The 144,179-nt window shown below is 41.4% G+C and overlaps 5 protein-coding genes across 8 annotated transcripts; 2 read left to right on the top strand and 3 right to left on the bottom strand.

Annotated features, from left to right (window-relative positions):
* Positions 1–1,050: 1,050 nt before the first annotated feature.
* Positions 1,051–3,544, bottom strand: SMIM8 (small integral membrane protein 8). 2 transcript variants are annotated; one of them, XM_054195061.1, is made up of 3 exons: positions 3,470–3,544; positions 2,341–2,482; positions 1,051–1,390 (listed from the first exon to the last, which is right to left on the bottom strand). In XM_054195061.1, the coding sequence occupies exons 2-3, from the start codon at positions 2,458–2,460 to the stop codon at positions 1,232–1,234; spliced, it is 279 nt and encodes a 92-aa protein (XP_054051036.1). In that variant the 5' UTR covers positions 2,461–2,482; positions 3,470–3,544; the 3' UTR covers positions 1,051–1,231. The 2 variants fall into 2 exon arrangements, with proteins under 2 accessions (XP_054051036.1, XP_054051035.1); XM_054195060.1 differs by lacking the exon at positions 3,470–3,544 and adding an exon at positions 3,182–3,463.
* Positions 3,545–15,826: 12,282 nt separating this feature from the next.
* GJB7 (gap junction protein beta 7) lies at positions 15,827–17,615 on the top strand. Its single transcript, XM_054195066.1, has 2 exons — positions 15,827–15,849; positions 16,628–17,615. The coding sequence occupies exon 2, from the start codon at positions 16,655–16,657 to the stop codon at positions 17,447–17,449; it is 795 nt and encodes a 264-aa protein (XP_054051041.1). The 5' UTR covers positions 15,827–15,849; positions 16,628–16,654; the 3' UTR covers positions 17,450–17,615.
* A 1,928-nt stretch (positions 17,616–19,543) lies between these two features.
* On the bottom strand, positions 19,544–77,195 carry ZNF292 (zinc finger protein 292). 3 transcript variants are annotated; one of them, XM_054195063.1, is made up of 8 exons: positions 76,990–77,195; positions 49,784–49,938; positions 49,169–49,247; positions 47,729–47,864; positions 37,557–37,759; positions 34,559–34,695; positions 33,159–33,300; positions 19,544–31,470 (listed from the first exon to the last, which is right to left on the bottom strand). In XM_054195063.1, exons 1-8 carry the CDS (start codon positions 77,149–77,151, stop codon positions 24,286–24,288), a joined length of 8,199 nt encoding a protein of 2,732 aa, XP_054051038.1. In that variant the 5' UTR covers positions 77,152–77,195; the 3' UTR covers positions 19,544–24,285. The 3 variants fall into 3 exon arrangements, with proteins under 3 accessions (XP_054051038.1, XP_054051039.1, XP_054051040.1); XM_054195064.1 differs by lacking the exons at positions 47,729–47,864; positions 49,169–49,247; positions 49,784–49,938; positions 76,990–77,195 and adding an exon at positions 41,301–41,764; XM_054195065.1 differs by lacking the exons at positions 33,159–33,300; positions 47,729–47,864; positions 49,169–49,247; positions 49,784–49,938; positions 76,990–77,195 and having other exon boundaries at positions 37,557–37,696.
* Positions 77,196–104,099: 26,904 nt separating this feature from the next.
* CGA (glycoprotein hormones, alpha polypeptide) lies at positions 104,100–106,886 on the top strand. The gene is made up of 3 exons (XM_054195068.1): positions 104,100–104,199; positions 105,139–105,323; positions 106,809–106,886. The coding sequence occupies exons 1-3, from the start codon at positions 104,100–104,102 to the stop codon at positions 106,884–106,886; spliced, it is 363 nt and encodes a 120-aa protein (XP_054051043.1).
* A 35,729-nt stretch (positions 106,887–142,615) lies between these two features.
* Positions 142,616–143,779, bottom strand: HTR1E (5-hydroxytryptamine receptor 1E). The gene has a single exon (XM_054196276.1). The coding sequence runs from the start codon at positions 143,708–143,710 to the stop codon at positions 142,616–142,618; it is 1,095 nt and encodes a 364-aa protein (XP_054052251.1). The 5' UTR covers positions 143,711–143,779.
* Between the last annotated feature and the right edge of the window lie 400 nt (positions 143,780–144,179).

The following is a 144,179-nucleotide window of genomic DNA, read 5'->3' on the forward strand; positions in this document are numbered from 1 at the left end:
GTGGTGGAAACAGGGCACGGCCTGGTACGTGCTTTCCCACCATGTGTTCTGGAGTTTGGTTAATGCAATACCATCCAGGAAATGTCCGGCACACAGAAGGAGATGGAGAAGCTCACAGAAGGCCTCAGGGCTGGAAAAGGAAAGCACCTACCGGTACATTTTGGTCAAGGTAAAGGCTCACAGGGGACCACCTCATGTGCTAAGGAAATGCCACAACACCCACCTGCCCTCCAGCCACACTCACAGCAGCACCAAGCAGCAAACTGCCGAGGGTCACCTCCAACCCACACGCGGGGCTGTTCAGCAAGACTGGGCTGGTTCAGGTTGATACACTCTTTTCTCTGTGTCCGTAAGAACTTGCTGATTTTAGACTTTCCATGCCTTAGTCTGAGCTCAGTAATCTATAATAAATTAATATTATATAATGTACTTTGCAATACAGAGAAATTTAGATTTTGAATGCAGCTTAGATAAACTAGTCCTGCTGACTATCCAAGAACACCCCACAAGCTCTGGCTAGCCTACAGTTACATGTATTGATCAGCAAGCTGACACAGGTATGTTCACTGACCTGCTGTATGATCCCAAGCAGGAAAGGTAATGGCTGAGTTTTTCCTGCCTTTCTCTTGGCAGAAGCACTCATTTCACTTTTTCTCCTCTATCTAGCTACTGATTTTTTTTTTCATTTGTAAGGAAGACTATATTAGCACCCAAGGGTTATTTTGGGTACAAATTTATTATTTATTAAATAAAACCCTTCAATTACTCATTATCAGATCTTTCTTGCCTTAAAATTACTTTACTTACACCACTGTTAATTATCAGCTTTCAACAGATCAAGAGATCAGCTTTTTCTTTTCACACACAATACATTAGGCCTTCTGTTTAAAAAATAAAAGACAAACCCCTGCTTTCCCTTAATCAAAGCAAAGAGAGAAGTGAGATGAACCATCATGTACATTTCTACGGCATTTACTGGTCGTTACTGCACACTGGAGTTAATTGCATGTCTTCTGACACACAGGAGATCGCAGACAACAATTCTTAAAATTATTTTTATGTTCGCATGTATCTTAATTGCAATTTATTTGTACAGGCATGGCATTTTATAAAGGAACTTAAATTGGATTAAATAGCAAGGACATTTATTCATTATTTCAATGGACAAAAAAAAAATAGCAGTTGCCTTGAAAAGTTCTGGAAGTAATTTGCTTATTTCCTTCCTTAGTTCTCAGTCCCACTTGGAAGTTTTCCTCCTCATATACCTGGACCCCTCACTGTCGATTGCTTCATAAAGGTCCTTTTTATTCTCTACTGTTGCATGCAAATAACCAAGGTAGGCCACACAGAGGCTAACTGCTATGAGTCCAAATGCCATCACAGGTTTGTTCTGAACAACAAAAAAAAAAGTACACATTTTTAGTCAAAACATTTTTCATTCATCACAAGCATTACATTCTTCAATCTTAGCTTAGAAAGTAAATAGTGAAGTATTGTGACATCTGCAAAAATCATCATTGCCTTCTTGTCGACTGATCCAAATAACTTTAATAAGCAGTAAGAAGAGAGACCTGATTTTCTGATAACAAAAGGAATGCCCTATGACAAAGACGACTCTCATCACATTGCCCAGTACTCTAATTTTTGCTGCTTGCAAATGCTGCTTGACCGTGAATGAGCAGGCTAAAACCAATTACTAAAGGTTATTATCACAAACTTCTAAAAGAATTCACCTGGATATACTACTGGGACAATGTACACTACTCCTGCCAAGCAACCTTGATTACCCTCCTCTAAAACAGATAATGTATTATCATCACAACATCTACATTTATTATATGCATGAAATTTCATCCAGTCTTGCAGGGTTCTGCTAGTGTAAATAAAACCCGATTACTATCGACTTAATTATAATTATATAATTATTTACAAAAAGCAAGAAAAAGAAAAATCCAAAATACTGAAAAGCTACCAAAAATTCCCTCCTTTCACATCAAAAAGCTTGCTTTTTATGATTTGTTCCTTTTTAAATATAGAAGAGAACTCTTACTACTTAGCCTGTCAAATTACCTGAGTAATGTGCCTGTAAACAGTCTTTCCGAAAGCAACTTGGCTAGGTACAAAAGAATCAGACAATATAACAAAGCTGGAATAAACAATGTAATGTTCTGGGCTCTTAACAATCAGAGTGGAAAAAAAGTAAAAATATTTTTAGTTACATTGCTGTGTTGTTTGCATAACAAGAGATAGTTATATAATGCACACAGAACTGTGATGATTATTTTAAAGCAACCATGTCCCTCCAAGCGTATTTAGTTTCTCTCAAAATGAGCCTCTTACAGGTTTAATGAAAAGCTCTGGGTTCACAGCTCGGAAGAGCATAGTTGTTTGAACACTCCTCAGTCCTGGTTTCCTCTCTTTGGGTAGTTCGTTTTCATTTGGAGGTTTGGTGGAAGACATTTTAATTAATGTTGAATACTTCCTAAAAATAGAATGAAAAGTAACCGTCATTTTTATAAAAAAATGAAAAAGCAACATTCGCTGAATATGAGTTCACGCTCAGCTCATCTTCCTTCTACAGCATGAATTTTAGTTTGTGTTGCCTAACATCACCAGCTTAAGCACACTGATTTTCAATCTTGTCAATTTTGTGCATCCTAAAACTTTCGGAGATGCACATCTTTACATAGCAAGTGTAAGACTCCTGATAATGGGCTATTTTTTTTTAAATAACCTTATGTGTGACAGCACAGCCTGCACGCTGTTGTAGTGTGGTTGCTCTAACCACCCACCCCAGTGGCCTTAAGACTCAAGTCTCATTTTCTAACACAAGGGGCAGGTCCCATGCAAGACGCCACCTGAGCAAAGGTGAACAAAACACACTCTTAGTTAATCCCGCTTACTGGGGGGCAGACGAGACACAGTGCTAAGGACACCCATGCCCTGTAGTTTACATGAGCGGAGCGCACCTGGGGACAAATCCAGGAGTCACAAACCCAACCCTGCAACCTCCCCAGGTCTCCTCCCGTAAGGCTCCAAGCACAGCAGGGAGGTCAGGGCTGCGTGAAGGTCAGCTAAAGGCGACCACGCGGGCACAAGGCCCTGCCAGGCACAGAGGGACACAAGGCCAGGCCACACCTGAGGAGCAGCCTCCCAGCAGCTCAGCCTGACTCCCCCATACCTGCCCACAGCAGCACAAACCCAGAGGGCGGCGAGCGAAAGGGCAGAAACCACCCCCCGGGCGGTGAGGGGGCTCCTGACGCCGATACTGGGTTTAGGCCGGGGACGAAGGGGGCCATTTCCCTAAAGGAAAAGCCCAGCGGGGACACCCGGGACATAACGACCAAGGCCAGGCCACCGCTGCCGTGCTCCAACGACGCCTCAGGAAGAGGCGGGTGGCGGTTAACGCCCCGCGTCCAACGACCGCCATCCCGCGCGCCCTCTACCTCCCTCCCCGGCCGCTACTCACGCCGCGCGCCGCCGACGGGGCCTCCCAGCGGAGGGGGCGGGGCCGGCCTGCGCCTGCGCGCTTGCGCCCCCTACTGGGCGGAGGCCGCCGGCGCGGGCGCGGGCGGGGGCGGGGGCGGGGGCGCGGGCGGGCGGCAGAACGGACGGGCGCCGGCCCGCTCGTCCTCTCAGGCGGCCGGAGGAGCCGGGCGTGGGTAGGGGGAAGATCGTAGAATCAAAGAGTGGTTTGGGTTGGAAGGGACCTTAAAGATGATCTAGTTCCAACCCCCTGCCATGGGCGGGGACACCTCCCACTAGACCAGGTTGCTCAAAGCCCCATCCAGCCTGGCCTTGAACACCTCCAGGGATGGGGCATCCACAGCTTCTCTGGGCAACCTGTGCCAGTGCCTCAGCACCCTCACAGGAAAGAATTTCTTCCTTGTATCTAATCTAAATCTCCCCTCTTTCAGTTTGAGGCCGTTACCCCTCATCCTATCATTACACTCCCTGATAAAGAGTCCCTTTCCAGGCTGAACAACCCCAACTCTCTCAGCCTGTCCTGATAGGAGAGGTGCTCCAGCCCTAACTAGCATACAGATCAGGAGTTTCAAGCCTGGGTGCCCATAGCTTGGCAGTTCAAACTGGTTTTAAGGCTTTTCCGAGGCCGGGGCTTAATTTTACACATGGTGAATAGTTCCCCCGAAGTCGCTGACTGACACTGCTTGGGCTGAATGACATGAAGCGCCTCTGATCAGCCCTCTGATCACCTTTGTGGCCTTCTCTGGACCTGCTCCAAGATGTCCGTTTCCTTCCTGTGCTGAGGAGTCTGGAGCTGGACACAGTACTCCAAGTGGGGTCTCACCAGAGCAGAGTAGAGGGGTAGAATCACATCCCTTGACCTGCTGGCCACGCTTCTTTTGATGTAGCCCAGGATGCGGTTGGCTTTCTGGGCTGTGAGTGCACAAGAAGCTTGTGTTGAGCTTCTCATCCACCAGCACCCCTAAGTCCTTGTCCTCAGGGCTGCGCTCAATCCATTCTCCACCCAGACTTGTATTTGTGCTTGAGACTGTGTTTGCGATTGCTGCAACCCAGGTGCAGGACCTTGCACTTGGCCTGGTTGAACTTCATGAAGTTGTCCTCACCTGGGGCTGTGGGTCTTCCTCTCCAAGCACAGCTCCAGATAATAAGTGGGAGGTGGGGGAAGAAGCTGGCTTGGTCCTAAGAGGAGCACTTTGCCACAGAGCCACCCCTCAGCACCCGGACAGGCTCCGTCCCCTGTGACCCCCCATGCCAGGAGCGGCTTGGGCTGGTGGGTGTTGAGTGTTGGCTCCCAGTAAGGGCCAGTCCCTGGTCATCCCCTGTAAACCCCCCAAGCAGTTAGTCCAAATCTTGGTACTCAGGCTAGCAGCAATTATATTGTAAATGTGGGAAATGGAAAAAGAGAAGCAGTGAGATTCCCCCGTCTGTTGATCCCAAGTGCTGGGATTGGGAAGGGCTGTTTTGTGCAGAGAAGTGTCTCTGGAAGTGCAGTTCTTTGTGCAGAAATATACATTGCAATTTAAGCATCCAGTTTCTGGTATTTAAATCTGAACTCAAGATTTCTGGCATCTGGAAACTCCTGGTGATGTAAGTGATGCTTTGCGATAGTGTTTTGTTTTCTGTTATTTGTAAACAGTAAAATTAATAAAATTACATGGAGTCCAGGGGACACAAAGCCCATGCGATTGCATCTGCCTGCTCATGCCTCCCTTTCTGTCTCTACTGACTTCGATGCCACTGGGCAGTTTCAGCCGCGTTAGAAATAGGGGTAGAAATTTAAAATTTTGGAAAAAACAGTACCTAGGGGGTAGGGAGAGACCCAGAGTAGTGCTCCTCCCCTAGGTAACAGGTAGGGAGAACTGAGATGTGACAGATTATGGAGATATAGCTGCAGCCAGCTGGACGATTAGTACATACGTAGTTCTGGACTCACCAACCTAGCTCACGCTTCTCCATATCTGAAGGGTGTGTGAGAGGACATTGGTGGAGCATCTGGTTATGGCAGCCATGGAGGCAGAGGGAGGGAGACATAAATGTGGAGGTATCCAGGCTCTCAGAACCACTTGCTCCATGTTTTCTTTTGCAGTAATCAAACTGCCTTTTTTTGTGTTTTTTTTTTCTTTTTAAAGATGGCAGAGTAATAGGATATTGCAGGTTAACTTCCACCTTCTAAATCCAGATGGAGTACCTAAAGAATTACTTTTTTTTTTTTTTTTGCTGTGTGTAAGCATCATGAGGTGAGAAAAATAGTAGGGAAATAAGTTGTGGTGTCAAAGGAGGATTGAGTGGTACGTCTGGGTTTTGTGTCAACATTTAATTCACAACATGCCATCTGCTAATCTGGTAGCTATTGTTTTGGCAGCATATGCCACACAGCTGTTGTTTGGAAACCATTGAGTAGAAAGTCACGTCTGAGTGAAGGTTGCTGCTCTGGTTTGTTTTCATGTTTGTGTAATTGAAAGAAGACGATACAAGGGTTTTGGCATGAGCCTTGGTTTTTCGGAAGGCAGCTTGGTTTTCTTGAGGGAAGGGGGAGTTTTTACGGTATTGTAGGAGACATTCTGCATACAGCTCCCAAGTAACTGACACATTGTATATGGGAATGCAAAGCATTTCCATCACCACGCTAAGCACATTTGCTTATCAGCACGTGCACCTCTTCCCAGCAGTTACTGTCATTAACAGACCCCATCCACACAGATAAAACTTCTGACCCAAGGTCATCCAGGGTCATAATGATATTTTATAGGTGGTAGGTGGGTTTCTCCCAGAACACATTTGTCTGATACTGGTGGTTAGGATTGTTAGATTGCCGCAAGTTCTCTAGAACTTCCCGTCTTTCTTATGAAGGACCCAGACATCATTGATGGGGGAAGAAATCATCCGCAGTACAAAGAACACCATTGGCTGGAGAGAAAATATTATCCGTATGAAGAGTTGTGGATTAAGGCTTTATGCACAGAAGGCTTTATGCACAGAAAGAGAAGAAGCAGAGAGGGACTTAGAAACGGGGTTGGGTGAGTGCTGGTACTCAGCATACATTGAGCAGGTGCTATCTAGATTAACTCTGCAGTAAAAAAAGCTTGGACTGCTTACCCTTTCTAGTTTTGCTTTATGACTGTGGGAAAGTGTCTTATTTTATCTTTAATGTGAATATTACGTGGCTGTCATCTGACCCAACGGGATGCTGAAATGCTCAGTCCATGAAGGCTTATAAAGTTGTCTGGCATCTTTTTACAGAAGAGACTCTATAAAGGGTAGAACTGTAAACACCTGCAGTATTTCTGAGTCACCCATCCTCTTAATATCTGAGTATCACTCCTGAAAAGTAACCACACAGAAAAAACTTCCTTTTCCAAACCCAAGCCTGTTACTGAGATTTATATTCCTTTTAAATAAATTCCTTTGGGACTCCGCATTCGGCATTGTGCTGTGTGCTGCGGCCATTCAGAACTTAATAGCAGCTTCTGCTTTTCTTGAGACTTGCGTCCCTTTATCGTTTGAGCTGCGGAAGAGCCTCTGTAGGGAACAGAGCAAACCTAATACTGTGTCCCGCAGCTGTTGTTAGCATGTGATATGCAGCTTATGCAGTCCGGGGAGTAGCAGCATCCCTCTGTGCCTTCGCTGATTCACCTCGCAGCTCCTGCTTGTTTCGAGTGCCACACAAGAACAGAGCTTCACATTGTCTTCAAAATAAAGATAGGATGCCTCGAGCTACTGATAAGTTTATCCCTGCTTTAGAAACACAGTTACAGAGCTGTTGTGGACAGAAAAAATTCTTTTTGCATCAACATTTGGACTTCAGCACTGGTATGACTTGTAGTGAGAGGGGCAACTTCCATCCTAACGTGTTTGTTAGGGTTTTCATATGTAAATGTCCGGTGTGTATTTCCATTCCTGTTTCACACGATTTTTACAATGTTTTATACACTGCGAATTTCACAATATTTTAATTAGAGTTGACAATTGGGACTTTTTTTGTTCTGAACAAGTCTGGGGGAGGAGGGAAAGCAAAAATTAGGAATTACAAGTGCTCTCTCCACCTCACTCACAGCTAATGGTAAGGGGAACAATTATTGCACTGAGGCATGTGAAACAATATTGCCCTATTAAGGACGTAAACACAGAAGAAGAAACAAACAGATCTCCAGCTAGACAGAGGAGGCATTGAGAACTCTCTGTGTGGTTGTTGCTCCACTCGTGTCAGTCTCAAGAGCCCTTACGCTGCTTCTCAGCTGCTGTCGCTCATTTGTACCCTTCCCATTGAAGGAAAGCAGAGTTTTCAGACAGCAGCATGCAGTGGCTGGGACCCTACCACTGACAATCCAAACCAGTTTTAAGGCAATATGCATTTTAAAAACAAAAATCTGTTGGAGTGAATCTTCTGTGTTTCGTAACATTATGTGTATGTCTTCTATAACACTTGATAGCCAGCTGTGTCTCTGAGAGACAAACAAAGCACCCAGCCATGCTTTCCAGCAAAGATTAAAGCAATTGTTATTCTCCAAATACTGATCAAGCTTATAAATCTTTTTAATTGAATTCAATATGGAAGGGGAAAGGCACTTTGTTTAGTTCTACTTTCATTAATGAACAGGCAAATTGTTTCTGGCTGGGAACAGAATAATATCAAAACCCAAAGCATCCCCTCTGGAAAGAAAAAAGGGAGTTTCTACTGAAAAGGAAGAGCAGAGAAACAAGTGTGGCACTGCATTTGCTCACTACAACAGTACACAGCCAGATACCTTAGAGTGGGGTTTAAAGACAAATATGAGCTAATTTAAGACTGCACCTCCAAAACGGAGGGGGTGAGAGGAGACCTGTTTTCACTTGCAGTTGCTGTGGCCTTCCTTGTGAGAGGACTCAGGATTGCTCAGCCTCATAGTATGTGGATTTTGCTCCCTGGTCCGGATGAAAACTAATGTTGCCAGAAAAGAAAAAAAGGAAGAACAAAGTTTATTATCCAAATGGATGGGTGAGACAGTCCAATGGGGTTGGGAAGGCAGTTGGAAGTGGGGGCACGGATCAGGACGGATCTGCCTGCAGCACTGGGGTTCCCAACCAGCTTAAGCTCTGATAAGTTAAAATCCTTCCCCTGGTGCCCTATCTAATCTAGGTACTCTTCAGATCTCAGGCAGGGAACACAGCTCCTAGGAAGACTCCGGACTGTAGAAATTTCACAGGTTTAACAGAGTAAACTCTGTAGTACGGGACTCTAACACTCCGTAATCTGGAGCTCTCCAGATTTTCTGCACTTTATGGTTGTCTTTTAGTATACAGTTGTCTTTAGTTGGGAGGATCTGCATTCCCTGAGGTCCAGTTCCAAGCTCTGGCACCTTCAGTTTCCCTCTGGAGGCATCAGCTTCTCTGGGGGCAGTAATAAGGTCCTGATTCAGGCACACGTGTTAAGCTACGTGATACCCTCCTCTCCGTAAAGCTACTGAACTTTCACATATAATTCCCAGATAAAAGTCACAGTAAGTTTAAGCTAAATAAATTATACTGTGAATAAATTTAATACATTTAAGAGGCAAGGGGTTCAGTCCTTCTGCTTTTTTTTGGCAATATTTCTCAGCAGTATAGCCATATCCCAGGTAAAAATGACCAACAAAACATTGATGCTTAATAAGATGCAAAAGGCAGGACATAAACACATATTATATTGCTTAGTTATTAAAAACATATGGGCTTTCTGGTGGGAGCGGCTCGGCTGCCTAGACCAATATGGGAATCGATAAGCATGTACAGAAACCAAAATACATTTTCATAACAAAAAAACAGGCTTCAGTTACTTGGGAAAACCACTGTAATTTAGAATTTTAATAAAAGACCTGAACATTTGTGTAATGTACTGCTAGGAGTAATCTGTGCCAAATGTTTGTCTTTAGCAGACAATTTACTTGCCCAAGAGAACCCACAATACAGATCTGACGTAAAATGTCAAAGAGCAAACAGGGTGGGAGTCAAGGCTCTTAGGTCAGCAGTATGATTTCAGAAGGTTGCTGTAATTCCATACAGAGGTTTCAGGTTTTTCACATGGACAAGGTTTTTTAAAAAATGTAGAAGCCATACCATAAAGGGGTGCTGAAAGTCAAGAAGTATTTCATGAAGGCCTTTCTTGCTGTTTTGATATTGCAGTGATGTTAGTATCGAAGAGAGAGCATAAGTTGGGTGAGGCAAAAGTTAGTAATGAAGCAGCATCTGAAATGGGGAGCTAGCCACATCCTCCAGGACATTCCTGGAGGAATGGCATATGGAAGGCACGCTCTTTGCAGGGAGTCTTCAGTGTGTGTTCATGCAAGACTCATGTAGTCAAGTGACTTCTTGGCTGGCAAGTGCACAGGCTACATGTTTCTCATAGAGGGTCACTGATTGTTGCCCACTGCTTTGGACGCCCAAGCATGTGTGCCTTCAGGGGTGCCATCGCTAATGTGAAAGCATAAAGTGTGCAGCATTAGAGCTGATGCCGATGAGCGCTTGAAAGATGGAGATAAAGCCTGTGACTTTAGACAGTGATGTAGTTTCCTTGTATCTTTCTGATGATACAAGACATGTTATGGTTCTGGTTTGAACAGTGTGCCAGGAGAGATGATCAGGTTTCACTTGTTTCGTTTATATTTCCTAGGAGACGAACAGTTTCCGTTTTCAAGGCTTAAAGCAGTAACTCCCTTTCTCAGAATGAATCGTTGATTGTTAATGCCACTAGGAAGCTGGGGTCCAGCTGCGATCATTCACTGAGACGCAGGTAAGTTAGAGTTTCTTGTTATAAAATTCAGTTTTACTGTATGAGAAGTTATTTTTCTAATGTCAAACAGGCTCGATAATAGCCTTGTGAAAGTGTCCCATCAGCCACCATAAACCACAGGTAGAATGCTCTTTTCATTGCACTATTGCAGAACTTTGTAACTACTAAGGCGTTACAAACTGCGATGTGGCCATTGTCGGTCACTTTTTCAAGTGGAAATCTTTTGACTTTGTCAACTTATTTTTTTTATGAATTGACCAATGCATTACAACAGTAGCCTGAATGGAGCAGTAATACTTATTAATGTTGAAGATCATTTGCTGCAGAGGGAGTTTTGGTTTACAGTGGGAGAGCATGGGAGAGATGGGTTATCTATTTGTCACAAAGGTGATAAGGAATGCAGCAGTAGTTGTATAGGTGAAATATAGACATCACAACTTCAAAAAAAGAAAATTAAGTCATTTTGTCTACTTCTGAGTTTATTTTTTTTTTAATTACACAGTTTACCAAAGTAACAAAGAAAACAGTGAACTGTGTCTGCCTTCTTTCAAATCCCATTCATTGCCACGGAGAAGAGACCACAGCAATTAGCAGCTGGCAAAACATCACACTCAGCAGCTGCTGGGTTATTAAGTGGTGTCTGCGGTTTCCCTAAATACAAAACAAGACGGGATTTTGCCACCACTGGCTATAAAAAGGAATGCCAAATGTGCTTAAGGATATGAAACCTACTGAAGATGTAGTTTAGAAGTGATATTTTCAGAGAAGTGAATGCTGGGCAGCTAAGGTCCTGAAGCTCAGAGAAGAAGGAGATTTGTCCCAAGCCACTGCAGAAGCCTATGCGAAAGTCAGGTGTAAAAGCCAAACTAAACAACTCCAGCCTGGTGCTAAATGACCAGCTGAGCCCTCTTCCATCTAGTCTTTTCTTTTCCTTCCTGTAGTCAGTTGGCAATAAGTACCTAGGCTGATGTTTTCACATACCACATTTATACTTTAAGCACTATTTAATTGTTTGTGGAATTCTATTTTTAATATCACAGTACCCCGAGGCTTATCTCCCAATGTACCAAAGGGTTAATTTCTTGCTCTGAGGAGTTAAAAGTTAATAATAGGCATGAGATAGTGAGAGGTTAGAATCAGTAAGCTAAGGAAGACGAAAGCAAGGGCCTGGGCTGTGAGAGACCATGCCTTTTTTCTTAGCTCTGCCTCTGATGCGCTAGGTGATGCTGGGTAAACCACCTCCCCTGTCTGGTGGACATCTCCTCCACAGCACGTGTTTTCTCTGTCTGGGTTGCTGATGTTTAGAGGAGAGGACTCTGTTTCTTATTACACATTAATGAAGAATTTATACCAATGAATTTCAGTGTAAAACATCTATAGATTACTTTTCAATGATCTGTGAGAGAAGAGCAAGCTGTTGCCAGTACGTTTACATCTGCCACACAGGGGCCTCCACTTTCACTGGACGCATCGGAAGGATAAGGTATGTGGGAAGCCTTTAGCTCAATCAGCTGGAGAACCACGGATTCTGCTGCACTACCGCTAGCAGCAGTTGTGGCAGAAGTGAACAACTTGGGCAGCACATGGACCAGGAGGGCTGTGTTCACTCTTGGGTTGCCAAGCCTTACCTGACTTGTTTCTGAAAAGCCTTAAAAAGCGATGAGTATCGATACTATGTTAATGTTGCAGCTTTATTCATTTTATGGTAAGAGACGGGTTGTCTGAACAAGGCAAGGTTAATTTTTATAACCTCTCTGTTTTCTTTCATTGGCTCTTTCGTAAGGACCTGGAAATTGCCTTACATTGGCACTCTCACTGTTGAACAAGAAAAAAGGGCATTGCCAGGTTAGTGACTTCTAACAATAGTTTTTCAGGTCCTATCACAGATGTGCAACAGTTTGAATAGATAGTGCACATGCAGCTTAGTAGGGTGACTTTTTATACTGTACCTTGGTGTTCCCTGGAGGTTTCCTGCTCCCTTTTCTGTAGCGGAGCACTGGAATAGAGGCACTGCGGTGAGGGGCTAGTGGAGCTTTCATCAGTTTAAGAGTAGACTGAGCAAACATCTGTCAGGAAGCACAAGGAAACCTTCTTAGGGCCAGAGAATGAAGCAAATCAGTGTTTCTCAGCCTGTGAACCTTACATCTCTGGTAGTGAGTAAGGAAGCAGTGGGTAGTCCATGAAACAAACACAAAGACTCAGCAACCATAAAACGGATGCGTACTTCCTTATATCAGCAAACAAAGAAAAAGAGAGGAAAATGCAGTTACTAATTGAACATCTGAAGTTATTTGTTTAGTCATTGATGGAAACCATTGTGCCAATGCTTTTTATTTCTTTTCCTCATGACACTGAGATGATCCTTGGTGTTTTAAAAAAAAGGTGCCGCAATGATGTTTTGATTAAATTGTAAAATAATGGAGAGGATGAACTCTCAAGATTATTACCAGCTCTGCTTTTTTATGATCCTATATCCTCCGTTGTGATTCTCTACTTCTGCTCTCTGCTTTATCATTTTTGCCACTATTTACAGTTCTCTTTCTTCCTGTCAAAAAAAAAAAAAAGGGTTAGTTGCAGGTGCAGCAGAATACTCCCATTAGCAATGTTTATATCAGAAAAAGAAGGTGGTTTTCCATCTCTCAGCCTGTGAGGATAATTCAGCTTGCTTGTACAGAATTTAGAGATCCAGTGTTCCCAGGCTTGTGTTTGTTCAGTTACTTCTCAGCGTTCCATCTCCTTTTCCCATAATACTGCGCCTTCTTCCTGCAATTTGCCTGCTTGCCGGACTGCCTGCCCTCTTTGTGCCCCTAACACTTCGGATGCTTTCCCCACTCCCTCTCTGCTTAGTCAGTTTGTTCTTGCATTTTCTTACTTTTTTCCCCCATTTTCCCTCTGCACAAAAATACCTTTTCTGCTTTTAAAGTAATTAAATTAGCAGAGCTGATTGAAATCCAGGTGAACTAATTCTCTGAGCACTATGCTTTTCAACAGATGCATTACTCAGCGCACATTAGCCAACCTTCTGTAGACCTCATTGAATGACAGAAATGATTATTTGCTGAATATGTTCAACAACAATAGCATTATTCAAACACTTTACTCAATAAATTACATTCAGCACACTCAGAAGTTAATGGTGCATTCAGGTTGCTCTGTTTGCTCAGCAGAGTACCTGTGCAGCCTGAAGGGGGGAAACCAACTCCCTGATACGTCTGAGGGAAACAGGGGGTGTGGAGGCTCTTCTGGTCAGTTGTGTCTCCAGTGAACAGGACAAAGCATGTGTGTGTTGGTGTGGGAGGTGTTTACGTCACATCTAGGGAATAAATGATGTATGTGAGGAGGAAGAGAGATTACCTGCTCCATTTCCTGACTGGAGGTAGAAGAAGCTCAGGCACTTGCTTTCATGCTCATCCCTATCGCTTCAGCTAGAAATGAGTACAACAAATCAGCGTATCTCTAATCTTCGTCTTTTCTCCAAGTTGGGGTGTGTGTATGTGTATGTGTCTGGAGCAGGAGTTTGAAGTAAATCTAACCGCAAATCCCTGCTCTTCACTTCTTGGTACGTTCAACTTTTTCTTGAGCACTTGGAGCAAATAATCTTTCTTTTGCTGTTTAAGACTCTTTAGTGCCTCCTTTGTCATTTCCAATAGAGGCTAAGTCTTTTTGTGGTCTTTACGTCCAGAGCACCAAATAGATACCCCTTTGACCCTTTTGTTGCTTTTTTAAACCTTTGACTCATTTCATTGTTAGGCTCAACATTGGACATTACCTTCATGCAAACTGATGTCACCTATGTTTTCCACAAGCTACTCAATTTCTTTAGCCAGCTTCCCTTCTTGACTCCCTTTGATTCATTCTGCACAAAATGAACCTCCTCTGAATGCTATGGTTGAAACCTCTCTTTGGCCACAAGACTTTGGATCACATTCTTTCTCTCTTGTCCTTACATTAGTTAGAATACAATTTTGCTAAAGCGTTATGCCCTGACACAACTCTTGGCATCTGCTTCCACAGGTATTGCCACTTTTAGAAGTGTTGCAAAACCTCATACCACTGTCATCTTTTTCCTACTGCTCAACTGTGTGATTACTTGAAGATGTCTCTTTTTTGTTGTTGTCTGAACCCTCACCTTGCCCTGAATTTTGTACAGCCCATAAACTGCCTTTGTTTTCTCTAGCCTCAGCTAACTTAACCTCTCATCAGTCTGTGCCTGTGCTGTCCCATAAAGTAAATTTTCTCTCGTTCACCTGTTGAGTAACTCCTTATCTTTGAAGTCCATTTTATTTTTTCCGTTCCATATGTTCTTTGCAATGCCTCAGTGAATTAATTGTATTTTCAAAGGATACAAAAGCATCAGTTAACATCCACAACCTCCTATAACAACAGTGGTGCATAAAGCAAACATAACCTTTTAAAGGCATATTTGCAGCTCCTTTGAACAGAGGAGCTGTGCCGGTTACAACCCAAACAATACCACAAAACAGGGTCTGTGGCACTTTAGGCTTGCTGCTGAAGGTTGCCCTATACAACCATTTCTCAACATCACATAAAGGCTGCAAGTGGAAAAATATAACCAAAGCTCTGCAGACTTCTGGTTGCACCACTGACCAGATCATCTGCCCCGCAGACCTTTGATAAATTTCATTTTCTCATCAACAGAGCACATAGACCAGGAACCATCTTTAATTCTGTGAAATCCCTGCTGCCTCACTGCCAGGCCTCTAGATACTGGAATGTGTTGCTGTCATTCAAAACAGCTTTGCAGGAATTTCATCCATCTGATATTCTAGCTGGCTAGAATTTGCCCATTGCTCAGCATCTGCTGGAGATTTTAGTCGAATCCTTGATCCCCATTTTCCTTGGGCAGGACTTTCTTTTCCCCTTCACATCCTTCTCCTCAATGTGGGATTGACAAAAGAAGGTATAACTGAGCTGGAGTCTCAGAACTGTAGTAATTCCAGTCATGGATTGATAGATGACATTAGGCTTTTTACATGAGAAAGGGATGGTGTGGTTCTTATGGCCATTAGCAAAAGCCCACTCACAGCTGTACTTGTTTTCCACAGAATAACAAAATTCTGTCTTTCCTTCTACAGTGCTTGTGCACATCTGAAAATCCTAGGAAAGGCCTTTTGAGGTTTTCCTTCAAATCTCCAGAGGACAGCTCATCCACAAGATGTATTCATACATGTTAATATTCACGCTTGCTCATGTGAATGTTTTGTTTCCTTGCCTGTGCTTTATTACATAGTAGTATCTTCATGCTTTGCTATTCAGCTCCTTTGGGACTGGTGTATTGACTGTGTGTTACTTATCTAGAAAGCGTTAAAGCCCTAGTGCTGATGTCTCGAAGCGCTTGATTTAAACTTCTGCTTGAGCTCTTAATTGCAGACATGGAGGACAGAAATAGCTCTTTAATGACAAAGTCACTACCCTGCCAAACATTTAAAAGCATATGTCTGATAGAATATAAGCCAACTGACATCCCCCTGTTATTTATTTTTACCTGCAGCCAGCGTAAAGGAGTAGCTTGGTAACCATTCTTCGTGAGAACATCTTTTTTCAACGTCCTTCCCAGAATAAATCAGCAATACATTCATTTCTGCAGCTGTCCCTCAGTAAGTCACCAGCTCACCAGCTCTGATGGTAGCAATGTAGGAATATCCAAATAGGCACATAACCTTGTTTTCCAGCAGAAGTCTGGCCATAGGCAGAGGTCATGACGGGCTGCGGAACCAAGGGACAGGAAAAGAAGTACTGAGCTTTCCCTCTGTGCTGAGCTTTGTCATGCTGTGGCCCGATTACAACTCATACTCAAACTTGCCAGTTGATGAACTTGCCCATACGTCAGTACTAACTGCAGCTACGGCAGCGGCAGTGGGATTTGCTTGTGCAAGTTTACCGAGAAGTTAGACCACAGTAAAAAAGAAAATAATTTGCATTTTGGTAGTCAACTCATTATGGGACACATGGCTCCTATGCATAAATTTGAAAGTGAAATCCGATTTGACTGTGCTTCATATTTGCATAACTGACAAGGCTAAATTGAGTGCACCTCAGTGGTAGAGTGCCTGAACGTGCCGGAGAAAGCTCTACCTGACGCTCAGGAGACCCTCGGGAAGAACAGGTACATTTCTTTGCAGAGGACAGTTTAACGGGACGATTAGCCTTCAGTCTAAATGACAGAATCTATTTTAACAGCAAATAAATTTTGTGTAATAGCCTCAGCAGGTACAAATTATCAGAACTTAAAGCAGTTTGTTGTTGTTTTCCTTTTTAAACGCTTAATAAATTTAAATTGCTTCAGCTACCGGCTGTATTTCACCTTGAATGAATGTCTCATTTTTCTTCACCCAAGAGGAAGCATCTGTCTGATCTTGTGTTTCTTTGATACAGGATTTCCTTCTTTCCTTGAGGAGAAAAATGAGCTGGGGATTCCTACGTGATCTGCTGAGCGGAGTGAATAAATATTCAACGGGAATTGGAAGAATCTGGGTAGCAGTTGTGTTCATATTCCGCTTACTGGTTTACATTGCAGTCGCAGAAAACATCTGGAAATATGAACTTGATGAATTTGAATGCAATGTCAAGCAGCCTGGTTGTGAAAACGTCTGCTTTGACCATTTTTTCCCTGTCTCCCACATCAGGCTTTGGGCTTTGCAATTAATCATGGTCTCCACCCCTTCACTCTTGGTTGTTTTTCATGTTGCTTACCGAGAGAACAGAGAGAAACACCACAACCGGAAACTTTATAGAAGTCTGGGAGAGATAGATGGCGGATTGCTGTGCACTTACCTTATCAGCCTTGTTTTAAAAACAGGATTTGAAATAGTTTTTCTTTTTCTGTTTTATAAATTGTACAATGGATTCAAAGTACCACGTCTTGTGAAATGTGACATAAGACCATGTCCCAATACCGTAGACTGCTATATTTCCAAACCCACAGAGAAGATGATTTTCCTCTATTTTCTGGTGGCAACTTCAGGCCTGTGCATTGTATTAAATCTAAGTGAATTGAGTTACCTCATTTTCAAATACTCCATAAAATGTTATCTGAAGAGTTATGTCAAGAAACATCAAGGCTTAAAAAGGGATTGCCACAAATCAGAAATCGTCGGTCACGACACACCAGAAGCTGCTGGACGGTTCCACAACAGCACCTCGTCTTTGCCTCTGAATATACAAGACAAACGTGAAGAAAGTTCCCCGTTGACTTGAAAGATGGCTGGAGACCACCTTCCTATTCCACAAGCTGTATTTGACAAATTGCTTTTCCAATCAGAACTGAAAGGATAGTTATGCAGGAAATGCTTTTTCTCTATTAATTCCCCCTCAGTTGAGTGGATAAATTCAGTCACGTTATGTATGTCATACATAGAATCGTCTAGATCTTTTCACGTTGAAACAAGAGGTGTAGGAGTCTGAAAATTCCACGAAGTTTTAATATAAACACAGATGCTTATGATAAATCATGCTGAAACAATCGCTTAAGCAATTGTGTTTTGATTATTACACAGAATTGCTTGGGTACAAGCAAAAAGAGGCTTTTTATATGCAGAGCTGGAACAGCTTGGGATTGATTAAAGTGCTGAGCAGTACGGGGACGTACAGCCTTTGCCAGGTGGGTGGATCTGATAACCGTTGAAATGGTGATCGGAAAGCGCTGGCATACAGTGGCTGCTGGTGTCGTGAAGTGAGCTGGATAGTCAGAAACCCATTGCACTGGACTGCTGTAAAACATCTCAAAAAAAGGAAAAAAATAAGAAGATGTAGACACACATGGTGATCTATGGTGATAGCCCGTGGTGATAAAGACAGACCTGGTTATTTAGCTATTTGTGGAGCATCTTCTTCTGGAACTATTTGAGCCCTTTACAGTTTTTAGGGTATTTATCATCAGAACACATCCTGTAAGAAATGGTATTTGCTTAAACTTGTGGAGGCAGCATATACCAGAGCACAGAGTTAACTCCTGGTCACATGCACTGAACAGCTCCCGAGTCATTTCTTCTGCTCCATGACCGTGGCATTTAAGGAAAAAGATGATTCCCAGTTCCCTGGGATGTGAGTAGAGAAACGCAGACTACACAACATGGCAAAACAGTAGCCAGCACGCCTAGTATTCAGTAGCCTGGAATCTGCTCCCTTTAGTAAGGCTGAAAATACTGCTACTCCTTCAGTAGATTTCTCTGCCATAGAAGAACATGTGAAATCCAAAAATAAGAAAACCTTCCAGTAGTAATAAAAAGAATGACCTATTCCCTCCCCACAAATTTCAGACTCTCTCTTAAACGCCACGCACCTCCTCTCTTTGTTATGTGTGTTGCCTGGGCTAACAGGAAGGGGACAGAAATTATCTGAGACGTGTCTTCTGTTGAACCTAGGCTTCCGAGACAACAGAAATAAAAAGCCTAATAGACTTATTTCAGGGTGGCGGTCTCCTTCCTTTGCTGGGATGAAAGACCTTCCTTCAGACATACATCAGTACCGAGCCTGATCAAAATACGCCCTTTACAGAAAAACACCACCTGCAATAAGCGGAGCTGCCTTAATACTGAACTGATTTTATTGTTCATGCCAGGATTAAGAGGAGGAAACCGCAGCAAACACATGTTAACTATTATTGCTGCCTGAATGTTGAATCAATTTTACTGTCTGTGCCAGGATAAAGAGGAGGAAACAGTAGCAAAAAGCACGTTAACTTTTTCACTCAAACAAAACCCAGCTTTGCTTACAAAACATTACTTTTATGAGTACTGGGGTAGCAGTAACATAATTAAGAACTAACTAATCATCTATGTGCTTTTGAGTGTAATTTTCAAGCTTTTTTTTTTTTTTTGCTAAAATAAACCTACTTTTAAAAAAGGTGGAGATCCATTTGCTGCTGCTGAACTTCAGAGCAACAGCAGCCCCTCAAACACTAGCTTGCCAGCTTGTGGCCAGTTAAAGTTTTACATCTCGAGTGATGCCGAATGAGCGTGTCTAATCGAGGCTTTGCAGAATCCAGAATATTTTCTGTTAAATCTCTACGTACACAGGACGCGGCTCATAACAGAAATGCAGTTAGAAACTCTTTTGCAGCTACTGGACAAAATCCAGCAAGGAGCGCAGGAAGCAAAGCCACTGTCCGTCAGCCATCAGTAACGGTGACTGCCACAGTGTGAGTAATTAAGAACAAACCCCCAAATTATCTTGGCCCTTTTGTACCCTAACGCATCATTTTTTAAGACGAAGGCAACGCTATCAAAATAAAAAAAATGCTTCCACGATGACTGGTTTTTAATTATTGAGGACAGATTTTAAGACAGCACATTAATGAAAAAGTATTTATTTGTTGGGTTTTTTTTTTAAAGCAATGTTTATTTGAGAGAAAATGAAGAGAAGCAAACACAGTTTAGCCAACACAGGTTTCTGATTAATTTTTGCATTAGCTGCTCTTTAATAAAAAAGTATATTAAGTCAGGACTTGAAGGGTTTTAGAGCATCCCCTAAAACTCTGTAGCTGGTCAGAGCTTCCCGCTTAGACCAAAAATTTTCCTGTGAAACAAGAACTTTAATTCTTTGGAATGTATATTCAAGGTTTTATTTCTAATTCTATCTTCAACAGCCATGAAGTGATAAACAAACTCCAAAATCAACAAGGTTTCAAGTCTTGGAGGATACTTCAGTTTTGACAAAGCCAGTACCTTACATGAGAAATATTCTGAAAAATTATTACGGACCAACCCTGTGTAACCCCCGACTCGCTCGTAGCAAACCGCCAAGTGGCTTTTACATCACGTGCTGCAAAATTAGTGTTTGACAGAGCCACTAATGAGAAGGAAACGAGCATCACACACGGCAGCTCTGTCAGATTGTACTTAACCTGAGAGAACAGAAACAAACTCATGTACTTTCTGAACCCCTGCTCTTGGCCAGCATTTGGTCTTTTACTGGCTCCTTCCCTTCCACTCCCCTTTCCCAGCCTTTATACTCCTTTGTGCTCCAGTTTAAATTTCACTCATCCATCCATCCCTGAAGTCATTTGTTCTTACATTTTTGGTTCAAATGAGTGTGTGGGCTCGGTCCCTAAACTAAAGGTTTAAGGGCTTTTTCGTGTAATCAACTTCCAAGTCACTCAAAGAGACAAAAAAATTTCAAGTGCTATGTTTTTTTTTTTTCTTTTTACAGTGTACAAGTACAGTCTCCTCAAGCACACAGCAGTTGGTAGGAAGCCAATCTGAGCCCATAGTGTAACGGAGAAATGACACGAGCATTCCATGCACGTTCGTACAAAAATATTTACCTCATTCCTATTTCAAAACATCTCTGCAAACATTAAAAGCTCCAAGTCATACATACATCCTCATTTTCTTTAAAACCCAAGTAATCTCCTTGCCTTGTGACAGATGAGCTTTGAAAAAGAAGTCACAGAACAAATTTTTTCCCTATGTGCTGACAGTTTCTTCCCTCAGCTCCCACCTCCAGTGCCCCTGGCCCCGTTTCCCACCCCTTCAACAGGACCATCTTCCCTGTACCGAGGCTCCATCCCGGAGTAAGCAGGACACAAGCAGGAGCTCCTCTAGCCCGGGGGCCCAAACCTCCAGGTAGTGTGTCCCTGCCCACGCAGGTGGGAGCTCCAGCCAACTCATTCCTTGGCACAGAAACTAATTGCAAGGATACAGCTTTTCCTCACCTCAACCAATGACTGTTTTCAATGTTACTTTTACAAGCATCGCTCCCTCACTCTCCAACACCCACAGCAGGACTCCCCATCCTGCTGAGAACAACCACCCCAAAACACATGAGGACAAACCCACTGCTCTTATTTACACTGAATTCGGGCTCAGACAACACAAGATTTCTTTGCAAACATAGTTAACTACAAGAGAGGCTGACTGCCGGTTTAAAGGTGTCTTTCAATCGCAAGACAGTCTGTACTCTGCATCCAGACTCCTTGATTTCACTGTTTCCCCATCAGCAACAACTGCTGGCTTAGGCAGCATGTTCCCGATGGTGACAAAGGGTTTAAAAGAAAGCGTCTTTGCTCAAATAGACCACGGTTCACAGGTGACACGTCTGGAAGACAGAGACACAGAGGAGAAAGGAGAAAGAGAGAGGGGAGAAGACAGAGAGGGAGCGAGCTGGGCTCAGCCACCCTGGAGCCCCATCCCGCCCGGCAGCCCCAAGGGCAGGGATACGGCTCCAGGCTCCGGAAGAGCTCTCAGTTCAGGCACGCTGCCGCAGCTGTGGCAGGAGGCTTTACACATCACTCAAGGTAAAACACCTAAATGCAAATGCCAAATTTATTTCCTCAGAACTTTTGTAGGTGGCTTTACCAAACCACAGTGCCCTCTGCAGTCCGTGACACCTTAAATCAGACCCTGCCTTCGGTCCCCCACTTTAAGTTTAAAATACTTTTTTTTTCAAAAAGGAAAAAAAACCCGAAATGCACTAGATTACCTGTTGGACAGGCTGTCAGTACCCACCTAAAAGGGGGTTGCCATGGAGGGCACTGACTGTAATGGTACAGCACCCACTTTAATTGGATTAATTTGTTTAAGAACGAGACCATATTAAAAATTTCATTCTCAGAAATTCAGACCCTACATTCAGATCCAAACCATAAGTTGTTTCCTGGCTATTTATTACATTGTGGTTTTTTTTCCTTTTTTTTTTTTTTTTTAAATAGCATCTAGTATAGCACTGTGTAGCTAAATAGTTGTATGCTATTCTCAGTTTAAAAACTGCAAATGATGCAGTATCTACCATTGGGAATGTCAAAGTTGAAACTATTTAACTTACACTACACAAAATTCTTCTAAAAATTAAACAGTTACGAGGTCTGTTGACAGCGACTGCAGTGGTTAGGTACATCTGAAAACAAGAAACTTCAGGCGAGCTTTGCGGATCCTCTCCAGAGGAGGTTCTCTGCCCTCTTCTCCCCTGCAGAAGATCCCCTCTACAATCACTGCGGCTGGCATGCAACAGCAACTCCCATCCAGGGAGACCACGCAGCCTCTGGTAGGTAGAACGTGGCATAACGCACTTGAAATGATTATAACGATCTCTCATAGAGTTAAAATGCAAGGATTTGGTTTGGTTTTATCATTCTCAGACCGCACCTTTGATTTACTAACTTGGCAGAATTATCAGTTGAGTCACGCGGGAGGGATCGAAAGCGAGAGGAGCGAAAGGGCTCCGTTCAAATGGAAGCACGGGCTTTCCGAGAAGGTATGCAATTTAGCACCAGATAGCAAACCAAGGGCTATGCCCGAGTTGAAATGCTGTTGCCTTTCCGCATTTTCATACACAATGCTCACTCTCACAAGAAGTCACTTCATTTGGTTGTAGGAACGTGCCCTCTGCATCGATATTCAAGTAAACTGTCAAAGATTCCAGGTGAATAGCTTAAGAGCAATCAAGTGTAGCATTTAATGCAAAGCTTTACATGGCAAGACAAGTTTATAGGGGAAAAAAAATCAAGCCAATCTCTCCCAAGATAAAGACTATTTTATATTACTGAAGGTAGGTCACATCCAGTAATGAGAATCATCCAAGAAAAATTTTTGGTACCGCACAACCCAGCTGGCTTGTCCCATCCGAGTTAAGAATAATCACGCACGAACACCGACACTGAAGATTCCTGGGTACTGACAGCTCCCACCAACGCATTCACGCTTTTGGTTACTCAACAAACTGGATACCTGTCGTTTCGGTTAGCAGCATAGAGAGACATTGCTCCAATCCCAGGCGCGAGGAGCGGCACCGCTTCTGAGGCTCCTTCCAGTGTGGACAAGAGAGAGGTGGCCAGAGCGCTGCCAGGTACAGTCAGCAAGAGGCAGAAGAGAGCGGAGGGAGCCCATGCCATCAATAGAGCACAACCACCGAGTTTATCTGCAAGATCACAATCTCACTTCCCTTTCAGAAAGTGCCTTGTTTATTCAGTTTTTAATGGTATGGCATAAGGACTCACGTATTTTTATAGATAGATACCAAACTGGTATTATCAAAATAAACAATCTGTTTTATAAACCCACTATTTACAAAAACGGTTTCTGAAGTTTTTTTTGTTTTGTTTTTTTAACAAAAATTAAACTATACACCAATCTAAGTTACAGAAACAAAAATAACCTTTATAAGATCACATGTATAAAACAAGAAATGAAATGTGATTTTATTTAAGGCAATACTGGGCTACTTCACAAATCACCACCTCAAATATATACACTGCTCCACACTACTAATTTTCTATCACATTCACAACGGATTCTTTAATACCAAATATTGTTTTAAATCTCCAATGTAGCAAACTATTTTTATTCACATTTCCATTTTTATTATGGACTCATAAATGCTTTGTATCCAATTAAAAGCAATGAAAAATGTAGCTATAAGAAAACTATTATATTTATGAGTTAACTACATATGAATACCATCCATAGATACTGGATGTTAAAATTTACAAAAATGAGAGCGTGTCAGTACGTTTAACCTATGAAATGTGATCTTATCCAGCTCCTCTCCTGTAAATAAATGCTTTATGCAAAATAAACTGGATATGGCAGACCTAGCTAGTTTTAGTTCAAAAGTTCTTAATTTAAAATGACTAGAGGACAGTTTTAAAAACTTGCTCACTTAGTTACAAATTAAAATTCCGAATATAAATGTGTCATTTAATAGTTTAGACTTACAGACTGCTGGTGGCAGCAAATGATTTACAATAATAAATATATACAAAAAAATGTATCTACAAATAAAGAGGACTGTTATACATGAGCAGTGACCTGGTGAAAGATACCAATCACAGACAACTCACAAAGATTTAGTTCATGGAAAGGACAATCGGATAGAAAGTTGAGGTTTTGATCAAGTATTTACAAAGCTGAAGCAATTACTCTGTTCTTCAAGTCCCATAGGGATAAAAACAAATAAGAAATTTACATGACTCATGTCATGTTTTTTGCTAGATTAAATCACTTCAAAATAAAAGAGCTCCACAGTCACCAGCATGCTTGATGGCTTCCTATTCAGAATAAATTTTATTACAGGTTATGGTTAAACACATTAGGTTTTCAGTATTTTGACTCCCCTTCCTCGGGACGCGTAACAACAACTTTTGCAGCTGTAACCTCTGGATTATCCTCCCAACGTCCTTCGAGCTTTGTCAAACTGACGACAGGTTTCATTTCCTGAAGTTGCTTCAACACACGCTCGGCACAGTCTTTAAAAGTCTTGTCTAAAACGATCTTCACGTTATCACCACAGGGAAGCCGTGAGGGGTTGGCAAACGGTACAAGGGTTTCAGTTTCAGAACATGACCAAGTGACAGTATTACTTGCTATGGAGGTCTTCTCGTTGGATTTTCGTGAGTTCGAATGGGACCCTTTTTTGGTTCCGCTGCTGTGGTAGTCTCTTTCGGTGCTTTTCTTTTGCTTCACAGCAGACTCTTCGAGGAACTTGAGGAATGACACTTCAAAACCCATCGGCTTAAACGAGCTCCAGTCGAAAGCTGCGGGCTGCTCTTCGGCCGTTTGAATGGCGACAGCGGTCTCTTCCTCCCTGTGCATGCTACTCACGTCAATGGGCAGTACTTCCTCAGTTTTTTCGGTTCTCCTCCTCTTATTCTGAGATACATTTTTTTCTTTGTTTGCTCTTTTTAAGTTGTTGGATTTTTGCTTTTCTGAAGGGCAGGAGCTGGTCTCCTGCAAGTCACCATTTACACTGGAAGATATTTTTGCTTGATTTTCAGCACTTGAACAATCCTCGTTAATCAGTTTAGTAATGAATAGTTCTGTCAGTTCGTCCACTTCATCCTTCTCACCTTTTTCAGTTTCCTTTTGCGGTAACGTAGATGTGCTTGAATCATTATTGCTCACTATCAAAGTCGGTTCAGGCTCTTTCACATCGCTTTTTTTATCAGTCTCCTCTTGCTCACAAGAGGCTTCCTTTACTTCTGAGACAGAGTGCTTTTTAGATACAATAAGAAGATTTCTGTGTTGGGAAGTAAATGCTTTGGACAGCTTATGACATTTATAATGCCTTATTATGTTACTTTCACTTGTAACTACTGAGGAGCATCCCTTTATCATACATGGATACTGAGTTATGAACCTGCTCGTACACTCCGATAAGGCATCATTTCTAGCCTTTATTGAATACACGTGCTTGCCACGTTTCAGTGAATAAGCCTTATTTTCTTGAACTTGTATTCCTTTTGAGTTTTTGTTTTCCAAGTTCACATTTTTCTTCCGTTTTGTTTTCACTGACAGCCTGTTACCTTCTTTTCCCGATCTGTTTTTCAGTCCTCTCTGTTTGGACTTCAACGGTTTCTCCTGATTTGCTTTGCTTGAAATGTTTTCCTGACCTGGTGTCAGTCTCCTGGGTCTTATTAGATGATCTTTATGCTTGTCATTATGTTTGTTAAAAATATGCCTTAAGAGGTTAGACCTAGTAGCATAAATACGGTCACAGCCTTCACAGTCACATTTGAATACGCCGTCATCTTCTACTTTGTTTGGCTTTATCTTTATACCGTGATCTGCCTCAAGATGTACAACATAGTTAAGATATGCTGTAAACGAAGTCTTACACTGAGACTGATCACAAGAAAACCTTCCTGTCTCTGGAGCCGATTTCATACTTCCAATTTGCTCTGGGGTCATGTCATGAAGCTTCATATAATGTTGTATCAAGCTGGTAACTTCCTGGAAGATGCGAGAGCAGTCACTCACCTCACACCTGAACTCTCTGACGGTGGGTTTGGTTTCCACCTCATCGCGTTCCTCTTTGCCTGGCTCAATCTCCTCCTCCACTTCGACAGAGAAAGCAGGGAGGTCTGATTTGTGCACAGCTTGGTAATGAAGGATTAGGTTTTGTTGTATTGTAAAAGCCGCAAAGCAGCCTTGATGGACGCACCGGTATGGTCTATAAGGGCTGTATCTAGTGGGAAACTCCAGAGACTTTGTTACGGGCTTCCGACGTTTTCTCTCCTCTTTTTCCTTCCTGTACCTCCTAACCTTGCGTACTTTGGGTTGTGCCTGTGTACTACCAATAGTCTCTGCATTATGCTGCTCCAGTGGAACAGAAACCACTTGGGGAGGTTTTTCCAGTCTTTCAGGAATATTATTTTCTGGCAGAAGTTTTTCCGAGACTTTTACAGGCTCTACAGCTTCCTTTATCTCAGCTTCTTTGACCAATGGAGCTGCAGTTTTGTTTTCTATTATTAGTGTCTGCAAAGTTTTTATTTCAACAGGTTGTGGGGCTGTGTTTACAGTTTCATTTTGAGATCTTCTGCCATAAGGCCTTTTAATTTTTAATTTTACCATCTCCTCTGTCGTAAAATGATGTACAAGCTGACAGTGTGCTCGGAGATTAGAGTTTCTTGTGAATGTTTTTGGACAGGTAGCTACAACACATTTGAACGGAGCATACTTCAGTTGATGTTTCTTAATTTCTAGTATCATTTCTGCACTGTACTGATGAACCTTGCCATAGTGTTTAAATAATGCATCTTTTGTCATAGCACTATAATTGCAGCCTGGATCCTGACATACAAACGGTTTATTTACTTTATCACTAAACTGAATGTTACTTGCCTCTGGAGATATCTGGATGAGGGGTTTATTTTCAGTCGATACAACAGGAACTGCTGGTGCTAGCACGTCTGCTGGAGGACATTGGGAAACAGTCTCAGAGACCTGAATGGGTGAATCATCTTCTAGTTTCAGTTTTTGCAAGCGCTCCAAAATTTCCAATATTTGAGTATCGTCCTTTTGAGATGTCTCAGACTGAGCAGAGCTACTCTTTGCAGTGGTGACATTCCCCGCATGCACGGCAAACTGTGCAGGAGTGGGTAGTTTTACACTATGTGCACCATTTCCTGAAGAAGCCTGTGCATTATTGACTTGCGAATTCTGTTCTGAAGCAGCAATGGTGTCTTGAATTTCAGTTTTCACCTCAAGTATTTGTGAATTCATAGCAGTTTTAATTATTTCCAGGGTTTTTTCAAAGTTCTGCATAACATTGTCTTCTGAAATCTGTTCCTGCGAATTTGCTTGCACACAGGAATTTACAGCCATCATTTGGGAATCCCCATTTTCAGTTTTTACTGTTAAAGGGGGTAACGTATGAGCCTCGAGATTTGTTTTGAAGTTCTCTTTGATGCTGGCCATGAATAACTGATTGTCAACGTTATTGAGTTTCTGTGTGAGATTTTCCACCGCTGCTTGAGAGCCACAATTTGCCAGCAAGTTGGACTGAAAACCTTCGCCCTGTATTTGCACTTTTCCGTCAGTGCTTTTGGTTAGAAGTCCCATCGTTGTATTATTTAATTCTACTTTCTGTGACGTATTGGGCGCGAGCAAAGGTGTAGTTGCTTTTCTCTTCCTCTTTGAAGCACTGGTTCCCTTTTTATTCAAGTTGCTTGATCCTGAATTCTTGGGACTACTTATAACTGAAACTCGCGAACTGTTCCCTGCAAAGTTTTGCGCTGCTGCAACAGTGTTAGAAAACGAGCTGGGACATAAGCCATTTTCAATAGTCTTTAGCATTAAGTCCTCTGTCGCAAAAACAGGCAAACTCTTGCATTCATTTATCGGAGGAATTTTGGCATTGGGGGTCCTGTTTTGGTCTGTTAGCAGGGTACTGGGGTTGCAGACAGGCTGCAGCAGAGGCGACGCGGTTGAGTTGGGAAGAACAGTTGCATTTATCTGAGTCGTACCAGTGATGCAACTTGTTGTAACTACATGTGGAAGTACTTCCGTGTTATCAAAGGTACTCGGGATGCCTGCAGTCTCCAAGGCTTGTTTTATTATTTGATTTCCTTCCTCATTCCCACCGGTATTAAAGTTAGTCACATTGACTCGTGGAAACACAGTCTGCAGTAAAGCTGTGGAACGATTTTCAGCTGCAAGTAACTGGAGGAAAGATGGATCTTTAAAACATGTCTCTGGATTGAAGGCAGACTCCTGGGGTTGCTGCAAGTTTAATGAATTTGAGGAAAGAATCATACTGGCAAGCAAAGACTGTCCGTTAGCCTGCAGAGCTTCTGGAGAAATTTCTGATCCTTCAAGAGGCTTACAATAAGACCTCTTAGATAAGTGACCACCAAGTGATCTAGGATTAGTGAAAACTCTGAAACACCTGCTACAGATAAATTTGCCATCCCTAATTATTGCTGGCCACTTTGCCCGCTTGTTATGCTTTGGCTTCCTTTCTTTCCCATTTGGGCCCCTGCCACGATCTTTTTTCACCTTTTCTGAAGGTGGATGTTGAGAACCAGTTTCATTGAAGTTATTTTCATTACTCAATCGTGAGGGAAATATTTGATCAACAGTTTCCTCTTTTGGGAAAGCAGAACTAGTGTTTCCTTCAAGTTGTGACGAAAAGTTATTTGTGTTATTTTCCAGTTGTGAGAAGACTGAATTTGGAGGATTCTCCGCTGACGAAGGAAAGAGAGACATTGGGCCATTTTCTGCAGGCAAAGGAAGAAAAGGATCTGAACCACCATCAATATTCAGAGGCATAACTGTTTTTGCCAGATCGTCCAACTGGGAAGGTAAAGTTGCACCTGACAGATTTTCCATTTGTGAACATAAAACACTCTCAGGCTCACTTTTAATACGAGTAGACAAACTTGGATTTATGACACTTTCCACTATAGGCAACATAGGATTGGCCAAATTTTCTAGGTGGGTTGGGAAAAGTGGACTTGAGACATGTTGTACTTGACTGGAACAGGTGGGATTCAAATTAGGTTTGTTCTGTGTAGTAAAAGCAGCACCACTGGTGGGATTGCCCACTTGCGACGGCATAAGATATACAATCTTCCCATCGTTCGGCACATTTTGCAGGTTGGTGGATTTTCGTGGCTTCTTATTTTTACGCTGCATTTTAAAAGCGGCATATTGGTCAGGGTGCGCTGCCTTCATATGTTTGCCAATGCTCTGTGACGAGTTGTACGTTCGAGTACACCCCTCAACCTGACAATTAAATTTCTGAATTGGCGCTGCTGGTGGCACAGCTGAAACTAAAGGGCTATTTATGTTAGGCTGCGAAGGAATAAACGTAATACTTTCTAAAGTTTTTAAAGGCAGGTTATATAGATTAGCTGCAGCCTTAATACTGTCTTCAATTTCAAGTTTGGAAATGGGTACACTGTTTCGATATCCTGCCTGATTCTGCACGCTGAATGGATTTACAATGCTCACTTGTCTTTCTAAGCTTTTTGATTCAAGGGCTTCCGGTTTTAGTGTGTCTGAGGTCACAGAAATATTTTGAATATTCTGAGTCTGACTGAGACAGTCTTCTTCCTTTCTTTCTTGGAAAACTGTAAGACAAGAGTCAACTGATGAGCACAACTGCTGGGCTCCAGGTTTAGTGGTATCTACTTTACTGGCAGAAGCAGCCAATTTACCCCTTTTTACAAAGTTATCTCGGATCTTCTGGTTAACAGCAGCCATCTTAATGCTGCTTGCTGGAATTGCCACCTCTGTCTTCACTGAAGCCGTAGGAGACTGCTCCGAACCAGCAGTAGGCAAGGAATCGCTTTGCTGCAGTACAGTCGCTGACGCGTTTACACTTTCATTCCTTACTGGTTCTGCTTTGATTTGATTCCACACAACATTTTCTCCTTCAGTAAAACTACTCTGGTTGTCAGCCGGAGGAGATGTCAATTCCTCTTTAACAGCAACTCCATCAGTATTTTCATTCGCTTTAGAAGGCTGACTAAGATCAGGCTGATCAGGCTGGCTTTCAGGCTGTTGCTCTTCTTCAGGCTGCTTGTTGTGATCCTCAACGTGCTTTTCCAGTTCACTCTGAGAACGGTATACCTTTCCGCAGCCTGTGACTTTGCAGGTATAGGTATTATAGTGTTGTGCTTCGTGATCGTAGAGTAAATAGGCTTCAGAAAACACCCTGCCACATTTAGGAAACATACACTTTGCTCTGAAGACTTGATGCTCCTTCCTGTGCGTCAACAGCTCAGCGTAACTGTTAAAACCAGCCTTACATTTCATCTGTATGCAGATATAAGGCTTGCTGCCACAGTGCATTTGTAAATGATCATTCAGGTGAGTAACACTTACGAAATGTCGTCTACAGTACTGACAAATCACTTTTTTGCTTTGCATTTCAAGAAAACGTTTAGCTTCTTCATTATCTTTATGCCCCTTTGCGTGTGCTATTAGGTTTTTAAAATATTTAAAGCCTTTTTTGCAAAATGTTACAGGGCAGGTGAATTCATTAACAGGGAGTGGCTTTTGAACTGGCACTATCTCTGGTATGTAAGGTTTATCTTTGTCATCATTTTCATCATCTGAGCCATCGTTATCATTAAACACAATGAAGTCTGTTGAATAGAGACTGTTCTTCTTAATGGGTCGCTGCTCCTGTTTGGATACAGAATCGGTTTTCTGATTCTCATTAGCAGTTGCTATTTTAGGAGGTCTTCCCAGTCTTCTCAGTGGTTTCATAGCAGCCAGTCTCTCTTTGCTGGAATTTTTAACATGCAAAGTTACATGGGGAACAAAGTTTTCTTTAGAATTAAAATTTTGGGCACAAATAGGGCAACTGTAAATTCCGTCTTTATAATGTTTTTGTGCATGCCTAACTATTCTATGACCTAGGAATTCTTTGTCACATAACACACAATACTGCATATAAGCTTGCCAGTTCCTAAATCTTGCTGATATGAACCCCCTCTCTCTGAGTTTTTTAATTTCTCTCTTTTTCTGCTTTTCATCTCTGATACCCTTAAGGAGGCTTGTAGCTTCATCAAAAGTGCCAGCAAGCCCATTCACAGAAGTTTCTTTAGTCTCTTCTTGGCAACCCTCAACCTTCTCATAAACTTCACTATCATTGAGTTCATCTATTGATGACACGATGGATGCCTCCTCTCCCATAAGTGCCAGACACTGACGCTTGAGAGTTTTCCAGTCCCAGAACTCTGGATCAAAAGGCCACTGAGTTTTCAGTACAAGTAAGAGCTCACAGCGCAAAGAATTTGGTATTGGAAGATTCTCTTCATCATACTTCTGGTCAGGCTGATTATATAGCATTTCAACAGCATAATATGCATCCACAGTGGGTTCAAGAAGAAATTCACTCAGCTGACAAGCACGTTTAACCTCCAAATCATCTGGAAGCAAGCAGGAGATAGTCTTGCAAATTGATATCTTGACATCTGTATTTTCACTGGATTCCAAGCGCAACGCTTTCACACACAGTTCAATGCAGGTTGCAAGTCCAGCACCATCAATCTGTAAAGCAAGACTAAGTTTAGTAAGTCAGCTTATTATAACCCTTTCTACATTTACAAATAAAAGATATCATTATTCAACCCTAAATATCAGAAAAAATGCACCTGGAGTTTAAAATTATACTTTTTACTTTGAGAAACATAGTGGTTTGTCTTTAGATGCTATCCCTTAAGTTGCACAATTTGTCTTCAAGCTACTGAAAAAATGTGAAAGTTTACATATAACTGAAACCCCAAAAAATTGTATGTTCTGTCTAGCTTGAGGACTTTAGGACTGTATGTTAGAGGTGTTCAGTTTATATTAGAGCAATATCGAGCTTTTTCATGAAATAAAGCCTGACAGTTGTCACAGTTATTTGAGATGAGCTTCTACGGAGCAATAAATTAACACTGGGTAGAATTCATATGGTAAGAAGTGCTACAGTAAGAGAAGCCTGTGATCTTCAAAGAGATCTATAATTTGGAAATCACTTAAGGCATAAAGGTTTATTTTTATTTTTAAAGATTATGCCACTTCAAAGTCAACTGACCTCAACTGAACACATGGCTTCATTCCAACTGAAAGTAATGAGTGTAGTTAAATGTTCCATCATTTAAGTGTTCCAAAGGTCATGTGGTCTTTTCTCATTTATACCCTCAGGCAATGTAAATTACATTTATGTCTACTTTACTGCCAAGGATGCATAGAGAGGCTGAGAATAAAGTCCAGTGAATTTATGAATGCACAAGTCTACTACCCACATGGTCTCCAATTTCTGCCATCAATGAATTGATCCACAGCTCACTAGGGAAAAATCAGTATGGCATGGAGCAGACAGAGCTCTTAATATCACAAGCCTCTGGGAAAATTATTTTCCTCCCCCTCTGTAACTCCAATTCAGTTCAGATCTTTGGAAAAAATAATCTTTAAGATTAGAAGCCCATGACTAGCCATACCGGAACACTGCAAAAGGAAAAAATAAATTTTTATTCTCAGAATTAATATACTGAATTACAGAAATCTCCCAACTAAACGCTCTCAAAAGAGCTCCATTTATTTAGCTATAAACATTAAATAGTGCAACTACTAATGAGAGGAAACTAGGAAAATTAGACGACAAGGTTAGCTGAGATAGATGAACAGAATTTTTAATACAACGTTGGATCTAAGTCCACAAAAGGCAAGTACTTAATTAATCAAAACAAACTGAATTCTTAAGTGGCAGTTCAAAAGGGTTGTGTTTTCTTTTTTCAAACTTTCTGTAATTTTCTTATATATTAATATATAGCCTTCATTTCTTCTCTTCATAAGTTTCTCCTCTCCATTTTCTGTCTTATTTGAAATATGGAAAATAATGAAGAGGAATGTTAGGGCCTGCTAACAGAAAACACCTCATTTAGAGGACATGGACAACAGTAGAGGCTATAACCTCACCTTTAGTTTTTCCTTCATCTCAGTTGTGCTATCGAGCTCTCCTTTTTATCCCCCGATTATTTTTTTTTCCAAAGGAACAAAAGTTTTAATGGGTCAAAATGAATCAACGCATAGTTTACCTGCAGAAGGAACTTGCTACGGCCTTTCCTAAAACCAATTAGGACTGCCCCAAAGCTGATGCTACATAAAGCAGGATGTCTAAGCAGCTTTCATAAATTTTCCTGATTACAGTTCCATTAAAAGTGCCAAAAATATTCTTTCAAGAGTATCCTTACCTCTGAATTAATTACTTTAATCAGGAAGAAAATGTGATAAACAGTCTTAGTTAACACAGAAAGTTGACGACATCTCTCTAGATATACTTGAATAGAAGGCTCTACCCTTTGCTGCAGTTTACTCCAGAAAAGAGTCAGTTCCCTAGAACAAGAGAACAATATTTCAGGGCCAGCAATGCAACTACTAATCTGATCACAAGAAATGCAAGGTTGAGAACAGTTTCTGTTTTGTCTTTGGGAGAGGAAAAAAAAAATCTGAATTTATTCACACCTTATCTTACAGAGAGAAGGTTTTATGAATATACCCGTACTATTAGTATCTAATTTTCAAAATTATCAGAGTGACTCGATTCTAGAAGGACAGATCAGAATAAACCCAGTATTACCACAATTTATGCTACGTAATTACAGACTCATGATGTGGCCTTGAAGAAGGTCTCGCAAAGTAGTTTACTCTTCACTCCACAGACTGGCATTTTACCCTTCTGAATTCTTAGTAATTACTAACAGCTATAGGAGGATGGCTTTTCTCTGTAGTAGATACATTTTTCTTGAGCTGCTCTCCTTTAATAGCTGAACCTAACTGTGATTTAGTGAGAAATTATACCCCAAAGCCAAACAGTATTACCGTATCTACATTAACTCATTAGTTCATTCCTGCTTAGGTGCAAACAGCCAAGAGTATTTAGTACCTTGTGGAATGGTGTAACCCCCAAAACTTTAGCAGAATCTGTTAAAGCAAAATCCTGCATTAGGAGATGTTCTCCTGGTGCTGCACATAAAAAGGAAGTGCACAAACAAAGCAAATTCTTCAGGAATTGTACAGGTTTGAAAGTACAACCAAACTGTTAGCAGTTGGAAATTCAGACCCTAACAGCTCAAACATCTGCCAACAAAGATCAGTTATTTGTTTCCATATTAATGAAAGCAAACCCTAAATAACAGCTATCTTCATCTAGCTTATTATTTTGGTTATAGTAGTAAAGACCTCTTTTTCTAGAAGTCTTTTAGAGAAAGAAACACTGTGTTATGAAATAAGGACAGATGGGAACAGTACTTACACATTAAATGTTGACATAATGCTGACTAGCTGCCTGCAGATATTAAATTCCTTATTTCTACAGAGTAAGATTATGGTCAAGAAAAATTATTAACCACCTCCTGGTATTTGTAAAATGCCTCACCATACACGCAGCCTTCAAATTCCCATAATGGAAGCTAATCTTGTCAAATGTTTTTTTTTCCTGTTCTTTTTTAGCTTTCCAAGAGCCTTCTCTCCTTCGTGTTTAGCTCATAGATTTTTATCGGCTAAAGAAAGTTATCTTATGGCTTATGTATCATCTCTATCTTCCCAAAACTAATTTTTCTTCCACTAGACAGAAAACAATATTCAAACTCACCAGGCACAGTACATCTCTCCTTGCTGCAGCTGGCGAGATAAAAATGCTGCACATAAAATTAGAGCACTTTTTTCATCTCCATCAGATTCTAGGTTACAAATCATTTCTAGAGCATCTTTGCAATCTACTTCTGCAATCTAGAACGGAGGAAAGAAAACAAGACCAAGACTAAGAAAGTGGTTTCATTTTCAGACATACAGTCATCTGATCCTTTGCAAAAAGACAGTAATTTAGAACTTAGTGAATATTTAACTTTATCAGATAAGAGATAAGCTTGAAGGCAAATCAGTGCATTTCTAGATAGAGTGTCAAAACTGATTACGCCACCAGAAACTGTTTTATTAAAGTGAATATAAACTTGTTCCTCAGACATAACTTATTTGTATCTACTCTCCCAGTCACCTAAAAATTTTAACATACAACAGTAATTATTCCTATATATTACATACATATGATAATTGTAATAAGCAGATTTATAACGTTAAATTGCAGCCTAACACAAAAAGATTATTACCTGAAATTCTAATCCAGTTTACTAGTCACGGATGTTACTACGGCTTATATACAATAGTGGGGTGACTAATGAACCCAAAGTTTAACGTGAATGTTCCAGTATTTTTTTTAAAAAATCAAAGATAAAAAGAAAAAGGAAGCTGTACAGTAAGAAGCAGGTCAACTGAATGCTCTTCTAGAACAACATTACAGTCTGCAACATATCTTATTTGTTCAAGCAACGATGGAAGCACTTAGCTTTGTAGCAAAACAAAGGAAAAACCACAGTCATCCAGTAGTACCAGACGGTTGTATCAGTACTGAATCAGCACACTTGTTATAACAACTACTGCCTAATTTGATTCGCAGCAGACTGGTTTGATTACATCAATTAGCGCATCTGGCAGGACATGCTGGTATTTTTTCTTTGACACTGGCAGTTGAAGAATAACTTGACCATTGCAACAGCGCTGTTGGAAATCTCTCCCAAGAAATCCCAGGACCACCCAAAGCAAGAAACAGAAGCGCCCACCCAAACACTCAGCGAGTTTCGTTCTTTGGATAAGGTGGCAGCAAAGCTTTGTTGGGCCCCACGGTATCCAGCTAATTGGTCCAGCAATCAAACTGCAATTTTGAAGAGTACAGCAACTAATTTCTCCCTCTAAATTGACACTTTGTAAGCATACTAATAACCCTTCACTGAACATCATTTGAGGTTTAATAACCTCAGTCATTTTCTAAAAAACCCTGCATTTCTCAAGACCTCAGAGAGGATGAATTAACATAGCTGTAATACCAATTTAAACTGAAGGTCTGCTTTGCGCAGCGCCCCATCTCAGACAGGGACCATCCATTAAAAGCTTAGGGAAGAATATGGGAAAGAACTTACAATAAAGGGAATTTTTTTCTGAAATGTTTTTCCAGCCTCTCAGAGCTCCTAAGGGACCCAGCTTCCAGCAAAGGTCTGTACAGGTCCAGCCATCAAGTCTGTAAGTCTAGCATTTCACATACTGCAGATCTGAATTCTTCACATTATTGAAGCAAACTATTAGACTAATCCAAGCCGAAAATAAAGATGCTACTTTTCTGCCTATTATGAACGGGCATCAAAATTCCCATACCACTAAAGAATAAGCTGTACTTCTTTACAGTTTATCCTTTTTTTTTTTCATTTTCTTACTGTTCTCACACTATGAAATGACTATCCTTCTCAGTTCAGAAGTCCATCATGACATGTTAATAGCATATCTGTCTTCTCTTGGTAATACTTGAACTTTCCAGAATGGTTAGTAATACTGCACACAGTGCTGCAGCTGAAGCTGCAAATCTAAGCAACCTGAGCAATCCAAGGTTTGGAAACATCTGAATTAGGTTCTCAGTGTTAACCCAGTTTGAACTTAGCTGTACGTTATGGCATCCTAAGAAACAAGGCTAGCCCATTCCTTTTGTCCACGGGATTCACGGTTCATTCAATGACCGAGCCCATTCTGCTTTGGGAGCGCGGTGGGGCTGACTAAAGAAGAAAGCATGTTTGCAGGGGCACAAATTCCAAATTCCATTGAGAGTCTTCAGCAAACCAACAGGAGATTGTACAGCCCTGTCACAGCTCCTCCTGAGCCTGTTCTAGCAGGGCCTACAGCAGCCAGAGCTGTGAGGGTAAGTCTGATCCAGTCCTACTGACCATCCTAAGAACATGCCCAGTGAGAAGCCATCATCTTAGAATTTAGTCTACATCTAGGATAGGAAACTTTTCCAGCTCTAACCACTGCATAGACTTCATCCCTTTAAGATCTATTTCAATATGCTTAATACTTATAACATAAATAGAGGACAGAGACAAAAAGACAGCAGAGAGATGCAGACAGTCAAGACAACTGACAATTGCAGTTAGTTTTCCTTTAAGAAGGAAAAAAGCTCAGATAAAACTTTGGTGTGGGGTGAGAAATGACGATGTCACCTGAAAGAATGCAGAATAGTAAAGCTGTCATCTCTTCTTTGACATTTGCATTTAAATAAGAAGGATTTTGTACTTCAAATCAGATCAAATATCTGATTTCACCTTCAATTTCCCCCCAGACATTTGGGTCAAAAAAGGTTACACTTATTCTCTGAACTGAAAGCAGCATCTAAAGGCCCCTATTCTATGTACTAGGTACTACACAAAAATATATAGTTAAAATAGTATGAGTGGGAAAATCATTATCCTCCCCTTACTAACAAGATCTGAGGCAGAGTTTTAAAAAACTTCAAGCAAAAATTAACATAAAATTGTGGCAGAGCCAGAAAATGCCTATTGGCGACCTAATACTACACTTCCACAAGTGTTTTAATAGAGTCTTTACTAGTCAGTTTAAAAGTGACTTAAATGAAAAGAAAAAACAAAATACAAAAAATATTCTAGATCATATTTTAAAAGAAAAACTTCTACAGAAAAACAGCCTATGATTAGTGACTTTACTATCATTAAAGAAATATATCTAAAAAAAGTTCTTCATATTTTACTTACTTCTTCCATTAGCTTTTCATTTGGTGATCCTGAACAAAGACAGACCAGGTAGGTTTGCTTGAAATTGCCTTTTGCACTGATTTCTGGATGGTCAGAACACAGTTTTGCCAGGGCAGTAGCTTGCGTTAATTGCTTTGTTTTCATTAGGTGCTTAATACGCATATCCAGCAGGACGGGGCCTTCAAACACTAAAAATTCATTCACTTCAAAGAAAAACAAGCCAAAATATTACACACACGTTTCACAGCAGGTTACAGAGTTAACAGATGGCATTTACTCATTCATGGCTAATCCCTAAAATTTATACAAATCAAAAAAGGTACGAGGCAAAGACGAGAAAAAGCATCTTTGAGAACTGCACTTGTTTATTGTAAGTATTCCCTGATACAGACCTTTTATCTACTTGCAGGTTTTAATTCGTCCTAATTTCTTGGCAAAATAGCTGCACACAAAACTGATTTAGAAAGCATATAAATATTAAAATACTTAGATACCGTTTGATTATAGTTCTACAGAAAGACAAATAATACAAAGCCACTACTCTCACATATTTTTTTATATATTTGTGCTATGCCTCTGCTAATAATTGCCTTTTAAAGACCTTGCTATGAAAGGATAAATGAGACAAGTGCAGAAGTATCTGAAGCCCTTTCTGTTGGTGCTAAACATTTCATATTGCACATCCATACAATGCAGCCAAACTCCTTTAAGTTTTTCAACCAAGTAAGTTTCCTCAAAAAAGAGGATTATCTTGTATACATTTGACTGTGTACAGTTTAAAACTCAAAGACATAGGAATGGCTGTATTTTATTCATCTAGATTTTGCAGATATGCTGCTATCAGAGTTAAAACTCTCCTGTCTATGCTAACAACCCAACTCTAGGTGCTTCCATGGAAGTCATAAGAATCCGACAAAAAATGGGAGCACAGGGTAACGTTCTCACCCAGACCTTCAAGACCAAAACGGCTTCAGCTTTGAAGCATGAGGTTTAGTACTACCTCCAAAATATTTAAAGTTACCTATTAAAACCAGATAGACACAGAGACAATCGATTTTGTTTAATCCTTTTGACATCAATCCCTCCCTGTGACAACAGTTTCCACAAGCTAGTTACATACTGCATGAAAAATCCTTTAGAGGTTTTCAATTACCCACATCTTAATTTCATGACACATTCTCTCAGCTTTTAAAAACAACAGAATTTTCTACTGTTTTTTGTTTCCATTCTTTCATAAAAATCAGATTCATGATATTCTTAAAGCGTTAGGATAAAATCTCAATCTTTTCTAATTGAGATTTTTTCCAGTCTTTGGTATTTTCACCATCCCTTCCTGAAACCTTCTGGGCATTTGCAGCGCTCACTTTCTGACACATCTTGGTAGAAACATTCATTATATTCCTCCTAATTTACTTGCCTTGAATTTCACTTGAATCATGTTGCCCATTCACCTAATTTATATTTTCTTGACTTTCAAAGTCCTGTTTGGTCTCGATGAAATAATTAAGTAATTTCAGCCTCTGCAAAATTAATTACCTCTCTGGTATTTGGAGTATTAGTATACCAAACACTACGTTTACCGAAAGAAAAAAGATCATCTCATTTTATTCTTTGCTTCCTCCCATCCTAGTTAGTTTTTGATTCATGACTGTCTTTCATTTTATCTAATGATTTCTCCTTCTTCTAGCTACTTATACAGGATATTACTAAAAGCCCATCTTGCAATAGAAATTAGGTCAACCATTTTCTATTTTATCATTTCAGTGCACAGAATTTTACGGCAGAAAATACCGCCTTTTGCAGAAATCATGCCTGTTAGACCCCATCATTATCTTTCATGCATTTTCAGATTTATGGCTGAATTATCATTTCAACCAAATTGTTAGTTATTTGTTCAGGATCTTTGTGCACTAATACAAATGATCAGCCATGGCTCACTGATGTGTAAGAACATTCAGTAAAATAGGAGTTCTTTTTTCCTCTTTCCCAATGAAAATACGACCAGACTTTTCTTCACGTAGGAGCAAAGGAGAACTAGAGCGCACTAACAGACAATTGGTAGATGGTAACCATTTTTGTGTTTAGTAGAGGACATTTGCCTTTTAAGCAGCAGAATAAATGTTCCTTTAATGTCATTACCAATGCCTTATAAAAAACATTCATACTCTTGTCAACCCACAAATGACCCAGTGATTGATTACATTCAATAGTTTTAGCCTTGCTCTTCCTCCTACCAGGTACCAGTAATCCTTTCACCCACAGTGCTTACTCCCAGCTAGTCTGCCTTTCATAACATTGGAACATTTTACCTTGTTTCTGTAACAAGATACAGGAAGACCTTAGACTTAAGCTATATTGGTAACCCAAGATGTTTCACTCTGATTTATTATTATAATTACTGCATTTAATACCTTAGAGACTGTTTTCTATCTGCTACTTCTCATAATCCCCTTCCTTTAGTGTTTACTGCTTCAACCAGCCTACCTTGCATAAGCATCAGAACATTTTCTGTTATCTTCTCAACAAGATATAGGAATACCTTGGGGTTAAAGCTACATATTAGCTCTTAAGCCTTCATTCTAATCCAAGTGATTATAATCATTACAGTTAACATTTGAAAGTTCATTCAAAACAGAAGTTTTAATTATATTTATTTCGTAACTGAACTACGTATGACATTTTAAGACAAAAAACGGTGCCGAGGTTGCAAGAGCAAGTCTATGGTGGGGAAGAGTCTTAAAGATAAGATTTTGGGTTTTTCTTAAAACATTTTATAAATATATTTTATAGTGCAATGTCTATTTCAAAAGTTATTGTAAACAAATTGTTAGTCTACCATAAGAAACATAATTTCATAAAAATGCTTTGAGGTGCAAGTGCTTTTTCAGCACAAGTCAATTAACCTCTATGAGCACAAAACCTGAAGTATTTCATGAGAATGACATAGTTTATCAATAGCGCGATTCTTGTAAGAATTATCAGAGGTCATTTTTGTGCAATGCTTGATCATTCATTAGAATTCACAAACTTACGTTTGTGCAAGGCATGTGCAGAATTCATATAAAATTACAGCACTAACATGAGAGAAAAAAAGACAAGCAGATGACATCTGAGAGATGGTACTATGATCTACTAACTCTGGTAAATAAATTCAGAGATACCGGAATCTAAGCTTTTGGACACAGTTTCCCCATTATTCCCTTGAATCCCGTATCTGGGGTCTCAGGTCATACTACCAAGGGATTCCATGTCAAGTCCAGAAGAGCTACTAGAAACTTTCATTATAGGTAATGCTAATACCAAACATGAATTAAAAAAAAGAGAAAAGATCATCCATAGATTAGTAGCACACAAGAACATGAATAAGCCGCGAGCACAGATCTGCAGTAGTAAGTTCTCTGTGGTGGACAGTCCACATGTATGTCACGTTTTGGTTGACTGGAGGACTTGTGGAGCACAACGCAAAGAATTTTTGCCTTACTGAAAGCACTCGTAATCCTACTAACTCTACCCTTTGCCAATTCTTGGGTAGGTATGGATTAATCTAACACAGACCTTTATTTCTTCTCAACTTTGCTCTGGCCAAGGAGGATGACGACAGGAGGTGAATGTACATGTGGACTATCCATCTCAAAGAACTTTAGTTACTAGTCAGTAACCTCTTTAGTCATCTTCAAGTGTTAGTCCACATGTGCGTTCACACTGTGGGTGACTCTGAACTGTACTCGATACTTTCATATTTACCTGGAGCTGGGTCTCAGAATCCTTCATGCAAACAACATCTCAGCACAATTCTGCTGAATGCAGCACCAATCCTGGATGCTTCTACGATGGCATATTGTCTGGTGAAAGGGTAAAAGAAGTTCCAGGTGGCTGCTTTGAATATACCCAGGATGCAAACACTTTCTTTTTCAAGTGAGGCTGCTGGTATCATTTGACTTCTGGTAGCGGATGCTTGATTACTGAAAATAGTTCCATGTTGGCTGTTGAAATTCTAACCTGCCTGTTATCCAGCTTGATAATCTTTGAATAGTGATTGTTGTATCCTTGAACCTCTTTTCAGCAGGACACACTTCAGAAGTCTGCCTACTACGTTTAAACTTACGAAAAATTCAAGAACTTAATTTTTGACATCAAGGTCTAAATCTCGAAGGATAATCAGAATCAGATAAAAAAAGGATGTAGCAGCCTGGCTTTTTGTAGGGTTATCTCAGATCCTTTTCCTCTAGACAGTTCCTCCACTCACTCTCAGTGCCAGCTGAGGAGATACCAATGACAGCTTTGAAGGATTTCACCATCACTGCAAGAAAATGACAACCTTGAGGATGGAAAAACAGGTTCATGCTGAAGAGCACAAGCCACGCTGACAGAAACTGAAGGTGTAAGTGCAGTAGTAGAGTGTTTTACCATTGCATAGGCTACCACGTAACCCAAAACACTTAGGCATGCTTCAACTTTCAGTCTTTGGTACACTAAGCACTGAGGCCAATCAGATAAGACACACAGCTTCAAGAAACATTGGTTGTCATGAATAGAAATCAGCTTCAAATCAAGATTAAAATGAGTACTGATCTCAAATTAAGCTACCTGGTAGTTCCAGCGGAGGCCAAAAAGACAAATGATCCACTATCATGTGAAGAATTAAGACTTACTTAAGGTTTCCTTCCCTAACCAATTAATGAAGCAGGGAAAAAAAGCAAAATTCCCCTCTCCAGATACAAGTGCTTCTTGTTCATCATATGTAGTCTCAAGAAAAAAAAGTAGCCATGCAGCTGAAACCCGACGCAGTAGCAGGTCCAGTCAACATGCAAATGCAATGCAACATCTGGCAGCAATATGAAAACAACTGCCGAGTCCTAAAGCAGGTGAACCACTTACTAGCAGACTAGTCTGTGATTGCAGCTAATACTGCCATCGTGAATTTAATGATGTGGACAAGATATTTTATTTTCACATCTAGTGTACCGTTCCAAATTTGTTTCTGCTTTGGTACTGAGACTAATTGTTCCCACTATTTGAGGTCCATGGAAACTGGTTGAGCTGTGCTCCACAGCAAAGAATGTTACCAACATGCTCATAAGGGATCTCTGAAATAATATTTGAGAAGACTGGTACTTTGTTATCCTCATGACCCAATGGGATCATGTAATTTTAGGTGATCTCTTGAGTCTAAAATGTCCATGATGCAACACAGACAAAACTCAAAATTTGATAAGACATTCTTTAAAGACACAGGAGACAGGTTTATGGGCATAAGAAGAAGAAAATTCACATAAACGAACAAGTAGTTTACAGCTCTTCAGCACACTTTCAAGAGATAATACTGTCGAGGAACCAGAATTTGAATCAAAAAGCTGCAGGCCTAGTTGCATAATTGTCACAGGTCCTGTTGGGTAACGGCACAGGCAAGGGACAGAAGCAAGAAACAGTAAGATATGCAGAACTGGGTGAAGGATCTCTCTTTTCAGCACTGAACTGAGGGAGTGAAAGATTGCCTGGACATTCTTCAAAATTAATGTAGAATGATTCATGACTCAATAGCAAACAGATTCAGGAAACTCCAAAGGAGTTTCTCTTAGGAAATCTCTCAGATGGAAGCTGTGAGTAGTGCTATCAAGTCCAGATGTCCACTTAGGGGGCCCACAAATGACATCCAAAGACCCTGTTGACAATCCACTTTCTGCAAATAAAGTCACCAGTTGAGAATAAGAAAAAATATATTCCTCAGCTCATTACGAATCCAAATTCCCATTTCCGGGCTAGTCCTCCATACAAAACAGACTAGAATTGTGGGAACAAGCACAGGCCCATATGGCAATACTGATGTTCCACTTGCAGGGGGAGAAAGATAAATTTTCTTCAGAAACAACTCAAGTCAGGTATCAGCATGACAATAGTTCCCAAGAGGAGATTCTATTTTCTTTGGTGACATCTATTGCACAGAATCTGGTAACTTAAGCTGGGTTTCCCAACATTCGTGGTTAGAGACAGGCCAATGCCAACATTTGTCACCCAAGCAGGTGACACATCAAGTGGCTGGAAAATATTTCCAGTGTGAAAATATTTTATATGTGCACGCACACACACAAATCTGTATCTACTGTATGTATGTAGTTCTTGTAGTACAGTTCAAGACAGATTTTACTATTTTATATCGTAGAACTGTATGAAGGTCTTGCGGTAATGCAGTAATACCCATTAGTATCAAAGAAATCAGTGACAAGCGTGCTGTTCCCATTAGTGCTTCAAACAGCTGGGTATCCATCCTCTACTTTTTTTTAAGCTCCTTCATGCATGAATCCTTACAGACAGACATTCTTCAGAAAATTGAGCTGTGCCCAAGGCAGTCAGCAGAAAGGCAATTACTTAATGACATGGCACTCGAAGAACAGTTTCCCTAACATCTTAGAAAGTGAGTACTTCCTGCTCATAATTAGGTGGAACCCATGCAACGATCCATTCCCAAAAGTAGGAGAGCAAGGGAATAGTCCAGTTCAGACAAGCCTGCATTTGCTTGACTGTAATCAGAATAAACCACCTGTGCTGCGTAGTCAGTGAAAATGAACTTGTCTCTTACACTACATCCTGACTTTGTACAATTTGAAAATAGAAGAATTCAAAGGAATCTGTCTCTAAGATGAAACAAGACACCCAGTTGTGCTTCCTACAGGAGACACAAAGAAGCAAACTGACCTTCAGGAGTCAACAAAAGAGGCCTTCAAGAAGAGATAATCATTGACCTAAAATTCAATGGATTTCTTGTTATGTCAAAGATTCTGAATAGGTTATAATTATTCTGAATAGGTCACAACTGAGACTATCAAGACTGAAATAAAATAAAACAAACATGAAGAAACAACTGAAAAAAATACAGACAACAAAAGCTTATGAGGATGATATTAGGAAAAACACCTCCAGTCTCAACTAGTAGTTTCACCTGCAACAGATAAATGTTTACACTAGCGATTACTCAAAGACCAAATTGATCAAATCTGCCAATGACACATCCTAGTGTAACAAGCTGACTACTTAAATACTTGGGAACTTCTAAAATAGCAAATGGTAAAGGCAACATTAAGAATGAAACCAGAATCCCGTAAGCAAAGTTTATAAATATTCCAATGACTGTTATGCTGGAGTTAAGGTTGAAGACTGCTGAGAGACAACTGTCCACTGAAAGAGGGTAAGTGGTAGCCAGTGGGAGTGCTGGATTACAGACAAGAAAGCCAGCTCTCTGGACAAAGGAATTTTGGTATTACTAAAATATCCTTCAAATTAGCAAGATAACGACACAAAACAATGCAGTACTACAGAGGATGACAATAGCTAGGAAACAGCTTGTCAACTAAGTAACAAAAAATACGAGTATGTAGTATGACACTCTTGCCACCGATAAAAATGGGGGGGCGGGGGGCGACGGGACACCTCAAACATGTCCACAGGATGGCACCCCACCCCCAACCAAATGGTTCATGTTGGCTGAAGGGATGAGAACATGGTATAAAACTGAAAATGATGAAAAGCTGACTGACAATGTCCGGGCTGGAAACATCACCTAACCTACCAACCTGGACCCTGAAGTTGAAAAGAATAAGGTTACAACAAGAAAATACCTTGAAACCACTGACAACAATTCTTTTGTTCAAAAAATTGCTCATCTTCACTCAAAAAAGATGAAGGTTCCTTCACGTGGCCCTCTCTTAGAAAAGTAAACCATCAAGATTTAATCATTTTTTGAAAAAAAGAAAATTATTCAGTGTCCCAGTGTCTTCTGGTCTTCCACACAAGTGCCCAGGGTAACTACAGCTTGGGGTCACAGCACTGGTCCCAGTGACATTAACAAGGAAACTAATTCCTTGAAAGTGAGTTAAACTGATGTCCAGGATCACTGAGTCTCAAAACCACAAAAATTACTGGTACAGATGTCAAAAACAATTTGCACATTGCCATTGTTACCTGGATGGGGAAGCAAATGTGGCTTCTGAATGCAAAAAAGTCAGACAAACAAGCACCTTGATATTAATGGCTTTGTTACCCATTTTCCAGTGAACAGAACTCGGAGTCAAGAAGCTGATGAGTGGCTTTAGAATTTTAATCCTCCTGAACATCATCCACACTGGTGTTTGCCTTCCCTTGTTTGGAAAAGGGGGAGCTCTTACTTTTGATGAGGTTTTATCACCACATGTAATCTTGTGCTACATAGTTAAGCAGCATTTTCTACCATCAAGACAAACAGTAACTGTAACAGAAGTCAGTCAGTCCAAAGCAGAAGCATCCTTGACTAAACAACATTCAGGAATAAAAGGAATCCTAAAATGTCCATAAAAAACTTTGCAGGAAAACACTGATAAAATGAATAGTCATCAAAACCAGATTCATGAGGGAGTTCTTAAAAACCCTCAAATATAAGGCAAGTAAAATATTAATTAAACATCTCTCTTAGAAGTACCTTACTTTCAAGAGGACTAGAAGGTGGTTGATATGAAGCCAGTAAAAGAGTACTCTGGGGGACTCTGAGAACTGCATACCAATCCAAAATCTGTATTATAAGCATAATAAATTATTAAAAGAAGCGGCAAAATGTAAATCTTGGGGAAGAGTAAGCACAACTTGTAAAAAACAAAGTAAAATCACATTATACATTTACCGGACTTATCTGAGGGAGTTATGATAACATGAATAAGGGAGATCCAATTAATTTTCTAAAGGCATTAAAAGAAGTCCCTCAAAACCCCTAAAGATATCAACCCATCTTGGCAGTAAAAAGAAGATCCTTATACAGACAAATTATCAGTTAAAAGAAAAAAGGAAGAAAGAAAACAATCGCTCAGTAGGTCCCTGAGGACCTCAGGTGTCCAGCATTTTCATAAATATTTGGAAAAGGCATGTAGAGAGCAAGGTGACAAAACACGCTGATAAAAGCAAGGCAGTAAAAACACAGCAACTGTAAAAGACTGAAGAGGACTGCACTCCATAACATTAACAGGCAAAAATGTTGATTAAAAACCCCAAAGTGATCTTCATGGGGAAAAAGTGCAATCCTAACTGTCCATACAGAAAAACAAGCTGAATGTTAGGGGAAAATCCTAACACCGAAATAGATACCACTCCTCAAGAAAAAAATCAGGACTAAACCAGACAGTTTTAAGAAAACAGTGGTTCAATGTTCATCAAGAAGCCAGTCTAATGTTAGGAAATGCTACAAAAGGAATGCAGAATGAAGTGCAAAATCAGTACATCTACGTGATGACTGCTGAATAAGCCTTTGGTCCCGGATATGAGGAATGGGACAGTAAAGCTAGAAGATAGTATGGAATAAAGACACTACAGAACAGAGAAGATGGGATATGACAGCACTTTAACAAATCATGTCTTACTGAAAAGATGCATTCATTGAAAGACACGAGAATAGTTTACTTTTTAATAAATAGAGAATATCACACGAAACAAGCAGGCATCAGGCTAAAAGGAGGCAGACAGTAAGAGGAATTACTTCACTTGATGCGAGAACTGTGTAACTCTGCCACAAATGCTTAGGTGTGATGGTTCATACAGATTTTAAAACCAATTAGGCAAAGAATCAGAAAGCCAGTCAAGACTTATTAACCCAAGGATACCAATTCTGAATTATAAATCATTAGCAGTGGAAATAATACATCAGAAAAATATCATTGTACACCTCTGCTGATCATATACTCTTCCCTATGTAACTGCTGTTAGCCATTCTCAGAACTCTCGTCTAAATGAATCTCCGGTAATGGCCCTCTTTGGATTTTATAACTGAGTAAATGCCATTCTTATTAAAAAAAAACCCCAAACAACCCAACTTATTTTTCGTTTTATGTCACATAATTTTTGTATACAGTACTGAACTTATCCTATTGTGAAATAGCCTGTATGTAATCTCCCTTCACATGGCTTATAAAGAAAATGGCAAGAGATCTCCAGCTATGATTACGTTTTATGCAAAATACCAATATTAAATTATTTGTATATTCCTAGGAACATACTGTCTTAATAATTCAGACAATGCTACAAGTATGTTTATTTATATAGCTTATAAATTATCACATAAACTATATTCAACAAAAGACTTTCATATATCATAATAATATTTCAATGTATTATAAAAATGAGGCATATTTTACCCCAATCATCGTTTTAAATCTTACCTTTATCTGGATCCAACTGTTCCTGGGAAAGAATACCACACAACACTGGGTTCTTCCACACTCCCTTCTCTTGTGTAAGTGTAGTTAAAATATGCAGTTCTCGGCTGCCATTTTCCATCAAGTTTTTATGAGCCACCTGAAAAACATATTTTACAAAACAAAGTTTTGTTAAAAAACCCTTTACCAGATAATAAAACAATCTTAATATTCAGCCTATATAGGTTTTACTTTTGCCTCTGTTGCCTAAGACTGAGAAACCAAAATCACTAAATGCCCCAAACTCGCCTCGAGATTTATTAACAGGGCTCCTTCTTAAATTTCTGAAACTCAATTTTGAAATAGGCTCTCTTTTAAAAATGGATGAGCAAATTCTCTGGTCCACATATCGGTCTGGCACTGGTTGCCTCAACTTATTTTTTTCAGACTCTTCAACAGCTCACACTTTTATGCACTGGAGACACTGAAAAAATATTTTTGTAAAGGTGAAAGATTTAAGGTGCAAGACCTCGCCGCATGGTTCTATGCAAATATGATGAAGGCAGGCTGGAGTCTTAAAATCAATTAAAATGGTTTCTACTACATAAGATGCTAGGATAGATTCTGGAAGCAGATGTATGCTTGGGAGCAAACTAAACACCTGCAAAAATCTGTGGTTTAAACAGCAATGTGCAACTAGCACTAACTTAAAAATAAAGAAAGGGCTCATCCCTACTTCTTCACTTTTCTTTTACTTTTCCACCTGCTCTGAAGGCTGTGGAACCTCCTGGCACCAACCACAGCTCTTCAGAATTCATTTACATAAGGCAGTTGCTAGTCAAAATTCACTCTGAAAATCAGCCTTGCACCTTCCTATTATTTAGGCTGAGAATCCTGAAGGAACCGTATCTGGTCTTTTTCACTATTATTCCTTCCTTCTCCCTAACCCCAACTTTTTCTTTTCTTTTTTTCAACTGTTGGTAGGAACTCCCACTACATATTTCTGGTAAATAGTGAGGAGCAGAACTTGTTTCAACACTCTCCTTTAAAGCAGAGCTCTAATCCTTAACCTGCTAGTGCCCTGAGGGAGGTCTAACAATCCTGCAGTATCGATAGATCTTTCATTCATAGCAACTCTCAAATGTACAACCATAAATAGCAAAGAATGACTTGTATGATATTATTTCATTTCTAACAGTGTTAATAGACAAATATCTTTTAAAACATGAGCTTTCTTTCAAGCATCTGAAAATATTTTTCTCCACAGCTGCCACATGAACTATGACAGACAAATGATATGACTGACAGCAATTACTGCAGAGTACATTGGATTTCCAGCTGAAGGGCTTGATCTTTATCAGCCAGCAGGAAACAAGCCTTCAGATATGCTACATACTTAATATCCCTAGGTTTCCAAACCATTCTTAAAAGCTATTAAGTCTTCATTTCATGAAGCAAACTCACCTCTACAAAAGCCTGGAATTCTTCCCACTTATTGTCAGGTAAATCAAGAGGCAGACACAGCAGAAGTTCAATACAGCTTCTGGAAGTCAAATGGGAATATTATTCAAGGCAATTTTGGCTTTTAAGATGCATAATCAACAATTCTTTATTCTAGTATCCAGTTAGTTATTTGTTAGAAATGCCAAAGTCCCCAAACAGTTTGCTTTCTTTGAACATATAAAGAAAAGAGGGTCACGGACAGTCTTGCAGAAACTGTAAAACCAAACTTTCTAAAAGACATCAATTAAAAAAAACAATTTGGATTTATCATTGAAGTCAAGCACTGTAACAGCCTGTGTAAACTGATGCACTTTCAGATTCTATGCAGATCAATAGTAGCAAAGTGCTTCAAGCCAGCGACGTTGGCTTGTCCCAGATCAGGAGTCCTTCTCAGCACTGCCCCATTTCCAACAACCAGAGATATTCTCTCTCATGTTCAGCATTCACCATGAGGAAGGAAGGTACTTACCAATCTACTTAGATTTCTATAGATTGTGAACCGGATTGGGAAAGCATTTAGACAGTGAAAAGTTAATACCATATAGGCTGGTTTTAGTAACTGAAAAACATACTCACAGTGCTAAACGTTCAAGCACAAAGGCTACATTTTCACACTCAGAGGTAAGATAAGGTCGTGCTTTAACATAACTTCGGATAGCCACCGTATACACTTCTAACAGGGGCAGAGGGTCTTCAGAGGTTTTCCACTTTTCAGCATATTCCAGCAAAGTCTGTTTAGGAAGAGGAAAACACAACCCCAAAATTAATGAACAAATGTAAGTTTTTAGTTTTACACTCCTCAATAGTAGACTACCCTTCTGAATTGTTACACCTATCTCCTTAATATGAATTACATATTCTCAAAACTTGCCTTTTTTTCCCTTAAAATTTCTTGTTTCATTAACAACTGGAACTTAAACTCCACACACAATCATTCTCTGATCATACAAAAACGTTGTAAGTGACACTTCCCCCCTATGGTATCACCATACGATTCATACATGCATATTTCACAAATACAGACCCCTGAAGAGCATATCTGGGAACACACATACCTAACGTTTTTTTCAGAAATTCATAATTAAGGACTGAAAACTCTTTTTTAGACATTCACCTCTACAGTTCAGCTTCTAAAGCAAGTAAATTTGAAAGTATTAGCCTTTATTTTAACTTGTCTACTTTCAAGAACTCTTTTACATTTCCTCTCTCTTGCCACCTTGACAATACAGGTATCTTCAGGATATTGCTTTTTACATGGTCCTGAAAGGATTATGAACTACACATTTTACAGACAGCACATACACACCCCAAACTCATTAGTCAAAAAGCTGTTTTCCTACTTTGCCACAGGAATACCTACAAACAATGGTTTAGAAATAAAACTCATGAGAGTGATGGAATAGCCACCAACACCCAAAGTACAAAAGGCTTCTGTTCATTTCAGTCAGGGATGGAGGACTCCGACTCAGACACACGTTGAGGTGAAGTAGCTAGGAAGGTTCTCATGTCAACATCCAAACCATGTCCCCCTTGGATCTCTGCTCTCAAGCACGGGGCAACTTAATGGATTTCAAACTAATTCCTGCACTATGGCAGGTTGCAGCCCGTCATATTAAGATGATAAATTTTGCTGTTTGCTTCTTGTGGGGCGCAACAGGGAGAAAGCTCAGAGTAACAGCAATTTAGGTTGTCTGACATCCTGCTCAAAGCAGGGCCATTAGAGTAAGTTGTATGGAGTAATGTCCAATGCAGCTGTGAGTATCTTGAAGGACAGACTCCACTGCCTCTGTGGGCAACCTGTTTCTGAGTCTGACTACCATTTATCGGGATTTTCCCGCATCAGTACCTACACGCAGTCCCACAGGTTCTCAATAAAGGGATTAATCTCCCTCAACCTGCTGGCCACACTCCTGCGAACACAGCCGAGGGTGTAGCTGGCTCCCTGCCGCAAGGGCACTGCTGGCTGTTCAGAAGGACAGCGGTCTTGGTGTCCCCAAACCTCTACTGGTGCATGGGACTACTCCCTCCCACAGGCAGGGCTTTGCGCTCACCGTAGCTGAACTAAGTACCAGCCCATTCCCCCAGGCTGTTGAGGTCCCTCTGAACAGTCTCCCTGATCTCCCATCTGATTGCTCCCATCATTCCGTAATCACCTGCCAACGTGCTGAGGAAGCACCTTGTCCCCTCATCCAGTTCACTAACAAAGACGTTAGAGAGCATTTGCTCTAGTGTCAAGCCTTGATAGGATGCCACAAGTAGCCTGCTGCCATCTGGACTTTGTACTACTGAGCACAAGTCTGAGATCCGTGGTTCAGCCACCTTGTTATATTGCCTGGATAAGTAGACTATTTAATAGATTTATTTACAAGGATACTATGGGAGACCAAGTCCAAGGTCTTGCTGATGTCAGGCAGAAAACCATCTGCTGCTATCCCCTCATCTGCAGAACCAGCTATCTCATCATAGAAGGAAATCAGATTTGTCAGTGTGAAAGCATTTCACATAGCTCATACTGTCAAGGCCATTTAGTAAAAGTCATGGTTCTCCTTTTTATTAACACCACCAGTAATTAAAACAATTTTGACAATATTGGTTCAATTCTGACAAGGTTTGTTCCGGTAAGGAAAATCACAGCCCTCTGGACAATAAAGCTCTCCTGCTACAGAATTCCCCACATACCTGAACAAAAACCAGAACAAAGCGTTTCTCAACTCATTTTAACATGCAAACACTAAAATTTTGTTTAATTTTTAATATGCAAAGGTAACAATCTTAATGAACGTGCTATGTTCGGGATATAATGCAACTCACATGATAAAACCGGACTTCGAGCGAGTTGTCTGGCTTTATGTATTAGAAAGCAAGAAAAGTGAACATGAATTCTTCAGGAAAGACAAGTCAATTACAATAAAGGACAAGACAAAACAAAACTAGGTTTAATCCTGTCTTCAACTCTACCAAGTTTAGTGCAAGTTAAATTCAGCATTGCCCTGTCTATGTTAGATATCTGTACTTAGTTAGCTAGTGGTACTATTAAGAACACACTTAAAATTTTCATATCTGACAGTGTCCAAAATAAACCTTCTCAATAAAAAAAAGTCAACTATATTAAACTGAATCAGAGAACTGTTTAATGTGGTTATTCGCAGTCACAATACTGCTGTCAGGTTATAGCACAGCCAAAACATGGACCAAAGGTATCCCAGTCAAGGATATAACAGGTAAGACATACGCAATTTTTGGCAAACTGTTGCATTAAAACCTATTTTGGTTTTAAAGGACGTCTCAATCCACAAGTCATCTTAAAAGAAGTTACATACTCTGTCTTCCTGCTGAAGCAGAAGATACTTCTGCAGCATTAGTGCTCCCTACCGGAACCTTGAACTTGACTGGAAAATTGCCAGTTTTACTCTAATACCCAATATTATGCTCTCCTAAAAGCAGAAAAAGAGCACCGCAGATCACAGCAGAGAAATCAAGAAAGAGTAAAATAAAGCTGAAGCACGAAAGAAACAACAAAGGAGGACTGGATAAACAAGCTAACAATATTAGCAAACATCTGTTTCGGTACCATTTGGCAATTTTGATGAATGCACTAGAATAATCAGATCAGAACAAAGAAGTCGACTTCAAAGAATTTTGAAAGAAACTCCAGGAAAAAGTCTCCCTCCACCCAAATACTCACATAACCAGATGTACTATGATTTCAGTTATTGATTTGTCACAGATGACACATGTAAGATGTAATCTTTACCATCCTAGTGGTAAAACAGCAAAGCTGACGAAAAAACAGCCTAAACAAACAAAAAACCCCAAGCGGGAGCTAACTCACCAGACCAAGGCAGTAACTACCATTCAGTTTTATCCAACTGACTGTCCAAGCTTAATAGAGCTGTCCTGGCCATCATAAATCTGACAAATAGCTTCTGCCAGTAAGGTAAGTTTATATTTAGGAAGTTGATATATGAGGTCATGAATCCTGTTTAATACTAGAAATCCTAGTTTACCTGTCAAAGACGTGATGTAAATCTCATTTTGAGTGGCCCATCTACCTTTACTAGTGTCCTCTTCAGAAGACCACAGCAAGCAACAAGATTAATGCAAGCTTTGGCAAGTGACAGACACTTTAAAGTTAGCTATCAAGCCAGGACAATGTATCCTGAAGTCTCAAAGTGTTAACTTTAGCAGGTGAGGGAAGAAAGGGGTGAAGAAGTAAAGGGGGAGATGTAATCAAGCAACTGGTCATTTGAGAAGCATGACTGAAGAATTATCAAGAGGATTCTCATCAGCTGTTGCAAAGACAGCAACATCTAGAACCTAAAGAAGAAACCAATGGCCTCAAAGAGACACTGATTCATAAAGCAAGCCATGACAAGTGACCACGGAGACCAGTAACAACCAGATCAGATCTCAAGTTTCGTGGAGCAGGAAAGAGAGACCTTATAGGCAGTCAGCATGCTAAAAAACCTACAGCTAGGCAGTATCTCCATCCAATCTGCACAAGGGAGGATACTGAGGACCACAGGCCTATTATCACAGAACCATGCTGGAATTCTCCTGGACTTTACAGAAATACTATGTAGTCATTAATACCAGAAAACTGGATTGGTGAAGAACTACAAAAGCACTTGCAGAACCAAAAAAGACCAACCAACACTATTCCAATCCACATCCAGATTAATACGGACAAATTGAAGCAGATAAAATTTAATTTTGAGAACATGAGCTTTTGTAGTAGTTAATCAAAATCAAAATAAAACTAGATATAATCAACACATTGGCAAATTCTCAGAATCCACCATCTAGCAAAAAGTATTTGGTATGTTGGCAAACCATTACTACCAATACTGTTCTTTAAAAGCAGGGTGTACAGATGCAAACACACTAAAGCAAGCAGAGAAGTTTGCACTATAACATAGTGGGCACTAATTTCAGCATTAAATAGTGCTATTTTTATCTCATATATATAGATCAGCCATTTCCAAGCCATTACATGAACTATATTAAGCACTTGCACCCACCACACCCTTCAAAAGTATTCATCAGTAAAACAGATTTCCTTGTCTGGATGCCCCCAGACTATACAGCACTGCCCCTGTACAAAGAAAATCAAATTCATTCTGCTTTGCTTAATGAATCATTGTTGTGCTCCGCTTACAACCATAAAAAGGAAGAATTTTACCCCCAGCCCTGGGCCTCATTAAGTTATTTATCTCCCTAGTCAGGACATGCTTGTTAATCAAGCCAAGTACTGTATTCAGAGCACAGCAGCAAAGTTTTGTTCCTCTGTGAGACTGAAACGGCATTTTATTTCAGCAGCAGCTTACACAGTCAAGAATGCTCAAAAAAATGGAATAACCTCAATTTGTACAATAAAAATCAGCAAGCATTATAACCGTGATTTAAACTGTGGAAAATATTTAGCCATGGGTAATATTCAGACAACACATTTTATCCTTTTTAGTCTTTATCAGAACCCTTACGTGAATGCTGCAGTAGCAATCCACCTGCCGGTGGATGCTTTTCTAGTTTCAGAAGTTATACTGAGCAACCTTCTTTGCTAAAACTTGCCCTACAATACCAAATATGTTAAAATATGTTTCATGCCAAAAAGAAGGCATTATTTACTATTAACCACAGTTTCACACGTACAGCCCACATCTACATTATTTTTTTTTTGTTACCTGAAAAAACAGATTGGACAAATAAGCTACATAACCAAAGGGGGTATAAGTAAATTTAAGAAATTAACATTGTTTCAGAGATGGCAGCCTTAAGGTGCATATCTCTAAAGTATTTCTGTAACAACTGAAAAAGACTTACTTCAGTCTTATGGTTACTCTATAAGAAAACTACTCCTTTTCTAAATCCCACATCGTCAATTACTCTGAAAAACCAAAGGCAACCACACTGGCTAATATACATGGCGAACATTTTTGGCTAGCGTACCATGTAAGTGAAGTTCAAAACCCAGTTCCGTGGCGTCCGACAATTTTATATAGCAAAATGGTGTATAAGAAGTTTAAGTTCAGCAGTACTGGAATAAGCCAAACCGAACAGGGAATAATTTATATAATTTGCTATGTTCTGGAGTCGTGCTATTTAGTATTGCATGTGAATTACTGCCAAACTGTTACATGAATGCAAACAAAACATCATGCTTCATATTAGAGTAGCTATGCCAATGCTCCTCCTTTCTTGGATAAGACCGTTGGGTTCCCCCCCCCGAAAGAGGCAAGACTATTCACATTTATTGTGTGTGTAAACCCATAGACACCAACCACAGAAAATGACAGTTAACACCAATACTCTTAAACAACACAAACCCATCAAACCCACATATCATCTAAAAAGCTAAGATAAACAGTATTACATAATTATAAAAACAGTTATGAAGAAGGGTTTGACACCCTAAGGTGTTCAGTGACACTTTTTTTTAAGTTTTGATGTTGTCTTTATTCCTATCCAAACACAGTTAAATACTGAGCGTATCAGTGAAGCACCTAAGTCAAGTTCACAAACTTTCACTACAAACTGCCTCAAATCAAAACTCATCTGTAATTTTTAAATAAAAAACTGTGACATTTTGCCACCTGTCAATGTCACCAGCAAGAAGTTCAGTACAGGAATAGATCTTACAGGATTAATAAGTATTAGCAACACAAAAATTAAACGAGTTTTCGATTATTTACATCACACTGCTGGCAACTGCAAGAACATAAGGTAGGCATTAGTTTAAAATGTCACTATTTAGTATTCAATTTGTGATGTCATAACACTTCACACTTGAACAAAAAATTTTGGTTGCTTGTCTAAATCAAAAGCCACTCAGACTGTTGATATCCTGATATATTTCTGACTTCATGTAAAATCTATTACCACAGCACTTGTATTTTATTGTAAAACATGCTTTAAGAATTAGCAGCTTGTGAAAATATTTGTTTTGTCACTGCTTGTATTTTCTTGAAGATCTGGACTTGAAATAGAGAATATCTCAGAAAGAGGTTATTTATCAAGACACCGTTATCAGACAGTAGAAAAGAGCTAATTTTGTGCTGAAGATGACATCAATATTCTCCTGTATAGAGTGCAGTATTTTCTTTTTTTTACAGCATTATTGATGCTACTGACAGTTTAAAAAAAGGTGTGATTGTGCTTACTAGTAGCTTCACTTGTTACTCTGCACAGTCATTTTCCTAATCTTTGTTCTTTATCATCTTTTAACTAACATTTATGGAGTAAGGGCTACTAGGACCTTGAGAAAATCCATGACCAAAGCTAATCTTTCATCGGCAAGAAACAAGTTTTAATTCCTGTCAGCTCCCCAAATATGTTCAGTGTGTAGACTCAAGTGCTTGTGCCAGCACAAAGTAAAGAAAGCAGAATTATTTCTTTTCAGGAAAACATTGTGTTAAGACTCTTAAACTACTGCATGAAATCAGTGGGACAACATGAGCAGATTTATCCGATTTCTTCTTTGAACAACGCTAATACAAGCAGCGATTTTCACGGTAACTACCTTGCAGAACATGGGCACCGCTTCTGTGTTCCTAATTTTATCTCCTATATGCTAATGCTTGTAAAACATGCGACTCAGATGCACTTTTTGAAATGACCAACCAGAATTTCCTCTAAAACAGTACGAAAATTAAGAACTGGCCACAGACGTTTCATATACATTCAATTCATGAATTGAATATGACTAGTAATTAAAACTACCAGGAATTTAACTGGTCATAAAGCAAAAATTCTCCTCGTTGCTTTCTTATGAGTCTTCCAAGTTAATTTTCTAATTCACTTCACTATTCTTTGGCAACCTTAGTATGTTACTAACGAGCTGAGCAGAAGACAAGTGACAGTTGCTTGTTCTCTTGCAGAAACTGCACCCTATCCAGAGCAACTCATTCAGTCATCATTTCCAAAGCAACAGGACCAGATACAAGAACCAAAGAGTTACTCTCCTTGCAACAGACAGGCCCCTTCTCTGTATGGTCTGTACCTGCTTTATTTCCCAATCTTCAAGGCAATCGTGTACAAATACTGCTGCATTCAAGCAGTTCTGATATAATTTCATTATTCTTTAGTGAGACAATACATAAAATTGATTTGTGATATTTTTTCCCTCCCTAGAAGATTATAACCCAGGGAAGAGAAATTTAAAAGCACAGGAAGAGATATATCCTTGATTTCTTTCTGTATTTGAATGTCTAAAGTTTGTCTAAGACTTGGAGTACACTAGACTGCTATGGCAAAAGTCTCAAATGATTATTCTTGCCAAAGAGTTAATTCAGAAACATTAACTGGCAAAGCCTTTATTTTCCCTTTTCCAAAAAAGTGCATGAAAAGATGTCTCTTGTCAAAATCCGATGTAACTTTTCAGAGACTGAGAAAAGCAGACAATTCTCTTAATTTCGCTTGTAATAACAGAGATACACATCTCACACAGAAATAAGTAACTGGTCAGTCAGTCTGACCCTGAAAGACAAGGATATTTTTTTATTTGAAGGAATAAATCACCTTACTGTGGTGATACTATTATATAAAAAGGATTTTTATATAAAGGATATATAAAGGATTATATATGTATTTATATAAAGGATTTTTATGTAAAGGATAACACAAAGAGTGAGATATGCAAATTGATATGATTTAAATAGGTGTTCTTTGGAAACAGCTGCCCTCTATATTAGATTATTTATTGTTATAAACTCAGATCCATTGCCAGACATTGCCTTTTAAAAAAAAAAGTCACACGACAAAAGTAAAATGGAGTAGAATTTGTAGTACCACGAACTGTTTCCTCCACGTAAGTACTGCTGATGTGCTACTCATCATCTATGTAGTTTTCTTTCTCCATGCAAACTGGGGAAATACAAGGCTGTATGTATTTATTTCCTTCACGTCATGAAATATATTGCTTGTGGTCAGCTAGTGAACAGTGCAAAAAGTGAGCGGTAATGGTAATACTCTGACCTTTAAAAGCTCCCTGTTACTATCTGCTTGCTGATTTGCACTTCTTTTAGATTCATCAAAGCAGTACGGACACATGCAAGAAAAAAGGAGGGGCTTTATTTATGTTTGGTTTGTTCTTTGTGAATGTAGAATTCATGGTTCTGAAAGATGTCAAAGTTACAACATGACTGTCCTGTGTATCTTCAACGCTGAACTTAGGCAGTGCGGGCACTTCCTCAAATTTCTTGTATAATACTTCAGAGGAGCAAGAACTACCTTTGAAATATACACAACTGTATTTTAAGAATGTAATGCACAATAATAATCTAAGATACCTCCTGCTTGTCAATGTCCACATTACTAAAGCATGCAATGATGAGCCAAGTGAACTTGGCAAAGCCAGACACTGCAGCTGTAAGGATATGAAAATGTTTATGGTGCCTATTGAGTCTTCCTATGCTAACTGATTGCTGCTGAACGTGAAGAACACTGACAAGGCAGCCATACTGACCTGTGAAGAAAACAGAACAGATGATGCCTCCCAATTTTGTATTACCAGCACAATCCTCTCTTTTGTATTACATAATGGAAATCTAGTCCTGAAAGTAAACTGTAAGACTATTACCAAAACTACAATCGCAATCAAAATGAATGTTGGCCACTGTATCCCAATATCCAGTACCCTACATATTTCCTCATTCTTGAACTCCTGTTTTTCTGCTTTTGACACTTTAAAAGTAATTCTACTGAAGCTCACACAAGTGAAATCTATTGTATCTCTTGTAAAAAATATTTTTCCCTTTCATGAATCTGTATTTCACTTTGTTCCCTTCTTCATTTATCTCTATACCTTGCAGATAATCACTCACTGAACATAAGGATTTAAGAGTTTGACTAGTAGGCCTAGATCATTTCTCTCTGCTGTATTCCTTCTCCAACAAAGGAGCCGTCTACTATTCAATTACAAAAATAGCGCAATTAGTAAGACTGAAGACCGCCCTAACACTAACAGTCTGTAATCTTAAGTCAGTTTTCACTTCCAAAACTAAAACCTATCTGCTTCTCCCTGAAACAATATTTTCTATCCATATGCTTCACATTGTTGATCTTTTAGGTATGGTAGTCATGAGTTGCAACTAATTGCTTAACTATTACTCAAAAGAAAACAGAACAACATTTGAAACTGCTGTTAACTTTCCATTCCCAGGGGAGTTAAGAGCACCATGAAATCTCATATTCTATGACTCTATGATATTTGTTAAATTAGTAAAGTTCTTGCAGTATCTATGGTTCTGAAAGAAGTACTGTTCATCAATACTGGAACATGCAGATAGACACAACTCTGTGCTCAAACGTGAAAAGTCCCCACCAGTTACATGTACACAGTAAATATGCTCATTGAAAGTTCTTGCATTTGGACCAGTATCTTAAAGGAGAAATATTGAGGCATCTCAGATGTGCAGCACTCCAAGACAGAAGCATGCAAGGCCACCGTGCACATGCACAGTTCTTCTAGACACATTCACACTAAGGCTGTGCACGCATCCTGATACTAGCTACCTCAACACTAGGAACACCTAAATATTTTGAGATCTTGGTATAATTTTGGTAGCTAGTCCACCAGATACAGAAACTTCAAAAACTGTTTCATGAATATACGGGTTTATATAGTTGCTTTGAGATATCCAAGATGAACACACTTCTTTAAAAAATGAGTAACTGGTGCCTTTTAATACTGATAGATTCACTAGTGAAATATCTACAGAAGACACTTATAAAAAAAAAAGTGTTTCACAGATCAGTGGGTTAGACTATTTCAAACTGTGATATGAAAATATAGCTATCATACATAAACCAATTCCTCAGATCAGGGACATAACAATATGGTGAGAAATAAAACACCTTTATCAAAGCAGTCAAAATACTTTGAATGTCCGCTGTATAAGACACTGCTTTCCAGGAATAGAGATAACAGGATGAAATGCTCTCTGTTATTTTTAAATGCTCTTTATTCTTTTTAGGATAGGCAAGAAGGAATTTCTCAACTTGCATGCAGAGGTGACGAGCCCTTGAACAGCAACAGAGCATGGGTACTGGAGAGTAATCAAGTGCTACAAATGGCAAGATAGCTTAGTTCACGGCAAAGCCCCTGAATCTTAAGAGATGAAACACAACAACATGATGACTTGATCTGTATTCTTGATCACGTAGCTAGGTACACAGTCATGATGTTGATGTCTTCTGACTTAACAATAGGAGGAAAAAAAGATATTTTTTTTTCTGGGAAACACAGCTAATATGCTGATTCTTGGGCTGGAGCTAAGACATTCATGTCATTCAAACAAAGATCATTTTTGAGGGCTGTGTTTTTCAGAGTAAAACTCTGTGAGCCTGAAGCATAATCTCACTTGCTGCTGCAACCATTAAAGAACAGAGCATGTGATGGAAATAGCATTGTTCAAATTCCTGGAAAGCTGATAAGAATCTACTTTTAAGGTGCAATTTATGATAGTTTACAAACTAAGCTGGACTTCTGGCCTTGACTCTTCCGCGCAACTCCAGCCCTGTGCCAGTATCATTACAGAATCAAATGAAAAGTCAGTCATGGAACAGAACTGATAAAATAAAAACTCCGTAAGATCTCTCCTTTCAAAGTTGAGCATTAGTCCTGGTTTGCAATGCTGAAATCCTCCCTGCCCAAGAACCCACTGTAAATTAGAAGATGACTAGGATGATAGTAGGCACAACTGTTGAGCAAAGATGATGAACTGGGCAGTCATGTCCTCAGAGCCTCACAGCATCTAAAAAGGAGATGGTTCAAAAAGCATTTCCAGACCATCAGAACTCGATTAAGCAAATGCAGCAACATTGCCTGTGATGTCCCTCTTCTGTACCATGAGGAAAATGGACTGATCAGTTGAGAACAGCCTTATAACATGGGTTTGGTTTTTTTTAATGAAGTAGTTGGGATACTAAAAATATAGTAGATATCCCAGTTTAGACATCTCTGGAGTCAAGAGGCTTTGGTACCAATGCATCAGTACCAGATGATCTCTTTGTGAAGTCTCACAGCAAAGTTACATTCTAAACGGACACCAAAACAATCTTTACAGGTGTTGAAATACCATTATTTTCAGCCTCGATGATCTACAGCTCCTAGAGCTGAAGACCACCTCTTTTTTTGTGATTTGCTTTCTCTCCTCCTTGTTGTTCAGAGTCTTACCATAAGATGGTGAACAAGCCTTTCATCACATCTTTTGGTAAGTGCTGCAACTTTTTTTTAAAAAGTTGTTAGGTTAAAGTTTCCATGAAAGGCACTTTAATTGGAGGAGGCCAGAGGCAGCTAAGGAGTAGCTGGGATGCAACCAGCATTTATGTCCACATTGTACAAGGGCAGACTACCCAACTAAGACGTCAATTGAATAGAATACTCAAGTCAAAACATGAATAGTACTTTAACTAGTTATGCCTGTTAAAAAGTTATTACTAATACAATGCCTTATTTAAACCATCAACCTCATGTTTCCCATGAGACTTCACTATTTAAGGCATTAGAAACAAATACTACAATAAATGATTTTTAAAGCATTTAAAAGAGTAAGCTAAATGTTTATACACAGTTTGAACCCCATCACACCTACTTCCCATTTTAAAAAGCGGGGCGGAGTGTTGGGGGGTGTTAGGGAAAGTGAATATCTATTAATTTCTCTGTGGTATGACAACCCTCTGATCAAGACATTTTGCCCTATCACTGTTACCATAATCCATCTTTATTTCCCTTTCACCTTTGCCTCCAACAAAGAACCTCAAACATAAATGACCTGCTTCCATTTTGTTTGGGTTTTTTTTTTTTTTTTAGTTGGGATGCTCTACAGGCAAACAGATTTTTAGACTAGTACAAAACTTACATAGAAAAGCATTGATATTTCAAATCTGTCCTCTCCAAACAGACAGAACAGCAGCATCTGAAATACTGCTGCCCTCACAGATATGCCAAAGTAAAGAACCAGGTTATATCAATAGAAGTCAACAAAATCAGTTTCTATTTATTTAGGACTGTGCACTAAGAGGTCACTTTACAACAAATCAACAGAGCACTGTATTTCTAATTCATTTCCAAAGCAGTTTAATTAGGCAAATTAAAACTGGTACTAGTTAACTGATTCAGTTAGCACTGTTACCTTGATTTTGTAGCTAGACAAGTGCTGTGAGAGCTTAGCTCTTACATGTTTGTTATTATAATACAACACAATCTACAGCAAAACTTCAGCAGGTACAGAATATGAGATTGCATTTACAAAACCAAGGATGACATAATAAACATGACTATCTTTTCTAGTGTACAAGTACTATTTAAATTATGGTTATGATCAAAGAATATCAATCCCAATTTTTACTCAATTTCAGTTTTTAAAACCTTTCAAGATTTTAAGTTGTTGATGTGCTATTTTTAATTTGAATATGCCTTCTGAATTGTTTCACAATGAAGTTGTTAATCAAAGTATAGCTCTAGAAAGCCAAGATGCCTTTGGCTGAAGAGTTAGCCGATGTTGCTTTAATTCTAATGGAGATACTGACTTGTGCCCAGAAGGGAAGACTGAAGCCAGACTCTAATTCCATCACTTACTACAAGATCGTATTTAAGCAATTGTTTTCATTCTCAATTTCTGCAGGCATGGTGCAGAGCTATCCAATTTTTTTTCCCCATTACTACTCCTCTTCTCCACTGATAGCCTGCAGTTCCAATCTTCTTCACTGTTTTTTCTTTTTCCTTCAAACAGAAAACTCCAGCTGCTTTTACAGTTTATACCCCCATCCTAACACCAACAGCTTCTCTATCCTGCCAGTCGAAAGCAAAGTCAAATCAAGTCAAGATTAGTGAATAATGAATTAGTAAGTCCCAGAAATACGCAGAGTCAAGAATTCAGACATCAAGTTCAAAACCAAAATCTGAGTTTGCAATTAAGTGCTGGTCCACAAAAAGCTCACAATGACTGCAGCACTTCAGTGTAATGCACAGCATATGGAGCACATCCATACAGCAGAAAAGCTGGTGATGAGAACCCAAGTCCCCAGCGTATCCACCACAAAGGAGATCTTATTTTGGACTAGCTTTCAGCTGGCTCCATTAACTGGATACCTATTAGTAGCTGAAGCACAGCTTGTGGTTTAGTTTCACCCAAAACGCATTCAATTTCCACATTGCAAAGGCCCTCCACAATGTAAAACAAAGTGTGGTAAGCAGGGATGATCAGAAGATCCCTTTCAAAGCAAACTCCTTGTCTGACCCACAGCGTTAGTGTGTAGGCACCCACTATTTTGGTTCACGTATCTTATGTGGATGTGTTATATTACCTGAAAACTGTTGTTTCAGCAATTCACTTTCTTCTTCATCTACTGAAGAGAAATATTCAGAACAATAAAAGTAGTTTTGTTATAGTGTATGAGCATGTATGTTTTTATACTCTTGCCTCTGTTACAGTGTTTCTCCTTCCACAGTAAAAAAACCAAACATGCTCTGCTCTGTACTCTGAGTGAAGCACTGCCTATATAATGGCATTAACTTTTATTATTGGTATCTTCAGTACCCACATACATAGGTATGTACTCTCTGGTATAGATAACCATCGCTTATTAAGAATGAATGTGTTTATGTGTTCTCTAAACAAAAAAAAAAAAACGCTAGCTCACATACTTTCAAGTACTAGTTTCCCCAGCAGTTTCAAAGGTAATCTGCAAAACAGTGTTTCAAAATTCTACCCATCTACAAGCCTCGTTTTTCTTCAAATAAACACTATCCTCTCACCATCCTCTTCATTTTTTCATTCAGTCTGAGCTTTCAGAACAACCATGTAGATCTGAAATGCTGTCTATCAAACCAGAACACAAAGAATAAGCTGAATTATAACCACAAAATTTTCTTGTGGCAAAACTGCAGAAATATAAAGATACAGATCTAAGTTTTATGCTCAAGCATTACCAAAAGGGAAAAGGAGATGCACAAAACCAGGCAAGAAATCAAGTCTTATACATTTATCTTGCAATAATTCATGTATATTCATAGTGAAGGAAAGCTATCCTCTTGGAGGTTTTCAGAGATGATCGTAAGTAAGTTCAGAGAAATACACACACACAGAGAAATGGTAAGAACTGTTTAAAAACTTAAACTAATTTCTAATTAATTTTAATGGAAATGATTAGAATACCTTTGAAATCCAGTAAAGGTGATCAATGAACAATTCATTTTCTCAGTTTGTTCAATCCCTACACATTCTTACATCTACATAGTAGTTTATACAGTGTACCTACATATAATATATATAGTAGCTTATTATGCAAAATAAGTTTCTTGAATATCATTCCACAAAAATTACAAAACACAAAAGTTGAGGAAAGATAGAAAGTTAGTAAGAATTATCATTACCTAGTTTTTGACTCTTGCCTAAAAAGATTCTCCCCAAATAACCACATCTACTTAGGTCTCCTTCATGGATTATTCTTTTTCCTAAATAAATCTCACTGAACCTCTGGTTACCATGAATATGTAATAACTAAACAGATGTTTAGTAAGAGTGCGTTTATTATTTGAACTCCCCCCTCCTTTCCCTACATTTATTCACACCACCTAAGGCATTAATGACCTTGATGGTTCTTTACAACTACTTGACTGTAAGTCACATTCTCATGGTTGCACATCTCTGGTAAAGACAATTAAGACTAATTGCGGGAAGAATCCATGTAATGATGATCGACAACATAAAGAAACTCACGCTTAAGATTAACTTTTTGAAGATTTTTATAACTATTGTTACGATTCAATTTGTAAGGACATTAGCACCCTGAGTCTTCAGCAACCCAAACATAAAAAAAGTTAACCATACCTTTTATCCAACTATCTCTACTTCACTAGGAAGGTAGATAAACAGCAACAAAAAAAATATACTCAGGTTTGTCTTCTAACGCATGTAACTTTGAATAGGAGGGAAGTACCACTGCCCCCAGTTTACAGATACAAAACCGACAGAAGTAAGTGTGCCAACAAAAAACACATTTACAGTTCTAAGGCAGAGTCTACATGGGAGGAAGGTTTGGGGAAAAAAAAAAAAAAAGCACCTCAGCAGATAGGGAAGCAGAAATAGAAGAAAACCTTCTGGGGTTCTGCTACAACTGACAGAGTAGTAATTATGTCATCTACCATCACCAAGAAAATATCAGAAAAAAACGCAGCAAGGAAGTGAGATGACCGACTCTGGAAAGTTAATTACCAAACATAGAACCTTATGTTAACTAATAGAAAGCCGTTTCTCTCCCCAAATATATGCCAAAAGGTGCAAGCAATTTGTATGTTTTTTCACCTGGGCATGAGCTCAGATTGCTAATTATTAAATTGAAAGAGGCAAAACAAAAAAGAAGTTGGTGCTATTCCTATTGTTATTCTTTAGTCACTGTTTTGCTTAAAATTCAAAACCCACCTAGTTTTAGAAAAAGAACTACAAAAACTTACGAAATGAATGGACGGTCTCTGCTTACATCCACAAACTGTTTTAAAACAAGGAAATTATTTAAAGTATCAGGAAATAATTTCATTAAGCCTCATACTTTGTCATCTACAGTAGTAGAAATTATCCTTCTTTAGGCTTGCCTTTAATCTTTCAGCATTTTGCATTCCATATGCTCTTTCCGATATTGTCAGTAGTATCTGATTTTTCTCTTGCACCTTTACAAAGAAAGCGAACTTGTCCTAAGCTACTTTTCTCTCTATTCAGGTTTTCATTCAGGTCACAATTTAATGTTGTCATCCCAACCTTCATATTTCAGTCTGTTTAGTTAAAAACAATATCCAGCAGTTGGCTATTAGACAGGCATTTCAGGAATGTGGTGGGATGTTCATTACAGTAAACTTTTATCCACTGCCAGGAAATCTAATTTACCTATTCTTTTAATTATCAGACTGGCATATGGGGAGATTAAAAATAGGAAGACAGCCAGAAATAACTGTGTCTAATTTGAAAATACGTGCATTTCCTGCAATAAAGGTGACTTGAACCTGCTCTCTGTCAAGTGAAATGAGACATTACAAATATTTCTGTAGTCCACCTGCGTTACATTTTTGTATCAGCTGAATGCAACTTCTCCCACTGCTACCTCAAACCTTTTGAATTCTGATGGGAACTTAAATTGATAATCTCCTTCCTCAGTAGAATGGTTACTTAATTGCCATTTTAAGCTATTCAGCACAGTCAAATCGGCATCCCAAAGGATGCTTCCATCTGATCTACATTTCCTGTGAAAGAACAAGGCAACGTCCACCTGATTCACACAGAGTCTAATAACCAACTATGTCCTTATACCAGTGTCAAGGTACTGCCACAGTATTCACGTGTAAGGAGAGAAGCCAAGATTATACTTCCTCCTGAACATGTCAGCAACCCTGAGCAGAGCTCAGGGCTCCTGCCATCACACTGATGCACAGTTCATGATGTCTGGCTGGATATCCAAAAGCAGGGTTCAATTGCCATGCCAGTTTCAACTAGAATGTTATGCAAATTCCCAGTCTGTAGAATTGGGATATTCAAGTTTTATTATCTTCACGATTATGGATTTGTAATCAGAAGTTACTTTTTATCCCAGCTATTCTCTTCGTAAGAGCTACCCTCCAATGTTTAAAGTAAAAATGAAGTTCAGATTATGCCTTTTGCGATTCTGAACTTCTAATCTCTTCTTCTCCTTATCCTTGTGTTATAAAACAGCGTATTCTCTACAAGCTCCTGAGACAAATAGGAATCACAAGACTGAGAAACTCCTTACTCATTATTTCATTTAATGCCTGATCGCTGAATGTACTTAACTGACTCATCAAAACAGTATTCAGTGTATTAGACACATAAGTATCAAACAGGATTTATCTATTTGCCAGAATCAATTTTCTCAATCATTTTGAATAACAGAGGACAAACGGAGTCCTGCCAAATTCTGTTCTTTATGATATACAGGAGGCTGAGAAAGCAACACCATGTTCACTATCAGCTTAAATGAAAACTCTTAAAATAACTGCTATATCGAACCCAAGAGACAGGAGAGAGCTACAAAATAAAGACTGGTCTTTATCCTAAAGAAATCCTAATGAATTTTACTCCAGAGAGTTAAGCTTCTCAAAGTAACTAATGCATCTGTCCATCAGTTAGGACAGAATGAACAGAGTCAGAATCTGAAGCTGGATGGAGCTTTGGCAGAAGTTGTCCATGTTACACGAGTCCCATAAGGACAAAGAACTGTGTGTCTAGCTCAGAATAATTAACAAAATAATCAAGTGAGAACTACATTAGCTAGCACAGGATTTTCCTGATTCTCGGATGAAAGATTAATTTATTGTAGCTTCATACAGGGAATCACAAAGCCAAAAACATTACATCCCAGAAGACTATACAACAGTTACCGAAGATGAAGACATTTGATCAATCTGTTTTACCAAAAACTACAGGCTCACGTTTTTGCAAGTTGAGTTCAATTTCCTATTGGATCAGGACTATTTTCAGAGAATAATTTTATAAAGCTCCATTGCCTTTTGATGCTACATATACCTTCTTTCTGAATGTCTTTGTTCTGCCAAGTACTAGGCGTCATTAGATTAACTTTTCCCAAATGAAAGCAGTGCAGTTCATCCTTAGAGATGAAAGATCCCAGAAATAATATAATGGAGTTGTCTTTAATCCATATTTGGAAAGACAAATAAAAAAAAAATTATTCCACACTTCAAAAAACACACCTGCACGCTTCTTAAAATGCAAGACATTAAGTTCTTAACATATGCAAAAGCACAGACCTAATAAAGTGGGGGATACTATTTCAAAAGATAGTTTCCAGTCATATTGTTTACTTGTTATTTAAACTTAAAATTGCAAGTTGTCATACATCATCATTTTAGAGAAGCCGATGGCATAAGAATGTCATACTAGTTTCCCTCATGAAAACTAAAGCTTTATGTACACTGTAATCACTCAAGGATTTATATGGAGGCCTTGAAAAAGAGCGCTAACAAAAACTTTTTGATAGATATAAATCAATGCCTGGAGCACTATTTCTTGAAGATATGCTCCATACACACATGAATTTAAATAGTTTCTTTGGCTTGTGTGTCAGTTTAGGTAATACATCACACTGAAGAAAAACAACATGTTGATGTCTCCTAATGGCTCCAGTTTTATCCTTAATTTAGGTAAATTTTACGTAGAAAACACCTCCAATACATAGTACGTCTGCATAAAACCTAGAGTAAAAAAATACTATGACATTTAAATGGCAGAATAAATGGAAAAGGCCATATGAAATTCCCTGATTCTTAGTCACAATGGAAGCAAAGATTCCCCAGAAGGGCACAGAAGAGCACCTTTTTTTTTTTGCTGCCTTCCCTCAAGATCTGTGGTTTATGAGGTATTTATTCTCTAATAAAATAATTTTTAAAAAAAGAGATAGAAAATGGACTGAACATTCCAATAGATATAACCTTATTGAGAAACTGAGACAGACAATGTGGATGTTTTGATAAAATGACATGCCTTACTGAACATTAATGTTAACAAAAATATATATTCTTTGTACAGTCCAGCACAATAAGGAACATGCTTTCTGTAGTTAACATTTCATGTTTTTTCAACTGTGAATCTTCAGTAATCGTAGTTTGAGAAAGCAACTTAGACATTATTGATACACATTATTCAAAAGTGTGGAAAAATCTTGGATTTGTGGGAAAAGGCAAAGGCAGGAACATATGTGCAGTAGAGAAAGTACCTACTATGTTTAGTTATGCTAGCATAGATGTGCAGCTATTGTTTACAGCCAACTATTATGGGTAAATTGAAATCTACAGTAAAGTCTTCAGATTTTATTTTTTTTTTTAAAATGGCTGAAGGACTGAGTAAAGCAGAATGTCAGTCTTTGAAAGAGCAATAAAAATCAAGGATATTGTGGAGGAAAACTAACTGTGATCACACTTCATAGCTTTTAAGTATTAAGTTCTGGCTAAAAGCATGTCTTAGAGAAATGGCAGTTTGCTTACAGGAGGCTTTTTCTGAATACCTTCAGTAAAAGCATCAAGTAACCTTAACTCAGCAAAAACTGTGCATCAGGGTAACTATGAAACTAAGTATCTATTTGCCGAACTGAAAACTTTTTTCTTTCGCACAGTAACTAAGGGAAATGCTTGATTTTAGTATCACATGCAGCACCTTACATAGAAAGCTGAGCTTTTGCAAAGATTCTGAAGTTTTATTAATTTTAATCCCTCCATCTACATGTTGTCATCTTCTTAACTATCTTAACCTGTTATGCTTTTGAGAACTACAGCTCTTCACTGGACTATTTGTACTCAGAAGGATAAATAGTATGTTTTACAGGAAAAGTACTTCAATCCTAAATCTTACATGGGTTGTCACCTTCTCACCAAATTCTTACTAGATTGTTACCTTCCCTGCAGGTAGGATTCCTATGATACAGTATCAAAGTAAAAAGGAAAGGGAAAAAAGGGAAAAATTTAAAATCAAGGAGTACAAAAACTGTTCACAAAAGTAGAAACTGGAGAAAGACTGAAAATAGCCTTGAAAATCTAAGAGGTCCTTTCAACAGAAAAGGAATATGCTACTTGCCATGTTTACATGGGATGGGATAAACCACAGTAGCATTAAATTGCAACAAGAGATTAGAGATCAAGTTAGACCGTAACGGAGAAAAAAACCCAAACACTTGAAGGCAAAGATAACCGAATTAAAATGCATTATCCAGGGAGTTTTCTTGGAATCTTTCTCACTGGAAATTGTTGAGAACAGGTTAAACAAGCATTTGTAGCTATGGCTTACCAATAATTAATCCTGCTTTGGAATCATGGTCTAGCTGACTGAGATCTATTCCAGATACATGTTCCATATGGGGAAAATACTGCCAAACCCAGCTAGTTCAAAAAGGGAAGTTTTCAAAACTAAGCCACAATGTTGTTATGACCATTCTTTCCTAACCATCTACCTATATTTAAGGAGTTTTTAATACAGAAGCAGCAATTTATTCAAAAATCAAGAACACAAATTATTTCTTTTTACGCTGACGACAATTTACAAAAATGAAAAGACTCATTTTGTACTACAGCAGACCTTTAACTCAAAACTGTCACCAAAATTAGTTTAAGATTCCCCTCACCTACCCAACAATAATATTAAAAGGCTGTTGTAAAAGATATGGCTTTTTTCATAAGCAGATTATAAAGAAAATACACATCTAAAACTAAACGCATCAATTCTGGTTATCCAAGTAACCTAACATGTATCTGGGAAACAATACAAATGAACTATAAAAGCTACATTTTATAAGATCATTACACTTGGTAAGACATGAGCTAAGCACACACTGAACTAAACTTGCTGCCTGAACATGTTAGTTATTTCTCAAAAAAAAAAAATAATCCTAAAACCTCAAAACATCCATCTGTATTACATGTTGGTACTTTTTATGTTCAAACATATTTGACTAAAATTATCATGACCCAAAAAGACTGACAGCATGGCAGAAACCTTAGACATTAGCATGATCAGAAAAGTAAATCAATGAGATTCTGATTTTCAGAGAGATACACAGGTAGGAAAAAAATAACTATTCCAGTTACATCCACTTTGGTACAGGAAAAATTTTTATTAAAAAAAAAAACCTTCTCATACAGAGCTCAGAAGTTCTAATGAAGACCAGCTCCAATCTGGCATGATGCTGAGGCTTGGTACCTTTACTGAGGACAAGGTCTACAATAACTATGCTCATTGGTCAGACTTACCCTAAACGGTGAGGGTGTTTTTTTCTAAACATATACACATTATATCCATATATACACACATACCATATTTATTTGAAAGCAAGACAATTTCCCTGACTCTACGTAGTTTAACTTAAAAAATCAGGGGGTGTCATTTCCACCTCCCCCCACGTTGATAAGATAATATGACAGTTTGGCCCGGCAGGTCTTATAGTGATGAAGCAGCACAAAAATGCCCGAGGCAGCTCAAAGTTTGCATGAGATGACACAGCAATGACAGTTGTTTTTCTTCATGCACTTGGGAACCTGTGAGGTGTACTACAGTTTAGGAGATTTCTTGTGATTTCTTTTCTGGCAGCTGTACATCTCTCCCTGAATAGCAGATAATCTGGAGGTCACAGGTAGGAAAGCAAAATGGAAAAGTATTAGAAATTATGATGGAAATCTTACGCTCATGGTAATGTATGTAGAAAAAGCCAGCAACTGTGAGATCAGAAAGAAACACAGTGTGGTAGAGAAAACATGCACAGACAGAAATACCAAAACAGAAGCATTTAAGGGTTAGCTCGGTGTAGAAATCACTCACTGGACTCAAAAGAAAACCCTTTTATTTAAAGAAGTAAAGTTGTAGAATTTGTCCACAGTCAAAGGAAGAGACCGAGATCTGGTTACCCAGAAAATCATTAAACTGAAAGCTCAAAAAACAGCAGTCTTACCAACATTCACATTCTGGCAGTTTGTGACTATATGACATAAAGATCACTATTAGCTGATGAGCCAAACAAAATCAAGGGTGGATGTCTACCTACACACTCAATGAAGGGTTCGACTGTCTGAAGTAAGAGACCAGGTGTGATATTAAGAAAAAAAGGAATTGTCTTCTATTTTTATTAAAAGGGCATCTGACGTTTTGCTGATGGTATTTTTCACTGTCAGTGATTACCAATCTTCTGGTCACATCAGGAGGAAGGACATCACAACTGCAGGTGCTCGATGAAATGGCAAATAAGCCCTTCAAAGACTGCTGAGGTCTTTATATACAGAATGACTCTTGGCAAGGGATCATACTCTAACTCCTTCAGGAAAAAATAAAGAAGCCTACTGAAACACTCCTTTGTCATTGGATTAAGACAGACCGGGCTTGGGTAAATCCAGAAGTTGTAGCTAAAAGGTTTAAGAAAGTCTTTATTTCAAATTCTATGGACAGAACTGAAGATTATTTCTCTCATCTTGAGTCTGAAGAGGAAGCTGAAAATACAGACTAAAAGGGAGGAAGGTGACAACAGTGAGACGGTGACAGCACCAGAAAGTTGTGAAGTCTGCGAGGTGTAAAAACTGGAAGCCAACTGTAGTAAGGTATAAGAGAATAAATTAAGACTAACCTCTAACAGAAACAAATCAGTAGTGAAAACTTTGTAACATCATTGTATATTGATTACAGGTATGTAATAAAAAAAGCTTTTTATATATTTATATATTTTTATTGCTTTATTATTTTATGTATTTATATGTTTGCTTCTAGGAGGGGCATCTTATATTCAGATTAGTACAGTACATATTCCCCAACATTACGAAGATCTACTCTAGTGTGTCAGCACTATAGGGTAGGACTTTAAGGTCCTAATACTGCACTAGCACCTCAACACACAATAAAAATCAGTTTAAAACAGTAGAATCAAACTTTATGCAGTCACATGGTTAAAGGCAAGCTTTTCTAAGAGGAAGTTTTAGGGTTTTTTTGAAGTAACTAAAAACTTTTGCATCCCCTCCCCCATTTATCTATCAGCATCACACTTTTGCTGTCAGTGTTAAGACGATCCTAGGTCACTATTGAGTAAAATGTCTACACTAGAAGGATATTATTGTATCTACTAATGGCTAAGCACACTTGTTAACATATTTTAACGTAAGATTTCTCTCCTAATAGTCAGAAACGACAAGACAACCAACAGATGAGAAAAGAAGTACAGGCAAAGTTATTGAGGAAGGACCACACAATAGTCCAAATATTTTCTTATGTTTTTTATACAGGTCACTATATATTGACAACTTATACATTAGCACAACAAACCTGACCACCTTAGTTTTGGCGAATTTGTACCACAAAGTACAGCAGGAGAGGAAAAAAAACATCACCAAACAAACAAACCCTCAGAAGCAGATTTAGAAAAGAGATGAAAAGTCAAAAATAACAATGGAGGGCAGACTAATAAGCTCAACGATGAAACATGTCAACTACAGAAAAAGCCAGGATCAGTACAGATACCACGAAGATTTCACAACTAACTAGTGACAAAAGAACATTTTTTACCAGCCTGCAATGTAGTATTTAAGAAAACAAAGATTACATTGGGTAATGACCAATTGGAAGAGAACACAGCCCATAGTGAAAAGCTCTGATATACCCATCGGCATCATGTTCACCTAGCCCTCAGGGAAAAAACCCAAGCATTCTGGTCTTCTCTAACTGAATACAATCAACAGATCACCTTTAAGAACAAAGTTGGAAAATAATCTAATCAGCCACTGCATGGTGACAGCAACAGCAATCTTTCTTTGGACCATTCTGAATTCTTGCAAAATTCACACTTTCAATTTTCAGTCACTACAGCTGAAGATACTTGCTTTGTCTGCCTCAGTCTGCACACATATTGTTTGTGACAACATAACTGTTTGTCACGGATTTGCTAATTACCAAATTGCAACAGAAAGAGCATGAATCACAATTAAAAAGTCATTTTACATATATCCGTATGGATGTGAATTTACTTGATAACAATTAAACATAATACTCTCTATTGCATACTGACAAGGGAGAACACAACTACATTCACACAGATATGGTACAGGATTAAGGTCTAGTCTATAATCCCCTTAAAATTTAAGAATAATTGCATCATTTCACAATGCAATCAGCAGCAAAACCACAAAAATATTTATAGCTAATGAAACACTGCATATAAAATACATCAAAGTAAACTTCACTCTCACAAGAGAACAGTTCTATAGTATTATTTTCTGTCAAGGTACAAGAGGTCTTGTTTTTCTATGTTTGTAACAGTTGTTCTACACTGTTGGATTACAAACATTGAAATAGTTCAAATTGAGATTTTTCAAAAGCAGATAAGGGATCTGGTCGTACAACTCCCGCTTAATTTAATGAGAGTAGAATACTTAAATCCCTTATTTGCCTTTGAACCTAAGGATCTTTCAATGCTCTAATGCTCTATCTTCCTTCAGTATGAAAATGTGCTTATTTCTCAAACATTATGCTACCCACTTCATTAAAAAAAAAAGTTGATTTATGGCAACAAGCCATGTGGTTGCTGGCCAAATGAAATAAGGACACAAGACTTTCCAAGTTCTGTGTAGTTATTTCATGCCTAAAAACTAAGCATGGGTGCAAAAAAAAAGCAGGTGAAATCATACTGAGATAAATGCTAAAATATTTCTTCAGCACCACACTTCCAGACTTAAGATATAAATAAGACTCTTAAGTTTTCATACATATATATTCTTTGATACATATATATTCAAAGACTTTATTCTAGAAATCATGGCAGATGCCTTTAAACTGTTATTGAAAAGAGATTTCTGAGACGGCTTTTACTATTACATGAATTTTCTATAACCTCTGTCATGCAGCACAAGCCAAGTGGCTAAGCCCACTATCTGAATAATGAATGCTATTTTGTGTTAGCCCCAATAAAGGATTAAAACCGTGGAAGAGGCTGAATAAGTATTTTGGCACCACCAGCTCAGGTGAACAGATTTAAAAAAAATCCCTGTTGAAACAGTATAAAAAATAACCAAACAACAACACTATGTAATACATTAAGCATCGTTTAGACTTCAGTTTAAAATCTGAAAAGCATGCTCTTTCAATATTGAATATGGCATGTCTCAACTCTCTGTTATATATCAGTCTTCAGCCTGCAAGAACAGATACAGCCTTCCTAGAAATCTTGGTATGGAAGGGACAGTAACTCATTTCAAAACAGCATGGATTTATGTCAGTTTCTACACCACTGTTTTGTTCAGGCATATGTTTAGGAAAATTAGTAAACTTGGGCCTTATAATGGACTTTTGCAACTGCCATTAAAACAATATTAATTTTTTTTAAGCTTTAAATCAATCAACTACTGAAGCCACTCAGTAAGCACACAGAGCCACAACTTCAGTGATAAATGTACGTTAGACACCAGTAATCTACTCTGTACGTGTCAAGGATGGTGTCTTCATTCCCACCTACCCAACCACTTCAGTTCAATGAACAGCTCATTCACAAGTCAGAAGTCGAGCCGGAGCCAGGAAAGCCAGACTTTCACCTCCTGCTGCATGAATTTAAGAAAGCAGGCACAAAGATTAAATAGACTGAGAACACAGTGATCCAAACCAATATAAACCAATCTTGTTTCTGTACCTCTACATGGACATTCTACCCAAATACAATATGATAAATTCTGACTGAAGAAAAAGAACCTGAAATACAACTCCTGTATATATGAAATAAAATACGAGAAAGGAATAAGCTTAAAATATTTAGTAGTGAATCTCCCTGGTTAGCAAAGAGTAGAACCCGGTTTAATCCAGAAGTGACAGACATGTAGCTACAATGGCTACCACCAGGAATCAACTCTTTAAGAGAAGAGATACAAAACCACAAATAAAACACAATTCAAACCCACCATGTGAATTCACTCTTATCAGTTCCACCTTTTAAAAATCTGCCTATGTTCCTTGAATGGGTGACAGTAATGTGTAAAACAAACATTCCCACTTTTACCAGACAGACTATTAAACCCACAGTAAAGCTACAGACTTAGTGGTTTCTGTGCATTTCTACGGCCTAAAATTGTTTTATACACTGTGTCATACCTAATGCTATCTGAGAAAGGACACGTAAGAGAAATCAGGGCAATGTATAGACACATACGTGACTAAAATGGAGCGGTTTGTTTTTAACTGGAGAGCTAGCACCACGAAGTTTGTTTAGAAAGGGATACTCAGCAGGATCACTGGTTCAGAAGAAACACCTGCAAACACCCCTGGCTTTAGCGCCAGCCCAAGCCCTGGGAAAGCAGGCCTTTACCCGACGGCAGTCATGGCCAGAACAACAGCACACAATGGTGCTCCGAGCACTGCCAGCTCAGGAGCCCTCTCCCGAGGTGGGATTGCCCTCCCTTGACAGGGAGAGAAAACGGCGAGCAGCATCGCAGACCCACGGACCTGCCACCATCGCTGGCGACTTAGTTAATAGACCACCACCGCTTCACCGTCTTCTCTTTCCCAGGATGGCAAAGAACTCCGCTATCCCTCTAGGGTACGAGATAGGGAAGGGAGAGGGGAAAGGGAGGGGGTTACTCGGGCACAGGAGCAGGAGCCCCGCGCAGAGGGGAACCGGCACAGACTTTCAGATCCTCCCCGGCCCCTCAGCGGAGCAGCGGAGCCCCCCCTCTCCCAGACCGCCGTCTCCCCCCGTTCGTCTCCAGGGGAGAGGGGGGATGCCGGAGGGACGGGGAGAGAGGGGGGGCCCTCGGTCCGCCACCGCCAGGAACAAAGGGCCCTTCGATAAGCCGAGCCGCAGAGCACAACAAAGGGGCCTAGAGACCGCGAGAACCGGGGCGGCCGCCGGGGAGAGTTGGGGGGGGAGGAGAAGGAGAGGCGGGGGAAGGGGATTACAGGCCCGGCCGAAGCGGCGGAGGGTGGAGGTGGGGCGGGGGGGGGCGCCTCATCTCAGCCCACAATGAGCGGCGGTGGCGGCGTCCATCGCCCGGCCCGGCCCGCAGCACTAACTCCCAGCTTCGTCCCCCCCCCCCCCGCCCCGGGCCAACCGCCGCACCGGGCCCGTTGGCCCCGGTTCCCCCCCCAAAACACACACACCCCGGGGCGCCCCGGCAGGGGCGGCGCTGCTCCCGCCCGGCCCCCCGGCTCTCTTCGCCCTCCTCAGCCGAGCGCAGGCACACACACACCCCGCGGGGGAGGGGAGAGCGCGGGCGGGAGCGGGGGGGTGTAGGGGAAGGGAAGAGGCGGCCTGACCTGGCAGAGCTGCTTGCAGTACTCGGTGGCCGCCTGCACCGCCGGCTCGGGGCTCTCCCGCAGCCCCGTCTCCAGCTCCACCAGCCGCTCCCGCAGGCGCCGCAGCTCTAGCAGGTCGCCGCCGAGGCTACCGCTCTCCTGCTCGGCCTCCTCGTCCGCCATCTTCGCACCCCGCTCCGTCGCGTACGCAGCCCCCCCCGCTCCGCGTCCCGGCCCCCCCCCCCGCCTCGCGCGCTCCGTTTCCAGGTCACGTGATTACACAATGCCACGTTCCGGGGAGGGGTCACGTGCCGGGGAAGACAGAGGGGGGCGGGGGGGGACGGGCGGAGGTGGGGTGTGCGCGCGCGCTCTCCGTTCCCCCGCGGCGCAGGAATGGGCCGGCCCGGGGTCGGGGGAGGGGGAGTGAGGGCGGTAGGGTGGGAGGGGGGGGTAGGCGTTGCCTCCCCGCGTCACGTGACGCCACACCACGAGCCCGGCGGCCACGTGACGGCCTTTCCCCGCCCTCCCGCCGACGGGTTTTTGGCGGCAAATGGCGGGAGTGGCCAGGGCTGGTGGTGGCGGCTCTACTGTCCCCAGGCTGCTGCCCAAGGTCTTCGGTGGGGAGGCCCTCGCCGCTGTTCCTCGAGCTCTGAAGGGGGCAGCAGCTTGTGGCCCAGTTCAGCTAGAGCCGTGGCCTCCTCGCCAGCCATCATCGTGTGGAGTGAGGCTGCGGCCCTCCCCCGGGGCGTGAACCGGTTCTGTTTTCCCTGATTCCACCTGAGGATGTGGCATGGTACTAACCGACACTGTAGCATTTTTGGAGGTTGCTCTTTCCTCCTCCACAGGAAGCAGTGGGGTGTGTTAGCTCAAGGATGCCCCGGAGTTGTCATCATCTTCATACCTGCATCGTCCAGTTTTTATTGTAACTAGAAGTGAGAAGTATGGCTTTACTCTTAAAGTGGAGCAATTGAGATCTGGAGGTTCTGGAGGACTTTGCTGCCCACGTGGTCCTGGTGCTGGGCCGAACTCCCTCTTGTACACCAGTAATGTCCTCTGCTCCAGTAATGGGCATTGACATCCCCTGCCTCTGCCTGAGAAGCTGTGGAGACTCTTTGACCTGCCACAAATATTGGAGATTGGCCTGAGGCATTGAATTTGATGAGAATGAAAAGATGAACCTGATGGGCACTGAATTGGCACGGATACATGTTCTGCAGTCTTCTAGGCTGTGTAGGTTGACACAGGTTGATGACTTCACGCTCTTCGCGTTGCCAATGTTCATCGAGGAAGTGAGGAGGAAATGTTTTACTGCAGTGAGAGCACTGCCTGTCAGGACTGGATGATTTCTCTTAGGCAGCAGTAAGACAAGGCGCGCTGCGTTAAGCTGGACACTTCGCATCATTTGGAAAATGAGGAATGTGGTATTTGTCACTCACTTAAATCAGATGTAATATACTTTTTGTCTGGAAGAGACTGTAGCTGCAGACTCCTCAGTATGTCAGTCAGTCTTGCTCGGACCAAGGTTTAATGTGACATCCTACACATGCTAACTTAGCTTGTTTGACCATTGGACCGATTTGATGATTATATTCTCTTTCTTTGTCACCAAGGAAAAGTGGCGCTACCCATTTCTTGTGTACTGTTGAAAGCTGAGGCGTATGATGGAATGAACATTAAATTGGAGCTGGAAAGTAAAGAGGTTTTTCTGAGACTGCAGAAACGTTAGTCTGCAAGTGTAGACATTCACAGTGACGATATTGAATAGGCAACATTTTGGAGACAGACCTGGGGATCTGGTTCAAAAATTACCACATTTCACGTCATAGCAGTGAACTCAAAGTGGTATGTTTCTAGTTTCCCATACAAGTAACCAAGTAAATACCTTGTTTGACACTGTAAGCATGAAACCTTTTAAGTTCCTGATTTTTACAGTGCGTGAAACCCATTCTGTTCCAAGCAGAAGAAGAGAAAACTTTCAGCTTTCCCATTTAAGGCTTAATGTAGTACCAGAAAAATCTGCTGGTTTGCATGTATTCCTCTACTAAACTGCCTATAACACCAGTACTAATGAGTGATGCAAATACTAGAAACAACTGCACAAAGACCTGTTTATTCTTTCTCAATCACTTAATTTATCTGTAGGACCTGAAATAGCTTCTCCTCTGGATAACTCTTTCAGCCCTATATTGTGCTATTTGTAATTATTTTCACTTAAGGGTAAACCACAATAGCCAAATTCATATTCGTAATCTGACCTTGTTTCAGCTTGCTGTCTTGTTTCCTCCTTGCCTAGAGGGTTTTCTGAATTGAGCCCAGGCCAGGAAGGGAGGAGAAATGTAGAGCATGAGTTTCTTGCTCATGCAAAAGGTTAGCACTCGGGGATGGTAGAGTAAGGGTTGTTTGTTTTGTTCTCATCAGGATCAAGTGGAAGGAGCTTGTCCTTCAGCTGTCCTACCCTGAAGAAGACTTGCACTTAGGCCTCCAGGGCCCTTGTGCAAGGGAGGATTCCTGTCTTTAATCACAGTTCATAGGCAGCTAATTGCTAAGCTTATGCTTAAGAGACCAAGGAAGGTGTTAGTAAGTAGAAGGAAACAACCACAAACAGCAGTGAATAAGGGAGGAGTTATTTTTTCTTGTTTGACCACAGTGAGAATATGATGACAGCTACTGAGGCAAGCGTGGCGGTGTCCCGAGGACAAGGAAAATGCTGGGCATGACCACAAAGCTGTGATACTCATCCTGTGTTTGAATCCTGACAGAAACTACACTGTGGTAGAGCTCACGGAAGAGAACTGCTGCCTGACAGTGACAGGAGAGAAAGAGATTGCACAGAGAAGACAGGCTTTTCGGGTACCTATTTTCTCCATGGACTTGTGGGGCACTGTCCGATGGTAAAAGAATGCGAATATGAGAGAGAGAAGGCTGACTATTGCAGGGGAAATATATTCAAGGAAGGCATTTGCTGTACTGGAAAATACAGAGAAGAAAGAAGCAGAGGAGGAAAATGTGTGTATGGGGAAGGACAATGGATCCCATGAAGGGGGTGGGGGGGGAAACCCCAAACCCAACCAAAACAGTCCAAGGAATAAAAAGAGGGGGGAGACTGTGAGAAGGAACAGAAAAAGGGGAAGGACCTGAGTTTTACACCAGTACAAAGATGGAATTTCTTGTTAAGAGGAATTGACAGCCTTATTACTAGGGTGTGCTAGAAATAAAGATTTAAGATAAGGGCTTGTGTCAGTAAAGATTCCTCATAATCAAAAATTCCTTTGGGATTCAGATATGCTCTTCCCCGCTCTCTTGCTCTTGTCACTTCCTTGACTGACTCAGTATTTCCACAGTGTGGTGTTTTCCTAGTTCCACACTTCGATTCTCACATCTTAAATAAAACTGTCATTAAGAGGAGTCATATCCTATGGCTCTTCAGATACTCTGGTTGCATGTTTTGCGATGCTGGGGCTGGCTAGAAATGCATAAGAGACAAAAAAGAGTCTTCACAATCTAAGCTCCCCTGTGTGTGGCTTATTTAGAATCATAGAATCATTTAGGTTGGAAAAGACCCTTGGGATCATCGAGTCCAACCATCAACCCCACTCTACAAAGTTCTCCCCTACACTGCCCCCAACACCACATTTAAACGGCTCTTAAAAGCATTCAGGGATGGTGACTCCACCACCTCCCTGGGCAGCCTGTTCCAGTGTCTGACCACTCTGTCTGTGAAGAATTTTTTCCTAATGTCCAGCCTAAACCTACCCTGCTGCAGCTTGAACCCATTCCCTCTTGTTCTATCGCTAATTACCTGGGAGAAGAGACCAGCACCAACCTCTCCACAATGTCCTTTCAAGTAGTTGTAGAGAGTGATGAGGTCTCCCCTCAGCCTCCTCTTCCTCAAACTAAACAGGCCCAGCTCCTTCAATCGCTCCTCATAAGATTTATTCTCCAGGCCCTTCACCAGCTTCGTTGCCCTCCTCTGCACTCTCTTCAGCACCTCAATATCTCTGTCGTATTGAGGTGCACAAAACTGGACACAATACCTATTAGTTGTTTGAAATAGGTTTTAAAAAAGAAACAAGTTATGTGATGTCCCACTGCTGCTTTTTAGGTGCTGCAAGAAGAAAATCAAGACAATAGCAAGAGGAGTGCCAGAGGTTAGGATGGTGGACAGCAAAGAGAAAAGGGTGGAATAATGAGTGTTGCTTAGACTGTATGTAGCTGATAACTGGGAGGAGGACTGTTAACTCTTCCAGGGAGAATGTCATGTTAGAAAGAAAAAACTGTGAGGTTTGTGTATCATTGCAGCCCTGGCAACAGAACTAGATCTTTTAGGGATAAGATACGACAGAATAGAAATTAGGACAGGAACACACAAATACTAAAACACTCATGGTGTTTGGGAGACAAAGGGGATTGATGGAGGGTTAGAATTTGCAGTGTGATGGATATTAAAGAAATGAACAGCAATAGGAAAGGTAAAGTAGAACTTTGTTAGAGTCAATGTTGAGGCAAAGAACTTCTGATAGAGAGCGTGAAGACATGGTAGAGATGTTTGGGTTCAAGTCTGGAGAGAAGTAGTTTTCATGAGGTTATTAGGGGAAAAACACCCCTTGGAGCACTCTAAATCTACCCTCTTTCAAACTGAAAGAGGGTAGATTTAGATTGGATATCAGGAAGAAATTCTTTACTGTGAGGGTGGTGAGGCACTGGAATAGGTTGCCCAGGGAAGTTGTGTATGCCCCATCCCTGGGGAACTTTGAGCAGCCTGGTCTAGTGTGAGGTGTCTCTGGCCATGGCAGGGGGGTTGGACCTAGATGATCTTTAAGGTCCCTTCCAACCCGAACCATTCTGTGATTCTGTGATAACTAAGGTTCTTAATTTCAAAGGTCAAATTTTGAGAAATTAAGGGAATGAGTTAGTGATGACAACCGCATCTAGGTAGTTGAAGACTTGCATGTGGAGAAGGCTTGGCATCTGTCAAGTCTCTCTGCAAGAAAGTATCTGGAATTCATATCTCAAACAAGAGGGACAGTCAGTCTCAGCTGGATAAATAGCCACTTCAAAAGGATTATTGGGAACAATCAGAAGCTTGAAAGGAATGGAACAAAATGATTGCTTAAAAAATATTAAGGAGGGTAAGAATAAAGTGAGAATTGTCAGAAGCCCAGCTGAGTTTCCTTACAAAGGAAATTAAAGCAGGGCTAATGAGAAAGAAGATATGAAAATTAGGGTTTCCACATTTGAGATGAAAGCAAAAAACCTATTGCATACCCATCTGAAACATCAGAAGATCTTTATTCAGCCAGAAATTTCCATTACTGATGTAGGTACAAAAATATAAGCTGTAATAATGAAATGTGCTGATGACACAAAATAGTGAGACACTTTCAATATGAGAGGGATCAAGACTGGATGACCTTGAGAACCTAAATAATAGAACGGATTAATTTGAATAACACAACATGCAAGGAGACAGATAGCAGTACTTTCTGCTAGGGGGGGAGCCTCATTATTTGGAAGTGACAGCGGGTAGGAAGTGCTCATTGTATTAGTTGATGATGGGCAAGTCATAGATGTGATCCAGCTGCAAAAAAAAGTTACTAAAATCACACAACATGCCAGGTCACTTATTTCCATTAGATACTGCAGTTAAAAACATTGGTCTCATCTGAAACAATTTGCGCGATTCTGGTCGCTGTTATTCAGAAAAGATGAGAGCGCACTGCAGGAGGTACAGAGAAGGACTCAAAGGATGATCAGTAAAATGGAGAATCTGTTTTCTGAGAGGAGAATAAAAATGGTTCATTTGGCTTAGTGAAACAAAAGGTGAAAAGAAGTAGAAACACTAGAAGTAGGCATCAGTTAGGACAAAAGCTTTTTAAGCTAAAGGATGGTACCGTGTGAAGAAAAACTGGTGTTAACTGATTGCTGACTATGTCAAAACAGACATAGTTATCATGTTAGACAATAAATAGGGCTATTTCTAAGGCACTTACGTGTTCCTCCACAACATTACAAAAGACACTTCAAGAAAACAGTAAAATGGTAGATTTGTGCAAGGAGATCTGGTCATGAAAACTGATTGCAAATGAAATGTGAACTCCAAAAGGGGAAAGAAAATTTATCTCATGCAGTCACATCTTTCTTAATGATACTTCTGGCTTCTGTCAAGTCTGGGGCCATTTTCACCAGTATTCAAAATCACTGATGTAGACCTGTATATTACTCAGTAATCAAAGTGGTCTAAATGTCTGTCAGCAAGAAGAAAAACAGCTGGGCAGAGTGTGGTTTGTAGGTTGTCTTCTGCGTGAGCTGGGAGGAGGAAAGGAGACAGTTTTTGCAACGTCCATTTTCGGATTGTGAGGAAAATCTTTCGGTTCCAGAGGGAGCAAATTAATGATGAGGGAGGACAGCACATTTGAAAATACAGCCTGGGTCATGGCTTGAGCTGTTTTCTCAAAAGGGAATCTTACAAAATAGTTTCAGAGCTATCTTAAAAGCAAGGGAGTGGTTCTGTTCTCATTTTACATAATTTAATACAAACCACAGTACTATTACCTGCAATTAATGGTACCTTTCTACCTCTCCAGTTGTCTTTTCTGTTTACCATTTTCCTTAGCTCACTTCCCAGTGCACACTGCCTGAATCCTCAATAGTTTTATTCTCACTAAGAGAATCTAACAGTGTTCTAGCTGTACTTTAAAAAATTATTAAAAGAAAGGGTGTCCTGGAGATGGATATGTTTTCACATCATTGCACTCTTTTCTTCATTCCCTTCCCCATTTGACAAGATAGGCATTAAAATTAGGAGGATTTCACGGAAACGCTTCTTTTTGTTGTTATGTTGTGTCTAAGAACTGGATCTTTTTCATGAGCACAGAAAAAAGTGATTGGGCATCAGGATAGGGCAGTTCTTGTGAACAACTCGGGGAGGGTGAGGAGAGAGTTTATTTAAAATAACAGCTGTGAATATCCTGCTAAGAGGTAAAGGAAGAATTTGCTGGTAGATGTGAGGTCAGTTAAAAGAAGGTTTTGTTTTTCATGTTGATCTGCATTCTGTATCCCTGATTCTTTGAGATTTAGCTATTTTATAATCAGTTTATTACTTAGCAGTGTCACACAGCTCTTTGCTCTGATAAAGCATAAAATACTTCTCAAGAGTATGTTTTACAGCAACGTATTTATTTTAAAAAAGAATATTTCATTTAATTTTCCAGCAAATTAATACTGAAAACCTTTGGTGTAATACAGATCCCATTGTCAACAGAAGGAAAAAAGGGTACAGCCTGCAAAGGGCAGGAGGAGGAGGTAGAGGGATGGATTTTAGGCATGGGTAGTATAAATGCTCTGTAATCCCTCACCATTCTCTGACTGATGATGAACTACATGTACAGCCTGTTACAGCAATATTGATTGCAATCAGATGATAAAATCATTGCACAGAGAAAGAAACCACTGCAGTGAAAATGAAAAGATTGAAATGTAGTGAATTCTTGATTCAATAATGATTTCTTGGAATAAAATGAAAAACTCATTCTTATAGCTGAGAGTTAGTCATGGGAATAACAAAATGCTGAAAAAAAAAATAACCATTTTAAAATAAAATTCATTTCACATTATGTATTTATCTTCAACAGCCATCCCACACTTTTCATCAACATTCCCTATGCTGCAAATTTTCCTCACTCACAGCTTTAGCTTTACTTACAATTAATCCACTGGTATTATAGTGATGGAGATTCTTGCTGGAATGCATTAACTTCCTCTGTTAAATCCCCCCTGAGGCAAACCACTTGAAAAATATTTCCTTTGTCTAGGACACACAGTTTAGTAGCTCTCTTCTTACAGTGAGATAGCAGTTCTTTTTTTTTTTCTCTGATTTATGCATACTATTCAAATACAAAAACTGCATTAAATTATGTTACATTAAAAGATCTGAGATGCGCATTCCTGACACAGCATTGTGTCAGGAAAAATGTAGGTCTGAGCCTGTTGCCATTCAAGCCCGTGCTTACAGAAACCTTGAATCGTTGCGATGTGGAGTTGCAATGATGTAGAGTTATTAGGAGTTGAGTAACTTTTGGCTTACAGAGACCAAACAGACCTTTCAAACTCACTGATGGCCACGTACACCTTTAGTATTCTTATTAATCATACAAAGTTGCTATGTGCTATTTCAAAAGAATTAGGATGAGGAGTTCTGGAGGGAAGATTTCACAATCTCTGAAATAGCCTGTTTCAATGCATCGCAATCCTAACTGTTTGAATGGATTCATAATACCCGACTTAAGTCTCTGCTGCAAATTCGTCTGATCTTTGTCCTTCCTCTAGTTGTCACGGTGGAACAATGGCCACCAAATCTTTTATGGCCGCTTTCTACATTTTGGAGTGCTGCTATAATGTTCCACCTTGATCTCTTCATTTCTCAATTTACTGCTGTATTTCTAAGCCACATAAACTCCGTTCCTTCAGCTTTCCTCAGTTGGTATTCCCTGAACTCTTCTTGCTGTCGTACGTCCACGCTGGTGGACTGCCATTATCTTTCTTGGAGTACAGTGACCAACGCCAAACCCAGTACTATGCTAGCTGGGACTTTGCCAGAGCTGAGTAAAGTGGAATAATTACTCTTTGTGTCATCTCTTACATTGTTGACTCTTTAGTTTGTGATCTCCCACATTGTTTTCTGCCTATGCAGACGTTTCCTATTCTATATTTAACTTCCCTCATTAGGTTTCTCTTTCCAGAGCATTGTCTGTTTTGGATTTTGGTTGATTTTAGTCTGCTTCTTAATTTTTTGAGGCCTGTTTTTACTGCTATTTCCATCCTTCAAAGCACTTTGCCACTTTCCCCAACTTTATGTCACCACCAAACTGTGTCAGTGCACCCATCTGCCATTGCCCAGGCTATAAATGCATATGGGGAGTAAAACTGGCCCCAGGATGAAGTCCTGTGGCTCTTCTCCAGAGAAACATTCCCAGATCTGACAGCAAACCATCAATTACTGCACTTTGAGAACAATTTTTCAAATGTTGTGCACCTACTGGCTTGCTAATTGCCTCTGGAATGCACTGTCGTGGCTTACTTAGGAAAATACTGTGTGGGACAATGTCAAAAGCTCGTCACTGTCAAGATGCATCATATCTGCTGTTTGCACTTATTTGCTAGAGCAATTATCCTGTCAGAGAAGGAGATTAGCGTCAATTGATACAATTCTTTTCATGACAAACCCATTTCAACTGTTTTTTAATAATTATCATGATCTTCCAGGTATTTACAAATTCTTTATTTAATAATTTGTTCGGTTTCAAGGGATAAAAGTTAGGTTGACAGGTATAAAATGCTTCAAGTCCTCTATCCTCTCTTTTTAAAATTGCATTTACACTTTTCTAGGGTTTGAACCTTCCTTGCTTGCTCCTGTTTTCTTGAAAATGATCATCAGTGATTCAAACATCACTTCAGCTAATTCTCAGAACATTCCTGGTGAGTTTTGTCACAGCCCACTATGTTGTTGGGTTTTTTTCTCTCGTAAGTATCATGGGATGAAGGGCTGGGCTCTCTAAGCTTGTACTTGACAATCCCGATACCATTCTGCAGCGTGTGTGCTTAGTGTCAAAAAAATTGTTGTAATCAGCAAAGCATGTGTGCTTATGTACACCCCTGCTCAGCCAACGTGTAAGTACATGATTAAATGCTTCTGAAATCACTGGGACTTGCTACATTACCAAAGTTAATGAGACTTCGCACCAGTGGCTGCTCTGCAAACAACTACAGGCTGCTCAACTGGGGACCTGGTGTGGTACCCTGCCCTGAATTGTATTTGAGTGCCTTCTTGTTGTTGAAAATTCTCTCTCTCTCTGCGTACCAGGATCAGAGAGAGCATGTTGGTGGGGAGGGAGAGGAGAGGTGAGCATAGTCACTGCTGGACGCGAGCGAGTTGCATGCCGAGGTATTAAACTAAGGTGTGTGCCAGCCTCACCTCAAGCACCGAGTCTTGTCTTTGGCCTCGGGCAGATTGATCTGGCGAGGTCCACGCCAAGCAGGGAAGCACCTGCAGGGGCACCTAAGCTGTGCTGCTCCTGGGTACAGGAGCAATACGGTTGCACTGGGATGTCTCTGTGACTCTAGTGACAAGCCTCGCTTCTCAGCTGAGCTTAGTAATTCAGATGTGGCAGCACGCTGCTGTGTCCCTACGTCTTTTGGGACTGAGCTGGTGTGTTCCAATGGGGCCATACGACACTGGTGGATGTCCTGGCACCGGTCAGTGCCTGCAGAATGCCTCTAGATCCTGCGTTGATAACCTCCTTGGCTGTTTTTAACCTGCTTTCAGAACCTCAGTATCTGTAGTGATGCTCTGAGAAAAGCTGTAGTGGTTGAAATAGGAAATAGATAGGGTAGATTTAGTCAGGCTGCTAAAAAGTGAGGTTTTGGGCTTTTGGAGCTTGCTGTGAGCTTTTTCTGGCCAAATGTAAGAATCTGCAGTGCAGCAGTAGATGCCTACATCTGAGATAGTTGTCTAGGTTCCCCTTATAACCAAGGACAGTGGTCAGTTTATCTTGTCCTGAAATAGTTGACAAAAATAGGTCTAAAAATGCCTTTTTTCTCTTCTGATTCTGAGGGAATGTAGACGGTCAGCTTAGGTGTCTATGTGGCATTGCAGTTGCCTGCCTTCGATCAGACAAATCTCAGGCTTATTCGAGTAAATTTTGCAGAACATGTGTAGCGATACTCTCAAAGATACACATCACATATGGTAAATAATGAAAGTATCAGTTCATATCCATGCCTGCTTTTTTTTCTCATTTCTCTTCCCCACTCTTTCATCTGCATTCAATTTTATTTTGTGAGACTTTAATTTGCTAGACTGATGAATCACTTTCTCCGTGGTTAGTGCTTGCTCATTCCTCATTTGTAGATGGTACTGACTGCAACTTTATATGTAGGATTTGTTTGAGTGGGAGGGGAAGCATGTGGATAGGATTTAAACTTCTTGCAAACATTTTCTAGACCACCACCCAGATATCTTTGTGACCTAGCAGTGGTTAGCAGACAGCAGCATCAGTAACTCTAACGTAAATTGAAGGCAGGCACGGAGGACTCTCTTGTACACCCTAGGAAACTGAACCCATCGCTCACTACGTTCCCTGTCTTGTTTGCACAGAGCAATCCTATAAGTTGTGCTCTGAGGACTACTGATGATATATCTTTGAGTCCTAATTCATGATTCACTTAATACAGCTTTTTAAAGCACGCTACTATGGGTATCAGGGCTGAAAATGTTCCCAAGGACGTTGCTTCCTGTTTCGCTGCACATTAAAGCAATGTTGGTGGAAGAGCTAAAGCAGACAGCCAGGAAACTGCTAAAACACAAAGACGTTGGCACTGAGCTTTACTTTTCCCTGTCAGAGTGAGCTGATTTCACACACACAACCCTTTAAACCAATAAATCAATAGCAAACTCGTGACCTTACTTGCTGTAATGAATCAGTTGTATTGCCAAGTTCTGCAGCATATCTAAAAGCACCAAATCTGGTTTCACTGGCCAGTGCGCTCTGCCTGCTTCAGTGCTGCGGTGAAGCTCTGTTTAAAATAAAAAAATGCATGTTTAAGCTTGATAAGGCATATCAAATATTAACATTTGTTACCTAGTGATACTTTACATGGTACTATTTGGTACAAGTCAATAGAAGTAGTAAAGCTATCTCTGAATTTCCCATCTAACATTTAGATACGGCATTTTAAATGTTTAAAAATTACCAAAAATCTCTAATGGGTTTTCCCAGGAATAAATGCAGTCAGTTAACGAATGGTGGCACTGTTTTTTTTTATTGTGTTTTTATTAGCTTGCTAGCCAAAAGCTCAGGCTGCCTTCTTGAAGTAGTGTGTAGTGCACTGCTGAAAAAGACATCAGCATCCTGAAGTTGAAGGTGAGGGTTTGCTTGCAGGATCTTGTGTGGCACTTACCAGCATGGGTTTTCACCAGTCTCTGAGTATCCACCTGTACCAAAGACTCTAAAAGCCGAAGGACCTCAACATGTATTTCTGTGAAATCAAAACAAGTACTGTTGAGTGTGTTTTGTGTTAGTCTGTGGGCTTCTCTATCAGGCTGTAGGTCTCTGTGTGCTCATCCCTACCTAGAAATAGCTCTGGGAAGGTGATTATGCTTCTGAAAGTCCGCTTACTATTATCACAGCAGCAACACTTGCAGCACAGTCCTTTAAAACGATGTGGTGCGTTCCCTTCTTAGTATCAAGCAAGCTGAGTGTTGGTCTGTAATAGTTACACTCTCTAGGAGCCCTAGTCATGGATAAAAATAGTTTTTCAAGCTACATTTTCAAGCTAATTTTCAAGCTAAATACCAAATAAGACGAGATGACAGATGAGCACAGGCAAAGGGAAAGAATATAGGAGGCAATTAATAGATAAGATCAATTCTTACCTTCCTCCCCTTCTTAGCCTCCTGGATTGGCTGTAGGAAGTTACAGAGAACTTGGCAAGCAGTGTGGACCTCAGATTGTCCAAGTATAAAAAAAAGCATGATGATACCTATTCCTTGCTTATTAGCTGTAAAATGAAAGATGCTTTGGGCTGGATTCATCTGGTCAAATGCAGACCTCTAAAAAATTGATATCACTGTCTAAGCCAGTTTTCTTGGCTCTGTCCATACGCAGTGGAGCGAAATAAGCAATTGTTGAGCATCACTTATTTCATTCTAAGGAGGGTGCTAATATAGATTAGGTGAACTGCACCCTGAAAATGCCTGTTTCTTCCCACTGACTATAGAGGTAGCCAGAGCAACCAGCTTAGACATTTGCCATCTGTGCTGCAGATGTCTAAAGTTGGGGGAATTGAATCCCACTGTGGTATCTTTTCTCCTTCTGTGTCCTTGTGCAAGGGTAAAATATCAAAAATCTGTACTTCTCGACAGGTTGCTGTTGAAGCGCACACAGAAGTTTGCATGAATAAAATCACTTCTGAGTGTTGAAGCAGGGAGCAGTCCCCTGAAGCATTCCCCACTGTGTTTCTCGTATCTGGAAAGAGGACACGTGCACCATCTAGACCATTTGAACTAGGAGATTTTATTTAGTCCCTTCTCAGCTCTTCCATTTTATAATCTAATCGTAGCTTAAGAAATAGCCTGGACCACAAAATAATATAAAATAGCATCTTTTAAATTTTTACTGGTTTTCGGACCTCCTTCCTTCCCCTCTCCCTCCCCCCACATTTACAGCTTAGACCTTTACAGTCTACTTGGATAGACATTTAGCTTAAATTTGAGATATTACTGTGATTCATTGCTGGTCCTCTGAGCACAACCTGTAACGTTGCTGGCAGCAAATAGCCTCTGTTCTGCCTCTTGAGAGTGGCTAAATTTCAACGATGGGGGAAATCAACTCTTAATATCTAGCTTTCAAAACACGTTAAGATCTATGTTGAAGTGTTATTATGTAAATATAAGTCCTTTTTATGTCTGAAAGGTAACTGTATGGGGGTGGGCAATATTGGCCTGCTTTACTTTCCTGTATGGCATTAATTATAACGCAGTAGCCCATTTTTCATGCACTGAGCCACACTGATAACCAAATACCATGTATAATTCCCTTCATTCGTTGCTCTGAAAGTCTCTGGCAAATATGAAACATATGCTATGCACAGTTCCTCCAGAGGGGCAGGTGGCTGTGTGAGGGGGTTGCTTAGATGTGCAGGTCAGAAGAGACCGCTGTCAGTGTGGGAACGGACCTGTCGCACTACGGAGACCTAGAACCTTGTCTGGAAATTTCGGTGAAGCCCGGAACATCAGTTTGAGATCTGATGCCTTCAGAAAAATTCCCAGTTGGATGGAACAGGAGGAGTTTGGGGGAATTACTCGACTCCTGCAAACCGAGCACAAGTTGATGAGTTCTCCGGGGCGAAGAACCATCTCTTCATGGCTCTCGTGCACAGGAGCATAATGAGATACTCTGGATCGTTGCGACCCATCTGCTGCTATCTCAGGCCATGCCGTGCGGGCCCGCGACTGCTTGGTCACGGTTTGGGTTTCTTAGTTGCTGCTGCAATACAGATCATAAGTACGGTGAATGAGTTATTGAGCTGAATGACGTGGCAGCCAGGTTTCTCTGTGCAGTGACAGTAGAGAGGGTAACAGCAGGCTGGTAACAAGGCTCTTGGTAATGTGATAGAAATAAGCTGTTTTCTTCAGATTCCGTTTTTCAGCTACGTTTCTATGTCAGTGCGTTTTTTTTTATTATCGGCACTGTTGGCTCATTCTTGCTTGCCGTGATTTGATTGGAATTTGATGAACTTCAGCGTTTTTTTCTGCTTTCATGTGTAAAAAGCAAGAAATGCAGTTCTATGAAATGTGAAAGCAATTCATAATAGAAATCTGTACTAATAGAAGAGGTGATACAGCGAGCATATGAAAGTGTTCAGATTTGGAGCTAGAGAAAGAGAATAGCTAATTGTCTGAACAATTATTTCTTTATTAGATAATGAGAGTTGCTGAAATTGCTAGTTGTATAAATGAGATGTCCTGCATTATTGATCGAGCTTCTTTGTTTTAGCTGCACTGGAAGTATACATTTCACTCTTACATGGCTATTTATCAGATCTAAACCTGACATGCAATGATCCATTCATATGGTAATTTATTTTTTTTTCCATAAAAAAAGCTAAATACTGAAATATATTTAAAGTAAGGCTGCATTACCTATCTCTCATGGGCTACCTTTATGGTGCAGGAACGTATTCATTGACATAATCAGTTACATCAGTAGTCCATCTAGTCTAGTGTTTTACCTCTGTCTGATAATAAGCACTTAATGTTTCAGGAGTCTAACAAACTTGGTTACTTCAACTGAGCAATGTTATATGTAACAAGAATAGTCCTTCCTGACCTTGTGAGCTGGTTTAGCCATTATATGAGGTGTAGTTACTTTTATTAATTAAAAGTAGAGGAAAAGAATATTGAAATACAATCTCTAAAGCCCTTGAGGTCAAACCTACACATTAATGACATTTTGTTTGCTGTTCCACAATGCTGTGGCAGTTGTAATATTATCTATTCTAACTTTGCTCAAAGGAATTGGATTTCAAATAAACCTATTCCAAAAAGAAGCATGAAACCAGAGCTAAACAGAAGCCATCATCCTGTTAGTACCATAAGTTGCCTAATAACATGAATTGATTAAACATTTTGACCTTGACAAGTTACAGTAAAAAAGGGGGGAAAAGTATATGTATTCCTTATAATCTTACTGTTTTTCTTCAGGGGCACAATTTTACTTAGCTTTGGTGAAATAATGATTATTGCACATATTTCTGAAGTGCCATCATCTGTAATATTAATCCCTTCAAAAACAAAAAAAAATATGTATTAGTGAACCCTCTTTACACTATGGTTTTAGAATAGGAGAGGCTTTGCAGTCAATTATTTATGTGCAATAAGTACTGAAAGCCTTATTATCTCAGAATAATCAATGTTTGGCTAAAGCTTGAGAATGCTAATAGCTAATCTCAAAGTCCCGATCCAGTGTCATTTGAAATAATGGCAGAACTCCTATTGATTTTAAGCAAAGGAGGATGAGGCCAAAAAGTATTGCTTTGAGAGATAATTTTAGATAATGAGTTGAAAACATCTGTAAAAGAACAGAAAACTTGACTTTCACTCTCCGCATAATACGGTACGAAGTATTTCAGCAGATGGGAGCTCTTGACTTCAAAATGGTGTATATCTGTATTTTCTGTTGCCTTGGGGAGTCTTGTTTAAGTGTTTATCTACTGAGCTGGTGTTACTGTCTCTGGGAGTAAATGGATGGCAACTGGAAAAGCTATAAGAAAACTGGGAAGGAGTAGGGAGACTCGGTGAAATGTTGAAATATCTGCATATCTTCTTGTTTAACACTCAAGTTACTTCTTTTTTCCTTGAATCCTCCGCAAATTTTTCTCTCCAGGATATGCTCTCACTCATTCTGGTGGGGCCTTTCATTGTTATCTCTCTTCAGCAACTCTGATAGTTTGCCTGCATCAGCGCAGAGCAGCTTGTGGTATGTGGGAGCCTCTCTCCTCCTGGGACGCTTGGAAGATAGCAGGAGAAATGAAGGAAGTAACCACCCAAAATGCAAAAGATAGTACTAGGGCTTCAGGATGCCTTCTGGTGCAGGGTCTGGTGCAGGCTCGGACTTGTGGGTGCTGTGTCAGCTTGTAGGGCAGGGCTGGAGAAAGAAGCCAAGGAGGTATTCACAGATTGCAAGAGAGAAGGAAAGGGGAGTTTCTGGCATTTGTTGAGCCATTCCATTCTCAGACGGGGGTTCTGCTGTTTTCTGAGTTTGCACGAATGATGAAGTGTGGATTTTGGCTGCATTTGGAGGAAGTTCTGAAATGTGATTTAATTATTATTAAAAAAAAAAAAAAAAAATCCTCCAGAACTCAACCTGCTTGTCCACCCAAGCCAAAAATGTTATCAGAACTTAATTTTAAAAGTTGTTTCTTCTCATTTCCTTATCTACAAAGAACTGGAAAACCAAGAAGGAAGGCAGGAATGTTTCTGATGAATGCAGCAGTGTTTTAAAAAAAAAAAGTCGATGTGCTCTGTATTGCCTTTTCTCCTAGGGTGAGGTGTAGCAAACCTTGTATTGCTATACGAACCTTGTATTAAAAGTAGGTAGATTCTGTTTAATAGTGCTAAACTGTGACCACACTTGTGTGGTGTGTGTCTGTTTATTGATTGAGTGGAGTTATTTTTGAATAGAAGAGTTTATTTTCTGAAGCAAGGGAGCCCTTTCCCATTATTTACTGACAGTGCTGGGTGGCCAAGTAGAAAAGCTTTCCTCCAGCGAGGAAGAGGCAGCATCAGGAAGCGGCCCGTAGATAAGCAGATATCGCTAAGTAGGGAAGTAGGACAGATACCCTGAGACAGTATCTGGCAGAGCAAGGGGGGAGGCATTTCCAGAGAAAGCCAGAGAAGGAGCTGCACAGACTCAGCCCCTAGAAAAGGGACAAAAGTTCTGAAACTCCATAATATTTAGGTGCTGAACTCACACTGATTTCAGTCTTAATAAGTGCTATATTTAGGTTGGTTTATGCTCATTAATAGAGTCCCAGTCCAATTTAGGAACACAGTAGCATCAAAGAAACTTGAAAATTTTAGCGGTTTGTTGCCTTTTTCCACTTCAGAATGGCTTTTTCTGCTCCTACAAATAGGAAACAAAATACTGATCTTGGCGAAGCATATTGGATGGTCCAGTTTGGTGTATATATTTACCTGCCTTTTCATTCATATACTTATATAGAGTGTAGCAAAAAACTGTGAGAGTATTGCTAAGTGATTTAAGAATACCCTGTTAAATGAACTAGTGGGTGTTTTCCCCCATCTAAAACAGTGAGCCACTTTTTCTCATTTCTCATTCAGTCACACATTAAGACAGATTTGACCAAGTATTTTTAGTTGGAGATTTGGAGCGGCTAAAGTAAGAAATCCTCTTAATAAAAATAGGAGCTTTTTTTAAACTATCTTTTTTACCAGTATAATTCCATTGACTTCACAAGATTTATTCCTAATACATTGTGATAGGAAAAGAGTACCAGGTTGTGGGTATTTTTATTTTTCTTTTATGCTGTGAGGGTAACATTGTCACTGTGCTTTAGTCCTTCTAATGAAAGAACTGTTTTGTGCAGCATTTCCTTTTTACTAGTTGATGACAAGCTGCAATACGTAGGTAAATAAGTACCAAATGTGAATGTACAATACAATCAGTACTTATTTTCCCAATGATGAAGATAGATAGTTTTTTGGGTTTTGTGAAGCATTGCAAGTCATCCAGGGTTTCCCATAGGACTGCAAGCTGGGGTGAGGTATGAAATGGGCAGGACAGAGACAAGTCAGAGACACTCTATAAACTTCAGCAATTTTCATCAATTTTGCTTTGAATGACAAGAAATATTAAGCTTCTGTCTTCTAGGGGAATATTTCTCAGTAAACTATGTTTACCAGTAGCTTTCAAATTTAAACCTTATGCTTTTGTTATTAAATGAAGCAAGATTGTAGGGAGAGAGACGTTTTTTATTTATTTATGTTTTGTTAGACCAGCTCCTATTGTTGGATAAAAACCAGACAAGCTTCCAGGTGCAGAAATCCATCTTTAATTTTGAAACAGAAGCCAATTTCAAGCCAAGTCTAGGCTGAGGACAATTGTTTTTGGGTTAACTCTGTTACAGTGATCAGCTGAACAAATAGAAGAGAAAAAGGTGTCCAACACCTTGGAGCAGATGAGGATGTTAGTGAAGGTAGAGGTGATAACGTTGTGATAAATGTGTCTGAAATAGCTAACAGAATCCAAGGGTGCTGCTGCTATTAAAAAGAGAGTCGAGTCAAGGGACAAGAAAACTGTATGGCAGAAATCTGGACAGATGCGATTCACCAAATCTCAGCTGTACACTAAAAATTTTGGGAGAGATTGATTGAATTGCGAATCAAAGCCTCATTTTCATAGGAACACAAGAAGCTATAGGAGTCTCTTTCAACATCACATCTCCAACAGTGAGTGAAAAAGTAGGTGTGTAAACAGTAATTTTAAGCCTTTGGATGGTTTAGGAGTCTCTTAAAGCTATAAAATATTTGTAAATCTCTAAGGGTAGGACAGTGAGCAGTCCAAGCTAGTTACCTTGGACTCTCAATGGTTAAAAATAGGCACACTGGAAAAGTGACTTAATCTTGTATAGAAATAGGTGTTTAGAGTTATTTCTCTCCTTTGACTATAAAGGTACTCTAGGGTGAGTAACTCGGGTTTAGGCAGTTAACTTCTGAACTGAACTTCTGCCATCTGAAGTGAATTTCCTTCAAGTCTCTAGGAGTTGAAAACACAATAGGATTGCAGGAATGGCCTTGAGCACCCACCCAGGACCGTCTGCATTGCCAGGGGCTGCTCCCAGCAGGCGTTTGGATGTGCACCTCCCCTTTGGGAAGGATGCGAGTGGATGTAAGCCCCGCTGTGCCACTTGCCCTCAGTGACAGAAGGCAGAGTGGGACCTGTCTTATTTAGCCAGCATCGACACAGGCTCTGTCGCTTGGAAATGAGGACTTGCAAGTCCCTAAGCCTTACAAATCTGCACCCTGGTGCAGTTTTCAGAAGTGCTTCCATTGCATTAGCTTTACTCTGAAAACAAGATGAGATCATGCCAGAAATCTTATCTTTAAAAGGTAATCCTTCTATATTTATCCATGCATTCATTCTCTGGGCATTAAATTCAAATGGAGATTATTCTTTTAAATGTTTGTATAGGTCTCTGCCGCTCTTTATTTTATTATTCTTTGCTAAAACAATGCCATTGCTGTAGAAGCGTTTTATGTTTTTTTAAAAATATATTATTCTCCAGTTTAATAAGAAGCATTAGGAAGCCTTAGTAACTCTTCCTTTTATAAAATGAGATTCTGTTCACTGAAAACTGCAGCAAATGACTGGATGCTCGATATTTGAGTTCCCCAGGAAACTCATACAGCATTGAGTTTGTGCTCGCAAGCTGACCTTTCTTTCATTATATAAGAAAAAAAACAATCTTTATGAAAGTCAAGTTGAAGATAAGATCAGCATGGTGGGCTGGTAATTACATAAAGTAATGTTCAGTCATTAGATAAAATGTACAGTTGATCCTATGGCTTAGATGTGGGCGAGGAATATGATCTAGCTTTACTAGTATAAAAGAAAGATGCAACTTTTTCATACATCAGTTTCGGGAACGTACATCCAAGTATCAAGAACAGGTCACCTTTAAATGCCGTCCTGCAGTTTCTCAGCTGTCTGATTTATTCTTGTTGAACAAGGGAGGTAATATATTTTTAAATTTTTGTTGCTATTAAAGAGGAAATTACATGTTTTTTGACGTTCTCTTTGCCTTCTTTCCAAAAGTTTTCTTCTTCTTCCATTCTGTCAAAGTTTTTACTTTGAAAATTAACTTAAAAGGTTGTGTTGGGACTAAAACATCAGTGCTAGGGGTTAAACTAGCTTTGTAAGTAAGAGAAAACGAGGTTCTAGAATTATAATGCAGGTAAATGGTGATATTTTATAATTTCTGATTGAGTCCATTAATGCTTTATCAGTAACCTTGTGTTTTTCTCCTGGTGAATGGTATTGCTGCCAAACGTCAAATGTTACACAATCTGTGGTACTAACGTGTGTTTTAGAGTCTTTAAATTGCCAGTCATGATTAAATATGTTAAGGGAAGGAAAAAAAAAGTGAGTCAAGATTTCTTAGTCTTCAGCAGCTTGCTAACGCTATGTACATGACACCAGGCTGCAAGTGAAGCGCTGGCACTTGTAGTTCATCGTTGCTGTGAGACAGCTGTACCTCATGGCCAGGCATCCCAGAAAGAAATGTGTGAAGTGTTTAACTGCTGTTGGATATGACAGCACCACCATCAGCCTATGGATAAGTATAGAGGAATGTCCCAAGTTTATGCTGAAAACATCAGGTTATTTCGTACAATCAGGTCTAAGGGTGCCTATCAAACAAAGCTTGCTGGCTTGTCTGGTCTGGTGGAACTTGACGTGAATGTAAAGACATCCACAGAGTCCTACACGTACCTGAACAGAGAACCTGTTTGCAAATACTGATGATTGCCTGTCTTTATGATGGTAACTGATAATGTGTCAACTGATTTACAGAAAAAGACAAGATAGTAAATAGTGAGGTGAGACTTTTAACTGTTGGGGAAAGCTTAAAATTACCATCTTTCTAAAGAACCGCTGAAATTCATGCATTATATAATACTCCAATAGTTTAAGAAAGGTAATAATTAATAGAACAAAGTGAAAGCTTGCTTTGATTTGATGGTGAGATGAAACGAGTAGTGTAGACACTAGCTGGGTTAGCAGCGTAGGCACAGTCAAAAAATCAAGTACGACCATCAGGGCACAATGGATGTTGCATCGGAAGAGTAGAGATCACATCTGTGTTTTATTGACAGGTATCTTTGGTGTTTTTAGTATGAGCCTGACAGTCTGATTCAATAGAAGAAGTGCAAAACTGCAATTTCAATTCACCTTTTGGTTAATGTAATTTAAACAACTTCTCTCTGGGATTGCCTCAAACCCTTATAATGTACCAAATTGTAGCATTAGATGTTCTTAGTAAAATTAGGATGGAGAATGCCGCTGTGACTTCAGCAAAGAGCATGAAAGCACGGAATAATCGATCAAGGGTCGTGATATTACTCCTGTGGCTGGCATCTTATTGGAGCTGTTGGAGTATCTAGGCTATCAAAAGGCTCAGGATGATGTGGAAATAGCCTTTTGGTCATTTAGTCATTTGGAAAAGCCTCTTTGTCTTCTGCTGGTGCATAAGCCCCTACAGCCAGCTCCTCGCATTCTGGGGAATGTCCCTTTGGGTGGAGTGGGACTTGACATTAAACTGTGGGATTGTGTGCCAGTGCAGGCAAGTCTGCCAGCAATCACACCTCCTCCATGGGGCTGGAAAGAGCATATACAATAAATAACCTTAAAAAAAAACGTATTTACTGGAGGGAGAGATCCAGCCAATTTATTCAGCGCAACTCCATAGATGCATCTGAGCTCAGATCAGTTCCCAAAATGTTTGGCAGGACCGTAGGAGGCTATTGATCTAAACAGTGTGAAGGACCACCTTTCTCCTGCAGACACAGGTTACTCTTCTCAAGGGAACAGGGCGTAGAGAGCTGGCAGCTGCTTCTCAGAAACCTGAGAGGCACGTTCAACGTTCCCATGGGGCTACCGTGTTTACAGCATCCCCTTTCCTTTTCCACCTGTTGAGTAACATCAGAAGACTATTTCTTGTACTTGGATGGGTTTTTGGTAAAAGCCCAAGCAGAGATGAGTAACTACAGGTTTCATTCAGCCTGCATACATACATACATACATATATTGAACTGGCTTTTTGATACCTCTTCCAAATGCTTCTTTCCAGTGCTTCCACTGTTGCTGACAATTTTTTTTATTCCTGTTCATTATCAGCTGCTTTTAACTCCTTTATCCTCTGTTTTCTGCCGGCATGGACTGACTTGCTGGGCAGGTGGGGGGGAGGTGGCAAAGTTACCCAAGGCACCCAACCCTGGACACCCATTAATTGCAGCCTCATTGGCCTCTTTGTCATTCAGTTTAGCTGGGCTTAAGATCACTCTCTTACCTCTAATTTTTGCTCTCTTAATTAGAAGGAGGCTTATTTCCACTTTTGTGCCTTCATTTGTTGCATCAGAGAGCATTACATATCTGTCTTGCTCACAAACTTTGTTCCTTTCCACTTTACTAACCCCAGTCAGGCAGGGGCCATGTTCTTGTTGTCCTGCCTCTGGTCTGAGCCTCATCTGCCTGGGCATGATCTTTTTCTGATTGCTGCAAGGGTGGAGCTCTCTTTGATTTTGTTTCCTGGTTTCAGAGCTGCCTTGTAGGGCCTGTGCTCCACTGCCATCTGAACGGCTGCCTTTGATGACCGCGTTGTACGTCTGTTTAATCAATGAACCAAGACCTGATGACCTGTGCGTAGCAGCCTCACGTTCCTATATATCTCTGGGAATCTGTGCAGCGATGGAGCATCCCTCTGCTGATCGATACTCTCTTTGCACACATCCCAGTGCTTGATGTTCGCTCTCAGATAATGATGCCAGGCAAGTGGCTTCACTCGTTGGACCACCTCAGGTTTGCCTCTCCCTCCAGACGTGAGCAGGCATTATTTGAACGTTTGCATCATTGTGGCAGTCCTTGCGGCAATTCTGCTGTGTATGTGCAAAATCTGCAAAGAAATAAGTTTTCATTATGTGAAAGCTATCTTTGTTTAAATATACTTGATTTTCTACCATCTTTCCTGGTTAGGGTTGGCAGTGCCATCTCTGATCAGTATAGCATGCTTAAATAACCTCTACATCAAATCTCAATTTCTTTGTTGCTGGCATTATTGTCCTTCTCACTGCCACCTCATTTTTAGAAATATTTGGGGCCACAATTTGATCTGTCCCCGAAGAATATTTATCACAGAGTAGCAGCATTGACTGGTGTATTTGGAAGAAGAGAAGCCTTAAGTAGTTAAGGATTAAATGCCTTTTTTTTTTTTATTCTTCTTGCTTGCTAAGCACAGTTGCTTTCAGCATCTAAAATGTATATGTCAGTGTTGTCAGCTTGGGGCCTTATCCCGCACATCAGTCATTAGCACATCATGCTTTTGTGTGACACTTTCAGTCTTTTAAAGTCAAGGGATCAGGTCATCTATAAAGGCACAGTAGAAACTGTTCGAAAGATCCAGTTGCAAGGGTCTGGGGATGCCCATGCCGTCAGCACTGCAGTCCAGGCACAGCCCAAACAAGTTGTGGGTTAGCTCCAGGCACGGCCTTGGCGGGGGGTGGGGTGTGACTGCAGAGATGGAGAGATCTGCATGATCAGATGACGTTTCTGAAAAGGCAGGTAAATAGTTTGGAGATTAGGAGCTGGTGGCTTGGGATGCCGCCCTGGGGCACTTGGCTGAAGCCGGTCAGGAGCAGCTGGGGCCAGTGAGGGAGGTGCTGCTGCACAGCCACAGCCGAACACCCTCTCTTCAGGCTGAAGTTGCACCAGGGGAGGTTTAGACTGGATATTAGGAAAAATTTTTACACTGAAAGGGTTACTAAGCATTGGAACAGGCTGCCCAGGGAAGTGGTTGAGTCACCATCCCTGGAGGTATTTAAAAGACAGGTAGATATGGTGCTTAGAGACATGGTTTAGTGATGGTTTTTGTCAGAGTTAGGTTGACGGTTGGACTAGATGATCTGAAAGGTCCCTTCCAACCTAGGCAATTCGATGATTCTAAGGTGAGCCATGCTCAGCCCAGAATCCCTCACAGGATAATCTGCAAGGGCAGGGAAAGTCCCCCTGCTGAACTGTGCTCCGTCTCTCAGCAATAAAAAGACTTTGAAACTCAGTCCTCCAAGGCACGGCTGTCCCGGCCAGCTGGGCTGAGCAAAAGAGTGCTGCTGCCTCTGTCACCTGCGCAGGCTGCCCCGGTTCAGGAATTTAATACTTCAGCATCCTTTATATGGCTCTTTTCTCCCTGGACCCAGTTACTTCAACGTGAGATATAGGTAATTCTTGCTCATTTCTAAAGGAAGGGCTCAGGTCTATGCTCTGGAAGAAGAGAATTTTTAAAGGGGAAATTCTGTTTTCTGAGTGAGAGACTGGGCCAAAATTATCTTTGACTGAGCACAATGAAGTTGTCAGTTCAACATGGAGGTTTGGTGCTTGAGAAGGAAGGTTACAGACTTCATGCCTAAAATACTACTTTTTAATACTGACAAGAGCAGAAGTGAGGTTCATTATTTTGTTTCATGTGTTCATAGCTCAGATGAATCCAAGATTTTTAAGAGTACCGTTAGTTGAGCAGGTGTTTATAACATGAAGATCTGAAACAGCATCTTTAGCCTAACTCAGATTCTGCCTGACTTTCCAGCGAGGAAGGTCCTCCTAGGCCATGCCACAGGCACATGGGAGTTCTCTGGCTCGAAAGAAACACCAGTTTCTTATGACGAGATTATGACCAGTTTTTTGTCTCTCACCAGGCTGGTACAAAATGCTTCAGAATAATTTTTAAGGTTCTGTGGTAATTACCAAAAATCATCCTGCTGATCTGCATGTAGCCCTTACTTACTACGTCTGATGTTTGGATACGGAGAGAACTGAAGTTTCATGTGTCTGTCCAGCACCACCCCCACCCCCTGGAATCTTACGGTGAATATGAATGAAAAAAAGTAAATTAGTTTTTTTTTTAAAATCAAGCAGAGAATTTGGGATGATATTCGTACAGTTGCAAGAAATATTCTGCATCTTTAATGTTATGGTTCCCTCAGTTATTCATATCAGTGATATGCATTACCCTGTGGTATAGATTTGATCTGGATCAAATATAACCACACAACTGCATTTCTGTTGAATTACACATGTGATATGCTATTTACAGCTGCTTCGTCTTGTGCGCTAGCTGTAGAAGGTCAGATACGCAGTGCCACATGTAGCCTTCTTGCACAAAATTAATCTGTTAAAAAGATTTTTAAAAGTTCGAGCTGACCAGGGTTGGTTTCTGCCAAACCAGCTTTGTGTTACTCACAACCCAAAAGCCAAGTTGCTGCATCAGTGAAATGAAGCCTAAAAGATATCTCGGTCCAGAAGGTTGTAGCGATGCTGAACTCCCTGGGACTCCCCTGGCCCTCTGTTGGCCCTGGCTAGATGCCAGGTGCCCACCAAAGCCACTGTGTCACTGCCCTCCTCAGCGGGACGGGAGAGAAAATATAACGAAAGGCTCATGGGTCAAGACAAGGACAGGGAGATCACTCAGCAACTACTATCACAGGCAAAACAGACTCGGTTTGGGGAAATGAGTTCAATTTATTACCAATCAAATCAGAGTAGGATAATGTGAAATAAAACCAAATCTTAAAAACACCTTGCCCCCACCCCTCCCTCCTTCCCAGGCTTAACTTTGCTCCCGATTTCTCTACCTCCTCCCCAACCAGCAGCTCAGTGGGACGGGAATGGGGGTTGCGGTCAGTTCATCACATGTTATCTCTGCAGCTCCTTCCTCCTCAGCAGAAGGACTCTCACACTCTTCCCCTGCTCCGGTGTGGGGTCACTCCCACAGGAGACAGTTCTCCATGAACTTCAATATGAATCCTTCCCACAGGCTGCAGTTCTTCACAAACTGCTCCAGCGTGGGTCCCCCACAGAGTCACAAGGTCCTGCCAGCAAACCTGCTCCAGTGTGGACTTCTCTCTCTCCATGGGTCCGCGGGTCCTGCCAGGAACCTGCTCCAGCATGGGCTTCCCATGGGGTCACAGCCTCCTTCGGGCATCCACCTGCTCCAGCATGGTGTCCTCCTTGGGCTGCAGGTGGTATCTGCTCCACTATGGACCACCATAGGCTGCAGGGGGTAGCCTGCCTCACCATGGTCTTCAGCATGGGCTGCAGGGGAATCTCTGCTCTGGCACCTGGAGCACCTCCTTATCCCCCTACTTCACTGACCTTGATGTCTGCAGAGTTGTTTCACATATTCTGACTCCTCTCTCCATTGTGCACGGTTTTTTTTTCCTCCTTCTTAAATATGTTGTCAAAGAGGTGCTACCACCGTCCCTGATGGGCTTGGCCTTGGCCAGTGGTGGGTCTGTCTTGTACCTGCCGGCATTGGCTCTACCGGACATGGGGGAGCTTCTAGCGGCTTCTCGCAGAAGCCACCCCTGTAGACCCCCCCCCACTACTGAAACCTTGCTATGCAAACCCAATACACCTTGCATGATGCAGGTGGCCCTGGGGCTGTTTCAGACCCTCCTGAGCTCTCTCTTGGCGCCATGTCTCCTCGGGCGCTCTGCAGCACAGTATGTGGTGCCTCTCTAAATATATAGATCAGAAGAGCTTTCTCCCACTGAGGGACAGGACTGAAAATCGGTTAATGGGGACTTTGGCATTAGAGAAGTCATAGAATCATACAATCATTTAGGTTAGAAAAGACCTTTAAGATCATCGTATTCAACTGTAAACCTAACACTGCCAAGTCCAGCACTAAATTATGTCCCTAAGCGAGCCTTTTAAATACTTCCAGGGTTGATTACTCAACCACTTCCCTGGGCAGCCTGTTCCAATGCTTGATAACCCTTTCAGTGAAGAAATTTTTCCTAATATCCAATCTAAACCTCCCCTGGCACAACTTGAGGCCATTTCAGCATGTGGACAAATAATCTGACTCTTGATTCAGGAAATTATGTCCTGATGTGAAATTATTTTCCCTGAATTTAGTGTTTCCATGTCCCGGATCTGCAGATTCTTTCATTTTCTCCATAAGCATTTGTTGGCTTTATCCAGTCTACCATAAATATTAGACAGTTATGATGTTTGAAGTTTATGTGCTGTGGTTTATGTTAATGTTCAGGAAAAAAAAAGTTAAGGCCAGAAAGAAAGGCACATTTTTGTTATTGTGATGAAGTCAGTTTTCTGAGCCTATAAAATGCACATCAGTACACTGCATTTTCAGTTTCCGATCCCAGTTCTAAATTGCCTCTGTTACTTGCACTGAATACTCTATCAGTGTGTAGCCTAGATACTGGTACTGTAACCAGTGCGAAACAGTCCTTTAAAAATGTGTATATTTGTATTTTCAGATAGATCATGGATTGCTACAGGAAGTATGCAGCTGTCACTTTGACCATTTTGTCTGTATTTCTGCATCTTCTTCATGCTTTCCCAGATGGAGAGTTTCTCATGCAGGGTAAGCTGCTTTCAGCGTTCAGAAATAGGGCAATTGTTCATAAAGAGTATTAAACTTTCACATGTTTTATAAATGTGGTCATATATCTTATCATTCATTTGCATTTATTGACACTGAGATATGAAGGTGTAATAAATCAAGATAATTTTGCTATGAGTATACTTCCTATTTCTTCTCTAAACTTGCTTTCTCCAGGTTAAGAGTCCCCCAGATGACCGTGACCTCATGCTGATGTGGGTGATCTTAATCCTTGAAACATTATCAAAAAAACCATTTTGATTTCTTGTACTCATGAGATCCAAATGGCAACGTAACATCAGGAACCATAGCTTCTTTTCGTTATATGCAGAATATTATTCCTCCGTAGATCCCAGAATATGGGATGTTGTTGGTGTAGCATTCTACAAAAGAGGCATATTAGGAAGATTTTAGGGGCCTTTTGGAGGTTGTTTTTGTTTTGTTTTTTTTTTTATTCAGCCTCAAACTGAATATAGAAAAATGTGAGCTACAAAAATCTCAAAACTCTTGACAACGGAGTCTTGCATCAGAACAGGCAATGTCTAAGAAGCACTACAAATCCTGATGGTGCTATTTAACTACCTGTAGGTATTAGGAAGCTTTCTAGGGACAGCTAGTGTAGTAGACATACAAAAACCCCTCCACAACTGTCAACAAAATTAAGTTGGAAAACGAGACAAGACACAATAATGTTTGTGCATTACCTAGAAAGCAACACTAGTTTTACAGCCGGTGAGTGTTGCAGGGTTGAAGGACCCGAAAGAGAGGAGCTTTGGTGTCTGTGTTTTTCTGTTCTGCAGATGTCAAGCAGGAGAATGCGGTTGGTGCTTCCTCTCACCCCCTGCACTTTCCCTTTCTTTTTGGAAATGAGAATACAGATGGAGACCAAGTAAAAGTCTCTTCCTTATATTTCTGTGGCAGGTTGTCCAGAGTGCAAGCTAGGGGAGAACAGATTCTTTTCCAAGCCAGGAGCACCCATTTACCAGTGCACTGGGTGCTGTTTCTCCCGAGCCTATCCCACTCCAATGAGGTCCAAGAAGACCATGCTCGTTCCAAAGAACATTACATCAGAAGCAACGTGCTGCGTAGCAAAGGCTTTTACCAAGGTGAGGGCGTGAATGAGACCTATTTAAGCTTCTTTTAGGATGCAATGTTTAGCTGAACCAGTGCATATAAGAGAATATGTTTTTGCTGGAGGATATTGGCGAGCTATTTGAGGGAGACTCCTTGGCATTTATATCCTTTGCGTTTGGGTTCTTTTTTTTCTAAAGAGGAAATTAAAGTGTCAGCCAGTACTGAGTCTGATATTCAGTCGGGATGTGGACATTGATACAGTGTCACTGACTTCAGTGAAACTGCTTTGACTCGTGACACCTGAAGTTCTGGTGGTGGACTTCTTGTCTCCTTTTTTTTAACTCTCCTGCATGTGCACCCTCCCCTTAAATGCTGTGCAGTGTGCACTTGATTTTAATTAGTCATTTTTCTTGCATCTTTCTTGCATAGACAGGAGTTCTCTGGGAAGGTGGCTGGTCAATACTATCAATTATGTGTATGGGAATGAGGGACCAAAACCATCTGTGCTCGTTAGATTAATTGAGGTTGTGTTTATTTTTAATAGTATAACCAAGAGGGAACTGTAAATGTGTGCAACTACTTTGAGCATTTAGCACTCTCATCTGGAAGGTTATCTTAAAGAGAGTGTCTGCTAAAGCTAATTATTTTGGGAGTGATTCAGCTCCAGGTGAAGAAACCTTAAATTTGATTTAAGAAATGGTGAGCTAGTTGAAACAAGCTAAAGTGTCTATCCTGTGGTGATCTGAATCGGGCTTGTTGAGTGTGTTGACTGGAGGCTCAGTTCAGTTACCCACTCACAGATTTGGTGTCATTTGAGATACCCTGAGGTACTCAAGACATCTGCATATGGCTGGTAGACAGGATACATAAAAGACCTTCTGGAGTGACAGCTGGAGGCTCGGTGGGATCCCCTCTGACATCTCAACTAGCAATCGACAGCTCTGTGTGCACTGCTGAACAGAGCGGTGGGTCTCCACTGGCTGTGAGGAGAACCCAGATACCCAACTTACCTATAGACACCTACAGCTGAACCCGTCCTGGCTCTTCATCTGAGTAGAGCATAGATCTTTTTGTAGGCCACCAACATTATGCTTGCCCTTAGGCAGCAACTAGAATTTGTTTGAGATTTAAAATAAAGATGACTCATTATGTTTGCAGCCTCCGTTTTTGTAATCCCCATGTGAAACATTTTAAGGACACTTCCTGATTTTTCATGGATTGGTTACTTGACACTTTTTGAAAATCAGACTTAAGGAAGTGCCAAATAAAGGACACGAAACTATGTCACTATGCATGTCACTGTTGAAAACCTTCTCTTTATGGCTCTGAAAGCCACTGGTGATGCGGCTTCACAGGTTGGTGTTGAGAGGCTGTTCTGGTGCACATACCCCAAGGAGCCTGTATACGTTGTGGTTAAAAAAAGGGCTTCAGGTGTCTTTTACTTGAGAATGCTGGTTTTACTGTGTAGATAATCCTAATTATTTGTTACATGTGTGTGTTTTCTTTTTTTTTCCAAGATTACCCTTAAGGACAATGTGAAGATAGAGAACCATACAGATTGTCACTGCAGTACCTGCTACTATCATAAATCCTAAAGCCCGTCCCTTTGTTATTGACCAAGGACAACGGTGAATGGAATATTTGTTTTTCAGCTTTTGTTGCACCACTATGTAAAATTTTATGTTTTCTGGTCAAGACAATGGGTAGACCTTTGAATAAGATGGATGGCTGTTTTATTTCCTCTTTGCTTCTTCATGCATTTAAGTAAGTTTAATTATTTCCATTAGGGATAAAATACAGCACTTGCATGAAAACTGAAGGCTTGATCTATTTTTAAAATAAACTGTCAGTTAAATCATCAATGTTTCTTGAGGAAAAATGATGATTTAATAGCTTAAACCAAAAAATGATTCTGCTGCAGTTAATTTCAAGATTTCTTTTTTTTTTTTTTTTTGTGGGAGAGGGAGGGAAGGAGGAAGGGAGGGAAGGGAAAGTGGACAGAAAAAGAATCCATAATTTCCCTTTATTCATTTAGTGATTAGATTTTTTTGAAGGCTCAACATTTTGTTTCTCCTGTTTCTCTTCCGTTTTTTCTTTACCTTGTGAGCAGAAAGTTTAACAGTATATCACCTATGTGTGGCACTCTGTCTTTCTGTGTCATCTTTTATTTTTCTTTGAACTTAATCTCCTCCCATGTAGACAGATAAATGGATGCACAACCAGACGTTATAAAGAATTGTACAGTTTCATGTAGCAATCGTGTAATAGAAGGGTGGTACAACAGTGTTAGCTGTTTAAGGTATGCCTGAGCAGCATGGTATAGGGCTTTAGTAATTCCCAAATGCAGTGTTCTGGACTCAGATATACAAATGGGAAAGGTAAGAAATATGTTAGGTGAAAAGAGGACTACAGAATATGTATTCGGAAATACATGACCGTAAAACTGTAAACCGGGATTTTAGACATAGCACTTGTTCAGTTGTAGTGAGTTGGATCGGGGTCTCTGGAGCAACTGCTTGCAGGTCTGGAGCCTGCCCATGGGAACTGAAGGGCACGAATTCCCCTGCACTTCACCCTAATATCTGGGATGAGGACATCAGCCCAGATGTATGGTCGCTGTCTGCAAGGGTTTAAATGTTCTGTCTCAAAAAGCCTCCGATACATTTGTGGGGGATTTCCCTGCAGCAGATGCTGTGAAGGTAGCAGTGAGAGCTTTTAATGGGGACAGGGAAGGTTACCTGGGGTCAGCCTGTGAGGGTGGCTGGTCTGTCCTGGGGCATGGCCATGGCTGATGTCTGCTGCAGTGCCCATTGACTGAAATAGTTTGGACAGGCCTCCAGGGCTAAGCTGTGAAGGGGCACTTGAGCAGCCCAAGACCAGCAGGATCTAATGATGGTTTAAATCCACTATTCATCCACCCTTCTGTCTATTGGAGTGCAAATCCAGTGCTGTCTTCTAAGAATACAATCATGAGGCTTTGTGGAGAAGAAAAGACTTCTCCTAGATAGGGGAGATGAGGTTCTTAAGAGAAGCATTATTCAGGATATGTCCAGTAAATCTTATTAGCCTGATCTCCATGCCTTAACCCCCTGACTCAGTCTCACCCCTGGGAACCACTGATCTGGTCAAGTCCCACGTCTTAGTGCAGAATCAGCTGCACCGTGCCATTCCTGGGAGATGTTTTGCCTGACTTGCTCTTGAAAAAAACCTCCAGTGGTTATTCCAGAATCTTCCAAGGAGACTGATCTTGTTGCTTCACTATTCTTACTATGCTGGAAAAATTCAATTGTCTGGAAAGTTTTTCCCTGATATTTTGTCTATGTCTCATTTGCTTTGACATTACTTTTTGTCAAAACATATGGAGCACCTCTCTCATGAGGAAAGGCTGAGACCTGGGTCTGTTTAGCCTGGAGAAGAGAAGACTGAGAGGGGATCTCATCAATGCTTATAGATATCTAAAGGGTGGGTGTCAAGAGGATGGGGCCAGACTCTTTTCAGTGGTGCCCAGCGAGACAAGGGACAACGGGCACAAACTGGAACACAGGAAATTCTGTCTAAACATGAGGAAAAACTTTACTTTGAGGGCGCCAGAGCACCGGAACAGGCTGCCCAGAGAAGATATGGAGTCTCCTTCTCTAGAGATACTCCAAACCCGCCTGGATGTGATCCTGTCCAGCCTCCTCTAGGTGAACCTGCTTTGGGAGGAGGTTGGACTAGATGATCTCTGAAGGTCCCTTCCAAACCCTGGCATTCTGTGATTCTGTGAAAGGGGAGGTAGTCCTGTAGGGTGGTCTTTAGGATGAGTTTAATAACATCAGCAGCACAGGTTTTCACAGTGAGAAGTCTAATTTCTCATTCCGGATGATCACTCAAGACATTATGGGAATACACATCAGGCAGCTGCTGTAGCTGACTCGCAATTCCAAGCTGTTGTACAATTTTATTAAACATGATTGATGCGGGTACTTTTGCAGGAGAGCCAGGTCCTGCCTGGGATTTCTGGGCAACGAGAGAGGAGTGATATGAAGCTGCAAGCTGATTACCTTTGGGAATGGTATTGCATTTTCTCATAACTTGGACAGGACTGAAAGGGAGAGCAGAGAAGCACGTTCTCTGAAGTTCACTTGCAGGGCAGATGTGCCTTTTCGCCCTGCCAAAATTCTTGGATGACCTCTTACTCAAGTGAGCTCCTCTGTCAGTATCAAGTGCTTGCTTGTCTATCTGTGCCTGTGCTGCTCACAATAGCAGATTGGTGACACGACAAAATTCTGTTTGCGTCTTCTGAATCAACTTCTGTTGTAAAACCATAGAAATATTGAAAACCAGTAACCGACTAGAGTGAAACCCGTGCCGTAAAGAAGACATGGGATGCTGTAGCCCTGTGTCCTTCTAGGATGCCTGGTCTCATTTTTGTTCTCAGCGCCTTTTCATTCTCGCTTGTACAAAGCCGTTTAGTCATGAACTTCTCAACTCACGGATCCCTCTCCCCCCGCTAAGGCGACCTCAGGCATCAGGAGCTCGCAAAGTGTGTATTGGGGGGGGGACGTGGAATGCGGGAGCATCCTCCTCATTATCTGTCTCCCACTCTTCGGTTCGAAAGAAACAACGCATCCCAAGGAAAGTGGTAAAATAAACACGCAGGTACACAAACCTAACAGCGGGCGATAAGGACAAGACAATAAGGGAGACCAGACCTCTTCAAGCCCCTGATGGCTGGGCCGTTGGCGCTGGCGGGGGGGGCGCAGCCAGAGCTCTAACCGGAGGGACGGGGCGGTGCGGCTGCCCTCGGGGCGGCGGGCTGATGGGGGGGGCGAGACGGGGGCGCTGTGCGAAACTTCCTACGGGGTTATCAGAAGAGGGTTGGGGGACTCTGCAAAACTTGTTATGGGGTGTTTAGAGGAAGGGCCAAAGGTGGAGGAAGGTGGTGGTGGTGGGGATTGGGGAGGAGGAAGCGTTGGAAAACAGAGAGGGGTATTAAAGGGGCCGGTCATGTGTGCGAGCTGCCAGTCAATACGCTTGTCTGACTGAGCCCTTTGCTTGGTCATTGCAGTCTGTCCTATCTTCTTATTAAATCCTTTACTTAACTTTTTTTTCTTTTTTTCTTTCCCCCTGTGCAATCTCACTTTCCATCCTATGTGCGAGTGCTGCAAGGCCTAAGTGGTAACAGCTGCAGAAGGGACCCCAGGCAACTAGAGAGACCAATGTACAGGGGAGGTGTGGGTAGTCCCAACTGGAGGGACCGGGAGCCATAAGGCTTGTGGGTCTAGGTGTCAGCCATTGGAGGGACCAGGGTGTATGTTTGTGTGGGAGAGGTATGAATAGCAGCACCTGTAAATACCTAAGTGTGTTTATTTTTCCCCCAGTGAATTTAATCCTGTGTGCACGTATATGTGTAATTTTCTAGCAAACTTCAAGCTCGATTAGTTGGTGAGCAGGAGGAAGCCTGCATCTGGAAGGACTCGAGGTCGGAGCCTGTGCTGGGTAAGGGAACCCAGGGTCTGGGCATGGGTGGACTGAGCATTTTTGTTAATATTCAAGTGATCTGTGATTGTGGGGGTGCTTGTGAGACGAGTGTGTAGTGCACGCCTCTGCTTACTGGCAAACCTCAAGCTGAACTGGCTGGCAAGTGGGAGGAGACCTGCTTACCGAGTAAGGGAGCCCGGGCATGGGTAATAGAGGGGTTTATAGGCTGGGCTGATATTCGAGGACCTGTGAATGTCACTGTACTTGTGAATCTAGAATATGAGGGTACATATGTTTTCATAGAGGACTTTCCTGATCAGCCAGAGAGGAGGAACAGGACTGGGCTTGCTTACATTTAAGTGAGGGTTGTTGGTTTTTATATGGGCGCACCTAAAGGCAGTGGTCCATCAGGTAGCCTGTGCGTCCGGCTGCCTTGTGCCCTCTGTGTGTATGTGTGTGTGTGTGTGTGCGCGCGCCTGTCTGATGCTCAGCTTTGCTGCTGACTTAACCTGCACGAAAGGACAGTGTCCCTCGGGATGGAGAGACCTCCTGAGTCCCTGCCTGTCCCCAGCTGGGCTGCAGCAGGCAGCAAGGAGGAATCCCTGGGTCCCGGAGTCCACGGGGTTCAGCAGCCAACCTTTACATCCTTAACGTATATTATACAAATACGTTGGGTTTTTTACATTGTAGCTGTTAGAATCAGGTGAAATTTAATTGTTCATAGGTGAAGGTGAGTGCAAAAGCAAGGCCATAGTCAGAAGAGTGATGGTGGTAGGTCAGTGAGCCCATACACATTGGGGCCAGGAAAAACAATGCTACGTGTTGTTAGGAAGCTAATACTGTTGACCATAATAGAAAAGAAATAGGATATGAAAGAGAAATGCTGGAATACAATCTAGATTTATATCTGTAGGGATTGAATAACAGATTTCCAGTAGGAATGGAAAACAGGAAAAAAAGTACAATATAGTTACATTACATTAGAAAACGGCTGAGATAGAGGCTAGATCAATCATATATATTAGAGAGGGCACGGAAAGACAATGTCACAAAATCAGAAGAGAGTCTAATCTCTTGTTTACAGAGATAGCCAATGTGCATCTTCTGTATTTTAGGAACAGAGTATCTGTGCATGGAGTTTAAATGAAGTCCTTGTCAGTGTGGTTTATAAGTAGTAATAAATCAGTCAGGCTGATGCTGCGGATTAAAAATGCTGAAGATCAAGCAAGCTGAAGATAAAAATGATATGTTTTTACTGTCACAGTGACCTATATAAACCTACATCGCCATAGTCCTAATAACGAATTCATTCTGTGAGTAGAGGGACTAATGGACCTTGATTTCCTGACGATCTGTGCCCTGCCCCACTGAAGGCCTGTTTTGCCATGACCTTGGCAACCCCCTCTCCCTCCTCCCTGGACATCCCCATGGGGTGCCCTCTCGAGCTGCTGCAGAGCCACCAGCCAGAGCCAGGGCTGTGCCACTGTTTGTCCGTCCAGTGTGTTTTCTTTGGGGTGCTACTGACTTCTTTTCAATCAGACCCCAATTTTTATATCTTGCCATTATCAGGTGTTGATTTTCACAAAGCTGGTAAGACCTTCCAAGGGCTGAGGTCATTACCCATCACCTGAAAAAAGAAACCGAAAGAAAGCAAAGGGTTAAACAGTTGCTGAGGAGCGGCTGTCAGACAGCTGTGTGGACAGACAGCCTGAATGCCTCACTGCTGCAAGATGCCAGGCTAAAAATCCTTCCGATGATTCAGAGGTATTGCGATTTCCAGTCCACAGCTGGTGAGCGCAGGAAGGGTGTCTTCTCGGCAGAAAGATAAAGCTCTTGAGCTGTAGGGATTTTAATGAACTGAAATTTCAGACCAGACTTCTTATTCTGAGCAAGCCTGAGAAGCTGCAAGTGAGCAGTAGCCTTCCTTTTCTCTCCCTGTCAGCCTGCCTAAACAATGATTCTAAATAGTGGTGAGGGGAAAAGAGATTATCCCAGGACTTGTGTTGGATAAGTACAGGCTATATGTCTCCCCTCCACAGCTGAGGGAAAGCTCCTTACTAACTTGGAAGTCACCTAAATATATTTATATATAGCAGGAGCCTCTTGCAGTGGAGAGAAGGCTGTTTGGCTGTGTCAGAGAGGATTGCCATGAAAAAAGAGGGATTTGAAGATGACAACGGGAAACATGTAAACACATTTGGTGGTGGAATAAAACTAACAATTAATCACTTCGTTAGTGTCTGGAGGATTTCCCCATTTAAGGGTTTTCCCTGTTGCTCCGCAGTTTCCCATGTCTCTGGGATATGTTAACCCAGCACTTGGCCCGCAGTCAGGGTGGAGTAAGATGCCACCTCATTATATGCACACGTGTAAGCAGTAAATCTAACAGTTACTGTCCTGCCAAACCATTCTGGGTGTTGAAGTATGAGAGAAACCAGTATTCTTTCTGAGGGAAACAAAAAAACCAGCAAACTTGCTTTGGGAGAGGATTTAATCTCAGTGTAATTTCTTGGTATTTTTTTATTATATTTATTTGATAGTTTGTTGTAAAAAACATCTGTCTCTCTCCATGGTTTGGATGGTCTAAAAGCATAAGAAATACCTTTCTGGTCAAAGCAATCGTCCTTCTAGCCCAAGTACTCTGTTTCTGACTCCGGCAATGTCAGATGCTGTTTAGGACAGCACATGAGTTTGGCCACTTCTTGCAGTCAGTTCCCCTTCTGCCACCTCCAGTATCCACATTTGTTTACCTGGGGGGTGTTAGAGGGTACTTCTCTGCCGTGTTCTTTTTGTACCTACCCATGCACTTTTTTTCTGTGAATTTATCTAGCCCGGTTTGAACCTGATGATATTATCTACCTCCATAAACTTCTGTCACAGTAAGTTAGAGAAGTATAAAAAATACTTACTTTAATCAGTTTTAAAGTAGTTTCCTAGATATTGCCTTCATTTTTTTGCAGTATTTAACTGTTCCTCTTCTTAGTGTTTTCCTCTCCATCACATAGAGCCCAGCATTTTCAGGTTTTCGTTTGTCAGGCAGCTGCTTGATCATTTTTGTTGTTTTCCTCTGTACCTGCTCTGACCCTACTGCATCCTTCCTGAGATGCAGACAGCAGACCATGAACTGTACGCAAGTGTGGTTACACCAAAGTCATATGTAGCAGCAAGATGATGTCCTCTGTCGTGTTCTCAGTATGCTTTTTCATGATACCGTTTTGTCTTTTATTGGTGGCCAGAGAATTGTCAATGATGACTCCTAAGATCTTTTTTTCTGACACGCTCACTGCCGGTTCTGTATTCAGTATCACGTAGGTGCAGTTTGGCTTATTTTTTCCCTAGATGTATTACCTTACATTTATCTGCTCTGAAGCTTATCTGACACCTGTTTGTCCGTTTAGTTTTGTGTGGTCTTTCTGGGGTCCCTCACCATCAGCATAAGATTTGGTGGTCTGAAAGAGTTTGTTTGGTACAATCTGTGAATCTGGAAATTTCACTGTGGATTTCCTTCGCGATATCTCTGATGAATATGTTGAATAAAACTGGTTCCAGTATTTTTCCTCGAAAGTAAAATGCCCGATTAATCCTTACCCTTTGTTTCCTATCCTTTTGCCAGCTTTTATTTTGTACGGAAAACCTTTTGTCCAACCCTGTGGCCACTTAAATGTCTTTAAAAACACTCTTTTGGCATTATTTGGGCATGTCTCCATTTTTTTGTGGTGTTATAGTTGTAAAACACTCCAAATCTTAGTATCCAGCTCAAGCTGTCTCAAGCTGCTGCTTGACAGAGATTGAACGGCCGCCCGGTGGCTGCTGAGATTGTCTTTACCCTGCAGCGGGGTTTGGACAGCTGAGTCAGTTTTCCTTTCTTGAAAATTTCATAAGGATATTTTCTTTTGGACCAAGCCTAGCTATAGTTAGGCTCAGAGAAAGCAAGGTTTGAGTTTCCTGGCTGCATCGCGACTTCCTACACCTCCTCATGGAGAGAGCCCAGAGAAGAGTCAGTCCAGAAATAAAACCATCACTCTGACCACAGCTCCTGTCCCTGATCCTCCTCCTTCCAGAAATTATTATAGTAAGTCACTGCTAGCCTATATCAACACAATAACTTTCACCACACAGTCACAGCTGAACTTACCAGTGTTTAAACAGAATGAGCCAACATGCTCTTTTTCTCTCTTTTTTTTCTTTCCATTTTCTTCCCCCTCATCATTCTCTGTCCATCTTCTCCATAGCGATACTTGAGTGAGTGCAGAGGCCCATCAGCTTTCATCCTCAGCAGACAGTGTTAGAGGATGTTATTCCTTGTTCTCACTCCTTCACATGAGTGTACACTCATTAATTTCCCAAGTAAGATAAGGCCAGATGAGGGCGTGAAGGGAGAATTATTTTTTTTCCCCTGCAAGTTTTGGAGTTAGCTTGATTTGGAATAGCTATGTTTTTACATGTGTTTGTCATTTCTCTTATTTTATGTCTTTATACTAAGTGGTTCATAATGTTCCTTTCATGCAAATATACTCCCAGAGGAGGATACAGCAACAAAGCAATTCTGAAAAGTCACCAAATAAATTAAAGAGCAAAACATTGAGCCATGTATTCTTGAAAAGCCATAAGGGCTTCCCGGGGGAAGGAGCTGCAGCTGGTGGGGCCTCCAAGCCCAGGGCTGGAGGTAAGAGGCTGAGAGGGCTCTGATTTAACTTTAAAAGAGGTGGGTAATTGTAAGGCCATTAGTAACGTTTGCAGCTATGAATGCAAAGATAATGGCAAGCAGAAACAAATCTAGGCTTCAAGAAGTAAGTTGGCCCTGTAGGCGTTAGGAACAATGTTTTTCTTCATCATTATGTTTTGGTCAGATCAAATACTTGTTTGTGGTAGGTTTTCTTTATTATTTTTTTTTACCTTTCCTTGGGCGTGAAGCATTAACTATTGCTGGGGGCGATGATACAGGGGTTCCTAGTGAGAGTGGGTTCATAATCAGGATCCTTTCTAGTTTCTTAGTATTACTGAGTATTTTCTGCCCCAAGCAGAAAAGAAAACGTAGTCTTGCTCTGGATGTGTCACCAGGCAGTGGGGAGACTGAAAAACAGCAGAGTGCTCGCAAAATCAAAGCAGCCCATGGAGACAGCGTGAAGCTATTTACTGTAACAACTAGAATTGCTGCACTCTGCAGTTTCCCCATCCTCGGGCAGCGTCAGCCTGTTGGCTTCTTTTTGGTGCCGTGGATGCAATAGATTTCTATGAAGTCCTTGGGAAGAGAAAGGGTGGTGGTGTTACGGATCAGTCCGGTGGTTACGCTATGGATCAGTCCAGTGGTTGCGTTGTGGCTCAGCTCAGGAAGGAGCTGTGGTTCGTGGCTGTTGAACTGGATGTTAGGCTCCGCAGGCAGAAGCTGGTGACCGTGGAACAACTTTTCTTATTAGCTGATGGGATTCTGGGTGTCCATGTGGCCGTGAATGTAGCACAGGTCTTTTTCCTTCTGAGGGTTTGACGAGAGAGTGGCTGAGGGGCAAAGATAATGCTGGGAATCTTAAATGAGGAATGTGTTTAAACAGAATGCCTTTGTTGTACACATAATCTCTGCTGAGAAATGATCATGTATTTGAACTGTGCTTTGTAGTTTCTAAAACCCGATTTGCAGTCACTGTTTTGATACTTACAGTTAAAACTCTGCCCTTGATGTTCCCTATTTCTTCTGGTTTATATTACAATGTAGTATAAAGCGCCAAGTAAAATTGTTACTGTTTTCTTCCAGGAAAAAAGTGTGTTTTTCTCCTTTTGTTATTTTAAAACCTCGTTTCAATGGGCTGGGCAGAAAATCTTGTGCATGGTAGACAGACAGTAGTTTAAGACTGGAAAGCACAGCATTGACTTCCACCTGTTCAGGTAACATAAAATGGGCCTTATAGGGATGAGAGTTTGGACATGGTCTGTATCTGATAAAGAGCCCTCTAAGCAGATGGTGTAGAAGAAGACCAGAAGATGCTCCCTGAGGCCTCTCCCCAACCTGAAGCCCTGATGTGAATAGTGCAAATGCTGGGAGAACAAGATGGTATGTGCAGGACTGTTTTAACTCCATGATCTTCTTTCTAGGTATCATAATCTATATCAGAGAGGTAATTACAAGTTATCATACATCAAAGACCCAGAAAGTCTCCAGAAAACCATCAACAAAACATGCCTAAAAGCTGTTTGTAGCTGGGCTTTAAATACCACTGGCCTGTTTAGGAGAGCAGTCTGTGCACCACTGGGGATCTTCTCTGAACAAAGGACACATCTCCAGGAACATGAATATATATATATATATTTATAACATGAATGAGCACCATATACACAATAGGAAGATGAAGAAGCCCCATCTACTCTACGTTTCTCTTTGTTGTAAAGTGCCCTATATAATAACTGAAGAAAATCACATTTTAACTTAGGTATTCTCAGATCTCCCCGCTTTTACCTACCCCCTGAGCCGTGTCGAAATCCTCTCCAGAAGCAAATGTATCCTGTAGCCATCATACCCCAAATGCAACTAAACTGCAGCAGAGCAAAGAGTCCTGAGCAGATCACTAGAAATACCGAGTACCCCAGGCAGCGCAGCCTGAGAAATGCAGCTCACCAAACACCTTCGTGTGAGTGAGACCAGACCACCACCAGCAGTCACGGTCTCAGCAAGTGGCAGAAGCAGTACTTTCACAAGGCGAACTCACAAAAATTAAAAAGGGAACTAAAATTCATAGGTAGACTTTGTAGCAAAAATTGCAGGTTTGGCAGGAACGCTACTTTCCTAGAATGCCACAGCTTTTCCTGGTGAGTCTTTCTCTGCTTCTACCTTGTCTTTACGCCACAGAGGCTGTGGCCCTATCACCTCTTCTCTTTCTTTGTACCACAGAGGTGCAAACTATCCTTTTCTTTGAAGTCCTTTAATTGGTGAAACTCAGCAAATATTGCCTGCCTGCAGCTAGCCTGAAGCTTGCTGTGCTCTTTCAGACTTGAGGAAATGCTCCTCTGTTCCAGAGCTCATCCCTCTTTCCTGAATATATCAGCTGGCATGTAAAAGCAGTTGTCTGTCTGCAAACCTGACCCTACTCGCACTCCCAAACCCTTATGGCTACACCCCCCCAAATACTGTTACCGCTGCGGGGTGCTCTTCTTATCTATAAAAAAATGTCAATCCATCTTTATTCTTAATGAGGCAGTGGAAGCACAGGGCGGTTCAGGTGGGAATGGACCCCAGGAGGTCTCCAGCCTGACCTCCTGCTCACAGCCGGCTCAGCTGTGAGATCGGGTGGCTTTTAATGATGCTGGGACGGGCCTGAGCTTTAAAGAAAGAAGACAAAGGCAGAAATGCTTTAAAGAGCTTTTTGTGTGTGCAGGTGTTGCACAACCAGGGTGTCGTGTATGTGTAGACCCAAGGTCAAGTTAATACATCTTCCATATCTGGAAGGAAAAACAAAAAAAAGTCCCATTCAGTTGTCTCCTGCCAAGCTATATTAATGTTGATGCAGACTGAGACACGTACCTATGACTGTTGGATTCTCCTAATTGAAATGTTGCTTTCAGATCTCCTGTCCCGCGCCCTACATGCATATTCAGTTGCATCTCAGAGGAAAGCTCCTTTCTCCTCAGAAGCTGTTTTTTTTTTCATTTTTCCGGATTTATTTCCTTGGAACTTCGAAAACATGAATATATTAGAGAAGCATTAGCAAGAATCCAAAGGCTTTGGACGCTTTGTGTTTTAATTTTCTAAGAGGCATTTTCTTTTGCTGCAGTTCCCGGTGTGAGTATTTACGGCCCTTGAATGCCATCCAGTGGTGGAAAGGCAGGGCATCTTCCAGCCTGCTGATAAACTGCCTCCAGCCACGGCAAGTTGACGCGTAAAATTATTTTTACGTTAACAGCATATCCTCCTTGTGCCTTATTTGTAGTGAAATCAGAAACCATAAAAATATATTTTATATGTCAGGTCACAGCAACAGAGAAGCCATCTGGTGTTTCACAGTTCTTTAAAATGCGAGACAGAAATATACCCTATTTATAATTTGAATTTGTCTAGCTTTAAAGCTCAAGCTTTAAACAACTGCAAGGGCTGACTTTTTAATCTTCATCACGATTTTTTTAGGCAGAATTTTCTCTTGGGATTTGCTAGATCAAGAGAGCTAAAATGTGAGGTTATGTGGAGGGGGACTAATTTGTTAACCGTTTCCATGCAATGCTTTGGAATATCTGGGTATTTCAGAAACTTGACACACAGAGATTGCAAAATACGCCTTGTTGAGAGTACATCGTTACTTAAGTAAAAGTAGTGTCTGACTTTCCTATGGTGTGGATTCAGTAAGGATTTGATTCTATGCAATTACAAAAACACAGACTGCAGGTAACAGTAAACTATCAGTTCAGCCTGTCCAATAAACAGCAGGTTTGTTTGGAAGTTAAAAATGCATACTGTTTTTTGAAAATCTTGTTCTCGATAAAAAAACTCAAACAACAAATGTACAGAATAAGCACAGTGCTTCAAATAGGTATCATTGCTCAGCTCTTAAACCACAATTTAAAAAGTCAGGTTTTCACTCTTTTCTCTCCTCACCCAGTTTCTGCTTTTCCCCATCCCTGCCACTTAATGATCATAGAACCACAGAATAGTTTAGGTTGGAAGGGACCTTGAAGATCATCTAGTTCCAACCCCCCTGCCATGGGCAGGGACACCTCCCACTGGACCAGGCTGCTCAAAGCCCCATCCAGCCTGGCCTTGAACACTTCCAGGGATGGGGCATCCACAACTTCTCTGGGCAACCTGTGCCAGTGCCTCACCACCCTCACAGTAAAGAATTTCTTCCTGATACCTAATCTAAATCTACCCTGATGGCAATACAGAATGAGCAAAGAGGTAAATGGCCAGAAAACAGAAAGAAACAAATTGAAATAAAAAAGAACATTTTCTTATTTTATTATTTCTTCTGACAATGAAGAGCATCTTCTTTTTTATATCTCTGCAAAACCATGATTTTCAGTCTTTTAAAGCTCATGTCATTTGGGGCAAATTTTCCTATTTAAGATACTTTCTGCCCAGTCACCTCTGCTTTTTGGTGAGACGCGTGTCAAACTATGATTCCTTGCCTTCTAGCAAGATTCCCCACTTGCACCCTGAGCTGGGACCATTTACGCTGCCCAGTGCTAGACCACCAATTTGACATCTAGGGTCGGCTCTTGTCCTGAAGCCTCAGCCTCCTACGTGGACCCTTCCTCACCAATTGCATTGCAAGGATTTGGAGCGCAGCGTTGAAGAGATGTTCATGCTGTCTCCACCTAACAGTTCCCTTCTCCCTGGCTACTGTCAGACCTGGTCATTCATACTAGTGACCTGTTCGCACAGTCACCAAAAACCAAACACTGTGTTGGTTTATGCCATCTGGCACAAATCCTAGACCTGGTTCAAGAGTGAGTGAGCATCGGAGATTATTCCAGTTTCGGAGGATAAATTTGGAGAAGGACTGACCATGCCAGCTCGCCTCAGGAGGGGGAGCAAGGACTTGTACTGTTAGATGGCTGAGTGCCACTACCTTTTGTGTACAAGTCCTGGGCAGAATACAGTAGTCACTTAAATAAATCCTGAATCCCAGACAGTGTTTACAGTTATGTTTGGCATTGACATTAATGGCTACTCAATCCTTAGCTGTTGTGGTGAAGCACGAAATGGTACCTACTCCTGTTTTCATTTAACCTAAGGTTTTAAACAATTTGCATGTTTGGGAGGACGGCTATGGGATGGGGACTATGGGATCAGCAATACCACCAACCTCCCCAGATATAATTTTCAGGGAAGCTATTGCAATAACAGTGGCGTACATTTTGGGATTAATACTCCAAATCTGCCTGTCTCTGAACACTAATCCCAGAAAAGAGGTATCACTCAGTTCTGTTGGTGTTACTTTTCTTTACCTTTTGCTTTGACAGGCATATTCCCAGTGTGTTTTTCATGAAGATCCTGCATACACTTCTCTTGATGAGGCAAATCACATCTCTCTCTTATCTGCCGCATCTCTCAAGGAAAAAAGTGCTCTTGGAAACCAGGATTCGTAGCAGTTCTCCAAGAGCTGCAAAATAAGCACAAGCAGAGATGAAGCCTTGAAAATTAAGAGCGTAGCATAAAAGTAATGAAATTATTAGCAGCAATAGATTGTAAGTTTATTTGCCTGCTAGCTTTACAGCCTTTAGTGGTACCACCTTTTCCAGCTTCCCTCCCTTCCATGCACCCCCACATCTTGGAGGAAGGCACCCAAGCGGAGAGAGACAGGCAGGGCTGCCTGTGGTCCAGGGTACCTGGTCCTTCCAGCGTCCACCTCTGCTCCCCAGTGCTGACTGTCCTCTTCAGGCATCCCAGGGGGTTCAGCGTCTCCCTTCGCTTTTGGCGTTAGCCACTAATTCCTGGTAGAGGGACGAAGGAAGCTGATTCAGGAAGCGGAGAGGGAATGGGACTTCTACACTGAGTTAATCCTGACAGCAGAGAGGCACAGGTACCATTTGCCTGGCTGTCTGTGACTGCCTGCACGGTACCCTGCAGCCAGTGCCACGAGTCCTGCTGGTGCTCGGGACGGTGATGATACCAGCGGCAGCACAGATCTCTGGTCCAGGCAAAGCCAGCCCGGGTTCGTGCGGGTACACCCAATTTCTGTCAGTCCTGCACAGTCTGAGGCCGTGGCTCTCATGTCTGAAGAAGCTGATGGGTACATTGTGCAGCCACATCGAGACCCGTGCCATCCTAGTGCCGCACAAGCATGTTTTCTACTTTGCAGCAGAGCTTCTGCCTGGAGCATCTCCTGGTATTTATAAGTCTGGGTAGCATTGTGCTGTTTGATGTGTTCCTCTCTATTTACACATCGTGTAGTTAAACTCTCATTTCCAGCAGCACAGGAACAAGCTTGGACGCTGGGTGGAGATAATTTCCTCACAGAACATCCCCATTTTCGCCAGGACCTATTCTTACAGTCCTTTCTCACTTTGTTTTCTGTCACTGGGGGTGCAAATATTCCTGTTGACAGTTGGTGCCTGTCCTCTGGCTGCTCTCTACCTCACAGCGGCATATCCCGTGTCTGCCAGCAGATGCCATCAAAAGTAATTAAAAGCGAGAAGCTACAGGTTCAGGAGGGGAGGACAGCCCCGCTTCTTTTCCGCTTTCTCCTCTGCTCTCCACAACAAGGCCAGAAAGAGGAAGGAGTGATTAAAGAATAACTAAAAATAATTCAAAGAAGAGATTAAAGAACATGTAAGTTTGATGTCTTCAGGCTGACCACATGGGATTAAACAGGTATGGAAAGAACTAGCCAAAGCGACCTCTGTGTAATTAACAACTAACACAGGGAATTAAAGGAGTGTGGGGAGGCTTAATGTGCCTGCATTTAGAAAAGTGCAAATAGGGCTTGAATAATATTCCTAAAAAAGAAAAACCTTCTACAGGCCCAACCAGACTAACTCTGACACCTGAGAAGACGTAGGACACATTTTTAAGCAATCAATCTGTGTACACCTCCTCAAGTAAAAAAAAATAGTCAGCGTAGATTTGTTGAAAATAAATTGTGTCAAAGAAAACTATTTTCATTCTTTGACAGGATAATGGCCTACTCTATGAGGGGAAGTGAGAAATGTAATTTACCTTGCATTTAAGTCAAACTTCTGGTACAGCTATTGGATATATTATTTTCAAATCATGTCTGGGTCTAGAGAAAATTCTCATTCCTAGATGAGTGCACAGCTAGCAGAAAAACTGTGCTCATAAATAATTTTCAAGGATTCACTGTCAAATAAGGAGGACTTTGCAAGTGCAGTCTTGTGGGACAAGACCTGAGGGCAGCTCTAATCATTTTTTTATTAATGACTTGGATGATAAACTAGATGGGATACTTGCAAAGTTTGTGGATGACATTAGGTGGTCAGTGGTTTTATGTACCTTGGAGGAGAAGGATTCACACTAATTTTAATAAATTGGACAAATGTTCCAAAATCAAGGAAATGACATAAAAAAAAAGGCAAGTGAAAGTGCAACACATAGGAAGTCTAATGCAAAGCACATATTTAAAAATAATTATCTATATAAAAGCATTGCAGCAACAAAATAGAAGCCTGTTGTCCCAAGGTGCACGAAGTAAAACTGGCATTGCTAACTCAAAAAAAAAAAAATAAAGGCAAATGACACCTTATACTGAATTAGCTGGACAGGAGTCTGTAAGAGAGAAAGGTACTTAGTTGGCTCTGCTCGGCTCTGGGGGACAAGGCGTTTGTGGGCAGCCTGTGTCTCATCAGGGCTGCAGGACACATGAGCTGTGAAGGAAAGCTGGAGGGTGTGGGTTTGTTTAGCCCAGGAAAGAGAGGACTGGAGGGAACTATTGTCTTCTAGCAGACAGAAATATTCGTATATAGACGTCAATAGAAAGAGTGGTGGGATGGGACAAGAAAAAAAATAATCATCTGAATGTACAACCAGGAAGATTTAGGTCAAAAAATCAGGGAGATGCTTTGGTCATCACTGAGGGGAAGGGGCTGAGCATCCCCCTGCCAGCAGCTGAGGGGTGCTTGGGGCAGCGGCAGCGCGGGGGTAGAGGAGATCCTCTCTGGCCTTGGAGTTGCACAGCCCTGTCCCGTGTTCCCAGAATTGATTACTGAATTCATTGAGTTTCCTTCCGTTGCACTTGAGTTTTATTTATGTCCCATACATGTGACCCTAACCTGCACAACCTGAACTCAGCAGAAGAGGTTTTGTTGCTCTTCGGTGGACTGATCTGGGGTTTTCCGTCATTATGACAATGCAACTCAGCTGTTCTCCTGAAGACTTCTTGTGGTGAATTGAGTACATGGCTAGGGTGGATGGATAGTGGAAAAAAACCTGGGAATGCAAAGTAATCCAGCAGGAGAGAGAAGTCTGATCCCAGTCAGTGCAGAGCTGAGGCTTTACCCTGGTGGGTTGGGAATGCTCTTGGGAAACAGGAACTTTTAATCTTTGTAGGCTAAAGAGAGTCTAGTCCCAAATCTTTCAGGTCCTGGACGACTGCTCTCAAGTGTGAGCTACTGCCTAAAAAGCAGCTCTTCTTTTCTTCCTGCCAGCTGAGGGGTATAAACTATGAAAGCGGTTTCTGCCTGTGAATCGGTTTTGCAAGGAGTATCTTTCAAGGCTTCGTCTCTGCACAGCATCCAGGGAAGGGGCATGACTCTAGACAATTGCTCCTTTGCCCTGTCCTGCAGCAGCCTGAGATGCAGGACGCTGGTGTGGCACTCCTCGCTGCGGCACCACCGGCTTGCAGTCTGACTGTTCCCACTCACCGTGTTGGCACCGTTGGTGTCCTAGTGACTAATGTGGGTTTGTCTGCTGAAGTGCTTCCCCTGATCAGCATCGCAGACCCTGAGGACTGGAGGTATCCAAACCTACACAGCCCCACAGGACAATGAGCTGAATCAGATTGCACTCTTGTGCACTCTTTCCCCTTGTAGAGGATGACCACACCATTTTTCACTTAGTTTCTTTGTCAAGAGAAATCCAGGGCTGAAACCTCTTCCCTGTAGAAGGTAAGTTTGGCAGAGTTCAATCCATCAAGGATGGATGGGAGAACTTGCAAGAGAAGTTACTGTTTTGTGGCAGCCTGTTAAATTTTGAACTCTGAAACTTTTCCTGCTGCCTTGCTGGAAAATGCATCAATACTCTTGTGTAGAAATCACCTGCGCAGCTTCTCCAGCAAAAGCCATCTGTCAATGCTCTTCTGCAATGCAAATGAGCCCAAACTTCAGGTGACACTTCATGAAGTCATTTGCTTTCCTGTTGCTTCTACAGCCACAAATGAAGCCCGGACTTTGATTTTCTGGGGACTCTGCTGTTTTTGGAAACACGTTTTCACAGTGTTTCTACCACTTGTTTCATGGAAACTCTTTCCAAGGAACAAGATCTGACAAATAAACATTAGTGACTTAACACTGAGGTTAATTGGGAAGACTGCTGTTTCAAGATGCCCAAAGCATGAGTGGATGAGGGCCGTACCACTGGTTTGTATTGAAAATATCCTGAAATAGATTCCTTTGTCTAATTTTTCTCCAAGGGAGGAATTAAATATTTGAAAATGGACTTTAGAAATGTGGTTGTTCTAGTCCGTCTTTGATATCCTTTTCAATTCCCACTGGTTGCAGCTGCCACTGCAGTGTGCAGCCGTGTAGGAGGAAGAGGAGAATGGATGTAGTTTCATTAATGCTATGTTACATACATTATTAAATCACTGAACTGTAAACTGCTCAAGAGGAGATATTTGTCTTCTTAAGTCATCCCTGCCTCAGGAATGGTAACCTGTGAAAGAGAGGTGGGGAATATATGTAGGAGCTACAGCTGTGCCAGCTGAACTCAACACCCAAAATCAGTGAGTAAACTCTGGTAAGCGGTTTAGAAGATGAGGGGGCTGGTTTCTCCAGGCTGGGTTTTGATTATCCCACTGATATCTTATAACAGAATTAATAGATGGAGAAAAGTACAAATTATATGTCCAAATTCTAAGTTCAAGTGAGAAGGATGGGCAGGCCCATATTTCTGTATTTCAACTGAAATATTGCAGTTACCACAGAATTCAGCTAAAATACACACTGAGGTACGCACAGGATGTCAAACAGCATGTTTAGGACAACTCGTAAAATCTTAGCATGCCATACTAATTCTGTGCCATTGCTAGCTGTTATGGTCAAATATGCTGCCAGTAATAACCAAATGCGGTGAATGCTGTACTGAAGAACAATAAAAGGCGTTCCCTGCCTCGCAATCTGGAAAGGAAACTAGAGATTTTCTCTTCATGTGATTCATAGGCAGAAGAAAAAAATAATTACTTTTTCAGAATGGTCTGAGGCCCCGAATGTGGTCAATGTCTGCATTCAGAAAGCTCAATCCACTGGGGACTGACAGTGGATTTACTGCTGGTATCTGAAGTGGGAGGTGGGGTGGGGTGGGTGCAGAAGCAAGGAGAAGTGGCCCATTACTATTTATGTTACATACAGAAATATACGGAAATCAGAGTCAGTGAGGGTAGACTCAGAATATTTTGAAGCCTGTGCTAATTTATGTCTCAATCACTACAACGCAAAGCTTATGTCAGGCATGTGTGGGGATGAATTCTTGCTCTTCTGTGAAGACAGGGAACCTGAAGGTTGTGACTGTTTTCTGCCTTGCGTGCTGTGATTTCATTTATACCTTTGCAGAAAAGCTCAGAAAAGTGACAAAACTGGAATTTCCCTCTGGATTGCTAGTAAATGGACCTGAGTTTTCTCCCTGTGTCAGTTCTGTGGCTCAGAGATGGGGAGAGACAAACCCAGGTCTTTTCCACTGTCACGTATATACATGACAAAATCTTACTGTCCCTTGAGACAGAGGTAGGAGAGAGGTCCTTGGGGTATATCAACACAACGCAATGGAAGTCATGGTACGCTGGCATCGTGCTGCAGTCCTTGCAGTTGCCTTAGTTTGTACCTGGGCTGGAAGGAAGAAGTGACTGCTCAGTGTAACGGTAAGGGTACGATGCTTTGGAGAACGGGTGTCTTCATGTGCTTGACTACCAGCTTCTGGGAGCTGATTTGGGGGAACTGTCCCAAATTTATTGGAAGAAGAAGGATGTGTCGCAGACAGCTCAGTCCCCCAGCTTTCCCAGTGGCGTTATGTAGACATATGCCCTCTGCAGCTGTGGTAGCCCAGGCTGTGTTTAAGCAAGCACTGCTGTACTCGGAGCCCCCAGAAGAACCAGAAATTGAATAGTAAATGGTAACGTTTGTCCATTCAGCAACATTTTTATCAGAAATTCATAATGCAAAGTAAGCCTAGACCCATAATACCACCAGATGGCTGCTGAGCAGCAGCCCCAGTGCATGGTTTGAAGAGCACTGAGCATCAAGCTCCCACTGTCTCACACTGTCAAATCAGGGCATTTTGGAAGAAACTCCAGTTTTGAGGTGGGCAAAGAAATAGGGAAACTAGACTAAGGTGGCCTGTGGTCTGTTCATAAAAGAGATGGTACGACGCTGCATTTCGGGGACAACGGCAGGGCAGAGACACAGACATCCCATCCAGCCCTAGGTGTGTGGATATGCTCTCTCTTACCTCAGACTGGCTCTGCTACTCGGCGTGTGTGGAGCGAGGAGGGAAATGGACTCAAGTGAGAAGTGCTGGCACTATTCTACAAGTTGGTTCTAGACCTGCCAGATGCCTGGATTACCATCCCATCTGCTAGTTGAGCAGGGAATCACTTTTGCTATCCTTCCCTAGTCAGTGCCTGCCAGGGATATTTGGGAATTCCACCTGCGGATAAATGGTTATTTTATATAAAGGGCTTATGTACTCCACTGAAAAGCAACTTTTTCATGCATATGTGAGGCATATGAAACGCAATTGGCTGTGAAGCCTGGAGCTCAGAGAGACGCATAAGAGATTTCTCTTGCTGCTAAAGGTCATTTCTTTTTCTGGTAAACACATGCTTGTTTAAGTGGTGTGCTTCCTGGAATACTTCTCTCCTGAGATAAGAGTTGCTGAAGAGTATTCAGATACTTAAATGTACTCTCTATGGGGCATTTCATACTTATAAGTACTTCTTGCAATAGGCACTCAACTAGAGAGGAGTAAAAAGAAAACGTGTCATTCTGAACCGCTTATCGAATGTAGGCTGGTTTCTTGTCTTCTACTCCTGTTGACTTAAGGAGAAGTTGACTGTTGTCTTTTTCACTTAAAATTCGTGGGTCTCAGGCTCCTTATGCACCGAGATCTGTGGAAAAACAAAGCATCTTAAGAAATGGTAATTGTCTGTGCAGTCAGGCTTTGATATTGACCCTGAACTCTTCATTATTAGGTGTGAGATAGTCATATTTTGTTCAAATTCTGCTCCTTTTTTGAGTTTTCTTGGAAACCATATGAAATCCAATGGCTTTGGCATTGATGATGGAAACTATTTCTCTTCCTCTATAACCAGTAGAGACACATCCCTGTACAGGGTTCATTTGTGTCCTTGTTGCATAGTGAAGAAGTCTACATGAGTAGTTCAGGTGCCACATTTGTGGACGGCCAAAAGTCAGTGAAATGAATCCTACCTGAGTGTTTCCTACGGCACCAGTCACTAACTGGTGAGGTGAACCTCAAAGTTCTGCCTTCATTATACATCATGACCGTAGAGCAGCATCCACCCTATTGAGCCATGCTCAGCTTGCTAGTTTGGGCTCTGCAGTGACACTGCTGGGGCCTGAGACAGAGAGGACACCAAGGAAGAAGAGGTGGTTGGTGGTGTCTTAAGGAGGAGACTCATGGGTCGGGAGAAGCAGAGCACTGGGGAGCCCAGGAGGCAGGCCCCGGGTGAGGGTGCAGGTAAGAAGTGATGGCAGAAACTGGTGTTAAATACCTTCTTTTGCATTGTATGGTTTCTTGCACTGAACGTCGAATACCTGTTTTTGAAGAAACTTTTTGGCTTGCCTCCCATGTGTTTTTGTGCAGCCAAAGTTTACTCAGCAAATATTAATATTAAGCAAATTTGAAATTTGCTATCAGCAAACATCATCATCAGAAGCTGGGGTGTAAATATCAGTGTCTTTTTCCACAACTGAACTGAGCAGAAGAGATGTCAGGGGGTCTACGAGAAATTGCAGCAAAGCAGCAGTTTTCAGATTGGAAGCCTTAAAAATACGTGAACAATTTGAGGGAAACTTTTCCAACCCTAATGTCTGAATAGCTTCAATGTGTTTATGGGCAAGACATAAGCAGAATAGGAAGGAAGATCTGTCAGGTGATAAGCGTTCAGAGGCTGCTGAAAAGAATAGTGCATTTTTTTTTCCTCTTTGTCTCTTGTAGACAGGATGAAAAGCAACATGCTCCAATTGCAGCAAGGGAGATTCAGGTTAGATAGTGAATAAAGCTTTCTGTTGCTGAAAGAAATGAAGCGGGGAAATAGGCTGTCTGAGGAAGATGAGGCATCTCCATCACTGGAGGACTTTAAGAACAGATTGAACCGACATTTGTCAGAAGTGACATGGCTGTAGGTGACCCTGCCTTGAGGCTGGGGAATGGATGAGGCCCTTCCAGCCTTATGATCTGCTGGCTGTCTGAGATGGATTATCTACTATGGACAAGTCTGTTGGCATCAACACCACAGGAATGTGTTTGTCGGACTGTTAGACCCCTGCAAGTACCCACACTAAGCCTAACAGCCGCGAGTTTAACGCTTCATTTTTAATTGGAGTAGATTTCCTAAAATGAAGTCAGGGATTGGGGAATCTGTTTAGGCAGCCTATTTTCAAAGGTCTGAGTGTAACGCTTGCTGCTTCTAATATTGCAAATTCGGACATACAGCACTGCATTTTCTGAAGAACTATGGTGGGGTTTTTTGTTTTGGGTTTTTTTTGTTGCTTTTCTTTTGAATTGTGAGTTATTCTTGATTCTGGAAAGACCTGAGTGGTGTTAGACAGACGTGTGTGAATTACAGCATCACCCTGACACTGCCCTGTGCACAGTGCCCCTTCCCTGCCCGCTCCCTGTGCTCTCTGGCTCTCCCTCTCTCACTGGGCTTTTGAAAAGAGCCTCAGGTGACATGATATATGTCCCCTATAGGAGGCACGTGGGCCAAAGCTGCATTCAAGGTCGTCAGCTGGCTGGGCAAGGGTCCTTCACAGTGTCCAGTCTGCTTTCACCAGCTCAGGATCTGCTTCCCAGGTTGTATGAAATGCATGGTTTGGTCACATTGATCTAGACAGCCTCCTTGGCTTTGGTTGGTTTTGTAGCTAGTACCAGCTGGCCTTTGGCCATCAAAATCTGTGCTTGACAGTGTCAGGTGGGAAATGACAACACAGTCAGTCTCCCAGTGACCACCATGATTGCTGGGACAGCAGAATGGTGGTAGAAATGGTGGTAAAATCATCAGGTGTCATCATCATTACACCCTAGGTGTCAGTATAGGTACATGTCTTAGAGAAAAATCAGAGCTCCAGAGTCTATCAGCATTGAAATGATGTTGATGTATGTGAATTGTGGCAGTGACTGGTGAGGCCTCCATGTATGAAGAAATTGCTCCTCCCATGATTGCAATAGCCACTACTTTGCCTTGAGGGATACTGGCTGGGATATAGGTGTCCAGTCAATGGCTCCAAAATAGTTGGGCATACTGCTCACATAGGAGGGGATGGCGAGGCCTGGACTGGGACACAGGGAAACAGGCTGGAGAGGCAGCAGATGACAGTACATCTTGTAGGCTTCCATAAGAATGACCACCATGAACTTGCTGATGGTGAGCTCTTAACCCGGGGGAGGGAGGACAGGAAAGAGAGCAATTACCTTTATCTGTATGAGGATTGAGGGCTAGACATTCATGACCTGCCACTACAAAGCTGCTGGCTGCTCTGGGTCCAGGACCATGAAGATCCATATCCTCAAATTAGTGGCATAGCGCTCTCACAGATCAGGAGTATAGGGTAGTCCCAACAGGGTGCTTGTGACTCATCCATACTGGTCAACACATAGTGGGTCTACAACTCATGGCAGCAGCTCTTGGCTCATTTGCTGTGTGAAAGACTGGCTGTTGCTGGTATAGGTGCTGGGACTCCAGCTCCTAAGATATCCCTGGGATATCTGCAATAGAGATGGCAGAGAGCATTGTGGCATGGCCTCATGTGCCTGGAGTGTGCAGGGACCTCCTGCTGCTTTTCTCTCCCTTCTTGGGTGGGTGGGGGAGGCTGACAGAGCAAGATCAGGAGCCTGTGGGTCAGCAGGAGCCTCTGACCGGAGACGACCTGAGGTTGGGAACCTAGCTGGAGTGTTAAAAATGCCTGTGGGGTAGCTGCTGTGACTGATCAGTGGTATCCATGGGGTCATGACAACCTGAGAGAGTAGTGAAGCCATAGTCCTGGAGACTGATCCCCTCACCATGCTGCTCCTCAAAGTGCTTGTGCCTCTCTCTTGCATAGCTGTGCAAACCAGGCTGTCCTGGAGAGCAGCTGTGTGAGGGTGCAGGTCACACATGGATTCATGGCAAATGCCAAGGCAAGGAATTTCCACCATTTTCCATTTCCTTTCTCTGCCTATAGACCAAGGATGTTCTTATACAGTACGTTAGCAACTATTTCAACAACACAGCTACACCATCGGTCAAAAAAAACCAAACCCAAAACCTCAAGGAAAATGGTGTTAACACAGCCATGTGTAGCACACAAGCTTGTGAGCAGAGAAGCTGTACTGCCCTGGCTGCAACGATAGAGACTTTTTTTTTTTTTTTTTTTGTGTGTGCAGAAACTTATTCTTATCTCCCAGTTTTTATGTCTTTTGCTTGGAATTAGGTGACTCATAAGACTGGCTTTGTTTGCACCCCTTTTTTCGTGCGTGCTCATGTATTCACTGCAGAAAGGTGGCTATTTCCTTCATCTGAACATATATTCTTTCATATTATATTATATTATTTCCTTGGGTAGCCTTGCTGTGTCCAGCACCCTGTTGATCTACACATGACTATTTTGAAGTGAAGTAGAAAATACTTTTATGTGATTCAAAGAAAGACCAAAGCAAGTGCTTAGTGGGAAAAAGAGGAAAACTATCTCTCCCTAGAGGACAGGCTGTTCACACAGAGCGTATTTCTTAAAGACTTTATTTTAAAAAGGTCAAACTAGAAAACTCATTCTTGGATGACTGTGTTCCAGAGTTCAAGTGTGTACGTGCAGTTGCCTACAGACAAGGCAGGAGTCCAAGCTCCCATTGCAACCAGTAAGAATCTAGGGTTTAATTCAGTTGCCTACAGGTAGGCATCTAGTGACACCTGAGATGCCCTGCAGTGGCCTGCTGTTGCTTTGCAAAGGTACAGATCTGTGAGGCCGGTGTTGTGCCTGGGTGCAGGTATCTCTTCCAAGATGAGAAGCACAACATGAGCAGACAATGCGCACTCTCAGCCCAGAAAACCAACTGCATCCTGGGCTGCATCAAAAGAAGCTGTGGCCAGCAGGTTGAGGGAGGTGATTCTGCCCCTCTACTCTGCTCTGGTGAGACCCCACCTGGAGTACTGCGTTCAGCTCTGGAGTCCTCAACACAAGAAGGACATGGACCTGTTGGAGCGGAGGGCCACAAAGATGACCAGAGGTCTGGAGCACCTCTGCTATGGGGCCAGGCTGAGAGAGTTGGGGTTGTTCAGCCTGAGAAGAGAAGGCTCCGAGGAGACCTTATAGCAGCCTTCCAGTACCTAAAGGGGGCCTACAGGAAGGATGGGGAGGGACTCTTTATCAGGGAGTGTAATGATAGGACATGGGGTAACGGTTTTAAACTGAAAGAGGGTAGATTCAGATTGGATATCAGGAAGAAATTCTTTACTGTGAGGGTGGTGAGGCTCTGGAACAGGTTGCCCAGGGAAGTTGTGGATGCCCCGTCCCTGGTAGTGTTCAAGGCCAGGCTGGATGGGGCTCTGAGCAACCTGGTCTAGTGGGAGGTGTCCCTGCCCATGGCAGGGGGCTTGGAACTAGATGATCTTTAAGGTCCCTTCCAACCCAACCCATTCTGTGATTCTATGAAACGAATCACAACCCCTGAACTCCAAAGACTGCACTGGACAGATTTCTCTTGGCTGTAATGGGAGCAGGCAGACCCAGCACACATGTAGGAACTTCTCAGTATACACCTAAATTTTGGTGTCTTCATCTGCAGCCAGATCCCATTCTATCTGTCTCCATTCCAGACACATCTTGATATCCTTCTTCTGCTCCCAGTCTCAGCCTCATCAAGCTGGGGATATGATGAAGCCTTAACCATTTGGGATTTCAATTTGTTTTTCATATGCTGGCAAAGAGCATCTTGGCTCTACACTCTCTCTTTTTTAAGCAGAACATTACATGAAATAATCAAAACTCATTTTTGTCTTTAGAAAACAAAGGGTTTATGCATTGGGCACTGGAAAGTTTTGGATCACTGAGATTTCTATACCCCACAAAGCCAAGTACTACATTTCCTGTTGTAGCAGGAGAAGGAGCTTCATGTAAGGCATAATGTAGCAATTACATTGGCAGAATTTATTAGAAAAATAAGTGACAAAGCTGCTTTAGAGCCAATGAGAGATCTTGTAGCTATGGAAACTTTTGAATTTTGCTCTTTAATAATGTGGCTTCTCAAGATGCTCACTTGTAAATTACCTTACATAAAATGGTAGATAGGTTAAAAGGATCGTGAAATTGTGGTTTACCAGGAAAAAGGAAGACTGACTTGAAGAACTGCGTGCCTAGAACACCTGATTAGCAGCGAAAACAACACGTGTACTAAGATGGTAAAAAGCTAGAAAACTACCATTGGAAAATATTCAGCGTAAAGTAACTGGGAAGGTTAGGGCACAGAGGCAGTTCATCAACATAAAGGAAGGCTTACAGGAACAGGTTCATCTCCACAGCATACGTGGCTGTTTCCTCCTACTTAGCTCAAAATGCCCTTGAAAATGTTTTTCTGCTGCTTTCAGTGAATTTTAAATAGGATTTGCTTGACTTTTAGGCTTGTGCTTGTTAATTTTTGATCATGTTCTGGCAAGTTATATGCGTAACAAATGACGTTCAAAGCCTGTTTGTGAAGTAAACCCTCCTATTAAACAGAACCTAATAGTTAACTTAATAAACAGTAGCTTTCCTTTTTCAACCCAAACTCCCGTCAGGGATGGGGCTTTGAGCAGCCTGGTCTAGTGGGAGGTGTCCCTGCCCATGGCAGGGGGGTTGGAACTAGATGATCTTTAAGATCCCTTCCAACCTAGACCATTCTATGATTCTATACCGTAGCTCTGACATGGGCACTTTTGTTCACACTACAAAGGAAGCTGGGTGTTTAGGAGTGTTTCCCAATGTGACCATCTCCTGGCCATCCTGAGAAATGGAAGTTGTCAGCAGTGGGTTGCTGCATGACCATGCGTAGGCAGGGAGCAGCCACTGCCTTCTGGCTGCCTGCGCTGCCTGCTCGCTGCCTGCCCAGGCGCAGGGCAGTGACATCCATGACACCGACGTGCTCCCGGGGCTGGCAGCTGTGCTTTTGAACCCAGCAAGGAGGTGTGCCTGGTTGGGTCGGTCGCTGGCTGCCCCTTCCAATCAAACTCTTCAACGATGATACACAAAACACATGATGGCAGTTGCAAGGGAGAAAACAAAGTCAAACTCAGTATTGGTAAAAGTGCTGTAGCTTATAGCACCTGAGAGCAACACACTTAGCCCTGCATCCAGCTTCCTCGGGGTCCCCAGCCCCATGGCAAATTCCGTCGCAGCTGGAGGAATGAGGAACAGGCTTTGGTAGGAGGTTCACTTCCATACCTCTGTTTTCCCTGCAACCTGTCATCTCCGCTCTGCAATCACACTCCTACGCAGAGGAAGCCGATACTTGACAACTGTGAATTAAACCCAGACTCGAGCCGTGTGAGTGTTCAGGGTGAGCAGAGCGTCCCTGACAAGTGCTGCGGGGGTGACAGTGTCTGGTCTGTGACAGTTTAATATCGGGGCTGGGGCTGGGGCAGGGCAGCCCACCCCACCCCTGTCTCCTGCGCTTGGGGTCTGCATGGGGGTGAGAAATTACGTCTGCCTCTGGCTGCTGGCCTAGCAAGGAAGCAAGAGATCTTATTAGAAAAGTATGCCTTTTAGCTCAGATGACAGCAGCCCGCGGTTTTCGTGCTCCTGATGGTAGTTCTGTCCCTAATGGTGCACATATACATGTAAAAGCCTAATGCATTTCACCTGTCACTTCTTCAGCCTGCTTAGCTTTTCCGCTGTCATTCCAATGACAGAAGCGTTGATCTCGGAGTACCGCAAAGTGCAGAGTGCTCTTGCAGAGATACAGAATTGCTGAGAAATACAGGGAGGACACGTAGGGAGGCAATCAGTAGGGCAAATCAACCCTCATCCTGGGTATGTTCTAACTCTGCTGGTGTTTCACATCCTGCTGCTCGTGTTTGCTGTTAGTCAACTGGTTGAGGAATGCACATGCTAACCTACGTGCTGCTGCTGAAGTCAAACTGACCAACTGACTCTAAGGTAATAGTTCACAGTAAAATATTAGTCCAACATGATAAGGCTAATGTGTGGAAGAAGAAGGAAATAGAGGTATGGATTCAAGACAAGAGCTCTCATCTAAAGTAATCCGCATTCGGACATAGTTGGTTATTGTTACTCTGAAAGGTAGATTATAATTCAAGTTTTCAAGCAACCTTCAAAAGTAGCTCCAAATTTTGTGCATGAAGAGACTGATTTAAAGGCAGTTGAAGACAGTACCGAGTTTACCACTGACTTGTGTGACTCTGGATCCAGTTCCCAAACTTTTATGGGGGTGCAATACACAAAAAATTAACATGACAAGCAGATCACCACGCTCCAGAACTTCTCAAAACTTTGTCTTCTCAAAACAATTATCCTTTAGAAGATATGCTACAGGCTGTTTCTTGGATGTAGAAATAACGCTAATCTCCGAAGGGAGTGCAATTGGGTATGTGCCTCCCTGCAGGATGAAGAAGAGTTTGGTGGCAAAAAAGCGGGTCAACTGAGCAAAGCTGAAGCATCCCTGTAACGTCAGCTCATGCGTCCTTTCTACATCAACTGTGGTACTGCTGGCCAAGATGCCGCAGCCCGAGCTTTTGCATGGGCTGACGCACGTGTACAGCCCCGGGAGGAGCCTTGCTGTTGTCTGCTTCGCTGTAATTTGCCCTACGCGCTGGATTAAAGTAGCAGGGATACAGTAGCATGTGCTCAGTCCAGGCAGATCTGCTCTGCCAGGGGTTTCTGCTGCAGGTCTGAGTGGAGCCCCTGGCGTGGAGCAGGTTTGGTGTGCAGGGCCTTGCCGCAGAGACAGAGACAGTGGCTGCCTTGGGGCTGTGCCTCGCTGAGAGGTGCCCGAGGCACGATGCTGATGACAGGCGGCTTGTTTGCCGTCTGTCACCTGCCTGGACTCTGGTCCTGCTCTGTCACCCACGCGCTGGTGCAACGGGGTTGGGGGACACAGCTCCGGCCACTTGCTTAGTGCACAGCCCAGGGGAGCGTGGCCCCGTCCTTCACACCCCCCACTTTTATTTTAGTGCCCGGAGTCCCCTGGGGAAAGGTGGAAGGGGCAGTTTGACTGCAGCTCTGTGGAAGGCAGGCGATAGCGGTGACACCATGTCCCCAGCGCGCAGGGGAAGACAAGGGGCAGCCTCTGCCAGCCACAAAGCCCCGGGTCTCGGCCCCTTCCTGCCCATGGGCCCTGCGTGCATGGTAGGAAGGGGCACAGCCTCCTACCCGTCTTAATTAAAACCGCAGATAACCCGCTCTTTAGCAAGGAGCAAAACTGTGAAAAATTAAAGGATTATGATCTGTGGCTTGTGTGTATGTGCAAGCATCGGACCAAGACAACCCTGCTTAATTTTGCAATCCTGGATGAATTTCTGTGACCTAATTGGATTAATTTTTTCCTTTCTGCCTGGTTCAGAACGACCGGCCAGTCATAATACATAAATGTTCTCCTGAAACTGCAAAAATAAGAGGTAGAGTATTTTCTTGTTACTCTAAATGTAAAAAGTGATTCTTTTCATTTCTTATATTCAAATTTAGCAATACAAGAATGAGGAATTGCACTGGAATATGCATTAATAAAAATAAAGCTCTAGCTGCTAGGCTTGATTTTAGTGGTCAGATTCTCCAAATTAAAACCTCTCAAGCTGAAGGTGTTAGCCTGAATTTTTATTTATTGGAGAAATAAGCTTGTTGAGGCTTATCCCAGCACTCTAGCAGCTTGTCAGGCTGTTCCTCCTGTAAAGGGCCGAGATATTATTTCTAGTGGCACCAGAGAACTGGAAGTCATTTGTGTGGAACTTTCTATTCCCCTGAAAAGGTTGTTGCAGAAAGCTTTAGGGAGAAACAATTTTTTATTGTAAAACCCACTGGAAGGTCACTGCTCGTTGCAGGTAGCTCAGGCATGCACATGCGATTTCGCGTTTTGCTTCTTAGCGCTCCTTTAAAATTAATAGCCAGAGGCTGAGTCATTTCAAATTACGTGCAAACCAACAGTTTACAAAGGAATAGGAATTCTGTCCTCCCTCTTCGCAGAAGTTACATTTTGTTTCTTAATCGAGGTGTGTCTTTTATAAAGCGTAGTTGAAAGGAGGCAATGCTTTATGCCTTACCTCATAGCAACGTGTCCATTTGTAGGCATGTGGCGTATGAAAGGAGTGTTGGAGACAGAGGGGTTTAGAAGATTTGAGTACCCCAATGACATGGGATCTTGCACCAGACAGAAATGAGGGTGAGAATTTGTCATGCAGGAAATTAATCCAGGAAAGGTTCAGAGAGCTGATCTATATGCTAATGTATTTTAAGAGCGCAGTGCAAGCAACTGGAAGAGGGTGAAATATGGTGGCGGGGGGGAGTGGGGTGGTGCAGGGGTGCATTTCCAACACTGCTTTTTGCATCTGGGAACCATACCGGCTGTGGCTTGAGTTTCTACTGATAGAAGCCCCAGGGGAGAGGAGGAGAGAGAGAATTATTAAACAGAGATCTTAAAAAATCGTGACACATGGGAAGACATCGTGCTGTATTACGCAGCATCTTTCATTTGGAAGAATCTTGACAGACGTTAGAAAGCTGATTTGTAGTAAAACTGCAATAAAACAGTAGCAGAGGCTGTGCAGCGCGGTGCCATGGAACTGAGCCTGCAACCTGATTGCCTGAAATGAAGAGCAGTGATGCTTCAGTGGCATCTGACCTAGCACAAGGTAACCTTGCTTCTTGCTACAGATTCCTAGATGCCTCTGTAGTGCAGAGGAAGGCTGCAAAGGAAAGGAGGGAGAGACATGAGAAACAAAGGGAAAAATTATTGAAAAGGAGACACAGACCAGGAAATGGGGAGATGAGGAGGAAAGAAAAGCAATTAAGAAGGAAAGAAGTTGAAACAAATCATTCTTCCTTCAGTCTTTGAGCAGAGGGTCATATCATTTGCTAGTATATGTTTTATATATGTTTTTTCCTACAGCTCGCTCATGGTTACACCTTCTACTTACAGTAGCAACAGGAAAAGTTTACCTGTAAGGCTTGATTCAGTGCTTATAGAAATTAGCAGAATTTTCCCTAGTCACGCTTACCGAGCAGCGATCTGCAGTGGAGTTATTGCACACTTGGGTCAGGACACATTAAACCATAAGAAATTTTATACATTAATCTCTAGAGACACGGCAGGATATAATTTCCAGTTTACATTAATTTGAATGTAGCAAATGGTTAGTTTAGACCAAGTGGGAAGGAGTAGTTTCATCATAGAATACCACTTACATGAGATCCATGAAAACTCCCTGTCGGTGGCGGGGGGCAGGGGAATATACACCCTATTATGTGCATAGCATAAAATAGTGAATGTTAAAGAATTATTTTACAGCTGATGAACCTGGCATTTATCCAAACTCAGATAATTTTTAAGAATTTTATTCTTTTTGACCTTAAGAGAAAAACAGATAGCAATTACAAAGGGACTATGTGTTGTACGGGTCTCTTATGAAATACGACTTGTAATATATTGGCTAGACCAATAAAAGATATCACAATATTTACTGTGTCCACTTAAACAATAAAGCAATTTAAGATAATTCTTCTTACAAACCATTTGGGGTGTGTAAAAGACGAATGTAAATCAGCTTGTCTGATTGATATTTGCAATGGTTAAACAATACGCAGGCACGAGGACAATCTCTACGCTTGTGCTGGAAGCCTGTATTTCACCTCAACACTGCAATGCTGTTTACTTTTTGATAACTGGGGTTGAAAACAGAGGAGTGCAGAGCAAAAAGCTTTTGGATATGGCCTGGACATGCGTAAGACAGAGTAGAACCTGACAGACTTGAACACCCACAGTCATGGGAATCCTGATAACGGCACTGAGACCAGGGCTTAGACAGTGGGAGAGAGGTGGGGGCTCGCTCCAATAGGACCGCAATAGATTTAGGGATTAGAGAGAATCAGAAACCCAAAGGCAGGATGGTGAGTTGGGGGTGTAAAGATAGGAGGAAACAGCACTCAGGGAAAATACATAGTAGTGACGAGAGGGGCTGAATAGGCAGGTCTGTATGAACCCTGCTGTGGAGAGGGAGGAGAGGGGAGGAAAAGCCTTTCAAGAAACATAGGAAGAAAGGTAGGAAGACAACTAAGCAAGGGGAACGTTAGGGAAAATAAGACTTTGAGTAGGATAAATGTTATAGAGAGGCTGAGGAAGATGGATGTAGGCTGAAAGTGGTGGTCATTAAGGTCATTAAGAGCTTGCTGGGAAGAGCTTGCATTGCAGAGAGCGGTGTGGCTGGGCATGATCTAGGATAGGTATAAATGGGGAGCTGCCACGGCCAAGAAGTCAAAGTTTAGGAAATGTCTCCAAACCCTTTGTAAAATCAGGAAATACTAAACACAGGAAAAAAATGAAGTTGCCAAACAATGGTGCCAGACTAGCAAAAGTTTTTATTTCCATGAGATGACAGGTAATTTCTGGTCAAGTTAAATTATTTTAAGTAAACAATCCTTTAAATTGTTTCTGACTTTGAGTCTGAGCGTGGGGAAAATGTACAGGACATCTTCATCAGTCTAGTGGCATTTGTTGGAAAACATAGCTCTGTGTTTAGCTAATGACATAATTAGAAAAGCAGTAGTCAGCTGGCAGTGAATGGTGAGTCTTTCTTTAACAGGGAAGCATGAAAATTGGCCATCCATCTGTTTTTTACTGTTAATTACCTCTACATATTAAAATTTAATACAGTCTTCAATCTGATTGGTAGATTGAGTAGTAATAGTGGAGATCAGATACTAATAGACAGACATTAGTAGAAATGAAGATGATGCAGCTCTCGTATTTTACAGCTTTTGTACCTGTCTCTGAAACATTTCTACCTACCTACAGCAGCTGCTGTGGGGGTCATGTTCATCATCTCTGGTCCTTCGGCCATATTTCTGGTTCTAAATGAGCATCAGCGTAGGCAACAGAGTAAACTGAGCCATTACTCTTACGTGCGAAACGTGACTGCGCACCCTGTGCCAACAGCAGAGTGAGGTTGGCCCCACTTTGAGGGTTGTTGTTGGTGGTGGTTGGACTGGTTGGCTTCCAGAGATCCCTTCCAACCTAAATGATTCTGTCTGCTGATGTGCCCTCAGGAGCAGCAGTCACAGCTGGCAGCAGCCTATCTCATATTGGGGATTTTCCCTTCTGAAAAACCTTTCACCAGCATTGTCACTCTCACCTCTTCCCTTCCCCTAGCCAAGGTCCCCCGTGCAGCCCACCCCGCGGCTGAAGCCAAGCCTCTGCCTGGCTGGGGAGCAGCTTCTACCTCATCTTGACTGGGATGGCCAGGGAAGAAAATGATGGTGCAAGGTAAGTCATCAATATTTAAACAGTGCTTAGGAGTTGCTAATGGACAATACCAGATTCTCAGCTTTGATTTTGCCCCTTCCCAGCCTGATTTCCACAATACCTGAACCAGGATGCCTTGGGGTGACTCAAACTGTTTGCTGGAGCAGTCTTGCACATTTACTTTTCCCTTTCAGATCATTACTGTAGCTGGGCACCCTTGTAGCAAACCAGAAAATAGCCCAAGGGACACCTTCTAGCAACAACCACCTGTGTGTCCTGTCTTCCCTGCAGTAGTCACCTTGTTTGGGGAAATTATGCACAATCCTTGTTCTTTATGAATTGCTTCTATTGAGCTTGCTGAAAGAAAAAATAAAATCATTCTGCAGTTCTTACAAATACTATTTTTTATTTTAATTCCTGGCTATTCCCCCCCACATCTCCCCCCACCCCCCACCCCCCCCAATAGTGTATGTACCCTCGGGAGCTGCTTTGGAAGTTTTATAAATAGGCAGGGTCAGGCCACTCTTCTCCAGCTTCATTCAACAGTTTCCGCTTCCAACAAGCTGCAAAAAGGAAAAAGCATAATGGATCTCTGGGCTTTCTCACTAGAAGACATTTTCAGTGGCTGAGATTACTTTTTCCCTCTTTTTAGGTACTAGTGGTAGCTAGCAGGGAGGCCAAAGGCAGTTGGAGGAGGCAATTGTGACAATAGCTTCAGAAGGGCAGCTGGAGATAAACCTCCTAAACTCAGGCACGGAAAACTTGGGAGGCCTTAAAGCAGGATCCCACTGCATGTGGGCAAGCGGAAGGTCACACTTCTGTCACCTTCAGACTTGATTTACACTCAGCTTGTGGCACTGTGTATTTCCACCTGAACGCTTTCTCTCAGAAATAAGGATGTCATTTCTCAGCTCCATCTGGAGTTTATTACTCATATGTTACTTACACTTCCTTGACTCTTGATAAGAAAAATTATTGTCGTCTTGTAAATTTTCAAAACATTTTTCAGAGATTGCTTCCAGTGCTGTTGCAACACTTTTGCTACCTCTAATATTTGTTTTGATGGATTTGGAGCTGCCATGCTATAGTTCACTGTTATTGCACGTCACGTTGATGTATGTGGTATTTTCTATATGGTATATCGTTATAATTCAAAAAGAATTTGTCCAGAAAGATGGACAGGGAAGAAAATGATGGTGCAAGGTAAGTCATCAATATTTAAACAGTGCTTAGGAGTTGCTAATGGACAATACCAGATTCTCGGCTTTGATTTTGCCCCTTCCCAGCCTGATTTCCACAATATCTGAACCAGGACATTTTAACTTTCACAAGCACAGAAGACAGGATACGAAGGACACTCTATCTGTCTCTCAAGAAAGAGAAGTAACACTGTGAAGGACTCTCAGAACAAGAAATCCTGCCAGAGGACTCGATCATAGGGTGAGCTGACAGGAATGCTACTGCGAATTGTAAGATGACGATAAGGCAGACGTGCAGACTGCTATTTGGAAAACATATTTTCCCTATTTATTTTTTTTTGCTGCTGTTTAAAAAGAAAATAATTTGGTTTTAAACAACGTTTCTGAATTTCTGAATATTTCTGGCTGGCTGAGCAGATATCCAGTTGTTTAAGTCGGCGGAGTAAGATCAGTCAATCAATGGGGTTGCACACTGTTAGGTCCGTGTGAAGTGTGGCAAAAATGAATAATGCCACCCCAGAATCGACCAAGGCACAAGGCCTGAGCCCTGAAGAAATATGGTTAGTGGTGTTAAAAACGTGACCAGTCAGATGTGCAGCTGGTCTCGCAAGTGTGGCACTTGCTAGCGGTGGCCTCTCAGTTGCCGAACAAACTGCACAGGTGTCTATCCTATACCTAGAACCTGAATCAGGAATCTTACACAAAAAAAGCGCCACTTAAATCATTACTTTGGAGTGCAAAATAGGATCCTTTTTTCGATGGAATGAACTGAACCTGGCTTTCTGTTTTGGGAGTTTGTTCCTGAAGAATGGTTTATTCTGCCTTAGCCCAAGCTGGAAATGGTGGTTGTTTTCCTTCTGAATGACTGTTACCGTTTTCTCAGAATGCCACAGTAAAGATTTGCTGTTTAGCTGTCATGACCATGAAGTGTTTATTAATTTTTGAATACGTACTTATGGGGTTCAGTTTATAGGCCTTTATAATACTACAGTGCATGATAATTTAGACATTTGATTCTTAAATGAAAAAAGTATAAAAGTGAGCATCGTTGTTTGCTTCTTGAATCATTGATTACACAAAATGTCTTAAACATGAGTATCTAATAGTTTCTTTTCTTTGTTGTTGTTTCATTGCTAAAAAATCTGTTCCTTTGTAGAATAAATTTATTTCAAACTCTTTACCATGAATAACACCAGAGGTAAAAAATGTCAGAACCAATTACAGGCTAAAGATAAGTCAAGCAAATAGGCAAACACAAAAATCCCCTTTATCAAGGGAAACGGTGACAGAGTCAAATTATTTCGCTCATTCTTAAGGCCAGAAGTCATGTCGTCATCATCGTCATCTCCCAGTACTTTTAAGTGTGTTCTCGACACCTGATGAGCTTTCTAAAGGCCAGCTTGAAATCTTCATTAAAACTAGTGTACAGCAAAGGGTTGACAAGGGAGTTGACATATCCCAGCCAGGTCAAGAAGTCCGCTACTTCTGGAGAGACAGTGCAAACATGGAGGCCCACAAGCAGTTCCTTGATGAAAAAGGGCAACCAGGACAAAATGAAAGCACCTAAAATCAGGCCCAGAATGCGAGCAGCCTTTCGTTCCCGTGTCGTGGAGATCTGCTGCCGGTCACCAGCCAGGTCCAGGTCATTCTCGAAAGGAGGGATCCTCACAGACGCGTTGATTTTATCGAACTCCGTGGTTGGGTCGGATGTGGAGAAGTCCGAGACGCAGAACGTCTGTGTGAGCTTGCAGCTGGCAAAGGAATTTTGGCTGTCGGTGCTCCTGTTGCTGAGGTGGCGGCTCGAACCCCGCTTTTGGTAAAGGCTCTTTGCGGCATGGTAAATTCTGTAGTACAGGATCAGGATCAAAGTCAAGGGGATGTAAAACGCCCCAAATGTGGAATAAATAGTGTAGATGACATGATCGTGCTGAATGCGACACTCACTGGGAATATTGACACTGTGGTGATTTCTCCAAAACAAAGGGGGCATTGATATGAAAATGGAGATAGTCCACACGGTGACTATCATCAGCCCAGCCCTTTTAGCCGTTCTTTTCCGGGCGTATTCAATAGCGTCTGTGATTGCCCAGTACCTGTCCAGAGCAATGACACACAGATGAAGGATTGAACACGTGCAACAGGTCATGTCAACGCTAAGCCAGATCTCACAGATGAAGTATCCCAAAGTCCATTTACCTATCATTATGTAAGTGATGCTCAAGGGCATGACAAGAACAGCAACAAGGAGATCTGTCACAGCGAGTGAACATATTAAATAATTTGCCGGCTGGTGGAGCTTCTTGGTTGTGGAGATTGCCGCAATTACAGCAGAATTCAGCAGCATAGTCAAGGTGGTGATTGTGGCCAAGGTCAGGGTAATGAGCATCTTTTCAGTTACTGTTTTTGGCTTCGCAGCCGCGTTGGCTTCAGTGGTGCAATTTGTGAAATTCATTTTCCCCTCCAGGATGCACAGTGAAAGAAGAAGTTGCTGCTTCAGGTAGTGAATAGGTCCAGGTTCAGAAGTCACCCATTTGAAAGAGGGACAGAGATGCTCCAGGTGCAATTTTTTTTTATAATCCCATATTCAATAGAGCAGCAAAAAGCTTCCAGGTTTCCTCCTGTTCATTATTTTCCTAGAAGATAAAACCACATCTGTTAGTGAACATAGAAAAATCCAACCTTTTGGCAAAAAGTGCTACGCTTCTAATATTAACAACTCAAATAAAAATGTTGGTGTTTTTCCTTCTCCTCTTCTTCCTTTCCTTCCCTTCCCCTTTTTCTCTGCATTCATAGTTCATTTCTTTTTCTTCTCTAAGGGGCTCTTTGGGTCAGATTTCCTGCTGATGTGAACTGGTTGTTTCTCCTTTGGTTTTAGAGATCTCACTTAAAGTGGGAGGTTGGGCTAAGGGACCTCTGGAGGT

Source organism: Rissa tridactyla, chromosome 3, assembly GCF_028500815.1.
Source record: "Rissa tridactyla isolate bRisTri1 chromosome 3, bRisTri1.patW.cur.20221130, whole genome shotgun sequence".
Taxonomy (NCBI): Eukaryota; Metazoa; Chordata; class Aves; order Charadriiformes; family Laridae; genus Rissa; species Rissa tridactyla.

Excerpts from the sequence above, each read along its gene's own strand:
- CGA (XM_054195068.1), top strand. The coding sequence starts at position 104,100 with ATGGATTGCTACAGGAAGTATGCAGCTGTCACTTTGACCATTTTGTCT. Across the intron at positions 104,200-105,138 it reads TGGAGAGTTTCTCATGCAGG|GTTGTCCAGAGTGCAAGCTA; the intron begins GTAAGCTGCTTT and ends TTTCTGTGGCAG. Across the intron at positions 105,324-106,808 it reads TAGCAAAGGCTTTTACCAAG|ATTACCCTTAAGGACAATGT; the intron begins GTGAGGGCGTGA and ends TTTTTTTCCAAG.
- ZNF292 (XM_054195063.1), bottom strand. The coding sequence starts at position 77,151 with ATGGCGGACGAGGAGGCCGAGCAGGAGAGCGGTAGCCTCGGCGGCGAC. Across the intron at positions 47,865-49,168 it reads AATTCCAGGCTTTTGTAGAG|GTGGCTCATAAAAACTTGAT; the intron begins GTGAGTTTGCTT and ends TATGTTTTTCAG. Across the intron at positions 31,471-33,158 it reads TTAAAGTAATTAATTCAGAG|ATTGATGGTGCTGGACTTGC; the intron begins GTAAGGATACTC and ends CTTGCTTTACAG.
- SMIM8 (XM_054195061.1), bottom strand. The coding sequence starts at position 2,460 with ATGTCTTCCACCAAACCTCCAAATGAAAACGAACTACCCAAAGAGAGG. Across the intron at positions 1,391-2,340 it reads CAGAGCTTTTCATTAAACCT|AACAAACCTGTGATGGCATT; the intron begins GTAAGAGGCTCA and ends TTTGTTGTTCAG.
- HTR1E (XM_054196276.1), bottom strand. The coding sequence starts at position 143,710 with ATGAATTTCACAAATTGCACCACTGAAGCCAACGCGGCTGCGAAGCCA.
- GJB7 (XM_054195066.1), top strand. The coding sequence starts at position 16,655 with ATGAGCTGGGGATTCCTACGTGATCTGCTGAGCGGAGTGAATAAATAT.